At 43.5% G+C, this 121,734-nt stretch overlaps 2 protein-coding genes across 5 annotated transcripts; one reads left to right on the plus strand and one right to left on the minus strand.

The window, feature by feature from the left end:
• Positions 1-6,940: 6,940 nt before the first annotated feature.
• Positions 6,941-62,031, plus strand: PIAS4 (protein inhibitor of activated STAT 4). Its single transcript, XM_074307930.1, has 11 exons — positions 6,941-7,105; positions 12,135-12,558; positions 28,593-28,677; positions 31,914-31,955; positions 32,301-32,391; positions 32,610-32,738; positions 32,820-32,925; positions 41,818-41,891; positions 42,435-42,595; positions 57,634-57,764; positions 58,830-62,031. The coding sequence occupies exons 1-11, from the start codon at positions 7,079-7,081 to the stop codon at positions 59,042-59,044; spliced, it is 1,485 nt and encodes a 494-aa protein (XP_074164031.1). The 5' UTR covers positions 6,941-7,078; the 3' UTR covers positions 59,045-62,031.
• A 6,393-nt stretch (positions 62,032-68,424) lies between these two features.
• Positions 68,425-97,598, minus strand: ZBTB7A (zinc finger and BTB domain containing 7A). 4 transcript variants are annotated; one of them, XM_074307970.1, is made up of 3 exons: positions 97,544-97,598; positions 78,005-79,251; positions 68,425-74,081 (listed from the first exon to the last, which is right to left on the minus strand). In XM_074307970.1, exons 2-3 carry the CDS (start codon positions 79,234-79,236, stop codon positions 73,640-73,642), a joined length of 1,674 nt encoding a protein of 557 aa, XP_074164071.1. In that variant the 5' UTR covers positions 79,237-79,251; positions 97,544-97,598; the 3' UTR covers positions 68,425-73,639. The 4 variants fall into 4 exon arrangements, with proteins under 4 accessions (XP_074164071.1, XP_074164046.1, XP_074164055.1 ...); XM_074307945.1 differs by lacking the exon at positions 97,544-97,598 and adding an exon at positions 96,959-97,255; XM_074307954.1 differs by lacking the exon at positions 97,544-97,598 and adding an exon at positions 95,517-95,667.
• Between the last annotated feature and the right edge of the window lie 24,136 nt (positions 97,599-121,734).

Genomic DNA, 121,734 nt, shown 5'->3' on the forward strand with positions numbered 1-121,734 from the left:
ACCATGTTTCATGTTTCTCCTACCCTGAATCTTGTCATCCTTTTAAACCTAAATTGTTTGATCTTATTATTAATTTGGTTTTTACAGCACCTTAATTTCTAAATATATTTTCTACTTTTTCTACCTAGTGAGCCACCCCTTGTAACAAAAATTTAAATAGAAAGGAAAGGGGAAAAGCAATCCATCAAAAGCCAATAAACAACACATAGGCAGGAGCATATATACTACACAAACAATTGTCTATATCTCTAGTCCCTCATATCTTCCAAAGGGAAAGGAAGATTCATGTTTTGTTTTGTTTTTTAAGCCTTCTCAACAGCCCAAATTCTTAAGTCATTATAAATATGTAGTGTACTGTTTCCTTTTTTTGTTTGTTCTTTCCATTTATATTGTTGTAGTAGTGCATATTTTTTCACTTTTATCAATATATGTAAGCCTACTCATACTTTTTTGAATCCTTCATTATTTGTTGCTTTTTTTGGTAAAATAATATTCTGTCACATTTATGTACTACAATTTGCTTGCCATTTCCCAATTAATAAGCATCTACTTTTTCCAATTCTTTATTACTATAAAAGTGCTGTTATGAATACTTAGGACTATATAGGATCTGTCTTCCTGTCTTTAGTCACTTTGGGTTCTATATGAGTATTAATGGGACTTCTGGATTGAAGAGCATGGTTACTTTTTCTTTTTTTGTTGAGGCAATTGGGGTTAAGTGACTTGACCAGGATCACACAGCTAGGAAGTGTTAAATGTCTGAGACCAGATTTGAACTCAAGTCCTTTTGACTTCAGGGCCAGTGCTCTATCCACTGCTGAACCTAGCTGCCCTGTCACTTCTTTTTAGTATTGTTCCAATTGGTCAAAACAATTTTTTCATAGTATATTAGAATGCTTCTCCCCCTTACCCCACAGCCCTTTCAACATAAATGTTTTCCATCTTTTGTCATTTTTATTAATTTGGGGAGTGTGTCATTTTCATTCTCAATACTCTTATTAGTGATTTGAAATAATCTTTCACATTGTTGTTAATAATTTATTATTCTCAGAATTGTTTGCTTTTATTCTTTAATTGCTATGCTATAAAATTTTTAAACATTTCTATTATATATCTGACAGAAAAATATATCTGATAGAAAAATAAGGAATCAAATCTATATAAAACTTCTAGAATTTAACTAAGTAGAACCAAACAAATTAACATACAACCATTCATAATGTGTCCTCCTCCAAATGCGTTGGAAATTCTCTCTTTATTGTATTTTTAGAACTTAGTTGTAGTCAATGTGTATATATTCAGAATGATAACTAGCCATTTTTGCATCCAGGGCAAATAGCATTTAAAAAAAAAAAAAAAAGGCCCCTTAACAAAAATAACTGACATGTATACAGCACTTTAAATTTTATAATGCAGTTCATTACTTTTGAATTTCATAACAAACTTTTGAACATTATAGGTATTACCTTTATTTTACAGATGAGAAAATAGGCTAAGAAAAGTTAAGTAAGTTATTCATAGCATGCAGGTAGTTAAGAGCACTGAACCTGGAGTTAACAAGACCAGAGCTCAAATCTGAATTCAGACACTATTAACAATGCAAATCTGGGCAAGTTACTAAATGCTGTATGTCTCAGCTTCCTCATCTGAAAAATGGGGGTAATAAGAGCACCTACCTCCCCCAAAGGATTGGTGTGACAATCAAATTTGTAAAGTAAAAGTCAGGATAAAAATACAGGGCAGCCTAACTCCCCTAAAGTATGTTAACACGTTAAAATAAATTAATTTGGAAGGAAGAAGAGTTTGACAACTAAAGGCTGCTTGTGGTATGGCTATTGTCTATAGAAGGACCAGCAGATTCTAAACATTCACCTGGAATGTGGCTGTAGTGATGGAGCAAAGAAAGTTGGTCACCATTAACCCTACTTTGTCTAATTATTCTCGATAAGCTTAAATCATTTAGTATAAATGAGAATGAATGATTGAAGTATGAAAAAAATCCTTGCTCTCAGAGTTCATATTGTAATGGGGAGGAGGAAGGAGAGAATACATACAAGTTTCTGTTTTGACCAGAAACCTTGAGAGCCTTACCTCCAAGATTCAATTTTTGTTTTGATAGGTGAAAGAGATTTTTACCTCAATTACTACCTAGCCTAAATCACTCAGTCAAACTGAGACCTCTTGAAAACCTTAGCTTAAAAAGGCCAAGATCTCTCACTCCATCCAGGGCCATTTTCAGTTATCCTCATCTATATCTGGTCACTGAACCCAGATGTCTCTGGAAGGGGAAATGAGGGCAGGTGACCTTGCACAGTCCCCCTTCCCCCCACTTAAATCCAATTCACTTCCTTGATGTCACTGTCTTCGAGAACGAAGGACAAACATAGATTCCAGCTATGTCAAATGATTAAATCCTGTGGTCCTTAGGGTGCAAAGCAAATTGTAATGCTTTTTTTTTTTTTTTTTTTAATAGCTTCTTATTGACAGAACATATGCATGGGTAATTTTTACAACACTGTTCCTTGTACTCACTTCTGTTCCAACTTTTCCCTTCCCTCCCTCCACCCCCTCCCCTAGATGGCAGGCATTCCATACATATTAAATATCTTCTAGTATATCCTGTGCAGAACCGAATTTTGTTGTTGTTGTTGTTGCAAAGGAAGGATTGTATTTGCAAGGTAAAAATAATCTGGGAAGAGAAACAAAACAAAACAAAACAAAAAACAATGCTCACAGTTTACACTCATTTCCCAGTGTTCCTTCTCCGAGTGTAGCTGCTTCTGTCCATCATTGATCAATTGGAACAGGATTAGATCTTCTCTGTGTTGAAGATATCCACTTCCATCAGAATACATCCTCATACAGTATCATTGTTGAAGTGTATAATGATCTCTTGGTTCTGCTCATTTCACTCAGCATCAGTTGATGTAAGTCTCTCCAGGCCTCTTTGTATTCATCCTGCTGGTCATTTCTTACAGAACAATATTACATAGCATTCATATACCACAATTTATTCAGCCATTCTCCAATTGATGGACATCCATTCATCTTCCAGTTTCTAGCCACTACAAAAAGGGCTGCCACAAACATTTTTGTACATGTGGGTCCCTTTCCCTTCTTTAAGATCTTTTTGGGATATAAGCCAAAGGGTATGCATAGTTTGATAACTTTTTGATCATATTTGCTCAATTGCTTTCCAAAATGGTTGGATCCATTCACAACTCCACCAACAATGGTACTGCTTCTTCTTTAATCTTTTCCATTGATGAACATTACATGTGTTCCTGATGCTGAACCACAATACAGTCTCAAGGAGTCTTTTCCCAGTCTTCATTAACTGGGGATGTAGCTGGTATCTACAGGAATAGTTGCCAGGCTGCATCCCCGTAGGAGTTGATTACAAGAATGGTGGCTCAGGGTGCTGAGCTGAAAGCATTGCTATTCCCTAGGGTGTTTTATATATATATTTTAAGACAAAAAAAATTTATTGTTACCCCAAGCATCAAACAGTTGGAGTAGCTGGCCCAATTATCTAGGTGCTTAGCAGGATCCTAGGTCTTCTCCACAGGATCCCAGAAGATAATGGTTAAGGTATCTGGAACATATGACTACTTCCTTTTCCTCTCTCAGGTGGCCTTGTCACAGCTAGGTTAACTTGCCTGCCCTTCATGTTGTCTTATTACATCTCCTTTAATAATCCTGTTTCCACTGACAATTGCTTTGCATTATTTCAAAGAGATGGTTTCTTTTTTTAATGTCATTAAAGCATTAAACTCATTTATCTCTTTCATCTTGTTTGATTGAATCCATTCTTTTACTCAATACTTTCTTCATTCCAATTGTTATACAATGTCTTATATAATGTATGACATAATACATTATAACAAATTTGTTCAATATATCATAACATTACTATGTGTATTATTTAATATAGTAAAAAAATATTAACTTTTGTATACCTACATATTTGAAAAGCAGATTATTTCATCATGCCTATTCTGTTGCTGGGCAACATTCATCTAATAGATAGAATAACGTTTGTCAGCCCCATATGGTACCATTCCGATGACCCATTGGCATTTACCAAGGACAGCAGCTTTTGAATGATGATGGAATGGGAAAAGCCTTGGCCTGGGATTCAGGAGACCTAAGTTTTAATTCAAAATCTGCTATAATCGTGTGATCTGCAATGCATTATTTTCCCTCTTTGTGCTTCAATTTCTTCAGCTGTAAAACAAGGGAGTTAGATTTGATTTCATATGTTCCTTCTGGCTGCTATAACTATATGGTATTTTTCCAGCATTGTTTATACCTGTGCTAGATGTTGTGGCAGTTTATGGATTGAAAGGAACAGTCCTTATTCTCAAAAAACTTTAGTTGGGGAAATAAATTTAAAAAACAAAACAAACAACAAAAACCAGGTAGTGTGGCAGCACTGGATAAAGCAATGGACCTGAAGAAAGGAATTACTGAATTCAAATTCTACTTTCAGATAGTAGCTGCATGCTCTGGAGTCAGGGAGACCAGAGTTCAAATTTGGCCTCTGACACAAAATTTCTTAGACGAGTGGCTAACCCTAATTCTTCAACAAAAACAAAACAAAACAAAACCAGATACCAGCAGCATGACCCTGGGAAAATCATCTAACTTATTTCCCTCAGTTTCCTCATCTGTAAAATGAGAGTAATAAAAACACCCACTTTCCAGGGTTATAATGAGGATCAAATGAGGCAATAAAGCAAAACTTCAAGATGACATCTGAATTCTAGCTGTTATTATTGGACATGTGTGTTAAATGACAACATTATAAGGGGATGATCCAAATTCTGATAGTGTGACTTTGGGCTTGTACTTTTCCCTCTCTTGCCTATAATGAGCCAGAACTCTGAAACACAGATTCTTACAAGGTGTTAACTCAGTGGAATTGCTAAGATAGTTTAGCATGGTGATTAATAGTTCTCTAGTTTAATATGATTGAATTAATCTTACAACAAATAATGGTTCACTAGTGATAAGATTGGTTTATACTCAGTATGGTGAATAGATTTAATTGTAATAGAGTATTTAAGAGGCCAGAGTCAGACCTAGAGAGGGACTGGAACAGACTCTGGGAAGTCAGAGGACTGGAGGCTGGAGCACAAGCTCCTGGACTCAGGGAGACTTCAAGACAGAGACCACATGGTGGTCCTCCTGCCTCCCCCGCAGAAACCAAGACACATTCCAGGGGACCTCCAGAAAACTAACCCGGGCCCCAGAGGAAGGAAACAGACTGTGAAGGAGCCAATAAAGAATTTGGACTTTATCCCTGGCTAGTCTCGTGATTACTCTGCCGAATCGAAGGCTGGTCCGAGGACCTCCAGAAAACCAGCCAGAACACGACACTTAGTGCTATTCCTCTCATAACACTTCAGAAGTTTTCACTGGCTGTCTTCCATTAAAATTATCTTCTACTTGGTCCCATTAGAGCTTGTTTGTATGTTGTTTCTCTTGTATTTGCATCTCACAGAGCAGGCAGTAGGACTGGAAGGCTGAGTCTAGGGCTTAGGTTGGCAGTTTTACTAGCTTTTCTTCGTCCCTACACATCTCCCCCTCTTGGTTTCCCTAGTTTCCATCAGCCAAAATCTTATTTCTATCGGAAGCTTTTCGGGATGCCCGTTAGTGCCTTCTGAGATGTCCCTCAATTTGTGCCATCTACCCTTGTTTGTACAGAGGTGACTGTAAATTGTCTGCTCCGATAGAGTAAACTCTTTTAATAAAAGGCAATTTTTTTTTGGTAGTCGTAGTTTTGCTTTTCTTTGTATCCCACCACTTTGCCCATTCGGGGCACGTAGTAGTCGCTTAATAAATGCTTATCGCCGTGCCTTAGTTTCCCGTTTGTAAGAGGGAAGTTGAGCCGGAAGGGAAGAGTCTCATCCAAAGCCAACCCCTAGTTGGATCTACTTTTACAAGTCTTTTCTTTCCAACAGCCCTTAGGGGTAGACCATGGAAAGAGCACTGCCGCCCTCCGGAGAGCAGGCAGGCGCGTCCGGACCGGATGCACTCGCCCCTCCGCAGGCTCCAGGCGGTCTGGAAGGGGCCCGGGAAGGTGGGACTGCAGGGGAGCGAGGGAAGGAGGGCAGGCTCAGCCGCCCCGTTCTCCAGAGTCCCCAGTGAGGCCGGCGGAACAAAAGGCTCCCCCGGCCCGCGGCCCCGCCCCTTCGCCGCCGGCTTTCCTCCTCCTCCAGCTCCTCCTCCGGCTTCCGAGGACTGAGTTAAAGGGTGAGTCTCCAAGGAAGCTTCGCTCCCTCCTCCGTGCTGCGCGCTCCCTCCCCTCGGCCGTCTCCCCGGGCTTCCCCCGCCCCTTTCTCTGCTCCCTCCCTCCCTCCTCCCCCATTCCCTCGTGGGTTTACGCCGAGCCAAACAACCTCCGGGCACTCGGCGGCTTCTCCTACTAAGTGACAACAAAGGCCACAAACGACCCAGACGGCTCGGGCTCAGTCTCCGGGACTTCTTCCCGCGGCCCCGGCTCCCTGCCTGGCAGCATTAGCCACGGCAGAGGCTGGAACTTAGGGCGGCAGCGGCGGGCGCTGCCCGGCGTTAGGATACCGCGGCGCCCCGCCTCGGGAGCCGCTCTCCTCGCCGAGCAGCACTCCCCCGCCCATCCCGAAAGTGAGCGCCAGGGTTCGGCTGCAGTTCGGTAGTGCGTGCACCGAGCTAAGTCCTGGCGCCTTCTCGGCCTAGCTGGCCCAGGACAGCCCGAACTACATTGTTTCTTTGCCGGGCCTCAGCCACCCACCCCCTCCCTCGGCAGGCTCAAGCTCGATTCCCCACCTCGAAGGCTCCCGTGCTCCTTTAAGAAACATCTCAGAGGATCGGAGGAGGGCGAGTGGGCGGAGCCCGGGGATAGCTCCGGCTGAGGTGATTGGCTGGGGGGAGGGGCGGAGTTCCGGACGCCAGCGCGGCCCAAGGAAGAAAGGGCTTAGGCTGGCGTAGGGGGGCCGGGGCGGCGGGTACTGATTGGTTACTGCGACTGCGAGCGGCGGGCAGTCACGTGACGCGACGGCTGGGGCTCCCGGCGCGGGGGACGCTGGTGGCCAAGATGGCGGCGGAGCTGGTGGAGGCCAAAGTAAGTGAGCGAGCGGCTCGGGGGGGCGGGGGCGGGACGCGGGGCTGCCCAGAGGCAGGCTCGAAAGAGAGGCTGGTCGGGGGGGAAATGGGGGCGGACGGACCTCGTCTCTATACTCTTCCTGAGCCTCCTCCGCTCCCCGGCTCTGGGCGCCGGGGCGGTGGCCTGCTTAGGCCGTCCTGCCGTCCTGGGGCCCGGGACGCCGCGACCGCTGCCGCCCCCTCCCTAGCTGTGGCCAGTTCCTTGCTTTCCCGGGCTAGCTTTTTCTCCTGGGGGCTGGGGCCACCTCCTATCCCCGCAGTCGCCGGCCCCTACCCCCGCCCTGACCCCAGCTCGCCCCTCCCCCGTTTTCTACAGGAACCCCTCCCCCTCCAGGACTGGCAGCTCCGCCCCTCCCCCACCCCCCTCCCCCCTCAACTGTTGCCCCCCCACCCCCACCCCAGTTAGGCCAGGCCAGTTCAACCTCGGACACGACACCTGCTCCTTCTCCCCTAATCACCCTGACACCCCCTAACTGCCCTCTTGGGACAGGTGTTTACCATTTTCCTGGATTTCATACCCCCCACTGTTTTCCGACACCCTGCCTCCCTTTTTCTTGGGAGATTGCCTTCCATTTGGTGTGGGGGGGTCATACAACTCTTATTCCCTGCCCCCCACTCTCCTGGGACTGGTAGCATCCCATCTTCTAGTCTTCTCCCTCCAATTTTAGTCCTTCTCTGGAACAGGTTGCATCTCATTTATTGGGCTTGCTTTTCTCCCCTGAACAGGTTCCCCTGTTTCACGGGCTGACTAATTACAGTCCTTTTTTTCTTGGACGGGATGCTCACCATATCTTAGATTATTGGGAGCAGTTCCTAAGGTGGGAATAGAGGGGAGAGGCTACTTTTCCTTCTTTCTGTCTCTAGGGCATCATCACTCCTGATGTCCTTCTTAACCGCCTCGCTTTTTGGGAGAGAGGTGGATGGGGAAGACTTGGACTTTGAATGCCGAGGAGCTATTTGATTTTTAACATTCTTTGTGAAGTTTGGGAAGCTTTATTATGCTTTTAATTCCTTCCACTCTTTCCTCCCATCCCATTTCTTTTCATTCTATTGAGAGGATGTATACAAGGCTTCCCTCACTTTCTACTAGATTATAAACTCCTTTGGAGGGTGGGATGGGCCAGGAACTTTCTTATGTTTGTAATTCCCTTAGTTTTGAATGATGGTCTACTACCCAGCTATAATTGTATTTTTTTTGTCTTCTGGGGACTTTAAGTTTTATAAAACTTTTTGTGATTTTTGTGAAAATCAAAGCAAAACTGCTGTGTCTCTAATTTAGCAGGTGTCAAACAAGTGCAAAACTAAAAAGTGAGTTCCTTACCAGATTAAAATGTAATTGTAAAATTCAAAACAAATATTGTAAAACATAGGTAATCCCTCCTGGGATACATTCTATTTGAATTTAATTTTGCTGATTTAAATCCTTAGAAATGCCTGAGGCACAAGTTGGATCCAGTTCTCCCTATTTCAAAGTTAGTTCCCCATTCACGGAACTGTTTTTCTCCTAGCTCACAGTTATTTACTATTTATTGAATTGAATATTTTTTGCAGATCAAGATCAGACTACTAAATATTTTCTAGATGAAGCACAAAGAAATGGTCATCATCGCAAAAGACGATTTAGGGGTACATTAAACTCCTGCCCTCCTTAAAAAAGAAAAATATAGTAAAGCCTAGGCTGGGTCTAGAACTGGGGGCAGCATTACCACATTCTAGGTGGGAATGATTTTTAAATTTTGTTGGCTAGTGTGAGATTTGATTTGCTGTCAGACCAATCAATGCTGAAATTTTCAGACTGGGGGAAGTACTGCAAAACAAGAAAGATAAACTTAAACATAGGGATTGAATTTTAAGATTAGGCTATTTACCTGTAGGGCAATGACACTGTGCAGTTTTTTGATACTTTTGATGTGGACTAGCCTGAGCCAGTAGTGATTTATAATGGGGGTGAGCATGAGTCCTGCCTTTTAAGGTTTGTTTTTTTTTAATCATTTTTCTTTCCTTACTTTCTTCCTCTATTTCCCTTTAGTTGGGAGAAGATGGAGTTGCAGTATTAGCTGTTGAGCAAAAAGCATGTAATAAGTCGACAATTCATTCCAAGAAATATTCATTAAGCACTTTCTATGATTTTCCAGGACCTGTTTCCATGTCTGGAATGTACTTCCTCAGCTACTGCTTTCTTTAAGACAGCTGAAACAGAATATTTTCTTTATCTTCCCAGATACCTTGTAGGCACATATGTGTCCATGTTGTTTTCCCAGTAGAATTTAAGCTCCCTGAGAGCAGGAACTCTTTTGTATCCCCAGTGTATAGTTCATTACCTAGCACATTGTTAGGCAATGGGGATTCACAAATTTACAGTTTGTGCTTGTAAGGAACTTATATTCTAGTGAGGAAAAATAAGCACAGGAATAAGTAACTAGATACCAAATTTTTGGAGAAATCAGGAAATTCCTTTCATGGCCTGTTAGCAGAACTAAAAATTTTAGAAGAGACAAGGAAGAAAATATTCTAGGCATGGAGGATGGGCACTAATGGGAGAGACAAATAGCAAAAAGGCCAGTTTGGCTGGAGTGTGTAGCACATAAAGGGGAGTAATTTGAAAAGTCTGAAAAAGTAAATTGGAGTGAGGTGGTGCAAGTCTTTAAATGTCAAACAGTTGATATTTTATCCTGAAGGTAATGGAGAGCCACTGAAGCTTCTTGAGAAAAGTAGATTTAAGATGTTCCAAATTCTTTATTGGGAGCTCTTTTACCTTGGTCTAGATTGATAAATAAGCCTTTTTGAGAGTGCCTGGATGGTATCTCTAATAGGTTATGTTTATATTACTCTTTAAGGCTTGCAGTTCATATCATTTCATTAGGAATCCTTTTTCCTACTTAAAAGAGCAAAGGGCCACTCCACATTTATTACTACTCTATCTTCAGCATGATATAGCCCTTTTCCTTTAAAATCTTGGGTCTCTTCCAGGAGGCCTGTTCTTGTCTACAAGAGTTTGGGGAAGGCAAACCCTTCCTGTTACTTTATCCCTCTGCCCAGTATTATCAGATATCATACTCAGATATGTTAGCCATATATTTGGGCCTTTTCTTTGTAGCAGCCTCCACAGGTAACCACAGAGTGGTTAGTTCTATTTAAGTGATTACCTATTTAAGGGTTACAGGATTTCAGGTAACTGAACCAAAGTTGAAGCTTTAGAGTAGAGGTGCTTAACTTTTTTGTGTGTCATGGGCTCCTTTGGCAATCTGGTGAAACCTATGAGCCTTTAGAATAACGTTTAGAAATGGTTCTTTTTATTTTATTTTATTTTTTTGAGGCTGGGGTTAAGTGACTTGCCCAGGGTCACACAGCTAGGAAGTGTTAAGTGTCTGAGACCAGATTTGAACTCGGGTCCTCCTGAATTCAGGGCTGGTGTTCTATCCACTGCGCCACCTCGCTGCCCCTGTTCTTATTATGTTTATAAAAATATAAAACAAAGCGTAGAATTATAAAAGAATTCTGATATTTTAAAAACATATTATACACACACGTACATATGTATGCACAAAATTTTTTTTGTGTTAGATCACTGGTTAACACCCCCCCCCTTATAGAGAACAAGAATGCAAAACATTTTAAATTGCTCCTTTTTAATTTCACACACCAAGAAACTTCATTTACCTAATGCTTTCAAGATTCACAAAGTATTTTTCTCTTTATAATAACTCTTTGAAACTGAAGAACTCTAGGCAGTATTTTGAGCAAATCTTTTTGCACTGATATTGATAGTATAGCACCATCCTAAGCCTTGGGTGTCCATCCATATATAGGCATAATGTAGGGACTTCTAACCTAACCCTGCATTTCATAAATGAAGAAACCAAGGTTCATGGACTGACTTGCCTGGAATCTCAATAGCTAATTGGGCAGAGCCTAGACTGTGATTCTAGTCTCTTGACTGCTGGTACAGTTTTCTATTACATTACCATTCTATTTATTAAACTAGAAATGTATTAATGCAGGCTTGTTCTTGTTTATTTAAGTAATCAGACATTAGAAATCAATATTCTGGTAAAGTTGATTTTATATAAGCATCATTGCCTCATTCCCAGCAAATCAAAATTGAGTCAGAATGGCAAAATATTAGTAAAATGACATTTCTCTTGTTCTTATGTTCATCTAGCTGAATCCCCACTTCCTTGACCTTCTGCCATTTGTTTTCAATTCTCCAAATTACTATTAGCTAACTCTGAACATTATAGAATTTGATTATCAGTATTTTAACACATCTACTTAACCATTTTACCAAAAACTGGAAGGTACTTCTATGACAACATAAATTGTTAAAATCTACTGATCTGATTTTGCAGCCTTTTTTTCTTTGATTATGCCATATAAGTACATTGGACTATTACTGAGTTGTGCATGCATTGTTCATAGCTGCAGTTTTCTTCACAAGGAAACTACTGTGATCTAATGAACAATATTCATTTAGTACCTGCTATACTTTTTGTATGATGGAGATTACAAAAATGTAAGATGTATCTGGGATACAAGACAATTAAGCATAAAAACAACTAACATTCACAAGCATAGAGAATAAGTACTATATGTTGAGAGTTGGGGGGGAGATCACTGGGTGGGGAGGGAGTCAGGGACAATTTAGTGGAAGACAAGGTTCTTAAGCTAGAACATGAAAGATAGAAGTGGGGAATATACTCAGGATGAGAAGATGTCCTGGGCAAAGATATGGATGTGAGTTAGTGACTGGGAATAATAGGACAAAAATTGAAAAGATGCTTACCTGCTAAATAACCTGTCACAAGTGGAGGGTGAAGATAGGGCTAGATGAGGGTGTCTGATGAATTCAGAAGAGTAGGTGTTGCAAAGAGAGTATTTTTCACTTCAACACTTTGAATCCTAGCCTACCCAGATTACAGGAATGCTTTTAGATTTCACTGGTTGTTCCTAATTTTAAGACTTTTTCCCCCCCATGATTGCTCCTTTAGAACATGGTGATGAGTTTTAGAGTCTCTGATCTCCAGATGCTTCTTGGTTTTGTTGGCCGAAGTAAGAGTGGACTTAAACATGAACTTGTCACCAGGGCGCTACAGCTTGTCCAGTTTGACTGCAGCCCTGAAGTCTTCAAGAAAATTAAGGAACTCTATGAGACTCGATATGCCAAGAAGAGCTCTGACCCTGTACAACCCCACCGGCCTTTGGACCCGCTCTCCATACATTCTTCCTATGACCGGGGAAATACTGTCCCCAGGACTTCTATTTCTACTCCTAACATTGACTATCCTGTGCTATATGGGAAATATCTAAATGGACTTGGACGATTACCCTCTAAAGTTGTCAAGCCAGAAGTCCGCCTGGTGAAACTGCCCTTCTTTAACATCTTGGATGAATTGCTGAAGCCAACAGAGTTAGGTGAGTCTTTTGAGTGAGACAGGCTTTGAACCTGTGATATACATGGAATATGTGTATTTGTGTGTTTCAAAACAAACATTTTAAGAACTAAGCTTCAAGGCCCTTACCTTGGGGCTTACCTTGACCATGCCCTTTCTACACACAGTCAGGGTCTTTGCCTTACAATAAGGTGAGATATCCTTAATGGGCTTTGTTCATATGTAGGCCTCAGACCTTCCTTTTCCAACTTTGGTGTGGGGTTGACAACTATTGGCCTCACAGAATCATTTTCAGTAATATATGGGTTGGTACGTTTGAACTGCCATCTTATTCCAGAGTGGGTACAGTAGCAGTTCTGCCTCAACAGCTCTTGAGGAAAAAAAGGGGTGGAGGGTGGGGAGAGTGTCAGTATTTTGCCACATCACTTTTTAAAGAATTTATCAAAACTGATCACCTAATACAGTCTCTTCAAAGTTAACCTTTCTTTTTCTTTCATTTCTTCAGTCTTGTCTGACTTATTTTCAATATTCTTTATTTTTGTTTATTTTTCATGTTATCTTTACCATGTATATTATATCCTATTAAGCAACTAGAAATCTAACAGTAAAGAAATAGCTTCTAACAATTTCCTTTTCATGTAGGCTTCCAACTCTTAATTCTCCAGCTACCAAGTAGCTACCTGGTCTTTAGAAGCTAGTTAGTATGTTAGAAATAAAAGGATAAATCATGAACACTTTTTCTCACAAACTTTTAAGTGAAGAATAGTAAACAGTCCAAGATATGAGATCATTGGTCATTGAGGGAAGGGGTGTATCTGTATCCCTTAATTCTCTAAACTGAGTATTATGTCATTATAATAATTTTTAAGCTACGGTATTGGTATGGAGTGATCCTGGAAGAAGTAAATAATTGGATTGACAATGGGAGAAAAGGAAAATCAGTATTTGAACATAGTGTTTGCTCTTATAAATTTTGTTTTGGCATGGTATGTACCCAGCTGGCATAAAGCAGATTGGTTCAAAATGCTAGTTTATTACCATAATTTAAATTTGAAAGAACTCTCTGAACCTTTTTTTTTTTTTTTAAGTCTTTTACTCTGCTTTCCATAATTTCTCCCATATTTACTTACATTTTCAAACACTTGTATTGTAGAAACCTTTTTTTTTTTTTAAGACCTTTCTAGTCTCCACACTTTATGCAAGGGACAATATTTTGTTTAGATCGCTACTTTAAGGATAATTTGATTCAGAATTTGAGCACTTTCAAATTGGAGGGAAAGAGCAAGATAAACATTGAAGGTGGTCTTACATTAAAGAGAAACTTGTAGATTGAATTAAACATATTGGTTGCTATCATATTAGTACTTGGAAAAATGTTTGTAAAGCTCCCTAGTACAACTTACAAACTTGTGGCATTATCTTAACCACAGTGCATCCCCTCTCCTCCACTTTATGATATTTTATTTTTTTTTTACAATTACATATATAGTTTTCAGCATTCATTTGTTTTTCTTTTTTCTTTTTTTGTTGAGGCAATTGGGGTTAAGTGACTTGCCCAGGGTCACACAGCTAGGAAGTGTTAAGTGTCTGAGTCCAAATTTGAACTTGTGTCCTCCTGACTAAAGGGCTGGTGCTTTATTCACTGTGCCACCTAGCTGCCCCCAGCATTCATTTTTGTAAAATTTTGAATTCCAGATGTTTTTTCCCCCTCCCCAGCACAGCAAACAATCAGATATAGGTTATACTTGTCTAATCATTTTGAACGTATTTTCATATTAGTCATGTTATGGGGGAAAAGTCAGAACAAAAGGGAAAAGTCACATACAAAAAAAGTGAAATTGGTATGCTTTGATCTGCATTCAGCACTGTAGATCTTTTCTCTGGATGTGAACAATATTTTCCATCATAAGTCTGTTGAATTTGTCTTAGATCACTGTATTGCTGAGATCTAGGTCTGGGTCTGTCATAATTGATCATCACTATCATAATTGATCATTCATCTTGTTGTTACTCTCTTTAATATTCTTCTGGTTCTGCTCACTTCAGCATTAGTTCATGTAATTCTTTCCAGGTTTTTCTAAAATCTGCCTGCTCATCAATTTTTTTTTTTCATGTAATAGTATTTTGTTTTTTTCAATTACACGTAAAATATTTACTTTTTGTAAGATTTAGAGTTTCAAATTTTTTTTCTCCTCTCTTCCTTTCCTCTCCCCTCCTCAAGACAGCAAGCATTTTGATATATATACATATATACATACAGTCATTTTAAGCCTATTTCCATATTAGTCATGTTATAAAAGAAAATTAACCAAAAAAAAAAAAAATGAAAAAGAAAAAAACCCCAAAAGGTGAAAATAGTATGCTGTGCTCTGCATTCAGTCTTCATAGTTCCTTCTTTATTTGGATATGAATGGCATTTTCTATCCCAAGTCTATTGAAATTGGTGGTTCTCATTTTTCTCAGCATCAGTTCATTAAGTCTTTACAGGCTTTTCTGAAATCAGCCTACTCGATGTAGAAATTACTCAGCCATTCCCCATTTGAAGGGCATCCCCTCAATTTTCAAATTCTTCCCACCACAAAAAAAAAAGCTGTTACAGATGGTTTTGCACATGTATGTTCTTTTCCCTTCTTTAAGATTTTTAAATCTTTTAAAGATTTAAAGTAGTGGCACTGCTGTAGAACATAGTTCCAAATTAGTATCTCCCTTTTTTGCTACCTCTGAGGAGATCCCTATTTCATTCCTAGGCATTCTCTTCTCATTTCTGGGAAGATATATTTTCAAGTCTACTAAGAGCTATATTGTTACAAAAAAAAAAAAAAAAAATCTCTTCCTAAAACTCACACAGCCTTGTAACAGCAGTCAACAGCAAGCAATGAGTGCGTCATGTGTGCCAGGTATCTTGAGCTATGCGCTGAGGATGCAAGTACAAAAAAAATGAAGCTTAAATTATAATGGAGGGGGGAAATATTTTATTTTACTTATTTATTTTTTAAATTATAGCTTTTTATTGACAGAGCATATGCATGGATAATTTTTCAACATTAACCCTTGCAAACACTTCTATTTCAACTGGGGGAAAACATTTTATTTATTTTTTTTCTTTTTTTTTTTTAATTATAAATTTTTTTTGACAGTATATATGCATGAGTAATTTTTTTTTTTAAATAACATCCCTTGTATTCATTTTTCCAAATTATCCCCTCCCTCCCTCTACTCCCTCCCCTAGATGACAGGCAATTCCATACATTTTACATGTGTTACAATATAACCTAGATACAATATATGTGTGTAAATCCCATTTTCTTGTTGCACGTTATAAGGTATAAGTAACCTGGGTAGGTAGACAGTAGTGCTAACAATTTACATTCACTTCCCAGTGTTCCTTCTCTGGGTGTAGTTGTTTCTGTCCATCATTGATCAACTGGCAGTGAGTTGGATCTTCTTTATGTTGAAGATATCCACTTCCATCAGAATACCTCTTCATACAACATTGAAGTGTACAGTGATCTTCTGGTTCTATTCATTTCACTCAGCATCAGTTGATGTAAGTCTCTCCAAGCCTCTCTGTATTCCTCCTGCTGGTCATTTCTTACAGAGCAATAATATTCCATAATCTTCATATACCATAATTTACCCAACCATTCTCCAATTGATGGACATCCATTCATCTTCCAGTTTCTAGCCACTGCGAGAAGAGCTGCCACAAACATTTTGGCACATACAGGTCCCTGGGAAAACATTTTAAATGGAGGAGACAAATATATAAAGAAGTATATGGAGCACATATGAAAAATAAATGAAAACAGATAAATAAAAGAATTAATTACAAGATAGTTGGAGTGAACAGTTGGGAGGATCAGGGCTTTGAAAGCTTCATGCAGAAAACAGTACTTGAGCTGTGTCTTAAGGGAAGAGGACTTTGAATCACAGGTAAGGAAGGAGTGAATTCCAGACATGGTGATGAATCATTGGTGCAGTGGAGATAGTGACAGCTCATGAGAGTACACCAAGAAGGCCAGATCACAGCATTCAGGAGGGAGAGTCATAGTGTAGTGAGACATAGGTTTGGGCTAGGATATTAAGGTAGCAGGGGCTAGGTTAACAGGGCTTTGAATGCCAAACAGTATTTTGTGTTTGATATTGAAGTCAATAGGGAACCAGTGGAATTTATTGAGTAGTGGAGTATCATAATCAGAACTGAACTTTAGAGGATGGACTGGAGTGGGGACAGGAGTTGAGACAGGAAGACCCACCTTGGACTATTTATTGCAATAATCCATATATGAGGTGATGAAGGTATTCAGTGTCAGGAAAGAAGGGGATTTGTTTGAAAGCTGTTTCAAAGGTGAAATGGAAGTCATGGTAATAGATTGGATATATGAGGGGGTGAGTGGTAGTAAGGATTCCAGAACGACTCTTAGGTTACAAACCTGAGGGATTGGGAGGATGGGGTAATCCTCTACAGTAATAGGAAAGAAGTGGGATTTTAGGGAAAAAGATAATGAATTCCATTTTGGACATAATTGAGTTTGTTGTCCACTGTCCGGTTTAAGATATTTAAAAGGCAGTTAAGAGATTTAGAATTAGAATTTGGGGCAGAATAAAGATTTGAGAATTCATTATCATAGAGATGGGAGCTGATAAGATCACTTAGGTGAAGTAGGATAGAGAATAGATAGGATAGGACCCTGTGGGATATTCCAGGGTATACTTGCTAGCAAAAGAGACAAAGAAGGAGTAGTCAGAGAAAGAACAAGAAGGAGTGGTGTCCTGAAGACTCAGGGAGTCTTCTTTTTTGTGACCAAAAGTGTCAAAGGCTGCCAGATAGGTCAAGGAGAATGAGCAGAGGCCATTGGGTTTGGCAATTCAGAGATCCTCAATAACTTTGGAGAGAGCAGCTTTGGTAGAATAAGGTTGAAAGCCAGATTGTAAGAAAAACTTGAGGAAAGACTTGAGTGGAGGCATCTACTGAAAAGATACAGTTAGCAGAGTGGAAGGATCAAATAGGGGTTGAAGATTGAATGGGGGATGATTATTGAAGGTGGATTCTGCCTGAGAAGATGGGAGGAGTGATAACATCAAATATAGATGTAGACGGGATTGACATAGAGAAAGACTGCATCTTGATTAGTAACTGAAGGACAGGAAAGAAGGACACCTATTAGGTGCTCTCTTTAAAAATTGAAATGAAATGAACCTGCCCTTCCAGCTGAAGCATTAGAGAAGGAAATGAGCTGAGGATTTTACTTCATAAAATTGGGTTTGAGATGGGTCTTGAGTAGATAAAACCAATAGAAATCTCCCAGGGAAATTAAAATGAGTGAGGAATCCAGCATGGTATAGTAGGGGGGCAAGCTCCATTTGGAGTCAGTGTTTGAATCAAGTTTCTTCCATGTTTGCTCTCCATGTAGTTTTTATTTGTAGAATAAAGAGGTTGGACTAAAATGACATTGAATCTTGTGCATTGTTGTGTTTTTAAATGTTATTGCTATCTTTTATTTTTGTTATCTCAATGTCATATACTTCATTTCATTCTCCACAGAAATGTATCAGAAAATAAAGGGGAGAAGGGGTGTGCCATAATTTAAATAGAACTAACAAAGCACATCAACTGAATGACATTATGCATAGTCCTTTACCATTTGTAACATGCACTCCTGGCAGTTAAAATTACTAGTCTGCCCTAGACCCAACAGAGTACCTTTGACCACTGACCTTTGCAGTGTCAACTCTACCCGGCTCGCCTCCTCTGAGGCCATGATCTCTTGAATCTATAGCTTAATAACCGGTAGCGCGCTCAAGAACAGCCATGTGTAATCTTAAAAGCCTTTATTATACCTACTCACATAATGCTCTGACTTGATGTCCTGACTTGTTGGAACACCTGGTCAGAAGACCCACGTGTTCACTACCAAAATCCTTACCTCTTTCAGCTATCCATCTCGGCTTGGCCACTCAGGTTAGGGTCAGTTCTGTTCTCCACCTCCACCCTCAAAAAAGAGGTGCATATATCTCATTTCTCTATGATGCTAAGCTTGGTCATTATACCTGCAACAAGAAAGCTAAATGTTGTGATTATCAGTGGAGAAGGGAATAAATGTCCCTTCCCTCTTTTCCTGATGAGAACTATCACTGTGGAATGTTAGACATGCTCTCAGCAATCGTTACTGAGGTTGGATTTGCTTAATAATTTTTCTTTGTTACAAGGAAAGGCTCACTAAATAGTATGTGAAAAGGACTGAGATTTTTATAGATTCATCAAAACTTTTAAAAAGGTAGGAGGAAATTCAACTTGATCTCTAAGGCCTCTTCCAGCTTTAAATCATAGTCATGTTAAACTTAGGATACCTGTTTCTAAAATTAAAAAGCCATTTTTATCAAAGATCTGAATAAGAAGTAGTGTTCCTGAGTGTCTCCCAACATCATTCTTGCTATCAGATATTGGAATCATCATCCTGCATTGTTGGCACCTTATATTAGTTCTTCTGGAATAAAGGAATAGAGAAGAGACTTTGCCTTCCATTTGTCTCCTCTGCATTCGCCTGCTGCTAGCAATCTGGTGATACATCCAGTATTCCTGAGTGGTCGTGTTCTTCTGAAGGGCAGGCCGCCATAGATGGATCCCCGATGGAGAATGTCCTGGCAGAGAGGAAACATAAATCAAATAGAATGCAGTGCTTGCTGCTGGGGGATGGGGAGGCCACAAGAGAGAATGGTTTCACTAAACATCAGAGCTGAAAGGGAACTTGGCTCCTCTAGTTCAACATCCTCCTGTAAATCATTAGAATACTAAACCTTAAGGAAATAAAGGGACTTAACCACGGTGATCCAACCTGTCAGTAACAAGAGCTTTGACTAAAACACAGCTCAGTGTGTTTTCAACAAAATCATACTGCCTGTCATACTTAGTCGCTTATTCTTTGCCGGTTTTTTTGTTGGCCTTCTTCCTTCTATTCTCTCTCATACTCTTCCCCTGTCCCAATTGCTAATCAGACTGGACATTTTACTCTTCAATATGATTCATGGATTTACTACTACCACTGTATAGCATTTGACCAGCATGCTAGTTAATCCCTTTAAATTAGTGCTCCTGTCTTCAACCCTCATCAGATACTCTGGAAAAGCTTGTGCATTTCTCTCATTCCCACCCAAAATAGGTTCAGCCAGCTGGGTGGGGCTACCGAGCAAAGGGTATTTTCTTCTTGAGCTCAGCATGTACTTAGGGAGCATGGAATATGATATGGTATCATTCCCACTTTATAGCTCCATCTTCTGGAGGCTTCAATCTCTTGCTTTAAAATTTAAATATATGCAGTCAGTCTCTCTTTTTCTTAGTGCTCCAGTCCCACATCAGAGTTTGGAGTATTCAGCACCCCTAGGGGCCCTGACATGAAAAAGAGATGCTAAGGGAATGGAAAATCTGGAAGTGAGGTTAAGCCTTCCCTAAAAGACCTTTAATTTTGATTAGAGTAGGAATTCCCTCTCCCAATACACTTTATGTAATTAAACAGTCTTTGAGTAGCCTAAGACAGCACTCACCTGAGTGCTTTCACCCCTATCTTCCTAACTCCTAGTCTGCTGTGCCCCATTAGCTCTTAGAGTAATAGGAAGTATATTAACAGGCATTTAGTAAAAATCAGTAAAAAGTTTATTATTAAGTGGGATCTTAAGTCTGTGAAGATAAAGAAATCTAAGATAAGTTGCCAGTTCTCAGGAAGCACCCTAGTTTAAAGAGAGGATATTTAAGGGGTATGTAAGTGTTCATTTGTTTTTCAGTCACATATGACCTTTTGTGACCCCATTTGGGGTTTTGTCAGCTGAGATCCTAGACCTGTTTTCCATTTTCTTCACCAACTCATTTTACAGAAGAGGAAACCGAGGCAAATAGGATTAAGTGATTTGCCCAGGGTCACACAACTACTACATTTCTGTACTTTCAATTTGAATTTAGGAAGACTCATCTTTCTAATTTCAGTCCCAGTACTCTTTCCACTGTGCCACCTAGCTCCCCATATGTTAAAATAACATAATATTTAAAGCTGAAATGTACCATAAGGACTTTCTCATTTTATAAATGAAACAAGCTCAATGAGGCTGTGTAAACTTAGCCAGGATCACCAAGTTGATTAGGAGCAGAACTAGAATTTGAACCCTCTACTCCTCTGTCTCTAAATGAAGTGTTCATTCCACTTTACCATGCATGCTGCCTTCATACGCTGTTCCTAAAGAGCAATGGCAGCAGCTGGACAGAGAAGACTTCTACAAGTCAGTGGAACTTGATGGGCTTCATAAGGTTTAGAGAAGTGAAGATTGGGAAGATCTTTTAGCAGGAAAGGGAATTAAAGCCTTTTTTTTTTAAGGCCCACTTTGCAGTTTCATGAAGGCTTCCTCAAAGTATTCTGCCACCACTTTGATATCTTTTCCCTTCAGGTTGCCAGTGTCTTCTCACTTTTTTGACATCCAAGAGCTCTTTATTTTTGTCTTTCTAACACATTTTCAAATTCTACTTCTGCAATATAGTTATTATATTTCTTCTAAGTTCTTGAGCTCAAGAACCATATATTATCATAAAATTGTTCAAACAGTAGATTTCAGTTAGGAATGTGAGTTTGTACATTCTTTCCAAAATAGTGTAGTTTGTTTGGGGAGGGGGGGGGAAATTCCTGGATTTTGTTAAAGGATCAGAATCTGAGTATGAGTTCCAAGATGGGAAATTAGACTTTGATGTTTGCAGACAAGTAAAAGTTTTATTTCATCTCATTAGTGAGTTTGGGTTTGGGGGGAAAAGAGGGAGAGGTCAAATAAAACCATCTCAAAACTTGATTTCAGGAGTCAAGGGAACTTGTCCAACAGTAGGAAAATCATAAGTAGTTTGAGAAGGCAATTGAAAAGACTGAAAGAAGTATCCCAGCAAAAGCTTCTTTAAATCATATGAAAATAATTTATAGGGAGAGAATCTGGTAGAGAAATTGGGAAGAAAATTACCACATAAACAAGAGGTGAGCAGAGATTAGCCAAGGATCTTGGCAAAGGCAAAGCAGACAGAATTTAAGAGACAGTACCAAAAGAAAAAAAAAATCATAAGCAGCAATCCAGCATAGTAGAAAGAGAAATTATTAGGGCTCAGGTCAAATGTGCTAGTGGCTGGAAAATTGAGCTGGCAAAATTCTAGAGGACATCTAGGCTGATTTGTACCTGAGTAGCAATCCCTCTACAATATGCTCAACAAAACATCAACCAGCTTCCATAAAAGACTTTCAAGTTTGGATAATTTAATACTTCTGAAGCAGCCTGTTCCATTTCTAGATAGTTCTGGTTGTCAAAAATAGTTATTTAATTGTTACTCCCCCTAAGAACAAAGACTATTTGCTGTTTTCATTTTTGTCGCCCTGATACCTAATTGTGTTTTACCCATAGATAAGTGCTTTAATAAATGTGTTTTTTAAAAAGGTAATGCCCAGATCTTTTTCTCTGACTTCAGCTTCTAAGTAGCTTATCCTAGAATGTAAATGAAAGGAAACTGAATAACTCTGGCTTTTTAATGTTGAATTTTAAGGTGATAATGAGGTCCAGTTAAAAATGTTACCCAGTGTTGTCAATGTCGGAGGGATTGTAGAAAGATAGGCACACTAAATATTTTGTTGGTGAAGCTATGAATTAACATTTTGGAAAAATTTGGTATTATGCCAAGAGAATGATTAAAGTTCTGTGCACTTTGGCTCAGAGTTTTTACTATGAGACATATTTCCCAGAGAAATTAATGACAAAAAGAATCACTACATATACTAAAATATTGATAATGCATTTTTTGTAGCAACAAAAAGTAAAATTAACCCCCCAAAAACCTAGAAAAATGGAGAGTAGCTTTAAAAAAAAAATTATGGTATCTGACTAATATATTAGTATGCTATCACCAGCCATATGAAAAAATACTTCAAATAATTGAGAATTGCAAACTAAAATAACTCAGGTTCTCTCTTATTTAGAATCTTATTGGTAAATATAGAAGAAGCTCTGGAATGGTGGGTATGTTAATAACTTGTTAAAGAAGCTGAAAATTGATTATTTTGTAAAGCCCATTGGAACTATTTCCTAAAAGTCATTTAAGTGTGCATATCCTTTGACCCAAAGGTATTATTATAAAGCTCATGCTTCCTCTCCTTTCAAAGAGATAAAAAAGAAAAAATATTTGTATCAAAAATCTTTCAATCCTTTTTTATTATAGCAAAAAATGGGAAGTAATACGTACCCATCAGTTGGGGAATAACTGAACAAATTATGATATGTTGAGGTACTGCAATATTATTGTAGTGTAAGAAATGATTGGAAAATTTAAAGAAACCTAGCAGGACTTAAATTTATGCAATGACTGCAAGAATGTAAATCAAAGAACAATAGAGTAAGAGAAATTTAATGCTTTGAAATATTAACAACCAAATACTATATATAATGTCAAAATTTTTCAATGCATTAATTAAATTTGTTGGACCTTTTTTCCCCCGAAAAGAGAGGCCCTCCAGGAAAGGATTAGGGAAAGGAAAGAGTAAAATTTGTATGTGATGCAAAAATTTAGATGAATTGAAATGGTTCCACTTTACACATTTCTTCCCACATGATTTCTTGTACTGTTTTCTGATTCTTATGACCCTCAGTCCTTCCTACCATTTCTCCTGACCTGGTATATGCCACCTCCTTTCCTTTTTTTTTCCATGTGATGCCTTCCTGAAACATGCTTTTCCTTTTAGCATTATGGACTGAGTCATAAAAGCCTGGTAAACAGTGTACTCTAGCTCTTCAAGATTTGGCTCTCATAGTTTGGCTATCAGTTACTTCTCAATTGGAGATAACAGAAGTTTGATACATTCATCTTTTAAAATAACTTATTCTAGAACAAATTGATTTTATTAACAGCTGACTTGAGTCATCCAGCAAATCTGTGTAAGAAAGAGCCAGAAGTTGGGTCTTGTACTAATCTTTCTACAACATTGGTGAGAAATTCGAGAAAACCAAGTTATTTGTTTTTATCTGCTGTCAGCCCCTCTTCCCCCAACCTCACATAGATATTCTTCTAGATTGGAGTCCCAAACATCTTTGAGGAAAAAAGCTACTTGTATGTGCCTGAAGCCTTAAAATCTTCAAGGAATATTGATAAATCAAGTGTAGGGTTTGTACGTATTTGTAGTTGCCTTTAATTGCTCCTGTTCAAGATTCATTCAACAAATATTGAGCACCTGCTGTACACAGATGAGGTATTATAGAGAAGATGGCTTGATGGTCCTTGGCCTCAACAATTTATAATAGGAGAGATGCCAGGTAATACAAGGTATGATGCGTAAAAGTATAATCGGAGAAGTACAAAGCTCTAATGGTTCAAAACCTAAACAGCATGGTTTTAAGGTCTTCTGTAGTCTCCACCCTACTTTTCCAGGCTTATCTCACACTATTCTGTCACATAACTTTTCTCCCTCTGTGTCTTTGTTCACCTTATTCTCCCTGCTAGAAATGCTTTCAGGGTTAGGCTAGATTTGGGGGGATGGGGGAGGATGGGGAAGGGCAAAGTACTTTCCAATTCCAGATCCAGTCTGAGCCTGAACCATCTTTTTAGGTCTGATATCCCATCATTCAGCTTTCCCTGACTATTCCATTCTGGAGTAATGACTTCTTACTGCCTGTGCCATGTCTTTTGACAATTATATTATATAAATCAAGGTATTCCTTTGTGTCTTTGCTTTCATCTCCAATTAAGTAGGTTCTTAAAAGCATATTTTTTAAAAACTTTTTTTTTAAATAATAGCTTTTTATTTTCAAAATATAAACAAATATAATGTTCAACATTCACTAGATTTTCTCCCTTTCTTCCACCCCACTCCTAGATAGCAAGTAATTCAATATATGTTAAATGTGTAATTCTTCTTTGTATATAAAAGATCATATCAAAAAGAAAAAAAAATTAGAAAGGAAAAAAAAAAGCAAGCCCGGAACAACAAAGATGAAAATACCATGTTGTGTTCCACACTCAGTCCCATAGTTGTCTGTCTCCGGATGTGGAATAGCTCTCTTCCATCACAGGTTTATGGAATCGGCCTAAAACACCTCATTGTTGAAAAGAGCCACATCCATCAGAATTTATTATCACATAATCTTGTTGCCGTGTACAAAGTTCTCTTGGTTCTATTCACTTCACTTACCATCAGTTCATGTAAATCTCTCCAGGTCTTTCTGAAATCATCCTGCTGATCATTTCTTATAGAACAGTAATATATTCCATAACATTCATATCATAACTTATTCAGCCATTCTTCATCTGATGGGCATCCACTCAAAGTTTTCCAGCTCCTTGCCACTACAAGAAGGGCTGCTACAAACATTTTGCACATGTGGACCTTTTTCTTTTTTTTTATGATTTTCTTGGGATACAGACCCCCATAGAGACACTGTTTGATCAAAGGGTATTCACAGTTTGATAGCCCTTTGGAGTATAGCTCCAAATGAAGCTAAATTTTTTTTTTTTTAATTACTGATATCCTTTGTTATTACTTCATCCATATTCTCTTCTTGCTACCCTATATAACATAAAATGGAGGGAGGAGGTACATTTTAGGAAACAGACATTTTAAAAAGTTAATGTATTTGCAACATTGAGAATTCATTCTAGACTTCTTTTCTGCTTCATACATTGCATGCATTCTGGTAATGCATTTTATCAAAATACAAGTTTCTGTTGATTTGATCACTGGATGGCAGCAGCATGACCTGTATACTTTTTTTTTCCCCCCTGTGGCTGGGGTTAAGTGACTTGCCCAGGGTCACACAACTAGGAAGTATTAAGTGTCTGAGACCAGATTTGAACTCAGATCCTCCTGAATTCAAGGCTGGTGTTCTATCCACTGCGCCACCCAGCTGCCCCCATGACGTGTACATTCAAGGGATATTGATAAAGGAAATCATAACTACCTGTAAGCCTCATCTTTGATTTCTTTATCAATATCCCTTGAAGATCTTATGGCTTCGATTAGAAGGGAAAGCAGAAAGCTTGGGGGGAAATTTTTTAGCCAGTATTTCTGATAAAGGCTTCTTTTCTAAAATATATAGAGAACCGAATCAAATTTATAAGAATGCAAGTCATTCCCCAATTAATATATGGTCAAAGGATATGAACAGATAATTTTCAGATGAAAAAAATAAGCCATTTATAGTCATATGCAAAGATGCTCCAAATCTCTTTTGATTAAAGAAATATAAATTAACACAACTCTGAGGAATCACTTCACACCTCTCAGATTGGCTAACATCAAAGGAAAAGATAATGGTAAATGTTGGAGAGGATGTGGGAAAACTGGAACACTAATGCATTGTTGGTGGAGTTGTGAAATGATCCAGCCATTCTGGAAAGCGATTTTAAACTGTGCCCAAAACTGTAATAAAACCTTTTCTTTTTATTTATTTTTTTCCCTCATGATTATTTCCTGTTTGGTCTGATTTTTATTGCGTAGCATGACAAATATAGAAATATGTTTAAAAGAATTGCATATATTTAACCCATATCAATTACTTACTCTCTTGGGGAGGGGAAAGATAAGGGACAGAGAAAGAAAATTTTGGAACACAAAGTCTTATAAAAACGAATGCTGAAAACATGTATTTGGAAAAATGCAATACTATTGAAAATTAAAAAAAAAACAAACACCTTAAAGCTTTAGAGACATACAGATAACTTTCCTCAAAGACATTTGGAATTCCAACATGGAACAGTATTTATATGAAATTGAGGGAGAAAAGGAGCTGTTGGGAAAAAAAGACAAACTACTCTGGCTTCTGAAACTTCTTACCGACATTATATTGTAAAAATGTTACTTAAAGTTTAGGTACAAGACCTGACTATAGCTTTTTTTTTAGATTCAGAGATCAGCCCCAGACTTGCTATGTGACTATTCATAATATTTTCTCTTCTAGTGACCCTGGGCAAGTCACTTAACCCCAGCCTCAAAAAAAAATATATATATATATATTTATTTTTTTTTTCCTCTCTTCTATTGATCATAATGTCATTGACATAATAATGTCAATAATATCAATAATAAAATCAAATTGGTTTAGATCTTATTCTGGGATGCACAAATCAAAATTTAAAAAACTTTTGATAACCATTTCTACATATATATAGTTTCCCTTGTAATTCTGTATGTTTTGTTTTATGCATTTAAAAATACTGTTTTAAAAAATGTATTGTTAGACTTCATTGGACTGCCAGAAGGTCCATAATAAAAAGGTTAAGAACCTCTTGTTCTGCATACTGTCTGAGAAGTCTTCTGGTTCTCATATTTCTTTGATCCTAAGATATCTTGTGAATAGATTTTATGTCATATTTTACAGGAAATTCAAGCCAGTAAATAGTAAGTTGATAGGTTGATAATGTCTTGTTTTAAGGAAGGGTTAGAGACTTTAGGACCAAGCTTAGACTCCTTAGATGTGCTCCAGAGGAGTAAACTTCCAGGGATTCTTAGTAATTCTGATTTTTGAGTGGGAATAACCAGCTGTCTTGATGCTTCCTTGCATTCATAGCCTTGTAGAAATTAAAAATATGAAATTCATAAATAGTTGCTGATGGGTCAATATCAAACATCTCCCCTTCTATTCTCAGCTGTTAGCAAGACACAGGAAACTTTCAAAGGAGGAAATAAAGGTCCTTACCCTTCACAATTTTCAGTACCTGGTTCTGGCTTCTACCTTACTATTTGTCCTAACCCCATGTACACCACCTGCTTCCTTCCTTCCTCCATGTCTTCCTGACACCAACATCTGCAGGAGAAACTGAACTAGTTTTGGCCAGAGAGAATTGCTTCTATCTTACAATGCTGAAAGAAGATCGAAAGAATCAAAACCCTCATCGTTATTGTATAAATGACTGCCTAATATCCTACGGCATACAGATTGCCTCTGAGGATCCTTCTTGTTCCTTTTCAAATCCAGGCCACTGTTTTTTTATTGCCTAGAGCATGGAATGATGAACAAAAAGTTTAAAATCAGAAGTCCTGAATTCCTCATCTCCTTACTGGTTGTGTGATTGTGAACAAGTCATATCTCTTGACTTCAGTTTCCTCATCTATATAAAATGAGGGGATTGGACTAAATGGTCCTTAAAATACCTTCCAAGCTTTAAATCCTGGGTATTTGAGGGGAACATTTGAGTTGCTACAGAACAAGACTTTTTTTTTTTTTCCCCTTCTCCCTCCTGGCTCAGGAGTTCAGGAGTTTGCAGTTGACTGAAGGCCAAACCTCAGTTTGGAGGGCATAAAACTCCTTAGTCACATGTGTGGGTCCATTAGCAAAATGAGGAGGTTGAGACAATGTCAGTAGTCATACTGTCATACTGTCTGACCTCTGAAGCCAGTGGCCCTTGTATCACAGTCTGTAGAGTTTAGTTATCTAGCCTCTGCTTTACCTCTACCTCCCGAGGCAGCACATTCCGTTGTTTGGCACTTGTTGTTAAGAAGGTTCTTGCTTTAAGTTGATCTGAAATCTGAGTCTTCCATTTGGGGTTCTGCTTTGGTAGACAGGCAGAGCAGCAACCACCTGAGGTGTGCTGTGCAGGGGCTCTTCCTCTGAGGGCAACATCTCTGTCTTCTTTCACTGATCCTCATGTAGAACATCCCAAGGCTGCCTCCTGATCTCCTTTCTCTGCATGCACTGCAATTTGTCAGGGTCCTTAAAATGGGACTTGTAGAACTGAAGATGGCATTGAAGCTTCAGTCTGATCAGGGTGGAAATCAGTTGGCAAGCAGTTCCTTTTTGCTCACACCAGATTTCTGCTTTGAAATGAGTAGTCATTGGTTAATAACTGTATTCATCACATATCTGGTTTGCCATAAGAAAGTGTTGGGGTTTCTCCTCCCCTTGATTTCTTTACTGTTAGTCCTGAGATTCTTCATCTAATTCTCTAGGGCACCTGCCTAGTCTGTTTCCTCTTTCAGGATCTTCAAAGTTTTAGTACACAGAAACTTGCTTATCAACCTGCTTGGTGTTGAAAAATAAAACCTCTTCCTCTGTCTTCAGTCCCACAGAATAGTGAGAAGCTACAGGAGAGCCCATGCATTTTTGCGTTGACGCCGAGACAAGTGGAACTGATCAGAAACTCCAGGTACCTTTACCTTACTCATCGCTTTCCTGGCTACGTTTAGGGTTCTCTTCCTGATTCACCAAGAGAAGTAAGCTAGAGAAAACCTGACTATTCTATGTTATCTTCTATTGTACATATAAGAAGTGATTTTCAGATGTTATTAAATATGACTCAGAGTTCTAGAGGAACTTCCTGGAGTACCTCTGTGTCTTATTCCATAACTGTAAAGCTCTGAAGTTAATTTTGGAAAAGGGAAAAGTCACAAGTTTATGAAAAGTGGAAGGGTCTCAGAATTAACATAGTCTAATCTGTCCCCCTACTCCATACAGCATGATAGTGAAGGAAATTGAGGCCTAGAAAAGGTGAACGATTTCTGACAAGATGGTAAGTAGTAGAGCCAAGGATTCAAATGAAGTCTAATGTTCTTTGCCCTATGTACTGCTGATCTGCAGGTCACTTTTTAAAAAGTACTGTTAAGAATAACAACTGACATTTTTATGACTTTAACCTTATAAAGCATCTTACACCTATGAGGTTAGTACTACAAATATTACATCCTTATTGGGGAAGAAATAAAAACTCACAGTAGTAAAATTACTTGCCCAGTCACAAAGCATCAGAGCCACAATCCAGCACCCCTTCCTTTAGATTACAAATGCTTATTTCAGGGTGGTCTTCATATGAGAACTAATTGTTATTAGTAGAATCATAGAGTTTAAGCTGAAAGCTACTTTAGGCATACCCAGTTCAACCCCCTTATCCTATAAAAGAGTAAACTTGGGTCCACAGGGGAGGAATGGACTTTGTTAAAACCCTATTGGCGCCATAGCAGAGCTGGGATTTTATTCTAGGTTTTCTGATTAAAAATCTTAGTCTTTCCACTACAACTTGATTCTTCTTGTGATCTAATGACTAAAGAGCTTGGGTCTATCTGAGGGCCTCTCTTGGCCCTCACGTTTACATGGCTGTAAAGCCCAGAACGATTAACTCTTAAGGCCCATTCCCAGGAAAATTTGGTATCAGAAAGCTTCAATACTTTTGAATGAATTTTAAGCCTAAATCTCAGTGTTCTTTTTTTTTTTTTTTTTTTTTTTTTAAGCAAAGGTATAATATACCAAAAATAGAAGTACAAACCATTTTCCCCTACACCCAGAGGAACAGTCTCCTCACAGTACATTCTAATAACTATCACCCTTTTGCATGCTTTGTCTTCACTAAAACATGGCCTGGACTCTAGACTGATTTTTAGAGCAGTGGATACTTTAGAAGAAAAAGCTAAAATAGCTGCTTTTGTATGCTTTTTTTTTTTTTCCCTTGGATACCAACGCCTACATTGTTGATATGTAGGTTTTTCTCCTGGACTTCTACAGATGGTCTGGCTGCCTTTCCTGGGAGGCATGTTATTATCTGAATCAGATCAGTGCCCTGGCCACTATGTCCTATGTGATAGGAACTGGAGCCAGATTTACATCATCCTGCTTGCAGTGTTTGTCTTATGTTGGCCAGGATATCTTTTGGGGACAGATTTAGCTGGTTTCTTTACTGGATCCAAATATTTTCCTCATTAAGCCATTCTAAAAGCTACTTATTTTACAATGAGCCTGGCTTAATTTTTTTCCTCTGTTCCTACCTCTGGTACTACATTTTTAAAAAGACCAAAAAACAGCAAAGGTTGAAATGGCCAAAAAATGATTGCAGGAAGACCCAGATTAGAATATTAGAACTAGAATAGATTTTAAAAGCACTCTAATCAAATACCATTTTAAAGAAGAGGGAGAGGACATTATGTAACAGATAAAACTATTTGTCTTAGTTGTCTAATTGTTTGCCATATCACGTAGCTTTTCCCTGGTCATATGCTTAACTGTTTGGGGGAGGCTTACAGCATTTTAGAGTTGGAAGGCCCCTCAGAGACTGAGCTGTACCTGATCAGATAATCCATGTCATCTCAGAATGCTGTACTTTGAGTGTTTTTGAGAATTTTTTTCACAAAGTTGGAAATACTGCTAGGAAGAATGCAGAAAAACAAATTGACCAGATATATAATGCATTTTAAATTAAGGCACACCCAGGGATCAGGGGCTACAAAATCAAGGAAAGGAAAATATGGAATTTGGATTTCTCTAGACCTAGGTTCCCTAGCTCCTAATCTTTGAGGTTGACTTGTCTCACCCTTTTACTTCTTTCCAGGGATTGATAATCAAATCAAAGTTTCTATTGTTGCTATATAAGGCATGACAATCAATTGCCCTTTGGCTGTACTCAGAATCCCTGTGATTCAAAGCCATGGGCTCTCTAGGCCTAAGCTTGCTTCTGTGACTACCAGTCTCTTCTCTCACATCCATCTATGTTAGTGCTATCTCTTTGGTATCCCTGCTTTACTCTTCTCTATCCTTTCTTTGGGCTCCTTTAGAACTCTTGTGTAAATAAACTGTCCTTCTTGTTAAACCTGTTCTTCCCTACCCCACACTCAAAAAATACTTTGTACAGGTTTTCCCTTTTTGTGTGTTTGTTTCTCTCCATTAAATTGCAAACTCCTTGAAGGCATAGGCTGTTTTATTTTGTATTTGTAGCCCAAGGACTGGCATTCAGCAGATGTTACTTAAATATTTGGGTATTGGGTAGGATAGATCTGGTTATAATACATAGGAAGGTCTGTGTGAAAGCCATTCACTAAAAGAGTTAGGCACATTTGATCATTGAGTGAAGGATGGAATGCTGACCCTCTGTGTAGGCAGTTCCCTGTCTCATTTGGGGAACAGAAAAGTAGATGCTGTTACTCTTTGGAGCCCCTGCCCTAGAGGAGGAATTAGGCAGAAGAAAGCTTGGAGTATAGAACTACTTTTGTGCCATTGTCTGTTGCACACTGCTTTACCAGTTTGTGCTTCAGTTTCTTTATTTTTAAAATGGCCATGACAGGTTAGTTGGGAAAGGGCACCATTCTGTTTTTCTGTGGTTCCACTGGTGTTTTCAGACCCAGTGAGGCCAGAGAAGAATGCTCCTCAATAACAACTCCATATGTGGGTTTATTTATAACTGTTTACATCTGTTTCATGGATGGATTCTGGCATTATGATATTGCAAGAGTTTTTTAGTTTGGCTAAAGATTTTGCATTTCTTTGGGAAGAAGGCTACTACCTAGATTACGAAATAAAAGAAAAAGAATCTTGTCATTCATTATTGGATATAGTATTGACATCCTGGAAATATTCTTTACCTTATTAGTTTCTTTCTCTTCATTGAATTTACTTTGCCAGGGAGTTGCAGCCTGGAGTGAAATCAGTTCAAGTGGTACTAAGGTAAGTGAGTTAAGTTGATCTGTTGAAGTCCAGAAGCGACTCTTGGGGAAATCCAGAAAGAATTTTGCAGTGATCCCAGCTCTTGTGCTAAAACAGTCAGGAGAAAAATCTGTCTGCTATCTGCAGTGTGTCGGCATCTCGCCTCTTAACAATATAGTACAGACTCAGCTCAGAATAGCTGGGTTTGCCTAAGCCTGGATTTCAGAGGTAGATGAAGGCCTTGGGAAGTGGGGAGGGGGTAGTATATTTTGGATTCTGATCTCAAAACGGAACTGGAGTCTCAGTAAGAGTGGGAGGGTATCTGTGGGGGAGTGAAGCATCACACAGTCCTTCCTTCTGTTGCAGAATCTGTTACACAGACACTAGCTGTCCCCAGGAAGATCAGTACCCTCCTAACATTGCCGTGAAAGTCAACCACAGTTATTGCTCAGTCCCGGTAAGTCATACTAGTTGGGCATTTGCTAAGGAGTCAGGCTTCCTGCTGGAAAAGATCATTAATAGAGATGGGCTTGAAGGGAGGGGGAGGATTGCAGTAGATATAATATTTAAAATTCATAAAATATTCCCAACTGGATGATAGTTTGAATTAAAAAAAAAATTAATGACATTCCCTTCCTTCTCCTGGGGAAAATAAAGAAAAAATTCTTATTTCAGGGCTACTATCCATCAAATAAACCTGGAGTGGAGCCAAAACGGCCCTGTCGTCCCATTAATCTCACACACCTCATGTACCTATCTTCAGCAACAAACCGAATCACTGTCACCTGGGGGAATTATGGAAAGGTAAGTAATATGACCAGGGACAAGGTTGGCTTGCCTAAGACTCCCTTATTCTATTTATCAACTTCTTGTCTTTCTTTCCAGAGCTACTCAGTGGGTTTATACTTAGTACGGCAACTGACCTCATCAGAACTGCTACAGAGGTTGAAAACTATTGGAATTAAACATCCAGAGCTCTGCAAAGCACTTGGTGAGTAGTTGGGCTTATTCCTGATAGGGAACTGGGAAATGAGTGAGAAGTCTGATGTTACATGCATCATTACATGGCTCCCTATGCTGGCATTTGGTCTCCTGCCTTGGGAGTTTTGGGATACCTTCGGAGTCAGTGTTGTTATTGGTAGGATTGTACCTGTGACACAGAGCAGAAACAGCTGTACTTAAAGTGAGGAAACCTCAATTCTAGGCCTGGCTCTGGAGGTGTTGGATGGATCTTTCCCCTCTTTGAGTCTGTTTTCTGATTTGTAGAAGAAGGGGGTTGGACTGTTTAATCTCTTAAGGTCCTTACCTCCAACTTTACAAACCCTTTTCCCATTAGTTTACTGTGCCCATCAGAAACAAACATTTCTTCTTGTGAATCTTTTATTGATGGAATGAACCAAGTAGTAACATGGAGCACTTGCTAACCTCTGATTGGAATTCCTTTTTGAGTATGTGAACAAAATGAAGGCCCCTGGAAATAAGGTTCCTGATTTGGTGATTTTAAAATTAAAGGAATAATTCTCACCTTCACTTCTCATGGGGATTTCTTTGGAAATCCCTTTAGTTGTCCAAGTAGAAAAACTGGTACAAGGACACTGAAAATTTGTTACTTTGGAATTGTGAATTCTGGGAGCCTTAGATGACTTCTGAGCTTTTTTAAAATCATATTGAGACTGAGGTTGTGATCATTTGACCAGGATGAAAATGAAGTTTTATTTTGTGCAATAAGAGAGATTAATCACAAATTTTTTGAGGATATTGTAAATAAAATTTCATGAGGACTATCTTTCCCTAAGGCACAGCTAGGGGAGAACAATGGGTGGAGTGCTAGGCCTGGAGTCAAGAAGACTCATCTTTCTGAATTCAAATCTAGCCTAGTTGAATGACCCGGAGCAAATCACTTTATCCTGTTTGCCTCAGTTTCCTCTTCTATAAAATGAGCTAGAGAAGGAAATGGTGAATCCCCCAAGTATCCCCAATATCTTTGCTAGGACAATCCCAAATGTGGTCATGAAGAGTCAGACATGACTGAAAAATGACTGAATAACAAATCTTTTCTAAAAAGGAAAATAAAGCTGTTAAAGGAACATAAACAGCATCCATTTGTAAAGCGTATGCAAGTTACACATCCTTTTTCATTAAAGCAAACCTTAAGGGCCTCTCCTGGCATCCATGTAATTTAATATATGTTCCAAAAAGTAATAAAACTTCTATCTTTTTGCTAACATTTTACATAACCCTTAGAAAGAAGGTACCCCAAAATAGAAATCTTAGTCACTATGATACTAACCAGCTGGGTGACATTGGACAAGTTCTTCTGCTACACCTCAATTTCTTCATTGAAATAAAGAGACTAAATTAACCATAACATTTAAAATTTGGCAATAGTTCCTAAAATTATGTCTGCAAAGTAATATGGCCTGTGGTAAACAAACATGTCAGAATGTGTATATCCAAATGAGAATTGCTTCCAAGGAAGCTGCCATTTTTCAGAACTTTCTGGAAACTTACCACAAAAGTAAAATTAGAACTTGAAATAGAAACTTAGAACTGGCCTCAGCAATTTAGTTCACCCAGTTGAAGCAAAATCATGCATCAAAGGATTTTAAAGCTTGAAGAGATGTTAGAAGTTACTTAATCAACCCCATTCTTTTATAACTAAAGAAATTGAGGTGAAATAAATTGCCAAAGGTCATGCAAGTAGCAAGAGTGTGAGCCAGGTTTAAAGTGAAGGCCTCCTAATGGCAGGGCCAGCACTCCTGCTCTAGGACCCCTTGTGGCTTTTTGTTTTTTTACATATACAAAAACTAAGTGACCTCTCTGAGTGCAGGGTCCATGTCTCCTATCTTTGTATACCAAGTACCTGACCCAGGACCTTACATATTGGTGCTTAATGCTTGTTTTTTTGAATAAAGAGGCATTAAATCATCTAGACACACAAAAGTTGTGATGGACTAAGACTAGGAGGACTAGGTCTCTTTACTCCTGGTAGAAAATCCTTTCCATTTCCAAACAAATCTGAGCTACTATAGCACAAATCCAAGTTAGCACGCCTTTGTCTGTGGGATCATATTGGAAGGTAGGTCAATGCCAAAGCCATCAAAACTCAATACTATCTTTGTAGACTTCCTAGAATGGAAATTTTATAACCTCCACTAAAAAGTTTCCTCCTGACCTAAACTACATTCATTTAGAACACCATACCTAAAAGTAAGTTGTCAGCCCAACCTCCTAATGATCCAGATTTCAGATGCTCACATTTGTCTCTTTCCTTTGCCCTTTCCCTGAGTATTGACCATTTCTTTCTCCTGGTACAATCTCAAATCCTGCTCCTACAAGCCCTTGTTGTGGTGACTCAGGCATTGCTGTGAGTTTTTCATCCTGAGGGAGATTAATCTGTGTACTAGCCACAGGTTTGGTGGGGCCTTTGCAGTTAATGTCAAATTTTTTAAAAGTCTGGGGGTGGGGGGAAGACATATCTTCATTTTCCTGGCCCCAAGCAACAGGCAAATGTCCCACACTGCTTGCTTGAGCAGATGTAGAGCTTGGGGAAAGGTGAAAGCCATGGCTCCTTTAACAGCAGGAGGCAGCTTGATATGTAGGGGGAGGATTGCTGACTTAAGAGCTGCTTAATAATAATAGCCTTGGAGTTTCTCGTTCTACCACTAACTAACTGAGGGATCTTGCATAAGTTCCTCCATCTATCTCTCTGAGCCTCTCTGCCTTCATCTTTTGCATGAAGAGTTGGGACAAGATAATCTTCAAAATCCTCCCCAGCATTAAGCTCTTCTATGGGACAAGTCACACCTCTATTCATTCCACCTTGTTAGCATCAAAGAAAGGAAACTCGCTACCACCCACATCAGGCTGGTTCTGGCCTATAAGCTTTGCCCAAAAGATTCAGGACATAACTCTTAGGCAGTTCTGGGGATAGAAAATGGGATGGGCAGTGTCCATCAACTGGAGTGACAAGTGAACTGAGGACTTAGGTTCTATACTTTGGAATAAGGACTCTGAACCCCCCATCTCTCCTGTTACTACCTCTGTAACTTGGGGGATTTTACCTCACCTCTTAGGGCCTCCATTTCCTTAATCTTGTAAAGTGAGAGTTCCAGCTCTAAATCTTGGGAGTGTCTGAATTAGGAAGATCCTCCTTGGGAACCGGGCACTACTGTTACCTAGTAGGTTAAGACTCACATAACTGTAATAGTTCATAGCACCTGCTATGTTCCTTAATAGACTGAAGAAGTTTAGGGCTCTGAACCAGTATAGTTTTTCCTAAATCTGTAGCCTGTAGTCTAATTAACTTCCTTCCACAGACCTAATCAGATTCCTGTGCCTAAATTCCAGTATTGTTCCATACTAGCAATCAGGGTTTCTGGGGTTTTTTTCCTTTGATATAACAGGAATTCTCTGGACAGTTACAGTGGCCACATTTTTCTTATCTCTACAAATGAGGAGATTGAACTAGATGATCCCTAGTGTTATTTCTAACTCTAAAGCCCATGACACATCCTTCTTTGTACATTATCTTCAGCCACAGTCTTACATTGGGTGGGTTTAAGGTTACTTAGAAAAGGGTACTCCTTCCAAAATACTCATCTATATCCTCATTATTTACCATTCTTTTATTTTCAGAGAACCTTTCATCCCACAGAAATATCCTGAAAATGCAAATATTCGAGGGTACATAACAAGACTTGGGTTAAATCTCAGTGTAAGTTTATATCAAAGTCCTTCCTAAGAACAGGTTTTGCCAGAGGAATAGAGACACTATTAAAATAGATGACACTTAGATTAAAATAGATGACACTTGAGTATCTGAGGAAGGCAGAGGGAGAAAAGCAGAAAGAATAGTTTTCTCAGAGACCCAGCCTGGGTCTGCCTATATAGTAAAGTGGGCTCCTGGCTGAAATCTATTAAGTATTTAGAGAAAAATCTGAACTAGGAAGAACTTTATAGAATTCACTTTACCCAGTACAGGAATTCCTTCTATAGTATCCTTAGCAGGTAAACAGTTACAAAGATAGGTAGCTCATTACCCATCAAACACAGTCTTTGTTGGACAGCTTTGTACAGAGACACTTTTTTTTAAGTGAAAAAAAATTTTTTTTTAAATAAAGATTTATTTTCTCTTCCTTTCCCTAATTTCCTCCTCTCCCCCTTTGGTTCCATTTATAGCTTAGAAATTAGATCTTTATCAGAGAAACTTGATACAAAAGATTTCCCTACCCCCATTCACCCCTTTCTTTTCTAATTTTAGCTACATTGGTTTTGTTTTGCAAAACCTTAATAGGTTTTATGTAAATTATCATTTTACCTCCTTTCTGTCTCTTATTTTGTTAACTCTTCCTCTAAGTAGAGATCTGACAGATAAAATCTTTATTTTCTTACTCTTACTCTACTTAATTGATTTATGATATTTCTATGTCTAAGTTATATATCCATTTTGATCATGTCTTGTTAAATCTCATAAGATGTTGAGTCTATACCTACTTCCTACCAGACTGCTTTCCGGTTTTTCTAAAAGTTTTTGTCACATAGTGAACTCTTGCCTTGGTAGCTAACATCTCTGGATTTATTAAACTAAAGCTACAAAGCTTGTTTACTTCTCTGTGTGATATGCCTAGTGTGTTCCATTAGAGGCACATGTAGACTCATTTCTTTCCTACTGATCCTCATTCCACCCTCTCAGATGCTCCTTCTTTCGTATTATAACCCTTTAGACAGCATTCAAATGAATGTTTGACTAAATCCTCTCTACTTTAGATTCATCTTTTTTTATAAGGAATTTTCTCTCAGGTGTCTCAAAACTTAGCTTTCCCTCTATAATTATGTTTATATAATTAATTTCCTAGTCATGGGGACAGCATAAAATGGTATGGCATTCCCCTTCTCTACCAGGATGGTATGATGCAAAGAACATTAACCTTGGAGTCAGAAGACCTTGATTCTGTGAAACAACAATAAGAAGAAAGATAACTTGCAAGCACTTATATAACACCCTTACAGATGTTCCCTATGAGGTAGGGGCTTTTATTATCTCCATTTTACACATGATCCTAAGAAGACCAGTGATTTGCTTCAGGTCGTATAACTGGCAAATGCTTCAGGATTTGCACTCAGGTATTTCTGCTTGTAGGCTCAGCACTCATCCATATCTCTAAATTGGGAATAATAATATTTGTACCTCCCACCTCACCCTGGTGGTTGTAAAGATCCAGTAAGATGATGTAGGGAGAAGCCTACATAATGGAGGCTCAGAGGTACATTCCAGCCCTGTAGCTTACAAGGTCTCTTTGACCTTGCTGTGGTTTCTGCAAATTATGCAAAAAGAGGCCCCCATTGAGCACTGGAATGTTGGAATTGGAAAGGGTCATAATCCCAAGCTGTCCTCCAATGGACAGACTCTCCGGGTACCTTTTGTAGGTTTTGTTTGTGAGAAAATCAGGTTTGAACTCAGGATTCTAACTCTTGCTGCATGGTACTGAGTGTGGCTGTAGAAATTGTAATGTATTTATTATTAAAATATACTTAGCATGTAAGTCTGTGAATTATAAAATAAAGGTAATGGGTTATCTTAGTGTTTGTATTTTATGCAAATAATACTCATGACAATTTAAAAAAAAATTAATGCTTTTGTTTGGTTGTCCTTTGACAGTCATAAAAATTTAATTAGTAGTGTGCTCTAACAGAAACTTTGGCTCTCTTTTATCATTTACCATTGACTCCTGTAGTCAAACACTTTGAGACTGCAGTCTTTTCTCCTTAATCAAACCTTTCTGGGTTTGGTTTGGGTTTTTGGGAATTGGGAATTGGTTTGGGAATTTCTCCCAAGTCATCTTTCTCTCTCATCCTCTTCCTTAAGAGTTGTCAAAAAAAACAGTGCCAAAGTAGCAGTCATTCAGTTCTTAGAGAATATTGAGTAATTAGTTCCCAAAGTTCAGTGAATAGACTATAAAAGTAAAAAGCATCAGAAGCATAATTAGATCCCTTTCTTATTGTTCATGCCCTTAAGAAACTTGGTGTCTTGCTTATGTACCTCTTTAACATGAAAACATGAAATTACACATAGTAGAAGCTTAATAATGAATGAATTGTAACGCAGTTTTTAAATTGTCTTCAGAAATATACAGAATTTATATAAAGAATTGGTGAGTTCATAAGCATGAATTGACTTATTCCTCAACAAATATAGTTTTTGATAGAGAAAACAAAAATTACATGTAATCAATTGAAAAGTTACACTCAGAGAAATACAAGATAAAATAATTTTGAAGTATTGCATACCAATTTGGAATTGTTCAATGAGTTACAAAATTAATCATAACCTCCGACCCAACAATCTTGCTATTATATCCTAAAGAGGTTATTGAAAGGGAGGTGGGGAGAACTATCCACAAAAATATTCACAACTACTCTCCCATGTAATGGCAAAATACTATAAACCTATCTATCCAGTAATTGAATGTCTGAACAAATTGTTATCAGAGTAATAGCATGTTAGTACATTGTTAAAAGTGACAGATAAGAAAAATGAAATGTGAAAAGACTTGCAGTGTGTAACAAAGTGAAGAGATCAGAATTAGAAGAAATAAACACATTCACTATTATTAAAAGCAACATTAGGAGAGAATACAGAGTAAAGACTGTTGAGTTTATTTCCTATTGAAATCTTATTCAGGAAAACTTTTAATGTATGTGGTTTCTGTTTAGGTATATAATTCAGACTACTTATCTGAACTACTTGGGTACTTCATGATTTTAAATCTTTTTTGTTGCTTAACTTCAATAACTGCTTTAATTTTCTTCACATATGTGTTGAAGGTCTTCTTGCCACACAAATAAGAAAAGTATTTTAAGAGTGCTTCTAATAATGGCAAGAAATACAAAATTAGTCATTTTAACTGTGAATGTGAATGGAATGAACTCTCCCATAAAACAGAAGCAGATAGCAGATTGGATTAAAAAGCCTGAATCCTACAATATGTTGTTTACAAGAGTGCTTCTGAAAAATGATTTTCTTGTCATCCTAAGTTTCCAGGTGGTAGAGTATTAGATTTTGACAATTCCATAGTTTCTAAATTACTGAGGTGTTTTCCTTTCCATATATCCTATTTTCTGTTCCTATCTTCCATAAAAATAGGATATCAAAGCTATGGGAAGTGAACATTTGCTTTCTCTCCCTAGGTGATGTCATTTACTCTGGGCTTGGTGTCTTGTGTGTTCTTTTGGTAATAAGAGTTTTAAAATTCTCATTTATGCTTATATTCTGCCTGGAGATCACTGCTTGTGCTAGATCTAAGCTGTCTGCTGGGCAATCTCTTTCCTGGATATCTTGTAAAAGTTAAGTACAACTTGAGAGATTGATAGAAACTATCGTGAGATTTGCCTGAGTCTCACCTGACCTATCAGGTGGTCTAGAGCCCAGGCTGCTTAGCATTTGATGGCAGCAGCACTGATTCTGTGCAGTTCTGTTTATCAACAGCCCTTCTCTCCCTCCTTCCTTTCTCTTTCCCTCCCCACCCCCCTCATTTACAGTTTATGGTCAGGCTCACGAACACAGCTGGCTAGTAGCCTAGTCCTGAACTTTGAGATAGAAATGTAAATCCCTTTGACACGATTCTTTTTTTTTAATCAAATGCTTTTTCTGCATCTATTGAGATGATCATATGGTTTTTGTTATTTTGATTATTAATATGTTCAATTATACTAATAATTTTCCTAATATTAAACCAGCCCTGCATTCCTGGTATAAATCCCACTTGGTCATAGTGCATTATCCTGGGGATGATTTTCTGAAGTCTTTTTGCTAATTATCTTATTTAAGATTTTAGCATCAACATTCATTATGGAGATTGGTCTGTAGTTTTCTTTCTCAGTTTTCAACCTACTTGGTTTAGGTATCAGTACCATGTCTGTGTCATAAAAGGAATTGGTAGGACTCCTTCATTCCCTATTTTTTTCAATAGTTTATATAACATTGGGGTTATTGTTCTTTAAATGTTTGGTAGAATTCACATGTAAATCCTCTGGTCCTGGGGATTTTTTTCTTAGGGAGTTGTTCTATATAGCTTGTTCTATTTCTTTTTCTGAAATGCGACTATTTAAGCAATTTACTTTCTCCTCTGTTAATCTGGGAAACCTATATTTTTGGAGGTAGTCATCCATTTCACTTAAGTTATCAAATTTATTGGCATAAAGTTGGGCAAAGTAACTCATTGCTCTAATTTCCTCTTTATTAGTGGAAAGATCCCCCTTTTCATTTTTAAGACTAACAATTTGATTTTCCTCTTTACTTTTTCTGATCAGATTCACCAAAGGTTTATCTATTTTATTGGCTTTTTCATAAAATCAACTCTTAGTTTTATTTATTAATTCAATAGTTTTTTTACTTTGAATATTATTGATTTCTCCTTTTAATTTTAGAATTTCAAGTTTAGTGTTTGGTTGGGGGTTTTTAATTTGGTCTTTTTCTAGCTTTTTAAGTTGCAGGCCCAATTCATTGATCTTCTCTTTGTCTACTTTATTCAAGTAAGCCTCTAAAGATATAAAATTTCCCCTTATTATTGCTTTAGCTGCATCTCACAAATTTTGGTATGATACTTTGACACAATTCTTAACTGGAACTTGTGTTTTATCTGTAGATGGTAGGCAAGAGTTAGGGTGGGAGTGCAAACAAGTGGGAAGAGGTTAAGAAATTCTCCTTTCTCCTTCGCCCACATTTCCCCAGACTAGAGAAACTGTTCTTCTTAACTTGCATCTTCCATATGCACATGAAGGTAGCAGGACATGCCATTCTGCTCCGCTGGTTTCAGAAGCAGGGTAAAGGGTGTCAGTTCCTACCCTTTCAACCTTTGTGGGCCTCCTTTTGTCTCTTCAGTCAAAGAGAAGTTGCGTCTTGATCCTGACAGTGAAATTGCCACCACAGGTGTCCGAGTATCTCTCATCTGTCCGGTAAGTCAGAGCAACCCTTGTGTTGCTCTTGGCGGGGGGTGTCCAAATTTCCTACCCCAGATGAAACAAGGAAAGGACCGTCTCTTAGCCTTTGGCCTTTCCTTAGCTTATAGCTTGTCTTCTTTTGGGAAAGGCGGGGCAATCCCTAGCAGCCATTTCTGGACTTGTCTCATAGGCTCAGTGCCCACTTTCCTCATCCTCAGTCATTGGACTTGCCCATTGGAATGGGTCAAGTGTGATACACTCTAGGGACTACAGAGGAAGACCTGGACCCTGTCCTCAGAGAGCTAATAGTATTAGCTATGTATGTAATATGTTAGAGAGACAGCATAGGAGACAGCTAAGAATAAATTCAGACAGTTAAGTGTAAGACTAGTTGAGAGGATTGGAATAATTGGGGAAGAGGGAGGGCTCTCCTCAAATGATGCGCTGGAACTCTGTAGGCTCTCTACCTTCTTTGTGCTGGAAAAGGGGAATTGCTGGCCCAGTTAGCTCTACCCTAACAGCTCCCTCCTTTGGGGCATCTCCTGGTCTGCTCTCTAGCTAGTAAAAATGCGACTCTCCATGCCTTGCCGGGCTGAGACTTGTGCCCACCTGCAGTGCTTCGATGCAGTATTCTACCTCCAGATGAATGAGAAGAAACCTACCTGGATGTGTCCTGTGTGCGACAAGCCAGCCCCCTACGACCAGCTGATCATAGATGGGTAAGTCTGCAGCTTACACCCTTACAATAGTAACCACCCTTGTTGGTCCTAAATGTGAAAGGATGTGCAAGCACCACTCTGCTGTTCTTCCTGCCACACTATTAATAATACCTCCCCTCAGAGTTATGGGGGGGGAGGGCCAGAGGGAGAAGCACATGATTACTACACAGGTAAGACATCACCAGTATTGTCTGTCTTCATAAGCTTAGGCCTCAGATTCCTCCTCTTTATTTAAAAGTTAAATTTGTGATTGATTCCCCAAGATCTCTTCTAGCTCTAAAATTCTGTATCCAGCCAACTCTGTGGTATTACAAGGGAAGACATGATCTATGGTCTAGAAACATAAACTATGGTTCCATTCAGTTTTAGGAACATTCATTAAGCACCAAATATGTATGAGATACAAAGACAAAAATAAACGGGTCTCCATCCTCAAAGAATTTATGGTGTATTCGTGGGGGATGACATGTACACAGACAAATGAACCCTGAACCCAGAAAGGGAGAGAGAATGTGTGAGAGAGAAGGAAAAAGAGAATTTCAAGAGGGAATCAACAAGGGATGGGGTAAAAGGTGGTGTTAGAGCCAGAATTTTACAGAAGCAAGAGGCTGCTCAGAATGTGAAGAGTAAAGAACACAGTGCACTCCAGACATAGACTTTTGAACATGCATGATTATCTAGTGATGGAAGATAGAAAATCATATATGGGAAATCTTCAACCAAACCATCTTCACTTGAAGTTATCTATAAAAGGGACCACTAAGAAATAAATATTTTTAAATGTCATACTGAAGATTTTGTATTTTACCCTTTTAAAGCAACAAATAAGAAGCTCCTATAGCTTCTTGAGCAGGGAATAACATGGTCAGATGTGTACTTTAGGAAGATTCTTTTGATAGCTCTGTGAAGGATTAATCAGAGATGATACAGGAAGCAGATAAGTTGGGGAGAGTATTATATTAATTTAGTCAAGAAGGGAAGTTCCGAACTTCAGAGCCATGTGGGAGTTGAAAGAAGAGTATAAATGCAGAGATAGAATCATAAAAATTTAGCAGCTGATTAAGTGTCTATGGTGGGGGGTGGGGGAGAGAGAAATAGATGGTGGTACTTTTTCTTTTTTCTTTTTTTTTTACTTTATTTAGAATTTTTTTTTCACAGTATATATGCATGAGTAATTTTCTTTTTATATAATATTATCCCTTGTATTCATTTTTCCAAATTATCCCCCCTCCCCTCCATTCCCTCCCCCCGATGATAGGCAATCCCATACATTTTACATGTGTTACAATAAAACGTAGATACAATATATGTGTGTAAATACCATTTTCTTGTTGCACATTAAGTATTAGATTCTGAAGGTATAAGTAACCTGGGTAGATACAGTAGTGCTAACAATTTACATTCACTTCCCAATGTTCCTTCTCTGGGTGTAGTTATTTCTGTCCATCATTGATCAACTGGAAGTGAGTTGGATCTTCTTTATGTTGAAGATATCCACTTCGGATGGTGGTACTTTCACTAAAAATAGGGAAATTAGGAAAAGGAAGAAGCTTGACAAGGAAATGACTTTTCTTTTCTTTTCTTTTCTTTTTTTCTTTTTCTTTTTTTTTTTTTTTTTGACTTGTTGAATTTGTGAATTTGAAACTCCCTGGAGGGCATCTATTCAGGTAGAGTTTTCCACTGGTCACTTTTTAACTTGGGAGCAGAATTTGGGAAAGTAATGAGGACTTGATAAAAGATTTGGGAGTCCCCTGCACTACTAATAATGACTAAGTCCATGAGTTCTGATGATATTATCAGTAGACAGAGTGGAAAGGAAGGAACAAGTCTCAGAAGAATGCTTTCATTCAGATGGATAAATACTGCTCTATCACAGGAGAGATAGGAGGAAGAAGTCAGGCAGATGGAAGGAAAAGCAAAGGAGAGCGTGTTATACAAGAAGAGAAGGATTGGGTGACAGGGCACCACTGGAGTTAGGATGAAGAGGGAGTTAAGGCAAGAAAACATCCAGGAAGAGACGTTGATCTGACAGTGTCAGGAACAACCACAAGATCAGATCGGAATGAGACCTAAAGGAAAGGCCATCAGATTTAATGGTGTAAAAACCTTGAGAATAGAAAAGAATAATTGTTGACGCAAACTGTCGCCAGAAAGCTAGATTGCATGGGTTTGAGAAATGAATGGGAGGGAAAGGAACTGAAGACAGTCAATGTAGTTCATTCTTTGTAGGACTTTTAGTGAAAAGAGGGAGAAGAGCTAGAGACGGATAAGAGGGGGTGACAGGGTTGGGAAAAGATATTTTCCTTTAATTTATTTTTTGTATTAAATTTTATTTTCAGATCTGCATTCTCTTCCTCCCACTACATCTACCCTTTCCACCCCTTTTGAAAAAACAAGTAAAATGAATACATTATAAGACATTTATAGTCGAGCAAAACACATTCCTATATTGGCCATGTTCTAACCCCACATAGGTCTCAATCTGTATTCTGAGTCCATCTCCTCTAAAAGGAAGTGGGTAGCACATTTCATCACAGGTTTAGTTATGTTCAGAGTTCCTAAATCTTTCCAAGTCATTTATCTTTACATATTGTTGTTGTTGTGTACATTGCTGTCCTGGTTCTACTCAACTCATCTTGTATCAGTTCATACAAGAAGGCAAAGGTATTTTTAAGGCTGAGGTAAACTCAGTCATGCTTTTAGGCAGTAGGGCAAGAGGTGATGATTAAGGAGAAATTGAAGATGGAAAAGAGGAGATGGACCTAAGAGCACAAATAAGAGGGTTGGTCTTAGGAGACAGATTTTGGAGAAATGTGATAAGTATTACACACCATTATGAATATAAAACTAACCAAGGGCCAGATTTTGTGCAGTCTTAAACTAGGGATAAACAAGACTGGCAGCTGCTTGATGTTTAAATAGGGAGGCATAATGAGGTGCATCTTTCATATGACTTAAAAAAAAAAACATTTCTTTACTGCCCGAAAATGTTGTTCTTCATGGCTTGATGTGTTGATGTTTCATTGGTGAATTGTGTGACAGTAAACACAAAGCCTCCAGATAGAAAAAACAATCTGCAAATCTGTTTTAATTTCAAGTCTGTAAAGTACCTTATAACAATTATGTGAGTTACATGTCAGAGGTATCCCTTTTGCAGATTAGGAAACTGAGGTTGAAAGAGATAAAGTGACATTGCTGTGGTTACATAATTACTGAGATAATAAGGTACATGATTTTCATTCCTTGTCCTAGGGTACATATGTGCTTTTTTTTCTGCATATAAAATAGAATATGCAATAAGTTTGAATATAAGCTTCAAGACCGTAATGTTCTTAGTTTGGTTTTCTGGAGGTCTTTTTTCTTTTCAGTTCAGTAATTGCCACAAGTACAGCCAGGTGTTAAAAGTCCAAATCCTTTATTATTTCTTTCAAAGTCTTGTCTCCTTTCCTGGGGCCTTTCTTAAAGGTCTTGGTTTCAGTGGAGAAACTGCAGGAGAACAGGCTTCAGGGTGTGAGATGGGATGAATGAATCTGAGTCTAAGGGCTTGTGATTCAGCCTCTCAGTTCCCCAGGAGAGCCACCAGGAGCTTGACTGAAGGTGGAAAAAAAAAATCTTGTCCAGTCCTTGCTGGCTGTTATATACTCCATTATCATAGGTATGAATTTTGTGGAACTATTTTTAAGTACTAAGTACATGTACTGAACTAGAGAACTATTAAGCACCATGCTAAACTAGATAACCATTGTCTCATTAATTCCACTGAATTAGCACCTTGTAAGAATCTTTGTTTAAAGTTCAGAGTTCTGGTCCATAACAGGAAACTTCTTAGAATAAGAAGTGGAGGGCATTCAGGGCCAGAACCCAGCAATAGCAAAAACAGAAAAATAGGAGAAGTAAGTATTATGTAGTAAATGATGGCATTTTGTCTTTGACCCTAGGGGAAGAATATAGGATATGGGCCTGACTCATGCCAGTGTTAAGCCTAGCATATCAAAGTAAATCTCCCATGTGGGAGAGACATTAGGAGAAAAGGTTGGCAATATAGGCTGGTGTCATACTTATGAATGTCCTTGAAATGATTTTTAAAATTTGCCAAACTTTTTTGCATAGTAACTCTGTTAATTTTATCATCCTCATTTTACAGAGGAGGAAACTAAGGCTAGGAGAAAATAAACAGCTTAAAGTGATTTAAAATTATAAGCTAAAAGGCTCTTTAGAAATCCTAGAGTTCAGCCTCTTTACCTAGAAATGAGGAAGTTGAGGGCTGAAGAAAGAAGATGACTTGCCTCAATTATCTCAGGTAGTCAGAACAGAGGTAGAACTTTTAACACAAATCTTGTGACTTTTTCTACTGTTCCATGTGTCAGATGCACTTACCATAAAAAGTGATAAGACCGAGATTCAGGTGTCCTCCAGCTTGAGCTCAGGAGTTCTGAGCTGCCTCGGGTGAAGAAACTAGAGCAGGCCAGAATTTCTGAGGCACTCAGTGTCAAGAGAAGGAGACATGACCAAAAAGCATTGTTCATTTCTGAATGCCATATTCTTTTCTTTTCTTCTTTTTTTTCTTTCTTTCTTCCTTTTTTTTTGAGGCAATTGGGGGTAAGTAACTTGCCCAGGTTCACACAGCCAGGAAATGTTAAGGCCAGATTTGAACTCGGGTCCTCCTGACTTCAGGGCTGGTTATCCACTACACCAACTAGCTGTCCCTCTGAGTGCCGTATTTTAAAAGATATTTTGATCAGCTAGACTACATCCATGGGAAGATGGACTTGAAATTAGGCAAGGGATTGGAATGCTTAGTCTAGAGATGAAAAGCTGTTTTGTTGTTTTTTTGAGTGTTTTTGCATTCAAGTATTTGAGGGGTTATTAAATACAAGGAAGAATAGATTTACTCTGCTTGGTCTCATAAGTAGAGTCACAGCTGCTGAAAAGTAGAGTTAGCCAATCAGAAATTATGTATGAAGCCCCTGCTATGTGATAGGCATTATATGGAGATGCAAAGAATGAAATGGTCCCTGCTTTATGTCGAAATAAGCATATAAAAATATAATACAAGTATATGTAAAATATATATAGTAAGTCTTCATGAAGAAAGATAGTGTTTGAGATTCATCTAATAGAAAAAGAACTGTGAGGCAGTGATTTTCCATTGAGTGGGAATTTTTCTAGTAGAAATTAGATAATGCCTATCAGGGATATTATTGAGATGATGGGGGGAAAAAGTTGTACATAATATTTTCACCTTTTTTGTTGCTTAGTTGCCTTTTCTTTTCCCCTCTTTCTTTTTTTATCTGATTTTTCTTCTGCAACATGAAAACTGGAAATATGTATAGAAGAATTGCACATGTTTAAAATATATTGGATTACTTGCTGTCTAGGGGAGTTTTTTGGGGGAAGAAAAATAGGTTGTATTGCTCAGCAAAGAACTAGAGGGGGAAAGTAGGTAATCATCAGTTGGGAAATAGTTTAAACAAATTCTGTAGTATAGTTTTACTACACTATAAGAAGAATTAGAGGAACATGGAAATTCTTAATTCAACTGATTGAAAGTAAAATAAGCAGAACCAGAAAAAACAGTGTATACAGGATCATAATAAAGTGTTTCAAAAGAACAATAAACAAAATTCAGCATTTTATAATTATAATCAAGCTTTAACCCAGAGAAGAATTGAAAAAATGCAGTCTTCTTCCTTTGTTGCTGTGGTATGAGATTGTAGATGTGAAATAATGCAGGTACTATCAGATGTGTTCATTGTGTTGATTTTACTGAATGAAGTCATTATCACAAAAGAGGATAAGGTAGAGAGGAGGGGAATATATTAAATGAATGGGATGTAAAAAACAAAAGGCATTAGTTGAAAAAATTATTCCTCAGGATTAAATACTGTAAGAGTCTAAAGATCTGTAGATAATTCAAGCCTTTTGACTATATGTCAGGATTATAGACTATAGAATTCAAGAACAATTACAAGATACTGGACATCATAAATACCCAGCCTAAATACCAAAAGTGAAATTGAGTATATTTTGACAAGGAAAAATTGGATACTGATGTGGAAATCCCTTCCAAAATAGATATCTGTGCAGTCAGACTATTGTTAGAACAGAGATCAAAATCAACACCAAATTAGAAGGAATAAAGATAAGAAAACATTGCATGAAATTAAAAGCTTTCACACATGCGAAATGTTTAAAAGATTAGGTGTTATTATGGCATTATGACCATTTCTTTTGTTAGTAGAATTGATACAGTGCACCTGTCACAACAAAAGAGGCCATAAAAGCCAGAAACCACCTTGGCCAGGCTGAAAAAACATGGGGTCACAGTCTATGAAAACTTAGAACATAAACTCATTTTCTAAGTTTTACAGAGGAATATGTTAGATTTTTTTTTTTAACTATAATGTCATAAAACAGAGGAAAAAGTTTTTTTTTCCTTTATCAACAACATTGGAGACAACATTTGGACTCTAAAAACCCCAGCTCAATATGCCACTTGAGAAAATAAAAATTGCCTCAAAGAAAACTAATTTGAGAAAGCTAGGTCAGGACAAAGGTATACTTAGTAGGTCTATTCTGAAGAGTCATTGAAGGACTGATTTTTGCAAATGTTTAAAAGAAAGATATTGAAAGGTGTTTTTTTTTTGTTTTTTTTTTTTTTAATCAGGATATTAATAGCAAAAGTAGTTACTGAGAGAACATAAGTAACTACCAGTGAATATGCCTGCATTTTATTTTGTGGGGAAGAAGGGGGTACAGATTTATATTCTGTTGCTGTAGAGAGTTCCTGTCTCTTTCAGTGCCTCAACATCTACACTGCCTCTTATATTTTTAGAGAATTGCCTATAGTGAGTTGCAGTGACTTACCTAGTTACATAGCCAATATTTGTCAGAGAGGAAATTCAAACATAGGTCTGCTTGATTCTAAGACTGGCTCAGACCTTATTGTTTTTCATTTGCTTTCTTCACAAAAATCTTTGATAATAGTCAATACACATACCAAAGGAACAAGTAGGCTTGCACAAATGATATTGTATAGTAGATGTCTTCAGTCATCAAACACAGGATTTAAATGTGCAGAGAGTACAGATAACATTGTTTATTTTTTTAATCATCTGTCTGCCAATATCAAGGGAAGCAAAGAAGAGGAAGACATATTTGCTATCGTGATATGGAGGCTTTCTTCTAGTACTGAGCCACACTCCTATTCATAAATTACATTAGTTGTGTCATGTCCTAGAATGCTCCAGATCCTCCTAAGTAAAATTGATAATCACTCAAGTTCATTCTGATAAGCTATATAAGGAAAAATCAACTAGGTGAAGAATGCCTTTTGTTCAGATTGAGATGTCCATCAGTACATACATGTTGTACAGAATCTATGTATGGACAAAAATTGAATGAGTGTACTGAATCATATTTCAGTAATTTTGGAGTACATCTCATGACCCCAAATTTTTTCCTGAATCAATGCATCATTAATAGTTACACTTCCCATAATGCAGTATGCCTTTAAATCATGGAGTACCACAGTTTCTGCAGGTTCACAATTGTGTATGTATATAGGGTAGTGGAGAGATATAATAGAGGGAATAAAATAGCCTATGACATATTGAAGAATCATAGAGATTCAGTGGGGAAGGGGAAACATACATCTGTCTAATCAGCCCCTTTTATAACATAACCTGAAAGGGTCATCTACCTTTTCTTGAAGGATTCTACTAAGAGAAAACCCACAACTTTGGAAACCAGAACACTTCACTGTTAGAGTGTTGGGATATGTTTTTCCTTTGTAATGTTATATCCAGCTCTTCATAACCCAGTGGGCTATAATAGCATGCCAAAAGATAAAGAAATTGCCATTTCCTTATTCAGTAAATTAAGGTAAACTAAGATTAAGTTACTTGCCCAAGGTCACACAGCTAGAAAGGGTTACATGTCTGAAGTCAAATTTGAACTCAGGGCCTCCTGACTTCAGGGCTGGTGCTTTATCCACTGTGCCATCTAGCTGTCCCATCATTAATTCTTGTAGAGGATCATCATAAAGCAAGAACTTGAAGGCTTCACCATCCTATTCCCCTGGATGATTTTCAGATTTAAGTCTTTTCTAAAATGTACCCCAAAAGAACACATTCCCAATGTATTGTTGTTAGCTAGAACACAATACGATGGAATTATTGCTTCCTTATTCCTAGACACTCTTCTTAATGAAGCCAGAGTGACACAAGAACTCTCAAGAGATAAGAGGACTAGAAAAGGATTCTGTTTCACCTCATTGCTTTGAATGTCTCCTCTCCTTGAGACCCAAGGGATAGCCTTTTGGGTAGAGCTCTTAGAGTGAATGTAGTGACAGGACATAGGTGAGAGTTGTTTAGAAATGAGGAATGGATGAATTGCAGTCCATGTCATGAGAAGGCAGGACTTAGGTCACAAATCTGTTGTAATATGTTGACAATATGCTTCAGCTACTGCAGTTTAAAATGTTCTAGTGGGTTAGCCTGAGCTTCCTCAGCTAGCAAATGTTTACCAAAAACAAAGGAACTTGACAGTCAAAATACACAAGTTTGTCTAGATCAGAGGCTTTAGTCAATTGGTAGAGTGTTTATTAAGCACTGGAGTTAGAGATTGAAAATGAAATAGTCCCTTCCCTAAAAGCTCACCTTTCTATTAAGGAGATGTGTATAAATACAAGTATATACAAAATGAAAGGCAATCGTTTGGTTCTGGGGAGCTTATTAGGAACGGCCCCAGAGAACATCTTGGCAATTCGAGGGAAAGAGAGAATCTTTCTCATCTTAAACACTAAATCAATTAGGTTAGAACAGATAGATCCTCTATGAGGATCTTTGCCATTTTGAAATTCTTATTTATTAAATCACTTCCCCTATCTAGGCCTCAATTTTCTCATGAAATGATATGGTTCACAAAAAAATGATCTCTTATGGTCCCTTTCAGTTCTAAAACATAAGTTTGTGGTTCATTTAATCACCTGGCACTAAGTTCATGATTCATGCACATCGTCTCACCCAGTACCATTTGTAAAAGACCAATTAGGAAAGCATCATTTTCAAAGCCACCCAAAAAGAAAAGGGAGGAACTTGTTTAGAATACAGATCTCCTGATTCCTAGAAGTGTGGTCTAGGCAGAGGACTTGATTGCTTCATCCTGAAGCAGACACTCTCAAATAATAACATTTTCTAGCAACCAGAGTTGTCTAATAATATCTTCATGAGGTAGTCAGCTCCCTGTCATTGAAATTGTTCAGGCAGAAACTGGTTGGTAACTTGGCAGGTTTGCCATAGAAAATTCCTGCACAAATCAGAAGTTGGACTGAGATATTTCTAACTGTAAGAGGACCAAGACCCAAGCCACTTAATGTTTGTTTGGGGAATTAGAAGTATTTAATCTGGAGAGGTTAGAAGACCTTGGGAAATGTGAGTATAACTCTGAAGTAGTACCATGTTGAGAAGAAATTAGACTGATTCTGCTGGGCCCCAGAGGGCAAAAGGGGGTAAGAATGAATAGAAACTCTAAGAAGGCAGATGATGTTTCAGCTTAAGGAAAATAAGAGGGATGAAGCTATTCAGGAGTCAGATCCTTTTTGGGGAGCAGTGGGAGCTTGGATGGTTGGGTTGGGGAGCAGTGACCATGCACAAGAGTTAGGGCTTGTCCAAAAAAGGACTCCTTGTTTTAGGCTCAGAGGCTGTCCTGAACCTTGTAGGCAAAAATCATTGAATAAATAGAGCATGGGTCAGTAGCTAGCTACTTGTTTGTTTTGTCTGACTGAAATGACAAAATCCCAGGCCCAAATAGGACACTTAGGCTGGGCCATTGGTATCCCAATTAAAAAGTCCCATTTCTTTAGCACTTAACAGTGATCTTCTAAGGGAGGAGATGTCAGAGTTATTTTCTCTCTTCCACAAATAAGGAGATGTGGGCAAACTGAGGTCGTCATACTTGCCCAGAGCCATTCAGTCAGTGGGCCTCTCCATGCTCCGCCAGGCCTCTCAGCCCAGAAACTGTTACTCTAGGAGCACTCTGCTGAAATCCCCAGTCAAGCTTCTGGGATCTTGCCCCTGTCACTGCTTCAGACAGTTCCATGGGCCTGCCCCTTTAGATCTGGAACCAATCTCTGTGAAGAAGGCCTGAGCTCTGGGGGCTAGCACTGCCGGGCACATGACATGTCCTGAATACCAGTACTGTGAGGGATGCCTGAGCTGCAGCCCTGGGATGAGGAGTCTGGAAGCCCAGCCAGGGAGTCCATGCCTGGCCAGAAAGCACTGGGGACAACCCAGAGGAAATGATAGATTTTGTTCCCATTATTCTTTAACTTTTATAAAGTGGTTTTTGTCTCAATAGCCTGGGGAAGGGGGTGTGAGAGAGAAGGCAAGAAGGATGTAATTGAAATCCAGAAAGTAGATTTTTTTTTTTTTTTTAATATTTTATACACACACACACATATTTTATTATGGGCAATTTTTATTTATTTATTTTTTAAAATTTTTTTATTTATTATGTATTTTTTTATAATATTATCCCTTGTATTCATTTTTCCAAATTATCCCCCCCCCCTCTACTCCCTCTCCCCGATGACAGGCAGTCCCATACATTTTACATGTGTTACAATATAACCTAGATACAATACATGTGTGTAAATACCATTTTCTTGTTGCACAATAAGCATTAGATTCCGAAGGTACATGTAACCTGGGCAGACAGATATTAGTGCTAACAATTTACATTCACTTCCCATTGTTTCTTCTCTGGGTGTAGTTATTTCTGTCCATCATTGATCAACTGGAAGTGAGTTGGCTCTTCTTTATGTTGATGATATGCACTTCCATCAGAATACATGCTCATACAGTATTGTTGTTGAAGTGTATAATGATCTCCCAGTTCTGCTCATTTCACTCAGCATCAGTTGATGTAAGTCTCCCCAAGTCTCTCTGTATTCCTCCTGCTGGTCATTTCTTACAGAACAATAATATTCCATAACCTTCATATACCATAATTTACCCAACCATTCTCCAACTGATGGACATCCATTCATCTTCCAGTTTCTAGCTACAACAAAAAGGGCTGCCACAAACATTTTGGCACATACAGGTCTCTTTCCCTTCTTTAGTAATTCTTTGGGATGTAATCCCAATAGCAGCACTGCTGGGTCAAAGGGTATGCACAGTTTGATAACTTTTTGGGCATAGTTCCAAATTGCTCTCCAGAATGGCTGGATTCTTTCACAACTCCACCAGCAATGTATTAGTGTCTATTATGGGCAATTTTTCAACATTGACCCTTGCAAAATCTTCTGTTCCAACTTTTCCCCTCCTTCCCCCCCACCCGCTCCCCTGGATGGCAGGTAGTCCAATACATATTAAATATGTTAAAGTATTTGTTAAATACAATATATGTATACGTAGTTATACAGTTACCTTGCTGCACAAGAAAAATCGGATTTTGAAATAATGTACACTTAAACCTGTGAAGGAAATAAAAAATGCAGGCAGACAAAAATAAAGGGATTGGAAATGCTATGTAGTGGTTCACACTCATTTCCCAGATTTCTTTCGCTGCATATAGCTGGTTCTATTCATCATTGAACAAATGGAACTGATTTGGTTCATCTTGCTGAGGAGAGCCACGTCCTTCAGAATTGATCATCATTGTTGTTGATCTCCTGGTCCTGTTTATTTCATTCCTGCTGGTCATTTCTTACAGAACAATAATATTCCATAATATTCATGCCATAATTTATTCAGCCATTCTCCAATTGATGGGAATCCATTCATTTTCCAGTTTCTTAACACTACAAAAAGGGCTGCCACAAACATTTTTGCACATGTGGGTCCCTTTCCCCAGAAAGTAACTTAACAAAGATTTGTAAAGCAATACCAAGACAAAGAGAGGGAGAGAAGTTTCCTTTTGAAACTTTTGCAAGGAAAGTTTTACTACTAGCTTATTTTTCTGTTGCTTTAAGATTTACTAAATATGCTTCCCCGACTCCCCAAAGGTATCATGCGCAAAAGTGTTGGAGACACATTTATTTGACTTGTTTAGTCTCAGAACCTTATTGCTATAAGGATGCAAAGAGAGAGGAAATTGTTTCTGCCCTAAAGGAACTTGCTTTTTAAATAATGATAATAAGACAAGTTCAGAAATAAGCATAGTACAAAATAGACTTCTTAAAGAAAGTTGGAGAGCACAGAATCTGATGAAAGTACTGTGTTTAAAAAAAAAAAAAAAAAAATGAAGAGTAGAGTTGGCTTTGAGCTGGGTACCAGAAAAAGCTCTTCCTGATTTGAGCCTGATGATGGAAGGCTTTGTATCTTGAGTAAGGAGTTTGTATTTTATCCTCTAGGAGCCACAAAAGTTTTTTGAGCTAGGAAATGATGTGGACTGTATACTTGGAAGAATATTGATTGAGGAGAATAGGTTGAAAAGGGGAAATCCTGGAGATAGGGAAACCAGAATCTTGGAAGCCTATGAGCCCAGACAGAAGTTGCTAAGAGCCTGAACCCAAATGGTGTCAAAAAGGGCTGATACAAGAGATGCTGTCAAGGTAGAATCAAGAGCTGTATCTTGATTATTCCCTTCTTGGCATGGCCAGTATATGTGGTAAGATTGCATAGCTGTTTTCTGTAGGAACCTGATCTTTAGAGGGTAGAACTGTCCTCTGCGGAAGTAGAATCTCGAGCTAGTTTCAGTTGGTAATTATTAAATGCTTCCTGATGGAAGATGGGATTTTGTCGTTGTTCTAGAAGAGGACCATGGCATCAGGGAGGTGATGCCATGACATGCAAATGCATTGGATTTAAGTGAGGCTTGAAAATGGAATTCATGGCCGTAGAACAACAATAGAGTTATTGGTTAATGATGAGGCAGTGGTGGTCTAGGGAAAGAATGCAGAGAACATAAAATCCAGTCGAGCTCATGTAACTTTGCACAAATCATTTATCATCTCTAAGCCTTGGTTTATCCATGTGTAAACCAGGAATAATATTACCTGAGTGACAGGTTATTACTTTTGGCTAAAAGTCATTGCTACACTTAAGAAAAATGCAGAAGGCACATAATAAATAATCTGACATGAGAGACAAAGGATACAGAAAGAAAGTCAGAATTGAAAATACTTCCTGCCCTAGAGATATACAGATTCTATTAATGGGTTAAAAAATGAATTGAGAGAGCATTAACTTAGAAAGGGCAGGAGGGACTCCCCAACCCCTTTCTTTCACTTGTGGTCTTTGGAGGACATTATGGTATTAAGAGTTTCTGAACATCATAATGTGATACTTTCAAAGTAATTTCCTAAAAGTAATCTCCCTGTTGACTTAATTGTAATGTCTAAAATAACTTGATGCACAGACAGTGCCAAAAATGAGAACTAAATAGATTCTCAGAATCATATTCCTTATCTATTTCAATAAGTAACTTCTCCAGAATTTATTTTGAAATATTTTTCTTTGATGCTTTGCTATGAAATAGGTAATATATTTATTCTCATTTTATGGGTTAAGGAAGCTAGAGTGTCCAAAATTACAATGACTGAAATTTGACAAGAAAATCATTGCCAATTTTAAGGGCAATTCTCTTCTGTGCTAAGCTTTTCTAAGTTGGAATTATCCTCCAAGGAACTTCTGGTAAAACAATTCAGGGTAATATGACCCATTGTTTTAGTCTTTAACAACAGTTACAGGACTTAAAGGGGATTTCACAAAATAATCACACCAATTATGTGTAAAGAAATAGGACTCTATTTAGGGAAGGTCTGCAGGTGAAGCAGAATCTCAGAGAGGAGGGTGATGAAGGGGACAATTGAGGATAGAGAGATTTTGTGCAAGAGCTATGCACGTAAGTCCGTTGAGGTTAAGAACCTTAAATGTAATGGTGGTTAGGCCATGACAGGAGAGGAAAGGGATTGTTTTGGGATGGCCATTTGGAAAGGCTGCCCTTGGATTTGCCATACTTATCTTTCATTCTCTGTCACTCTTGATCTATGTATGCAACATCTGACTCCAGACAGCTCAGAAACTATGGAGACCTGATATAATGGTTGGTTTTCCATCCCAGAGATATTAGGAATTGACTTAGGAAGCCTGCCTCAATCAGGGAAAGCATCAAAGGCAATGGAAGCTTCCAAGGAGGAGCTGAAAGAAAAGGAGGGTGGGGAAGAAGGGGAGGGAGGCAGGCAGCCTGCCTGTAGGTAAGCCCCAGAGCTCTTATCCTGCCCTACCTTCCTAGGGCAGCTATATGGCATAGTGGAAAGAGCACTGGACCTGAAGAGCAAAAAAATCTGAATTCAAATCCAGTCTCAGACATTTAATAACTGTGTCATCTTGGGCAAGCCACTTAACATCTGTTTTGCCTTATTTTGCTCATCATATAGAACTCGCCTCCAAGCTTGTTATGAGAATAAAATGAAGTTAATTATAAAGCACTACATATATGCTGACTTTTTTTTTATTACCTGCCAAATTAAAAATAATTTTGTAGGTGATGTTGAAGAATCCAAATCTTGGCTTCTAGTGAGAAAAATACAGATCAGCTCAAGCTTTGCAAATGAGTGTACTAAAGTGTTGCCTGGGGCGCTGGGACCCTGGGTAACTTAATGCCTTGTAGTTTACCAAATACTTTACACTTTCTCATCTAAGTTTCCTTTTATCTTATTGGATCCTCATAATCACCCTGGGAGATAGACAGAATAGATGAGATCACCATTTGACCAGATGAGGAAGTTGAGGACATGAGAGAGGGGAAGTGACTTTGTTACAGCTTTCTAAGCGCCAGAGCTAGAGTTTTGAGTTCAAACTACCTGTGTCCAAACCTGTCTTTTTTTCTGATACATGACAGAATTTGAAATATAGATATAAAAACACTTTTCAGAAGGATCATTAGCTAGACAAATATTCTTTATAAAGTATTCTTTATCCAGAAAATCCAGGGCTTACGATCCCATATTTAGGCAGCAGTGCAGATAGGCTTGTGCCTTAAGCCTGTATATGGGTCTCACTCCCCTTCCCTCCTTTTCTGATCCGCAGCCTCCTATCCAAGATCCTAAGTGAGTGTGAGGATGCAGACGAGATCGAATATCTGGTGGATGGTTCCTGGTGTCCTATCCGAGCTGAGAAGGAGAGGAGCTGCAGCCCCCAGTGCCCAATCCTTGTCCTTGGTGGGTGAAGTGGGCAACAGGGTCTGGGAGAAGTTAGTGGGAGGGAAAGAGTGCTGGGAGTCACTTGACAAGAAAGAACCAGATCAATCACCTGTCCCTTTCTATTCCCAGATGTGGAAGATTTTGGCTTCCCCCCAGCAAAGGCTCTCTAGCCTCATGTTATTGAGGGAAAACAGTTTGTCCATTCACACAGTATTTTTCTAGGGCACCTGTTGTAATACAAGCTCTCTCTCCCCAGAGAGCAATGACCAAGGCCTTTGTATCTCCAGGGGAGCCTCTCCTTTCACAGAAACTGCCTACTAGGTGGTCAGAGGCAGAGTTGGGGAGAGGCCACCCATATGATCTTTTCTAGTACTAGATTGAATGAACTGAAGAGGCCTTAGAGTTTACCTTAAAGTGGTTGAGAGTTAAGAAGATTAAGAAGAGATGGGAGAGAAGAGACGAGTTAGTCTAGTTGCTGCTAGGAAAGGAGGTTGGAGAGAGCTTTAACCTAACTCAGTCAGATCTTTGCAGCATATTTTGGGAGTTATTTTTCTTGCTATCCAAATCCATATTTATGGATTCCTTAGTAACTGGGATGTTTTCTACAGAAAGGGCAGGTCTTAGTTAACTGAGAAATAATTAAAAAACTATTGTTTCATCATTTTGTAGGGTTATGTTTCCAGAAAATGTCCTTGACTGTTTCCTTTAAGGGATTGTCATTCTGAACATTTGCAATCCCTTTCCATCCCTGGATTAGATTAAATCCAAAGACCCTTTCCAATTTTGAATCTCTGACTCGGGTTTGGAGGATACATCAGAATTTTTAAAAATAATAAATCCTTCCTATTGGCACACTTTCTTTTTTTTCTTCCAAAACTTTTATTACAGAAAAAAAATTTTTTTCATGTAATTAAAGATTCTGTTTGAGATTTTACAGTAATCATAAGCTCTTAATGAGTGTTTGAAGACATTTGAAGGTTACCTGGAAGGTGAAGCAAAGGAAAAAATCAAGAAACTCAACTCTTTGGTGCAACCCTGTGGTGCATCTTTGACATTTAAAACACCCTGATCCTTTCCTTTCAGGGTCTTCTGATGTGAATGGGCTGTTACCCACCCCCAATGGGAACAGTGAAAATGGAAAGCCAACTGCTGATGTGGTGGACCTCACACTGGACAGCTCATCCTCAGAAGAGGAAGAAGAAGAAGAGGAGGAGGAAGAAGAAGATGATGATGAAGAAGATGGCCCCCAACCCAAACGCCGCTGCACGTATGAAAAAGGTCTAGTCTCCGCCTGCTGACTGGGGCCTGGAGCGAGCATTGTCCTCTGGGGACAGACTTGAATACTCTGGTGCTTACAAAACTGGGAGGGAGGCAGGTTGGTTGGGGTGAGGGGTGTGGAGGGAGGAGGGATTTTTTCCCCACCCCCTTACCACATTCTTCCTCTTCAGTTTCTTTGGACTTTACTATACAAAGCTAATGATTTAAAAACAAGCAAACAAAATACACACATACACACACACACACACACACACACACACCACACACACACACCACACAAAGCAACAAAATTGAGCTGCTTCCCAGTTGGGGGAAAAAAAGACAAATTTGAGCCCGGAGGAAGAAGTGGGGCACCCAGGCTGGTTTATCGGGTCCCATTGAGTCCACCTTGCAGTCAGCATGGGAGGCAGTTGCCCAGGAAGAGACTCCCAGCCCTGGTCAGCCATCCCTCTCTGCCTCTGTTCCCCCCTCCCCCCCATCCCAACTGACCATGTCTCCATTCCAGGCCATCTCCAAAGTTCCATGCATTTCTCTCTTGTTGAATAACCATTCCTGACTGTCTACATGCCTTGCTGGGTCTTTGGATGATTGGGGAGGGATGGGGGCGGGGACGGGACTATGGCGGCTGATGGAACCTAGCAAGGTTTGGGGAGGGGCACTTTGTTGGGGAGTTTGGGGAGGGGTTGGGGGGGAATGGAATGGGATGGGGGCAGGGAAGATATAGAATTCCTGAGACAAGCTGTTCCTACTGGGAACACCCACGACTCTGCACCTCATGGAAACCAACACCCATTTTTGAAACCTTTTAATCAAATCTGAAGATGATGTAGAATTTCTTCGTAGTGAATCATTTTAGTTGAGAAGAAGCCATGGCGAGGGGTCGGGGAGGGAGGTTGTGAAGGGTGGGGGAGGGGGAAGGGTTTAAGCCACAGAGCTGTTGTATTTCTGAAAGTGCAATAACTTGGCATTTTGAAGACAGAAGCACGTAGACGAGTTTCCCTTTGGAAGGAAGCTTCCATGGTCAGTGGGAGGCTTCAAGATGACCAGCCCACTGGGATGGAGGAGAACAGAGGGGGAGGGGTCAGGTGGGGGGCAAGGTGGGAAATGAGGCCCTTCAAGAATGCCAGGTGTGGAAATTCTCAGTTTCTAGCCAGCTACCTCGGTAACTCCAATTCAGGTTTATTTCAGTACGAAACAGTGCAGACACCCACCACCAGCTCTGTCCCCGTGTTGGTGACAAGATGAAGGGTGGGATGTCGGGGAGGGAAGCAGCCACAAGTTCCTGGACTTCTCTGTGCATCTCTCTCTTTCTCTCTCTCTCTCTCTCTCTCTCTCTCTTTCTCTCTCCTGCTCAGTACTCTGTCCCAAAACAGGAGCCTATGGCTTGCTGTGGAGGGGGGGAGGGAGGAGAAAGGGAGGCAGAAGAGGGTTATTTTTTATGTTTGTTTTGTTTTTGTTTTGTTTTAGGCTTTTGCTGTTTGGGGGGGTGGGGAGGGAGGGGTTTTGAGTCTACAAGCAGTTACAGGTTTCCCTCACAGTAGGAATATTGTTGGAAACTCTTTTTGCTGAAATCTGGCTGACTTTGCTTTCCAGAGCCTGTCCCAGAGGTGGGACTTTTGAGGGTGGGGGGGTCAGAGAGGAGGGAGATGTGGGGCTGCCCCATTTTTCCCTGCTTCTTACCACTCAGGTTGCCTGGAAACCAAATGCAATCAGGTGTGGAAGGTTCTTGTCCCAGGCTGGCTTTCTCTGGGCGCCCAGCAGCTGAACTCTTCTGTTCCAAGGCAGACGTTCTGCTCTCCAACCCCTGGCATGTTTCCTGAGCTGGAGTAACCAAGTCAGACACTGGTCTAGGGTCTTCCTCTTATGTCTTCCTCCTCTCCCCTCTTTCCCACTGGGAGATGAGGAGCAGGCCTCCCCGTGCCACTTTCTACTCCTCTCAAAGCCCACCACGAAAGGAGCACCTTCAGAGGCCCGTTAGGAAGTCTGGGGAATGGGCAGGAGTGGAGGAGAGGAAGTGATGCATCTAAAATAATTCCAGCAACCTAAAGCCATCCGTCTACCTCCCCTTTCCCCTCTTCTCCTACCAGAATCCTTATAGAATGGAGTTGGGGAGGAGACACGCAGGTCCAGGAGACAGGTTCCTGGTAGAGACCAGGGCTACCAGGGCCATCCTTCAGTCCTGATCTCACCCTGTGTGATTGGCGGTGAGGGGAGTAGGACTGAGTGTGATCCACCCCCACCCCCAGGCTGGGTGCTGCCAGGAGGAGGAGGGGCCGTTCCTCCCAATCCTCTGATGACTCACCCCGGAAACACAGATGGGGAGGGGAGAGGGGATGTGCTGGTTCCTGTTGGGATTTCACTCCCTCACCCCCACCCCCAAAGCTGGGCAGAGATCCCCACCCAGCTGCCGAACTGTCACAAAGGGCACTCTGGGGATCTCGGGAGCGGCACTGAAATGGCCAGGGTTTCTCCAAGGTGGGAAAGGAGAGCCTTGGACCCAATTTCCATCTGTTTTTCACGGTTTTCTTCGTTTCCTTTTCCCTCCAGTCCTCCCTGCCTTTTTCCAAACTCAGAATAATTTTCCTTTATATAAACAACTCTCCTAGCAAGGAAGCAATATCATTTCAGGTAACAATGGGAAATGTGGTAGAGCTCCAATTAAGTTTTACTGTATAAAATCAGTTGCTCAGCTTGACTCCTTGGGAGCACTGGCAGCTCACGTCCAATTTTTTCTAATATTTGTATCCTAATTTAATTGTTTTTTAAAAATGAAAATAAAAAAGGTCTAGGCCAAGCCACTTAGAAACATCATGATTCAGTTCCTGGTTTGGGTTGATTTTTTTGGCCAGCTGTTCTGTACATATGTTTTCTTATATCCTCGTTTTGTTTTTGTAAAGAGAAAAAAAAAAGGAAAAAAAAACCCAAAATATTTTTCTTTCCCTTCCGTACACATTCTTCAGAATTCAAAAGTATAGTGTTTTGTTAAATAAAAAGATTTACATTTCGAGGCCTGTGCCCACTGTTTCCGGCTGGGAGGTGTGGGGTGTGTCTTCCACAGCAGGGCAGGGAGGGGACTGCTGGACCTTGCCCAGAAGGGGCTGGGCCACTCTGGCGGCAGGCTGGGTCCAGGGGCTGCCACAGAACTGGAAGCTGGGAGGTCAGGAGGCTTTTGGAGCAGGACACAGACAAACACACACACATCCATCTTAACCATCAGAGACCAGCCTCTGGTGCTCCTGGTTCTGCTCCCTTGCCTTTTTCTCAGGACAATGAATGGAGTAGCTGAAAGGTAATCAGCCCTGTCTAACTAATGGTCTCCAGGGCCTTTGCACCATCTCCCCATGTGGGCTGGAGGGTCTGCATCCCTGCATTCTGGAACTCTGGCTTCCCACCCTAGCTAGTTCTGTGTTTCTGGACAAGTCTCATTCCTGGTTTCCTTGAAGACTTGGGTGAGCTAGCTAGATGTACTTTTAGTTCTGACATTTCATGTTTTAAAGCCCTTTCTATAGGTCCAATCTGTTGGGTTAGACTAGAGGAATGGTACCAGTCTAGAGAGATTGGGAAGAGCCAGGTCCTTCCGAGAGCACCTTGCATGTCACTTCTTTGCCCCAAGTCTCCTGTCCTTTCCATTTTCTCTGGATGCAGCATAGCTCCTTGATTGAAATCCTGAATCTTGAGCTGATTTTATCATTTTATATATTAGGCTTAAGGGTCAAGAGCTCCAGCCTAAACCCTGATAAACACTATGTGGCAAACATAGCTGGGTCGTGAGAACACAGCAAGCCCTGTAATTGTGCCACGGTAATCACTGTGGGATTTTTCCCCCCAAACCTGCCTTCATAATAGCCAGAGCCTTTGCCTTCCTCTGACCTGGCAGAGCCAGCTCTGGGCATCAGCTGGCATTGCCACGCAGCCCATCAGCATGGAGCTCAATGGGATCGGTAAGCAAATGGGCCTTTCTGTCATGGACAGTGCTCTGTGACCAGGTGAAGCTATCAGAACCTGGCCTGTCTCATCCTGGTGACAGAAGGCCCTTCAGTCAGTACTGAGGTACCTCCGTATAAGCTCAACGGATCAAGGACAACGGCCTTTCTTCAGAAAAGAAGGCAAGGTGTGTACGTTGCCAACCCTGCTCAGCCTGGGGAAGAGGAGACTGCCTCAGAGGACGGAGGAACGCCTATCTCCTGGGATTTCACACTAGGCGAAGCCATCTAGCCATCCGAGGGGGCATAACCCTAAAGGGCTGCTTAGATGGACCCTGTAGCGCGTGGCCTTCCTCCGCTATATTGACCAGGTCATCTTTGGATGAAAAGGAGTGTCTAAAAGCAGCTTGGATTCGTCTCCGTCCAGGTCCAGTGTGACGGAGTGGAAAGAATGGGGTTCTGAGAGGTGATCTGTTCAAACCCTGGTTTTAAGGGTTACTGCCTGTGGCTCCTAACGCTTCCCGGCTCTGGGCCTCAGTTTTCCCATTTGCAAAATGGAGATGATTACTTGTTTCCTGGGTAAACAACCCTGAGGGTAGGACCTTTTTTCTTCTTGTACCACCAAGTATCTACTGAGGTGCTGGGCACAGAGTAAATGTTTAATAAATGCTTGTTAACTCATTGATACTTGCACTACCTACCTCACAGGGTAGTGGTGAGGGAAACATTTTGTAAATGTAAAGAGGGCTTTTTCTGGCTCTCATTCCCCTCCACATCACCAGGAGAAGAGTATCTAACACGAGATGTGCCTGAGGGAGCTGGAGTGGACAGGGTACTTTTGTGCCATCCGCCCCACCACCCTGAAGGAGCCAAAAGCATCTTGCCAGGTGGAGCTGGTGCATTCTGGCGCTGCGGCTGCCACCGTGGGGTGCTCTTGCGGACTCAGTGTCAATAGGAACCTCGGGTCAGAGAACTGAAGAGGTTGGGAAAGATCCGACTCCGAGATCCTCCATAATTGGAGTCCTAGGTCTACGAACTTCCTGTCGCTTGCTTGTGACTTGGCTGCATCCCTCCTCCTAAGGCTGTTTGCTTCTCTGTCAGCTTGGAACAATCCTGGGTTAAATTGCTTTTGGTCCGATTCTTCACGACCCTACTTGGGGTTTTCTTGGCAGTTACTGGGATCTTCAAGGAAAAAGGCAACTGAGTTAAGGGAGTCGCCAAGGGTCACCCACCAATAAGTATCTGAGCCAGATTTGAATCCAGGAAGTTGGGTGTTCTGATTCTAGGCCGGCACAACATCCACTGCACCACCCACTGCTCCATAACAATCCTGATGGCCTTGAACAGGTGATGTGTGTGCGTGAAAGCCGGACTGGACACAGCCGAGACACCACACCTTCCTCAGCAGCTCCTGGCTTACTTCAAACATGGGCTACCCAGCCACCCTGTGACCAGAGAAAAGGTCAAGAGTTCTCCCTTTCCGATAGCTCAGTGAGGCAGAAAAGTGTCTCCATTTTGCAAATGGCCCCAAATGCAAGTGTCCAGAAAAGTCTTAGCTCCGTTTTTAGTTAACTTGCACCAAGGACGGTGTTCTTTCCACCATACCAGACTGCTTTTACCCAGTCTGTATGCATTGGCTAAACGCTGGCTCTGGCTGGCCCGCGGAAAGGACCGTCTGGTGTGCGCCGCCAGAACCCAAAGCATCAGAAATCTGCCAGAGCTGCTTGACAGCTGGATGGCCTCGCATGTGTGGGCTCCAACAAGTTGGACCCCTAACCTGTGATCCCATGAGTTTGGAAGGCCCCAGGTGGCCTTTGGTGCATCCCTGCAGGCTGGGCCATATGTGGAGCATACAGTGTTTGCGGGTGTGGCTGCAGGCTATCCCTCACACCAGGATAAAACTGGAGGAAGGCTCCCAGGAGAACTAGCAACAGCCGGCAGAAGAGGTGTGTTCTTGACGGGTCCTCGCTGCAAATGCTCCCGGACCTTGGGTCGTTTGTTAATGATGCTCCAGAAGGGCCTAGTTCGGCCTGGAGTAGCCAGGAGGCCCTCTGTAACAGGACCGACCCAAGGAGGGGCTGGGCCATCCTCACTGAGGCCTTGGGCGATGGAAGCAGGGTCTCATGATGCCCAGGTCCCAACCTCTTCCCCTTCCACTGACAGTCCAGCAGGTCAAATCCTGATTAAAAGGGCAGAGTCAACCCCCGAGTTCAGATCCCTGACTCCCCGTCTCCTCTCAGGGAATTCCCCCTCGGGGGCGCCTGGCCTTTCTTACTCCCCTCAGGGTTGACTGCATCACTTCTGACCTTTGCCTTCTGACCCCACCTTTGACTGCAGGTGGTCCCAGGACGAGAGACCCAACAGCACCTTTCCGCACACACTGATGTCAGCGTGTCTCTTTTTTTAAGGCCGTGGGGTGGAGACAGTATCAGAACTCCCACAACTGAGGTACATTCTCTCACCGCCTGTAGGCCCTGCCCTCAGCATGGCAACACTGTTTTTCTCCTGGATCTGAGGTGTCTAGGGCCCAACATCCGAGTCGGGAAGATGAATTCAGCCCCAAACCCCACTTGCACCGGTCCAGTTAAAAGTCCTGTGCACCCCGCACCCCCCTCTCCTTCCTCCTCTCCTGCCCTGGAGGACTGCCTGGCGGCCGGAGGCCCGGGCAGTGTCCCACACTACCAGCGCACAGCCTCCCTCCCAAGGCCGCCGCCTAGGAAGAAGCAGATGTGCTTAAGAGCCGGCTCCCCTTATGGGCCAGGCTGCTGCCCTCATGGAGGGAAGAGCTGCGTTCTCACTGTCAGACCTAGGGGTCTGCGTGGCCCCCCAGTCGCTCTGGGTTTCCGTATCTATAAAACAGGGTGCACTAGACGCTTTCCAAAAGAACCTTACTCCAAGCCTCGACCAGCTTAGCCAAGGAACGATCGGATGGGCCCTGACAGGAGAACTGTGCCCCCTTGTTTCCCTGGGTAAGGGGTGGCTGCAGAAAGTGAGTCTGGGGGTGCTGGGGCCGGTGCATTCAGCCCACACTTTATAGATGGTGCTTCGGCTGTCTCCGGGGGTTGGATGCCTCCAGGGTTCCACGGTTACCTTCCGCCCCCCCCCTCCCCCCCGCCCCCGCCCGCGCCCCTTCACAAAGCAGCTGTCGGCTGCTCTCCCTCCAGCCTCCACAACAGGCCCAGCCCCGCTGTGATGGTCCCCGAGTTCTTTTCAAAGACCTTGGCGGCTCCGATAGGGGCCACACGGCGATGAGGTCGGGAGATAATTGGGAAGGAGGCGGAGAGATGAAGTCCTCTGACCCCCAAAGGGCCTATCAGTGGCTGCCAGGTCTGGCCAGTCCTCCCCAAACCCCCGGCCTAGTTTCCTCCTCCGCTTGTGATGAGAGGCAGCTCAGGTCTCAGGAGGCTGCATTAGGGTCCCCTCTCCCCCACCCCCACCCAGAAACAGCTGGATCGCCTAAGCTGCCGAGATGAGCCCCCAAATCTCTCTCCGGCCTTAAAAACTAGGAGGCTTATGACACGGGCTAATCTCCTGGCGTGGTCCCTGGGCTGGGGGTCAGGGCAGGTTAGCCAGTGAGGTGCTGGCAATTAGCATTGGCTTAGAGGGCCTGGAGGGGGTGTTCCAGGCCAGATGCTCCTGGCCAAGGACCTGACCTTGCTCCCCTGCCGCTGCAGAGGAGCCTGGGTGAGTGGGAGACGGAGCGCGGCGGCTCCACCTGGGCCAGCCCCCTCCCCAATCCTCGGGGGGCCGCTGGCGAGTCCCCAGACCGCCTCACCATGTGGCTGTCACGGCTGTAGCCGCCTAGCTTTCACCTCCACAGGTCCATCTCCACAGCCTTGGGACGAGGCGGTTTCCAGCGTTCCCCGGCCTCCGGGTTGTTTTCCTCAGAGATTCTGTAGAGGGATTTCTCTGATCCTGCCCCCCCTGCCCTGGCCCCAGCACTATTTTTACTCCTCGATCCGAAGTGTCCGCCGCCCTGCGCCGGAGCGGATCGTGCTGGGCCAGGAGTCAGTAGATGAATTCAGATCTAGCCTCAAACACTTACCAGCGAGGGACTCTGGGCCCGCCCCCTTATCTGGGCCAGTTTCCTCAACTGTACAATGGGATACAACAGCACTTTGGGGGGGCGGTGAGGATCAGAGGGGGATTTACAAAGCTCCAGCAGATAGAGCTGCTCGTCAGGACCTGTTCCCCTCCCCTTCTAAAGCTCCACAGCTTCTGCCTTCTCGGAGAGCGAGCGTGGGGAGACGGCCGTGGTATCTCCCCCAGCCCTCTGCCATGTGGGCATCCCTGCCCGAGTGCTGTTATCTGAGACCGGGAGGGAGGAGAGGGAGAGGAGCCCCACTGAGAGGACTCAGCTTCTCTCCATCCGTCCGGGCCCAGGAGACGGCGGGCAGTCAGGGGAGGGAGGGCCCCTCAGCCACCCAGCACCCCCCTCCTATCATTCACCTCTCAGGCTCAGGCGGGCCGCTCAGGGGGCCAGCCGGTGCCACCCCACACTGAAGACATCTTTTCCCCCAGGGTCTGGTGAAGGGCCAGGAGGGAAAATAAGCCAAAGGGACCCCAAGAGGCCCCCCTCGTGCAGCCCACCCTAAGTCCGGGACCAAGGAGCGGAGATGAACACGTCTGCTTCCTGGCTCTATCCCAGAAGTGTGCCAGTGCCCCACACGTGCCAGGCAGCACAGTAGGCCTCGGAGATAAAGATTCAGCCCTCCTTAGGTGAAATCCTGTCGCCCCTTAGCCTGTTTGCATGGGCGTGATCCGTAGGCTCAGGCTTGTTGCTAGGATACCATTTGTAAACTGTGAGGTGCTAGGCTAAGCGGGCAGGGGGAGCCTGAGCCAGAGGCCATCTTTTCCTTCTGATCATCCGGCTCCAACTCCCATCCTCTGGCCCAGGAGTATTTAAGGTCGGACAAACCGGGTGGCGCAGCTGGACCAAAGATGTGGAGCCATCAAGGGAGATGCCCAGCTCATCCCGGGGAGTCCAAGAGAGCAGGTGGGCTCTGGAAGGTCCTGCCCCAAAGCAGAATGAGCAGGGCGTGGGGCTCCCCCCACCCCCGCCTCCCTCGCTCCGCTCCCCACTCCCCCACTCTTGTCTGGGGGACGATGTTCCATGTTCTATCTCTGCCCTCCGACCCCCCCACCCATGGCCCCTTCCCTGAGGCTGGAGGAGGTGCGCCACCAGACTGGGACTGTTTCAAAGACACAAAAAGTCCCAGAGGAGTTATTTTCCCACCCAGAAATGGATCTATTCCAGCAGATCTAATCCTGATCCCCCAAATGCGGGGTGATCCCCCAGCCTGGAACGTGAAGTAAAGGGATGCCTGGAGCCTAGGGACTTCATCTCCTTCCTGGAAGTTTGGTACGCTTCCCCTGCCCCCCAAAATGTCATGAAGCAGCAGTGCCCAGCACCCCAGAACCACTCCCTCCCTCTCCCAGGACAAAGCAGAATGAGACAAAGGAGGCAACCAACAGGGGTGTTTACAGCTGTTTTTAGTGGTCTTTATATACAAGAAAAATGAATGTTTTGCGTTTCATTTTTGTCCTTTTTTTGGGTTTTTAAAATTATTTTTAAAGCCCCCCTCCCCCAAAAGTGCATTTTAATCCATTTCTTTTTTCTCCCATACGTTATAAACACTCAGATACAGTCCATGGAATGTCTTCTCTGTGCTTGAATCTGCTGGCTGGGAACCCCCCCCCAGACCCCAGGGCTCTGAACCCTATTGACCACCTTGCCTTGCCAGCCCCCCTTCCTCCACTGTCAAGAGGAAGGGATCGGCCGGAAGTTCTTGTGTGCCTCTCCCCCCCTCCACACAGCCACTCCCCCACACGCCCCAATAAAGTTTAAATCTGTATATATAGATATATAGAGAGAGCTCGACTTGGCTCTGGGGACCCGGTCGTCCTGCAGACACTCTGCTCCCCCAGGCTCAAGCCGGACTCAGCCGCACTCTTCCTCTGCTTAAATAACTCTTTAAAATAAACTGCAAATATAAATATCTTTCTTTCTTAAAAAATAGGTTTCTATTCTCCAATCCGGCTGCCTGAACAATCTTTAACTCCGGAGCTGGGGTGCTCACGGCTGGGCAAGGAAGTGTCTGGCATGAGGGGTGGGGGGAGAGGAATGGATTCCCCAGAGTACAAAGATTCCTCCCCCTGTTCCCCACCTCCCTACTCCCTGTCATCTCTGAGTGCTTCGTTCCTCCTCTCTCTTGCCCTCAAATCCCTGGGTTGAACCCTTTCCTCCATGCTGACCTCCAGCCTTGGCCATGTGCAACAGAACCACTCCCTTTGTGGTCAGTGGGTCTAATTAGTGCAAAGAACAACAGCCCAATCCTCAACCCCCCTACCCCTTCTAAGGTACCTCTGTCCCGGGAAGCGGGGCTTTTGCCCCGCTCTCATCCCACTCTGACCTCGGGGGGTAAAAGGCAGATGCCCCCACAAAGGAGGGGAGTTAGAGGGACAGATAGAAGCTTAGTTACAAAGGTAATCGAAGGGGTTGGGGGGGGATTGGGTTTGTGGAATGGCTGTGGGGACCCTAAACATGGAGGCAGGGACAGGTATCCCTGACGGGACCAGGCATCGGGAAGCCCGGAAGCCTCCTGGCCCTGGTCCTTGGCTGTCCCCCATCCCTGCCCATCGGAGGAGGGGACAGCACACTTTGGTACGACTGCCTGACAGCCCACGGACTGCCAGCTGAGCCAGTGCAGACCCCCCCAAATCCTGCTCCTGCCCCTTGTCCATCACATTACATTCACTGGTTCCTGTTTTAAATAGTATTTTTGCATGGTCTTGGTGAGTTTTTGTTATGTTTTAATCTCAGAGGGAGAGAGGAGGGGAGAAGCAGCATCAGGAACATGGCTACATACCCCCGAAGCCCCTAGCCCGGCCGTGAGCTCCCTTCTGGCTGACCCTGTCTAGAGACACTGGCGGCGGGGGAACGGGGAGAGTTCCTCCGGCCGGGGCCTCCTCCGCATCCCCCTGGGGTTGGTCCCCTGAAACCCCTGGCTCCTGGGGAGAGCGTCCGATCCCCTGGGGCCCTTGCCTACGGCGAGCCCTGGCCCGGTAGCGGACGCACAAACACGGCTTCACCACGATGCAAGGAAGGAACAATTTTGTCTTGTTGCTGTCATTTAAAAACAAAACCATGGAACAAATCAATTCTGCTGTTTCTGTTGACGCGTCACATGTTCCCCACCACCACCACCACCACCACCACCACACACACACACACACACACACACACTTCGCTTTTCTGTTTTTTTCCTGAAATGCAATAATTCTTTGGCAACACTTTATCACAACCTTAATTTAAAAATAAAAATAAAATCAATCCAGGTTTATATACACTATGTGAATGAGCAGGGAGAGCCGGGCAGCCTGTCTGAGGTCCCATGCACAGGGAAGGAGGTTAAGGCAGAACGGGCCTGGGGACAGGAGGGTCTCAGGGGGAGGGGGGAGGCGGGCGCGCAGGCAGGCAGCGGGAGAAGGGGAGCTGGGGTTTAGTGCAAACCTTCTTGAGGTTCGTGTTAAAGTGTTGCCTACAAGTCCTGTCCCCCTCCCCCTTCTAACTTAATGTCGTCAGCAGATGAAGGGGTGGTATCTGTGTTCCCCAAATGCAGCTGCCCACCAAGCCCTGCCTGGACGAGTCAGGCCCTGGGCCTGCGGAGAGGCTTCAGCCGGGGAGTCTCTCTGACTGGTTTTATTGCTGAGGGGCCCCAGGAAGGGAGGAGGGAGAGGTCCTGAGGTCGCACCTGGGGAACCGTTCCCCCCCGAAATGCCCCCCCCTCTGCTCCCCTCCCCCTTGCTGGGGAGCCTGTCACTCCTCCCTCCCTGGAGCAGATGGTGATTCCAAAATAGCTCACCCTGTGATTTTTCAGGTGTGAAATAGGCCAGGCTGAGGCTGGGAGGGGCGAGAGTAGTCAGCCAAGGCTGGGCTCCAGCTCCCGCCTGGGGGGGAGATGAAGCGGGGGTCCTTGTCCCAGCGGGCCTGAGACACCTGGGGAGGGGGAGAGCGGGACTTTTTTAAAGCCACCTTCTATGAAAACTTCCCTTTTTTAAAATTTTTTAAACTTCTCGAAGGTGTGCGGAGAAAGGGAAGGGGGGGCTCAGGAGCTGGGATGCTGGCGGCTGAAGCTAGGGAAACAGATACCACCGCTTGGGGCTTTACCAGAAGGAACTCCAAAGTTGCGTCTATTTACAAGTCCGCACCGGGTTTTTGCATATGTGTGAGGGGGGCCAGTGCTAAGCAGAGGTACCCTCTAGGAGTATAGGAGTTAGAGCGGCCGGCCCGGGACCCGGCATTGGGGTCCCCCAAAGCCGCCGCCTCCCGAGGGACTGCAGAAAGCCCCTGGGAGGGGGAGGCCGGGCCGGGCACCGGGGCTGTGCCGACAGGTGAGAACTCAGAGGGACCTGTCCGCAGGGCCCGGCGAGGTCTGGTCTCTGGAAGAGGTTCCCCCCAACACCGTTTCCCCAGTCATGGCCTAAATGGGATGGGCGTCCCAGGGAGAGGCCCTCATTTGACAGTCAGTGCCTTAGAATAAAAACAAGGGTGTCGGGCAAAAGAGGCCCTGAAATCGGGCACCTCCCCGTCCTGGGGCCCCATTGAATGGTAACAGGCCTTTCAAGATGGCCGCTCCAGGCAGACTCTACGAGCCATGTTTTTAGTCCACCATGTTGGAAGGGAGCCAAAAGGCAGGTCCTGAGGGAGTATGGGCAGAGAGTGGGAAATGGGGTTGCGGGGTCACGAGGGGCCCAGGGCCACGGGAGGCAGGCATTTCAGAAAGACCTTTCGGACTGGTCTAGCTGGTTGTAACGTAAGTGATCTAGACAGAGCCCTTTCTGAGAACTCCCTCCTCTCAGGAGACCCACTAGGGTCAGGGGCCACGTCTCTGGCCAACAAAATGGCAAGTAAGACATGGAGAAAAACCATGAGAGAACCAAAGAAGAGAGAACAAAATGGAGGGAAGGAGAAAAAAAAAAATCATCCCAACACAAAACCCCATATTCCTGCCTGAGATTCAAGCTTTGTTGCAATGGGCAAATGTTCTAGAAGGTTCTAGTCCTATCGCAGAACCCCCTAAGCCCAGTTCCTGGTTCTACTGCGGGAAACAGAAGTGGATTCTGCATCAGTGGGTTTTTCTTTTTATTGTTTTTTACAAAAATAAATTGATTTTTAAAGGAATTTCTTTTTTCTTTTTTTTTTTTTGTAATAATCACTTTTTTTATCTTTTTAATTTTCCATAGAAGTTGGTTGCAACTTGTAAACATGTTTTTAAATTAAGAATTCAGATAAAGTGTAGTACCCGTTCCATCACAAAGTGCTAAGACTTCAAACGTGGTTGGTTTTTTTGTCTTTTTCTACTTTTTTTTTCTTCTATTTTATAAATTTTTTTTTTTTTTTTTTTACTTATTGCTTTCACTGCATCAAACATCTCCACTCTCTCTCCTCCCCCTCCCCCATCTGCCTGGCTCTGGTCCTGGCACCAGCTGCCCTGACCACCCTGCCTCCCCCTCCATCCTCTCTCTGCCGACATTCACCCTGTGCTGCCTCTCTGGAAAGGTGTTTTAAAAATAATCTAAAAAGTGCTTTTTGAGGGAAAGGGCTTTTAATCTCTGAACATCTCTTTCCCCAAAGGGGGCTGGCAAGGCCACGCAGGCTGTTAAGTGGCCCCCCCACCTCCCCTGGCAGGGTGAGATGACGGGGTCCCTGATACGGCTCACCCTGGCCGGGCGGGGGGGTTGCAGAGATGGAGAGGAAGCCCACAGAGCAGGGACTCACACTAAGTAGTTAAGTGCAGAGGCAGGAGGGAGGGAGGATCCCCTCAATGTACCCCACTCCATTTCCCCAGTCCCCCCATCCCTGGGCCTCCTCTCCTCCTTGATAAGCCCAAGAAAATAAATATATTTGGGTTTCAAAGGCCAGGAGAGAGGGGGCCCAAGTAGGCATCTAGGAGCCACGACCCCCATTCTCAGCCTCCCCCACACCCCAGGAGAGTAAAAGCAGGAGTTAGAGGGGGAGGGAAGAAGGGTGGTTTTGGGGAATAGGAAAGTTGTGCGAGGGAGGGGGTGGGGACAACCCCCAATAAGTGCCCTGAGGAAAGGGGAGGGGTCAGCGGTGTGCAGAGCAAGATCAAGGAGCAGGGTGGGGAAGGGGCTATTTTAACGTCCACTAGCAGCGGACGGACATCTTTTAAGGTCTTGTCTGAAAGACTCAGGAAGAAGGGCTCCCACCATTCCCCGCCACCCCTCATGACATTACTTGGGGGAAGGGGGAGTGGGAAGGAACCAACCAACCAGTGAAAAATAAAAACCCAACTGTCAATCACCCCCACCCCACCTTGAACCCTCCAGAGCCCAACCAGGCCCAAAATCAAGTCCTGGAGTTGGGGCCTGGAGCCTGCCACCAATGCCACCTCAAAAATGGCCTTGGATAGGCCAAAATCCAGATCCCTGGGTCCCCTCCCTGGTGGAGAGGGGGATGGCAGGCCTAGAAAGAGTCTTCTCAAAAATCATGGGGTCCTGGAAGGGAAGGGGATTGGAAGAGGGAAGGAGAAAACATCATTAAAGAGAAAATCGGAGGATAGAACTAACTAGATTTTGTGACGCTTCATATATATATATGTCTATATATATATATATGTATATAGAGAGATCTGTATATAGATAGAATTTTTCTCTGTGTTTTTGGTTTTAGGAGAGTCCGGTCGTTAAGTTACCGTCAGCTGACCCTCCCGCTACATTCAACCTGCCCGGGGCCTCAGGCTGGGGCTGCTCTTCTTCCTCGTCCTCCTCCTCTTCCTCCTTAAAGTGCTTCTCGGGCCGGTGGCGCCGGCCGTCCTGGGCCACTGGTGCGGGGGCCGGAGCAGCCCCCGCCCCCGAGTCGCGCACCCGTGGCTTGCGGCCTCGGCGGGAGGGGATTCCGTTGCAGCCGTCCTTCTTGAGGTGCCTGTGCAAGTGGTCGGAGCGGACGAAAGTCTTGAAGCAGCTCTCACACTGGTAGGGCCGCAGGCCCGTGTGCACCCGCATGTGGTTCTTCAAGTCGTAGTTGTGGGCAAAGGCAGCCCCGCACTGCTGGCACAGGTAGGGCTTCTCCCCCGTGTGCTTCCGCATGTGGACCTTCAGCTTGTCCTGCCTGCAGAGGGGAAAGAGCAGGGCTCAATGGGGGCGGGCCAGGCCCCTTCCCTGCCCAGGTGCCCCCAACCCCCACCAGACCCCGGGAAAACCAGAGCCAGCAGGGGAGAGGGCTTCCCCCACACCGGCCACCCCCGCTCTGAGCGGGAAATGGGTCTGGGAGCACAGATTGAGAGCTGAGGGGACCACCTAGTGGGACCTCTGAAACGAAGTCATTTTAGGAATAAGGAAACCAAGTCTTTGAACCAGACAGAGCCTTAAACAAGGCCGCAGACGTGACAGTAAGTGACCAAGGAGGCAAAACTCCACACCCTGGACCCTCAGAACTAAGCCATGGTGAGTGACTCACTCCAAGGGAACCCCCTTCCTGCCCCTGGCCAGAGCCTCAAAGCAAAGGCGTGGGATGGGGTCAGAAGCCCCGGCGTGGGCCAGAGGGCCAGAATTCAGCAGGGGCCCCCTCCCACCAGGACACAAACATCTCCCCTTTCCTCACACTGCACAGGGAAGATTTGGGTAGCTTTTCTGAGGTTCGCACCATGCCTGGAGCTACCTAGGACCCGGCTGTGTTCTGGAGACAAGGGAACCTCAAAGTAGAAAAGAGATTAAAGAGGAGGATCTCCAACGGGGCCCTGCAGATGCTCCTTCCCTTCCTAGAGATGCTTAGAAACTGCCGGCCCATCTTTCCCCAAACTTTACAGTGGTATGAGACAAGAGGCATTTCAGAAGGTCTCACATATAGAGCTCCAAGTGGCCACACAGCCCTCTAGTTCAGGAGGAAACAAGTGTTCCTTTCTACCCCAAACCATCCTTGGAGCTGCTGCTTTGCAGCACAGAGCTCCTGAGGCCTCTAGGCAGAGCTCTCAGGCCCTATTCCCCAAGGAAGACCAAGGCATGAACACCCCTTCATCCACCCCAGAGTGCTGTCTGCCGAGCGGAAGAGGGTTCCTGTCCCCATGCAGGATGCCCCACAAGCCACAGCTTCTTCCTTTATTTCTGCAGCAGCGGAGGGAGCCCCAGATCTTCCCTGCCCCAGCCAAGTCCCTCATTGACAGAAGGGCAGCGACTCTGGGGCCTCGAGGCCTGTGGGCTGCTGGCCAGCTGGGCCTCCCCAGGGCTGGGTGCTGTCCGACTAGCCAGGGCCAAGCAGTAGCAGCACCATCAACACTACTTCTGCACACTGAGTGGAGCCATCCCAACAGCCAAGAAGAAGGCCAAGAAAGACTAATGATGGGAAAAGTGAGGCGCTGTGAAAGAAAGCAGCTTGCCCAAGATCCCTGCCCTAGAAGGAGGGTCTCCAGGTTGCCTCCACGTTCTGTGAGGAAGCTCCTCCCTTTCCTCAGCCACTGGCAGGCAGGGTTCTAGGCCCTGGCCACAGCTACCTCAGCCCAGCCTGGAAGGGGCAGGTCCCTTCCTGGCCCTCTCCCAGCTGTCCCTGGAGGTGGGAGGCAGTGGGTTTCCTAAGCCCTTGGTGACGATGTATAATTACGGCCCAGTCTCTGCCACAGGCCCCTGTCTTACTCAATGTGCCGGTGACTCACTGGAGGCCCTGCTGACTCCTGGTCCTAAGAGAGGGTGGGAAAGAGGGGATGAGCTCAGGGGGTTAGCAGGCCTGGGGTCAAGGGAGGTGCCTCAAGCCCCTAGCCAGAGTGGTCGGGGAGGGGGAAGCCCAGGGTAGCTCCAAATGCTAAAAAAGGTCTCAGAGCAAGAGGGGCTGCCTGGGCCCCAAAGCCTGAGGAGCCAACGTGGGGAGCAGCAAAGGGGCTGCCTGAAGACAAGGCTCTGTGCTCGTCCCTGAGCACGGAGAAGAACAGAATTCTGAGCAGAGAAGAAGGTGCTGAGAGGTCCCAGAGTCAGAGGGCTTTGAATCCACTCCACTGCTCCCCTATGTGACCAGAGACATAATACTTCCCCTCATGGGCTTCAGTTTCCCCATAACTGACATGGGGCTAATAATAATTCATGTTTTTCTAGCGCTTTCTTTTTATGTCTTGCAAAGCTCTTTCTTCACAGCAAGCGATACACACGCTGTCCCCATTCTACTGCTGAGGAAACGAGGCCAAAAGGGGACGTGAGCTGCTCCTGGTGACAGGCCTGCGTTCCTCATCTCCCTTCATCCCGTCATCCAGATTCATCTCTCCTTCCCCCGTCGCGGGCTAAGAAAGTCCCCTGGAAAGCTCCCCAGACGCAGGCGAGTGAGGGCACCAGAGACCTGGGGCTTCTGCCCTCGGGGGAAATTCTGCCCAGGAGAGCCAGCCCTCACCCACGCCCCCTGCGGCACAGCCACCTTCGATTCAGAGTGAAACCAAGCTCTGGGCTCGGGGAAGTCCCCAGCGGGCCCCAGGGGCAGCACAGAGTGGGGCAGGGGAGACTCGGGACCCCCAGCTCAGGAGAGAAGGGGGCATGGCTACTCTTCCCTGAGGAGGGGGTGAGAATGCTGGCTTGAAGTGGTGTCACCTGTAAAGTCACCCTTGGAGTTTGCTTGATTGGGTGCCCAGTCTGACTAATTAGCTAGCCCTGAAGAGGTCACTTCCCCTGCCTGGGCCTCAGTTTCTCCATGTGTAAGATGGGAGAATAAACCACATGTTCACCACACTCAGGGGTACACAAGCCCATGACGGATCATGGTAAAGAAAGCACTCCTAGATCTTAGCAAAAGTCTGCACCGATTCTTATTCCAGTCTCTCGGCCTCTTAGGTGGCTCCCCCTTCCCTCCAAGTCCTCCACCCTTCTCTAAGCATTCCCAGCCTGGCATCTGTGTCCCCCGGTACTGATTCCTTCAGTATCTGGAAACCTCCTGGACTTATTCCTTCCAAACACAACCCTGACCACCCAAGGGGGGGCTCAGTCTGGCCAGGCTTGGGGAGGGAATGTGGGCTTCTGCTTCACTTGGATCAAGGGCCTAATGGCTGCCACTGGGCTCGGTAGGCCCAACAAGAGCAGTCCCTACCAGAACACTTTCCTCTCTAATTTTAGGGGTGAAAGGATCTTGAATATATTTAGTTTAACCTTCTTATTGGACCAAAGAGGAAACTGAGGGCCAAGAAAAGGAAGTGATCTGCTTGAGGTCAGCCCAGAACCCGGGCTTCCTGCCTTGGGCCGGGTTTTCTCCACCACACGAGCTGGCTCTTGGGGCATAAGTGACATTCCAGGATGCTTGACTGGGACACACCCCTACTTGTCTCCTAGCACGGGGAGGGGGTCTCGGCTCTGGCTTTCCTCTTCTCCCCAGCTGGGGAGGGGGCCAGCCAGGGGTGCAGGGAGGGCCCACAGAGAACCTGGGACAACGGCATTTTTCTTCCATTTTCACATGGGTGGGGCTGGGGGAACCCCAGGCTGGGCCCAGGGGAGAGCTGAGTCACTGGCCCTGCAGTGGTGGGGGGATGGGGGGAAGGTAGGGGTGGAGGAGGAGCTCTCAGGGAAAGAGAAGGCCACTAAGGGGTGGCGGTGGCAGAAGCCGGCTGGGCCTGCTGAGGGAGAGCGGGAAGGGGCATGCTTCCCTTCACCTCAGGCCCAGGTGCTCTCCTGGCCTGGCTAATCTCTTCCCTTCTTCTCTTCCTCCCTTTCTGGCTCCTCCTGATCAGAGCTGAGTGCTCTGAACTCCAGACCTCCAGGATCCCCTGGCCCTTTTTCCCAGGGCACTCACTCCACAGCCACCCAGAGGCCTCAGAGGAACCCAAAGAACTACATGCAGACCGGAAGAGACCCCCTCCCAGAGGAGACAGACCCGAGCCAGGAGGTATCAGAGGCAGGGCTTGGTCCCCAGTCTAGTGGCTTCTGCTCGGCCTCCCTCCCTGTCCTAGAGCATCCCTGAGGGCCCCAAGCAGCCAGTCCCGCTCCTCAACCAACACTCTTAGCCCCATAGATCCTCTTCTTCTTCCATGAACCCCAGCCCCCTCCCCCAGGCAGCTGGCCCCAGCACCTTACCTGGTGAATCGGACTTTGCAGATGTTGCACTCATAGGGCTTTTCGCCAGTGTGGGTACGAATGTGACGGGGCAGCTTGCCCGCCCCCTGGATCACCTTCTCACAGATGGGGCACTTCTGGAATGCTTTGGCCCTGATCTTCTTCTCCACCTTCTGGGACCATGACGGGTAGACATCGCCCTCATGGGAGCCACTGAAATACTTCAAGTAATAATCCATGACACCCTCGTCCTCCTTGCGCTGATCCTCCTCACTGCCCCCACCACCAGCCTGCCGCCCCACCGAGGTGATCATCTGCTGCAGCAGGGCACTGGCGGCCAGCCCGTCCACCTCTGCCCCGTCGCCATCCTCCCCATCGGCCGTCCCCGACACGAGGCCGGGGGAGTCCCCGGGCTCGGGCGCCTCTGAAAGGGAGGCAGCTTCCTCCTCACCCCCAGCACCACCGCCGCGGCCTCCATAGTGCCCATTCTGTGAGGGGGGGAAGAGGCTGGCCCCTGGGGCTGCCTCCTCATCACGATCGGGCCACAGGCCCTGACTGCTGTCTGGGTCACCATCATTGGCCTTTGGTCGCTCACCCTGGGCATAGAAGTCCAGGCCATTGCATTCACCACCAGCGGCCGCCGTGGCTGCTGCGGCCGCGGCCGCGGCCGCCGCCACAGCCGCCGCCGCCTCCTCATCCTCCTCATCCTCTGGGCCGGCAAAGTTGGGGTTGGTCCACGGGAAGTTGTTAGGGAGGCTGTTGATGGGGTTGCTCTGGAAGAATTCAAGGTACTCCTTGGCTCTGAGGTGGTTCCGCTGATCAATTTGATCTACTAAATCCATCTGGTCATTCTTGGCCAGAATTTGGCGGTCCAGGAGGTCGGCGCACACGTCACTGACGGCCGGGATCTCCAGCAGGCGAGCAGCGTTGAGGATGTCACTGACATTGGATGTGCTGACGGTGAGGGTTGCTGTGTAGGCAAAGTCCACCAGGGCAGTGAGAGCTTCCGCACTCACAAAATCGATCTCATAGACATTCTGCTGGTCCACCACAGCCCCCGACGTGAAAAGCTTCTTGAAGTATTGGCTGCAGGCGGCCAGCACGGAGCGGTGCGTGGGGAACTCTCGGCCCTCCACTAGGATGACCACGTCACATAGTAGGCCATGGGTCCTCTGTTCATTCAGGCTGCTCAGAATGTCGCTGCTGTGGTCAGGGAAGGGGATCCCAATGGGGCCATCCACACCACCGGCCATCTTTCACGCCAAGATCTGGACAGGTGAGGGAGAGGGGAAAATGAAGCTGTGCCCATGGAACCCCCAACCGCCACCTTCAGGAAGAGTAGAACAAGGTGGTCCATTTCACTTGGGCCACGCCTACTTCCTCAATGACCCCTACATCCATTAGGCCCTTTGCCACTCCCTCTGCCCTCCCCAGCCAATGAGTTCCTTCAGGGACTGGTCCTCAGACTCTTCCTCCCCCCTCCCCCCCCCTCCGCCCAAGTCCCTCCTCAAAACCCTCATGGCCCCTGACAAGCTTCTCTCTAGAGTCTGTTGCCCCCACTAGACCAATAAAAAGCATTCATAATTACTCCTATCCCCCAACTCCCTAGCATCAAGTGGAAGACATGAAAAGCCTTTAGAAAGACTTGCTGCTAAACTAAGACTTCTTCAGTGAGAACAGAGCAGAGCTGCATGGGCCCCTTCTATTTAAGACTCCCTCACTGAATAGAGGATCCTCTGGCCTGGGGAAAATGGGAAGAACTCCAAAGTTAAGCCCCTTTAGAGATGAATCAGAGAGACAGGTAGATCCATTGAGACCTCATCCCAAACCTCTAGCCATGTCGGGGCCCAGCCAATTGCAGGCTAACAAGGAGGAATTGGAAGAGACATAAAAGACCACGTAAGACTAAGAAGAGGAACTCACTTAGCCAAGGTCTTGAAGCAAGTTGAACACAGAACTGAGACTAACAGAATAATGAAGCTAGCAAGCTTTTAGGTGCATGAAGTGCTTTCTTCACAAAAACAAAATTATTTCCCTCATTTTACAGCAAATTCTGAGCAAGGTGAATGTCAGTGAGATCCACTGACTCACTGTACTCATAAAGCTAGAAAATGACGGTCAAAACTTAAACCCATGATTTCTGATTTTAATGCTGTCTCTCCACTGCTTCCAAAAAGCAAGTCAAGCAAGGAAGCACAAATGAAGAGGCCCTTCTTCTATTTTTCTCGTCTTTGTTGGAGGCTCATCTACCAATAGAAGAAATGAAAGAAAAAGACAAACCTAAGTGGGGGCACAGGGCTACTGGGTCCCAGAAACCAAGAGTTAGAAAGGATTGAGGCAGCTCATCTGGGAGCCAGTCACCAGCTGGGCCCTGAGGCCCAAAGTCCATTTTGGAAAACCTGGGCTACCTCTGATATTTAGGCACCGAACAGCTGCAGAGTACAGTGGAGTTTCTCTGAGTCTAGTGGGGTCTGGGCCGAAGAGGCAGGATATGAAGGAAGTGGTGGGTCTAAAGTGGTCATGATACTGGAGGAATGGTTCCTTCTCTGCCACCCAGAGGGTAGCCTATTGTTTGCATCCCAATGTCTACTCTCCAATTTTCCCTTAATACCGGGGCTTCCTAAGACCTGTCAACACACATGCGCGCATGCACACACACACACCACAGATGACATTGCCTCAGTAATCATACAGGATAAACTTGCTGCTTTCTGGATACAAAGAGCCCCCGAGGACACGGTGCTGGGCCCTCCCTGTGAGTAATCATGGGGAAATCAGGCTGTTTGCCATCTGGAACTCCCCGATAGGGCCCTTCCCACCATGAAAGGCTCCCCCTTAGAGGAGCAGGTTCTGCCCCAGCCCCCTATCTCCTCAAGCTCTGCACAGGACCTTAGGAAAGGTCAATTCTTAATGGGCCAGAAGTGCCTGGGCGGCAGGGCAGTAGGGTGGAAAGCACCCTGACCAGTAAGTCAGATGTAGGTGCTAGCTGCCTGGCTCTGGCATGGACTTGCTGTGTAACTTCAGATAAGGCCCTGGCCCTCTCTGGGCCTGTTTCTGCTCCCTAAGGTTTGTCCCAACTCTAAGGCTCTAAATTTTAGTCTTTCCCATTTGGTTCCCCCTGGGCTTTCTAGAATTGGGATTTTTTCTTTGCCCCTCCCTCTCTTTTTTCCCTCCCTGCTTTTTCCTGCATGGTCATGACTCATCCACCCACCCACCCAGCTCCCTTCCCTATGGAATCTCACCCAGAGCTAGGAGAGAGCAAGAAGGCCCAGTCCCCTCCTGCCTCCCCCAGGGCCCTGCCAACTCTCCTCCCTTAGCCAACAGGAAAGGCGGACACAGGCTTCATGAAAGCAAAGCCATTCCTGCTTCGGGGCTTCAAGGACCCCCAATTTTCCTTTCAGTTGGAGCCAGAACTAAAGAGCAGGCCATGAGGTCTTCCCTGAGAGAAGTCCAGCCAACGCCTGGGGTTGGTGATATGAGTTATTCTCTGCCCTAACACTCCAGAGAGCTGATGGGGTCTCTGTGCTCTAGACCTAGCAAAAGCTGTGGCACCAGGAAGTTCATCCCAGGGGCTAATGAAAACAATAGTTTTCAAATGCCCCAGCAAGAAGAAGTCTGGTAGAAGGAGCTCCTGAAAAAACAAGACCAGAAGGAGAGGCTGGGCAAGTGTGTCTCCTCTCCACAGAAGTATTTTGTAGCTCACAAATTAATGCACTATCAAGGGATCTGCAAACTCTAAAGCAGTATAGAAATGTTGGTAATTATTATTACTTGCAGTAGCCATAGCTTAGCTACAAGAAGGGGAAGGGGTAGGGGGGAGGGCCAGCTAGCTAGTAGGTCACGAGGGCTGTGCCCTGCCCTACCCTGCCCAGCAGCCCGGGCGGATGCACAAAGTGTCTTTTGTGCTGGCTGGCCTCTGGGAGCCCCAGAATAGGCAAGATGGAAGACTACACTTCCCAGGAGTCCTTTCCTCTACTGCCTCCCCCCCCCCCCTCCATCCCTGCTGTCTCATCCTGGCTGTTTATCAAGGCTGTCTGGTTCTTTCTACTCCCCTCCCTTTCAGTTCCAACTTCTCCCTCTCCTCCAGTTTAAAATGGGGAGGGGGAAAGAAGGAAGTTGGCAATTTGCTGCAAGGCTACTTGGGGGCAGAAGGTGAAAGAATTTGAGAGGGTAGAGGATGGGGGGAGGCAGGGTGTGTGTGCTGGCTCAACCCCAGATTCTAGACCAGAGAGAATCATAGGATCTAGTTGCTGGAAAAGACCTTAGAAGCCAGCAACTCCTTCATTTTATAAATGGGGAAACTGAGACAGAGAGAATGAAAGAGCTTTGCAAGGTCATACAGCAAGTTGGCAGAGGAAGGGGACTGGCACCTGGCGTCACTTCCAGTGCCCAATAAGGCTGAGTTGGCACTCTACCCCCACCCTCCCAAGACCAAACCCAGGTCAGAGTTGGGGAAGATAGGCCCAGCAGTTTGGTAGACCTGCCCAAAAGACAGGAAAGGAAAGCCAGGAGCTTCATAAACACTTTTCCCCAAGCTAAGCCCCATACCAATCTCAACTGTGGGGTGGGGGGACAAATGCTTGGAATCAAGAGATCTCAGCTGGGATAACAAACTTCATTTTGTGGGTCTGTAAAACAGGGTAAAACCCTGTAAACCCCAAATTTCTCACCTATCCCTATGAGGTTAGGAGCAAAGGACATTGCAGGTCTAAATGTTCCCAAGAAATGTGGCTTCATCCTTGTATTAGCCTTATTTGCCAGCCTTGCCCCAGAGTCTCGGACCCTCCACGCTCTTTTTTCTGCCCCTTTCCTCCCTTCCCTTATTTAGTGCACTAGCCTAGAGTAAGGAACCAATCAGCAGAGGATCATGGCTATCTGGAGTGAGGCCTTGAGCTCCATTCCAATGTTTTATTCTGGGGAAGCTTTTTTCCATCAATTATCCTACTAGGTCTTCCTCCCATCAGTCCTTTGGATGAGGAGGAGGTAAAAGTGATTATTCCCACTATTATTCCTAGGGATCTTTGCCCATGGGAACAAAGTAATTGGTTTGGGACTCTTTCCCTTGCTTAGGTTTTATCTCGATTCTGTCACCCTCACGGTACCTAGCATTAGACTGGATGCCCATTAGCCCATTAGAGCACAGTAAAGACTTTCTGTTTGATGAGAAATTGAGCAATCAACTGGTATTCAGAAAGAGAGAAGGCAGATGCACACACTCTTCCCCTTCTGAGTCTACTATCCCTTCAAATATGGCAAGACCAGGGTACCTGAGTCCTCATTTAAGGGGAACTCATCAGGAGAGGTGACCTCCATAGACATCTAGAGTCAACTGTTGATCAGCAAGTGTCTGGTCAGCAGCAAATCCTATGGGGCAAATGGCTTGGGCTTCTCCAGTAAAGCACAACTGCTGCTTGTAATATGCTTTCTACCCCAACCCGTGTCCTAACCCCACTGCCCAGAGTCCAGGAAGGGACGCTTTGCCTTTTACAAGCCACAGCTGCAACCCACCTGAGAATCTCCCCAGATGGAAAAGAGTTGTTGTGATGAGATACCATACAAGACGGACGTATGTGTGTGTGTGTGTGTGTGTGTGTGTGTGTTGGTCTCTCACTCTAAAGGGAATTATGATGAGAGGATCACAGAATGATAGTTCGACTCTTTTTATGCACAGAAAACAGACCCAGAGAAGGGAAGATTTTTGCCCACAGTTATATAGGTATTAAGCAGCAGAACTGCAATTTGAAAATGGGTGCTCTGACCCTCCTCCGAAACAGGACTTTCTCTTTTTTGTTCCTGTCCCCTCAGTACCTATGAGGTCACCTCCTCCTCCTGGCAGCTTTCTCCACTTTCGGGCCACCCACCCACCCACTGCCTTGTCCCCCTGTCCTTCTGTTCATAAAGATGAGGGAGTATTGTGTGAAGCAAGCAGGCCCTGGAAGCTCCACGTTCACCTTGTTCTCTTGAAAAACACGCCTTACACAACAGCCCTGCTGTTTTCACTGCAGTATGATTCTCTTTTTCTGTTCTACTGTGTATGTGCAAATGTTCATCCTATCTGGTGTTTGGTAAATTCAGAAAATTAAATAAAAAATTTAAAAAATTTTGTTGACCTTGACTCAATGTCTTCAGAGTGCTGTCCCCTATCCCCATCCTTCCTAAATTCTCCCCAGGTTTCCAAGGCCTAGTTTAAATCTCCTCCAGTAAACTGGTCCTGCCAGTTCAGTCTCAGGTCATAGGACCCACTAACTTTCTTCATTCTGCCCCCTAACCCCACTGCCCAGAGTCCAGGAGAATCAGACAGGAATTCTGGCTCTGCCTCTTACAAGCCACAGCAGCAATGGTCCAAACTTTTATTAGCTGCAATCTATAAGAAGATGTAAGAGCATATAATATAGTGGAAAGAGAACTGAATTAGGGACCAGAAGCCCGACCTCTGCTAATTTAGCAGCTGTAGGCTCTGGGTAAATATCTTTACCTTTCAGCCTCAGTTTCTCATCTATAAGATGGGAATAATCTAAGCACTTTGAGGCAAGTGCTCTGCATTTTTGAAAGCAACTTCCAGCCTAGTTTTTATCAGATTAGCATTTAATTCACCCTGACTCTCTTCCCAAGTCAGAACCCAGACCTCCTCCTCTACCTGGCTTCCCTGAAGCAAGGGGTCAGGCCCAAATTTTATGTGGGAAGTCAAGTCATTCTCTGATTATGCCCACTTAAGAAGCTAAGGTCAGGGGCAGAGTGGTCGAAGCTGTGGATGTGTGTGTTGCCTGCCTATGTAAAGTTCCACCTTCCATTAAGGGATCAGCCCGAAGAGGGGTCCACAGTGCTGATACTCCCTCCCCAGACCACAAATGAAGGAGAGGAAATGGGAATGGGGAGAGGAGGAATGAGTAGAGAAAAATCTAAAATTTCCCTCAACCAATCTGGGATATGGGAATGACCACTGGCCTTTAACCTCCAGGGGCAGGAAGAGTCCAGGAGAAGTAGGCTCATTCCATTCCTCTTAACAGGGCTGTGCCCACCTCACCCCATGGACACAAGTGCATCTATGAGAACTCAAATGGATCTGGGACTCCCTGATTGGCATGTGTTACTGAACAATGCTGTTGGCAAATCATCCATGGCCATGCAGATCCTGTGTCTTCCTCACCTTCTCCTGATTTGTCCCCAAGTGCTCGGGCTGGTTGCCCACCTGCCATGCCATAACCACTGCCACTCGACCAGCCTGTCTACATTGCCTTTTATGCTTTTCCCTGAGACTTTTTGTAACCCTGTTTTTCCAAGTTCCTCACCAGTTCCCTCCCACCTTCCAAGTACCCTTTCAGGGCCCTTCAGATGGCACAGAAGAGAAAGGTGCTGGACTTAGAGGCAGAAAATCATGGGGTTCAAATAACACCTCAGAGAGTGGCTGTGACCTCTGTTGGTCTCTGCTTCCCCAAATGTAAATTGGGGCTAATAACAGCACCTACTTTACAGGGTTCTTGTGAGAATCAAATGAGATATTTGTAAAATATTTTGCAAAACTTAAAGCACTCTATGAGAGCTATCTACTATTATTATATTCCCTAGGGCCACAATCCTAAATTATCTGAAACAGCCCTTGAAACACAGCACATAAAGTGTCAGAAAGGGACTTTGGAGAGGATAAAGCCCAATCTGGCCATTGTCAGATAGAAATGGAGGCCCCTAAAGTGCGAAAGCCTTACTCAAGCAATTGCTTGACAATGTCCACAAAGCAAATCACTGTCAGGGATATAGGACAGGACAGATTCAAGACCCCCAGGATGAGTCATTACCTTCTAAGTTCTCTCCTCATCCCAGTCAAAATGCCCTACCCCCAGGAAGCTTTAAGGGCCTAGACCATGGGGCCTGGAGCTCAAGCTCATCTCATTTTCCTGGTGGCAGAGTGGTCTGCTCTGTTCATGGAAGAAAGACAGCTGTAAAGTGGGGGGGAGGGGAGGAGGAGATTGGGTCCTCCTGGCACAAGGGAACAAGTGATTCCAGGAGGGGTTTTCAGAACTCTAGAAAAACAGGGCTAATTAAAGCCAGCAGCAGCCCCTGGCTTTGACCCATTCAGCTCTCCTACCCTCTTCTTCCCAGAGATGACAGCTGATAATTGCATTCCCTTTCCTCCCCAAACCTCCCTGATAAAAGCTGGTCTTTCAGGCACTCTGCCTAGGCTTAATGAAAGGTTAAGGGGGCCCAAAGCTGTCACCCAGCTACATCCCCTCCAGAACTGAGAAGAAATAAAATACCAAGATTCCATCTCCTGACCCCTAGATCTGAAGATCAAATACAGAAAGGATGGGGACAACTTCCCCTAAAACAGAGGGAGAGAACAGAATTAGAATGGTGAATAAAGCAGCACTGCTTTGGTAGAAAGTACCTCGAAAGTCAAGAGTCCTGATTCCAACATAGATACATGTTTGACCTTGGCCCAGTCCTTTCCTTTTCCCTTCTGGAGAGACTCAGTTTTCCCATTTTTCAAATGAGGGTAGTAACTCCTATTCTACTATCCTTCTAGGGAGGCTGTGAAGGTTAAATGAGAAACTGAGATGGGCAAATGCTTTTACGACTGTGTGAGGTGAGTAGTGCCGATCTCATAGGTGAGGAAAGCAAAGCTCAAAAATGAAGAATTTGTTTAAGGTCACAATTGGGAGATTCAAAGCAAGAAGCTTTACTTTAAGCTCACTAATCTTTTCACTGAACTATGACACTGAGCTTCCATGGCTCTTCGAAGACCACCTCCCAGGGTTAGGTTAATAGCTTCAGATTGGGTAAATGGGCTTCAAGAAGCTGAGAAAGACCCACTCTATTCCACCACCCTCCTTTCCAGTTATCCTCCAATAGGTGGATTCAGAGATATGTCTGGATCTAGAACCAGGGGTAGCTGGGGACAGAAATCTTGAGTTATCATCTAGAACAGGAACGGTTAAAATTTATTCTGTCCATTTGCTCCCCTTGCTCCCTCCTACACACACACACACACACACACACACACACACACACACACACACACACACAATTACTCTCTCTCCCTCTCCCACCCAGCAAAGAGATAGGGATCCTCCCACAAATAACTTAGAAGCAAGATAAATCAAGACCCAGAAGTTAGGGATTGTCACCTAGTTACAAGTTCACCCAGCAAATGAAAATCAGAGCACTATGTAAGGGAAAAAGCACCAGATTTGGACTTAGGGGATATAGAACAAAGTTGTGGCTCAGCCACTTACTGATTATTCGATAGGCAAATGGATTTAATCAGTCAATAAGGATTTTTAAAATAAATATTGTTAGTCAATAAATACTTATTAAGCACCTACTATGTGCCAGGCACTATGTTCTATAAAACAGGGATTGCCTATGCTTTTCATGGGGTGCTGGAAGGAAAACCCTTCATAAATGTACACATTAGTTATAATACTCTCCATGTTATATGGGGCTTCTTGGTCCAGATCTCTAATCAGAAGGCTGCATCATGACACCGATCCTGGGATATCGAGTTTGGTGGGGAAGGAAAGAAGTCTGAAGGATCCACCCCACCCCCACAGACCCAGGTTCAGTCTTTCCATCCCGTTCCCCTCTCCACCCCCTTCATAATTAAACTCTCCTATGTTGCAAGGTTCCTCCTAACTAGTTACTCCACCCTGACCTCCGAGCCAATTCCCAACTGTGTCATCAGGACTACATTTAATCACGAAGGAATGCCTCTTGATGAGTGGGGGTTGGGTTTGGAGGGTCGTAGAGGGTGGGGAACTGAGGGTAGCAATCCCTTCCTCTTGTCCCTGCCAGCCTGGCCTGGCCTACTAAGGAGGCCTCCGGCAGGGCCCAGAACAAACAGACCAGGGAGACATTTTATCTGCAGATTTATTGCAACCAAATGGGGAGGGGCTTCCTGCCCCAGGCCTTAAAGGGGCAGATCCTGTACAAATGAGGGGAGGGAAGAGAAGTGGTGAGAGAAAAGGGAAGGAGTATCTGGGAACTTGTAGAACCCACCTGGAGTGGAAGGCAGGAGATGGGTGGGGACAGAGGGGTGGGGTGAGGCCCTTGGGTTTAATTCCACCTGTTCAGCTCACCTAGGTTGGTCTCAACCTCAGGGATGGGAGGGAGTCTCTCTGCAAGAAGCCAGGAAGAGCTGGCAAAGGGCCTTTATTAGCCCTGCTCACGATGACCCCTCAGAACGGCTCCAACAGAAAGAATGCCCAAGTCTTCAGAGCTTCCAATTTAATAAGGACACAATTTGAAGAGTCAAAAGTCTCCAAAGCAAAAAGAGCAGGTTCTCATTGATCCTCCTTAAAGTTGGCCAAATGGTGGTGGGTCCCCTTAGTATCAAACTGTAAACACTGGATCAGAAAGGGCCTGGAGACTGAATCACTTGAAGGGTCTAGGTACCACTGTCTGAGCAAAGCAAAGGGCTGACCTACAAAAGAGGGAGCACACTTGTTTTCTGGAACCCCAGAAGTTCAAAACAAGAGCTAAGAGGGAACTGGGGGAAAGGCAGAACTCAGCTCATTAAAAAGAACTTCATGAGTTATCCAACAATAAACCTGGACATCAACAGAGGTCATGACCTCTCCATCTTAGAGTTCATCACAAAATCAAGAATTGCAAAGAGTCCTAGAGATCACCCAGTTTAACCCACAACTGATCTCCAGCCCTGCAAAGATTATCCAGCTCTGCTGAAGGCCTCCAGGGACTGGGAGCTCACTATTTCGGCAGCTCATTCCAATGTTGGACAGCTCTAATTGTTAGGAAGTTTTTCCTTCCATACACATGAAGCCTGCCTTCCTGTGATTTCCTTGCCTGGTTCCCAGTTTTGCCCTTTGGGTCATGCAGAACCAAGCTAATTCCTCTTCTTCATGACAGGCCTTCAGAAACTTGCCAACAGCTCATGTTCCCCCCAAGTCATCATCATCTTCTTCTTTTTTTTCCCCCTGAGGCAATGGGGTTAAGTGACTTGCCCAGAGTCACACAGCTAGTAAGTGTCTGAGACCAGATTTGAACTCAGGTCCTCCTGAATTCAGGGCTGGTGCCCCAAGTCTTCTTAAGGTGCAGCTGGACAATGAGTTGCCTGATCAGAGGGGCATCTTGCCCTAAACAGGAGGTTGAATCAGATGCCCTTAAAGGTCTCTTCCACCTCTAAGGTTCTGGGACTCTAATCCTTCTGTAAGTGGACAATGGCAAATATTGCCACTCTGCTAGTCTATGTAAGGGCACCAAAGTAATAAGAGACTGGAGTCCAACCTCAACTTATCTCAAAGGTCTAGGACCCCCACCTTCTAAGGGCCTCCACTTTTATCCCCTCCCCTTTCAATTCTTTTACTCTTTTAGGGTCCAGGTGCACCTTGCTATCCTTATCTCTGGGGGGAAATACCGATCCTGGGCAAAATATCACCACCCCCCTACACACACACACACACACACACACACACACACACACACACACACTTGAACACAGGTGCACAAATGGAACACAGCAGGCTAGAACAGACCTTTTTTCCTCAGAGATAACCACTAGACCTCATGGGCTGACCCAAACTAATGGCCAATTTGAGGGGCCTTTTTTTCCTCTACTCACAGTCTAACCCCCTCCCCAACTCCCTTCTCTTTCATCCTGGCAGTGAAAATGACAATATTTCAGGTTAGATTTTACTCTATTTTTTGTGAACAGCACTTCCCAGGGCAGAGATCTTTTCCACTTTGGGAAAGCGTGGGGGAGGTGAAGGGAAAGACAGAAAGATTAGGGTTTCTGGATAAAGCCCTGCATGCCTAGCACCTGGGTGAACTGAGAACCTCACTCAAGGACAGGGAGATAACAAGAAATTACTTCTTACTTTCCTTTCTTTAAATGTTAGCAAGGCTGAAGAGAAGCAAGCTGGAGAGAAACAGGTTCACAAGCCTGCACCTGCCCCTCCTCCTGCCCCCCAGGAGTCTCCAAGCTCAGAAGCCCAGATGAAGAGGGGAGGGCAGATCAGCTCCCCAATTCTCTTGGCCTGTTGGGGCAAGAGGCTGTAGAAGGGAGGCAGATGGTACCTGTAGCTACAAGTCTGCATTATAGCCCATTTCAAAGCTCTAAAGTCAGAGAAAATCGGAGGTAGAAATAATCAACAGGTTTCCAAGTTGAACTAGGAGAGCAGAATTAGATACATAGTTTCAGGGTGGAGGAGAAAAGATAGAAGGGAAAGGAAGGAGGGGAGAAAGGGAAACTAAGAGGAAGGAGGAGAGGATTTCAATTTGTACCTATCAATACAAGAGAATTCCAACCAACCTATGGGAGGGTCCTGGCCAAACTACTCTCAGAGTATACCCCCCACCAAGGACTCTGCTCCTGCTCAAGGATCCCAGCCACTCCCTTTTCTGGCGGCAGCTGATTCTGACTTACTACCACCTCCCACCCCCAACTCTAACAAAATTCCCTTCTCTTCCCCCTCCAACCCTCCTTCCAAGAAAGGCCCACTTTTATTGAACCCCTAGTGGACCTGATCCCATGCTAAGGACTGTTCAGAAGAGAAACTGAAAGACTACACAATTTTTGCCTTTTGTCTGGAGATGACCACAGACCTCTCTCCTAGTCGACTACACTGTTCCCAGGAGTTCAGTGAGTCTGGAGTTAGAGAGACTGGGTTTGAGACTAAACCTTATACTTAAAAGCTATGTGACTGTAAGCAAATCACTTCTCTCTCCAGCCTCATGTGCCTCAAATGAAAAAAGAGATCACTGAACTAGATGGTGTCTCTGACTGTTTGGAATTCAAAATCTAAGTCCTGAATTTTACTATACCTTCCTAAGTAGGAAGGCCTCTCCTTTCTCCAGCATTGGACACTCAGACCACTTGCTGGAGAAGGTTGTGATTGCACTGAAAGCAGAGGCTTTTTTTTTTAAGCCTTCCATTATCTCTTCCCTCCAACCAAAAGAGATCAAGAGGTCATTTGATCTTTTCTGAAAGTCCACAAAGCTGGTCCTTATCATAACCTACCTTTTTATAATACTTAATTGTAAACTTGTTTTACTACTACCAGGACCAGCTGTAAGAGCAATGCAACAGACCTTATACATTGTAAGGATTAAATAAATGTTCTGTCGAATTTTACTTCTTTGTAATTCCACCCTACACCGAGCATTATCAGTTCTAATACCCTGTCTCCAGGTTCCTCCTAGCTCTAATATTCTACATTGTAAGGGTCCTTACTCGATCTGACATGTATATTCTCTGATTAAGAAGTATAACCACCCCCCCAAAAAAAAAAGTATGACCCATCACTGGGTTCTAAATTGCTCTTGCCCCAGTGGAATAGTGAAGCCCCACCAGGCCGCCCAACTTGGCAAAAACATGACTGACCCCACTATTAAAGCTTTCACTCACTGGTATTTCTCAGGGACTTTAGATGGTGAGGCTGGAGAATTAAACAGACTATCAGGGAACAGGGAGAAGACAACACACAACCAGCATAACCGGTATATGGTTGTTGTCCCAGAGATGTCATGGGAGTGACAGTAGCCAATCAAAAAGAGAGACAAAGAGGCAGAAAGGTGCAGACTGCCACTGGTGATATTTGAGTTTGGGGCATGTTCAACCTTTGGTGCTGTTTATTATTTAACACATGCTTGAGGAGTATTAAATCAGACACCAGCTCAGGCTCTCTTTTAAATTCGCCGTCTTTTCTCTCTGGCTATGACCTGTACCTGACACTCAAATAAAATACCCTTGAACACTCCTGGAACCAACCTGGCTACACAGCCAAGGAAGGTGCTAGTGCAGTGGGTGAGGGGAGGTAGGAGGTAAAAATGGTGATTTTAGCCTGTCTGTAGTTGAGCCTTGAACTCAGTAAAAGCCTTCTTGTTAGTTCAACTTGGGAGGGTGGGAGGAAGCAACACAGAAATTCTAATTAAAAAACAAACAAACAAACAAAAACCTAGTAGGAAAGAGCACTGGTGTTACCATTCCAGCTTTGTGAGGCTCTATTTCTTTATCTGTAAGATGGGGTCAGCAATTCCCTCGATGCCATACTTCTAGAATTGTGAAGATCACAGAAGCAATTTCTTTTATGATAAATTTATAAAGGTTCATACAAAGTTCAGGATCACCCTAATCTGTACTTCATCTGTCATGCTTGACTTTAGTATCTTTAGCACAAATGCTGGGCCAAGAAAATCACCTTTCTTGTCTTTCATTGGGGAACAAGCTGATCTAAGGGTTAACGCTAGTTCATCCAGACTCCCATCAATATCCTCATGGTGGAAGCAGCTTGAAAGGGTGCAAAGAACATTACATGGGCTTGGCTCCTTTTTGCTGTGTGATTTTCTCTCTCTAAGCCTCAGTTTCCTCGGCTGAGAAATGAGGGAAAAGTTTCTTCTGTCTTTCTCGGGAGTATTTGTGAGGATTAGATAAGAGAATGGAGAAAAACACTTTGAAACACATGCAGCATCCTCTAACTACATGGCTCTATTACCACCAACAGACTTTCTGTCTGAGGCTGGAGGCCCAGTGGTGGGGTAGGTACTGATCCTACCCATAGGATCTACTCTTGAGACTTCCTATTAGAAGCAGAGAGCAATCTGAACTTAACAGGCAAGCACTAACATGCTTATTGAAGTTACTGGATAAGAGATCTGGGTTCAAGTCTCAGGTTTGTCACTTACTAGCTTTGCAACTTTGAGCAAGTTACTCTCATTCTCTAGATCACTAGGAGCCTCCATTACCTCATCTGAAAAATGGGTACAATAATTTCTCTGCCCTGACTACTTCATAGGCCAACCTGAAGATTAACAGAGAAAAACTGTACCTAAAGTATTTGCAACTAACATTACAGAAACGTGAGCTTTTATTATTCATCTTCTTAATACTCCAAGGGAAGTCAATGACTTTCCCCAAGGTCTCAGTTTCCCCATCTGGAGTATTGCCACAAAAAAAAGTTTGCTGCAAACAACCAGCATCTTTCTGCTTCCACAGAACCAAGCTATTGGACTCTATCCAACCTTAACTCAATGCTTCAGGCACAGGCAAAGAACAGTCTAACTCGGTGCTAAGTCGCCAACAGGCTGGCCAATCAGAACTGAATAATGAATACCCCCCAAAACACCCCACGAATTAAATTTCCACTGTCCCTGTTGGCTCTTCTTCCTTTCATTAAGCATTCAGAGCTGCAGGCCTCATTTATCCATCATCTAATTCACAGGTATTTCTTCCCCTAGGCTCCTGTCACCACAGAGATAGCTTTAGTAAACACAAACCAAGCCCCCAGTTCCAATTAAGCAATACCCAAGTTGGCTTCAGAAGAGTCAGATCTTCATTTTCCTCTACTCCACTATACTCACAGAATCACAGAATTTCAAAGGTAGAAGGAATGTCAGGGGTTACATCGTCCAACACCAACCCCGAATCGGAATCCAAACACCTCCAAAATGACAATATCCCAAAGAAGTGATCACCCAGTCCCCATTACCACTTATATTAGTCCCCTCTACTTTTAATGATGTCATTCCAGAAATTCACAACTTTGGAAGAAGTCTTTCCCCATATCAAAGTGAAATTCTCCATAACTTCTAGCCATTGGTTCCAGTTCTGGCCTATGGGTGGCAAATTCTATTATTTTCTCCAGGGACTGAAGTCCCATGAGGCCTCTCTCCTCTGAAGAATTCTTAACACTGACAAGAGCAGAGAATAGCTCTACCCTTTAGGCCCTGGTCTAGGCCGAGTGGCATCTGGGGGAAAAGTGTTCCAAGCCAACCTCTTCCAATCAACCTGCTTGCCAAGAGGAAGTAAATGGATGGGTCCCATAGGGAGGGCCCCCTGGAGTGGGTGCGGTTCCTTAGGTGGGCTCCACCCAGGAGCTGCTGGAGGGAGGGGGCACAGGGAGGGGAGAGTGAACAGAGAGGAGGCCTGACATACTCTTGAAGACTTTCCTGTTTTCTACTGCTGAGTCGATACCATGCACCCTGGGAGCTGCCAACAGAGGAACAGTTTTTAAAACAGGCAAATAAACAAAACAACTCCCTGTTTAGTAAAGGGGGAGGTCAAACTCCATGATGGATGCCACCAAGGGGCAACTTCTCTATACTTCCCACCCTTTCACCCCCAGCCATCTAGATCCTGCCAGTCCTCTCTCTTTAGTCCACGCTCGGGCCTAAGAAGTCACAAACCTCCAGTTTAATATCAAAATTTCACAACCATAGACATTGAAGTGAAACGAATGAGGAAGAGTGGCTCCAAGGGGTCCTGCCACTTCCAATCTATATAACTGACACCAAGTATGTCACTTCTCTGGGACTCAGTTTCTTCATCTGAAAAATGGGGGGGCAGGAGAGCCAAACATTCTCTAAGACTGACAACTTCAAGTCCTATTACCTAGATCTGCGTGGAATGGGTCATGAAGAAAGCACAACATTCCCGTGTCATTAGTTACCTGGCCGGGGGAATACAGTGTTTGGGCACTAACGAAGAGAGGATCTAGAATTCCTGAGTGTCTCAGACCCACTTTGACTCAGGAATATGATATTCTCCAGTCTCTGGAAAGGAGCTGAGCCGTCCTGTCCTCTCTCTCCTGACTTATCGTGCTGCTAGCACTGGCAGGGAGGGAAGGAGGAGTGAATGCTGGCTCTATGAGAAGAAGGCTCTTCAGTCAAGGGTCTGTCTGACAACCTTCAAAAACATCTACTGGGCTCTGCAGGAGCTGCCTCTGGCTGAGGGAGGGGAAGGCCGCCAGGCTCCAGCCCCCTCACTCCTGAGTCACTTGGGGCTCAAGGTTCCCACACCGTAATGTCAGCACAGAGCCAACCGGGCAGAATCAGGGCCACAGCTTGGGGGGCCGAGCGCCCACCAGGGCTGGGACTTCAGAGGTCAAGAAAGTGAAAGGAAGAAGTCACTGCCACCGAGTCAGGGGGGCTAACACCCCGGCGGGATGACTGGAGGGGGGGCAGGAAAGGAAAAGAGAAGGAAGGCTGGGGGCAGCAAGTACCTCCACTAGGGTCAGTATAGAATGCCAGATGTCAGAGCTAGGAGGACCCACAGAACACAGAACACCGAAGCCAGGAGCAGGAGGGCCTCGGAACACAGAACAAGCTATAAACGCTGACTGCCGAAGCTGGAAGGGACCTTGGAGTTCACCTAATCCGAGCCCCTCGTATGACGGGGGGAAGGGGGAGAAACTGAGGTCCGGTGGAGGTGGCCGTGGAGGTGAAGGTTAAGTGAGCCGCCCGCGAGTGGGCGCCTGGCGATCCCAGCGGGGCCTACGTGCCCGACAAGGCGGGGGCAGGGCCGGGGCGTCCCGGCGGAGAGCAGTCTGGCCCCAGGCCCCGGCCCCTGCCCCGGCCCCACCCCCGCGCAGCAAGCCTGGGCCCAAGCCTCCGGGGCTGCGCCGAAGGTCCCCCTTCCATCGGGTGCCCGGGCCCAGGGGCTGCCTGGCAGGGAGTGGCCTCGCCGTCCGTCGGCCAGGGAGGCCGGGGCCTCCGCCCTGGGGACCCCACCCCTGGCGTCCCCTCCCGCCCCTTCCCCGCAGAGGGGGGGCGCCCGAGGAGGGGAGGCGCGGGGGGCTCCTACCTCCTTCCCTGGCGGTGGTGATGGCGGTGGCGGCGGCAGCAGATCTGCTCGGGCCCGCTCGGGGAGGCAGCGGCTGAGGACGGGGGCCGGGGCCGGGGCCGGGGCCGGGCTGGGGCTGGCCCCGACCCCCCGCCCCCCGCTGCCGCCGCCGCCGGCGGCCAATCCCCGCCCAAGCTGAGGGGAGGGCGATGCAAATGAGCCCGGATCTGGGTCCGCCCCCCCCCCCCCGCCCCGCGCCCCGCTCCCCGCGCCCCGCGCCAGGCCGCGAAGCCCCGGCCTCGCGTGAGAGGCGTGACCCGGGGGGCCCGAGGCCCTCCCCGGGGAGCGCTGGGGGACTGGCCCCCCTCCCCCCGGGGCTGAGGAGGAGCGGGGGGGCGGCTGAGGACGGTTACACAACCAGGCAGGAGGGGGGGTTGGGAGGGGCCCCGGGGGAGGGGGCAAAGGGGAGGGGGCCGGCCCGCGGCCGCACAGCCGGAAGTCAGGGACCGCCACCGGCCTCTGGCGAGAGGAACTCGGCCTGTGAGCTCCGCCCCCTCCCTTTCCCTTCCCCTTCCCCTTCCCCTCCTTCCTCTCTCCCTGGGACTTGTGACCCGCCGCTTTCCCCGCCCCCTTCAGCTTGTCATTGGTCGGCCGGCGAGCCCGGCCCTCTTCGCCAATTGGCCCACTCGTCCGCCGCTCACCGCCCCTCCTCCGCACCGCCCCTTCCCCCGAGCCTCGGTTGGCCTGGGCTTCGGCCGCCCCTGCGGGGTACCCTGGGACTGGTAGTCTGAACAGCCCCTTCCACCTGCTGGCGGGAGGCGGCGGAAGAACTACAACACCCAGAGACCCCCCCGACTCCGATCACCCACCCCCAACACTCCACCTCCTCCCTCCCTTCTTTGCAAAGCCCCCCTCCCTGTTTTTCTGCCCCCCCTTCCCCCCTCGGCCCCCATGAAGCTTCAGTCCAGCCAACTACAACGTATGCACGCAGCACAGAATAAGCATTTGAGGGGCTCCCGCAGGCCACCTCCACTTCCCCCTAAAAAATATACCAGTTGCAAACTTAACCCGAGCCCCCTACTAACACTATCACCTCGATGCAAACACTCTTCTCCCTCGCGGGCAGCAGCCTCCGAAATGCAGCGCGCGCCCCTCTCCCGAAGAGGGGGCCGACGAAGGAGCCGGGGTCCTAGCGACACCCCTCCCCCCGAGCCTTCAACTCTCCCTGCGCCTAGACTTTGGAGCAGAACCCCCCCTTCCAGCCGCGCAGCTGCTTATCTTCCCCCCCTTCCTTCCCTCCAATAAAACCTCGGGATCAAACTTACGGGTCCCCCCCCTCTCCGGGCACAGACTTTGCTGTTTCCCCTACCCCCAGGGCACGGAGGGAGGGGGGAGAGCGAGGGCACGGAGAAGGGGGGGGCGATGCACCCCCTCCCCGGCCGCCGCGCGCCCCCCGCTCTTACCTCGCCGGTCCCGGGAAGAGGAGGGCAGGAGGACAGGAGAAGCAGGAGGAGAGCGGGGGTCCGGCGGGGGAGGGGGCCGGAGAAGGGGAGGGGGAGGCCCTGGCTGCCTCCCCCCGGTCAGTGGATGCCGGGCCGGGCCGTGCCGTCCCTCTCTGCGCCCGCGCCCTCCCGCTCTCCCTCTCGCGCTCCGGCGGCGCCGCGGCCCCTACTGTAACTGTACGGGGTGTGCGGAGCCCCGTATGATGCTCTCCGCTCCCTTCCTGGTTTCTCCGAGGGCAGAGGGGTCCTCCCTTCTCTTAAAGGTGCCGCAGCTCCGCTCCCGGCCCCCGCGCCTCCCCCCCTCCTAGGCCCCCCCCCGGCGGGGAGGCTGGAACTGGCTCTGCAGGTCCCTCGCCAAGGGCAGGACACCCCCCTCCTGCCACGTCTTAGCCCTCCCGCTTGGCGCCCGGTGGGGCTCCTGGTGCAGCGAGAGCCGGGAAGGGAAGGGGGAAAAGCCGGGGTGGTGGGGAGTCTGGGCTCTACCCCCTCCCCACTCCCTCTTGCACCCCTCCTCCTCCCCTCCCCGGCCGCCTCCTCCTCCCTGACCTCCGGCTTCCCTCCATGGCTCCGTTCCATGTTGCCATCTTATCTGCCCCCTGAGCGCGCGGGGGGGAGGGGGGCAGATCTGGCTTCAGGGGAGGGGAGGGGGGGCGCTCCGGGCCCTGCCGATAAACAGGCTGTGCAGAAAAGACACGAAGTTAGCGCGTCTCGGCTCGGGGCCCCTTCCACCCCCATCTCAACCTTGACATCTACGGAGAGGGAGGGGGGTGCAGGCAAGGACTTCTACCATCCCCCCGCCCAGCCCAAACTGGTCTCAGCGATTATATAAAAATGTTCCCACCTTGGCTTGCACTGGAATGGGGAGGACGGGGAGGGGGATGCGGCGGGCGGGCCTCGTGGCTTTCTCTTTTAAAAGTTTCCCCCACCCAACTGAAGCACTGGTGGGTGGGGTGGGGGAGAAGGGGAGGGCCTTTCGAGGCCCCTGGTGCCCTGGGACAGAAACCAAGAACCTCGATGTTTCTGCTCGCCCAGAGACTCAGCAGTTACCGGCTCTACCATGTGTCAGCGTGGAAGAGCCCTTGGGCAGGGACCGACCATCCCATTCCACCACTATTGTACAGCTAGGGAAACTGAGGGCCGGGGGGACGTGACTCGTTGAAGGTCACGTGATCAGCGGCAGAGCCAGGACCCGAGCCCGACTTCACACGAGGCGCGGGGGGAGTACCGGGGCTGTCCCACAAGATCGCGAACTTTCTTCCAGACCCTAACGACCCGAGTCCAGTGACCTTGGACAGGTCATTTGCTCTCTCGGGTCCCAGATTTCATTAAATGTGAAAGGAGGAGGCTGGAGGACGGGCTCTTTCAGGCGAACGCCGGCTCTCCTATGACCCAGGCGGCCCGAGTCTTCTAGTCCCTTATTGCAGGTGATTCCGCCGGCTCCTCTCAGGTGGTCAGGGAGGCCGGAGGAGGCACTCACCTCCCCGCTGAGCAGTTCTTTCCCCTCCGCATCCTCCACCTTTGAAAAAAGCCTCACCCGCAGTGCCTTCTGCCGGAAAACACAGGTGATAAACAAATGATACAATTTCTCAGGTGTGAAAGACCTTAGGAAAAGCGGTATAGGTAGTTTAAGATTCTTAGAAATAGGGGTTTGGGGAATGAGTGCCCTGGAAGAAGCCGGAAGGTACTAGGTGAGAAGGAGAAGCTCGGAACCGGGAGAACCTTTGCTAACATTACCCAGCCCCTTCTCCTCAAAGTTCCCAGCCTCAGTTTCCTAATATGTAAAGTGAAGAGTAAAGTACCATCAGCCTTAAATTTGAGTCTCACAGCGGAGCGGCACAAAGTGGCAGCTATCCTTGATGCCAGGAAGACTTGGGTCAACTCCGACCCAGCCCTGCTGCGAGATTCTGGACATCCCAGTTCTTAGGGATCTATATAACCTAACGGTTCTGCCGCGATACACAGAGAAGTTGCAAGGCTTCGCTGGGAGCCAGAGTTCCCTATATGAGAAACCACAAGTCCAGTCCCTACCTCTGTCTTAAAGAATAATATACTTCTGTAGCCCTTTACAAAGTTCTTTCCTGGCGCCCAGCTCTGTGATATAGGCTGCACAAGCAGGTACAACAACTAACAAATGGGCTTGAACCCGGATCTCTGGACTCAGGAGCTATTTCAGGTCCTCAAAAGATCTTTACCTATAGCATCACACTTAATCCTTGTAACAATCCTGAAGGAAAGTGTTATTATCCTCAAGAAACTGAGGCTGAGAGTCGTGGACCAACCATGTCCACCGTCACATATTAAATATTTGATGCATCTTTCCAGCTAAACAGAGACCACAGCACTCTTGACTGACTTATTTATCCCAACACCAAATCTGGGAGGGAAAGGAAACCATTATCTCCTTTTATTGGATGGGGAAAAAACAGATCCAGAGAAGGAGATAACTTGCTCCTGAGAGATACCCCCTGAGATGGGGGGGAGTGGAAGGGAGGGGGGAAGAGAAATCAGCATCCCCGAGGCTATAATCTCTAGGCTCAGGCTCTTATTCTGAGCTATACTTAGAAAGCTGAAGAGCAGAATCCAGCAAAGGCTCTCTCCACTGTGCCAGGTGGCACCCCCAGGGGCCACTACCATTTCAGGCTTCCTTGCCTTCTACCAAGACTAGAGTTTATTCCAAACTTGTCCAGCCCCACCTCTGCTATGGGGAGCCACTCCAGAGTACTGACTAAACCCAACTCTCTGCTGTGAATACCCAAATTTTGTGGAAATGAAAACATTTTCCTCTAGGAACTGTACTGATCAGGACAGAAGGTCTATTTTTTTTTTTTTTTAAATCAGCCTCAGAAATAGAAGGCTAAAGAGAAGCTTAGGTGAATTGTTCCTCCAATCAACATTAAGCACCTAATACGATGTACTGTTCTAAGTGTTAGGGATACAAAAAGAACATTTTTCTTGCCTTCAAGGAGCTGATAATCTAATCAAGTTTACAATCCCCTTATTCAAACAATAACCAAAGCTATCATTGGCAGATTGTCTATGATTCTACCCCAGGAAGTGCCAGTTTTGGCTGTGTCACTTACAGGCAAGTGCCTCAATTTATCTTTCTGTAATACTCTCACTTAGCTTCAAGGTATCAGGGAAAGGATAGGCCAAAAAACGATGGGAGGATGGGGACAGGAAGGAAATAATTTATAATTAATAAATATTAAATAATAAATAAATATGTAATTAATAAATTATAAATTAATAATTATTAAAGATAAAAGTACAAATATCAGCATCACCATGGGGGAATGAGGAGTTTTTAAATAACCAGGTAACCATTATCTTTGGGCAAAATAATGAATTTGAAGAACTTGACCCTGCCCCTGTAGGCAATTCCCCTTCCTCTTTTCATGTTCCTTTCCAGCTCAGGGAATATAAACTCATTTTGAATAGGAAACAGGCAAATATAATTAGGGAGTTCAATGTATGTCCAAGCAAAGTAATCATTCATTGCTTTCAAAAACTGCATTATAGTGGAATTTTTGATCATCTAATATTTTGGAATACATCATGCCCTGCCTTCTTTTCTACTACCGTGAAAGCAGGTACATCTACAACATACTCTAGTACAAAGGAGCTAATGGACTGAGAGTAAATTGTCATAATGAAGCCTTCCTTAAGCCATGGCGAATCCTCTACATATCTATCATATGACCAGGAAATTTCCATGTCAGCAAAAGATTATAATGAAATTGGCTAATGTTGATCTTGTTATCCTGTGTGTCAACCAGCTACATTTTAGATGTGCCAAAAAAACTGTAGACAGACACATCTTCCAAACCTTCATAATTCTCAGAAGAAAAAGGTGGATTCAGGAAACAACAAACTGGTTGACTTCATGTTGTTACCTGCCAAATTCCACAATAGTGTATGATTGGTGGGATCACTAGGAACTAACATGGGTTCATTAAGAAGAAAAATAACAAAAACATGTACACAATCCCTACTATGTGTCAGGCACTGTACTAAATACGGTGATTCTTGTAACATTTGATCCTCACAGCAAGCCTGGGGGAGAGGTGCTATTATTATCCTATTTTACAGTTAAGGAAACTGAGGCATAGATTAAGAAATTTGACCAGTTAGCAAATATCTGATATTGGATTTGAATTTGTCTTCCTGACTCCTGCCCTAGCAGTCTATCCATTGTGGCACTCTGCTATTTAAGTGTAGATGGATGTCTAGGTGGTGAATAACCTCAAAGGGATTGGTTAATGAATGAATAAGTATCAACCTGAAGGGAGATCTGGTTTTGACCCTGCTCTATTTAACATTTTCATGAGGAATGAAAACTTCCACTAAAGCTCTTTTTGCAATGCTCCATCAAATCATGGCTATGACCTTGAATTTTCAGAGACTGTGCTAATGAAGCACAAAGCTCTGGCAGGTTCTACCAAGCCAGAAAGACTTCAAGTGTGGGCCCAGTGATGATCTGTGACTGCAGGCTGGGGGCCAGCCCAGCCAAATGCAGTCAGCCCATCACCAGCAGATGAATCGCCAAGTCAGCCACAGTGATTTTCAAAAACTATCTGCAAAGGTTGAGAACTGTGTCAGTAGAGGAAAAACCTTACGTTTTTCCCCACCCCTATCCCACATACACATAAGAAAACAGATCCTTAAAAAAATTCTAGCACAAGACATAAATGACATGCGTATCCAATTATCAGATAGCAAGAAACTAGGAGGGATCTCTAAATGTGTTGGGTAAGGGAGTTCAGATACAAGCAGACTAAGACCAAATGCGCTCAAAGTTAACAAAGATCAGTGTAAAGATCTCTATTTCAGTTTAAAAAATCAATTACACAAGTAAATGATGGAGACAATCTGACTTGATGTGAAGAATACTTCCTGTGAAGAATACTTGAAGGTTTTAATAAGATTGAACCTTTGATATGCTGGAGCAACCAAAAAAGACCTCTTGTTCACTATTGGGTCAATCATGGAAGGAATTGACCCTCTAAAGCATGTTCAGAGAAGGGTGAGCAAGACTGAATGGATGGGAAACCATACTGTAGAAGAATCTGGAGATGCTGAGCTTGGAGAAGAAAAGAATAAGATTCTTGTCTTCAAATAGGCTTAAGAGTTTATTACCCAGAAAAGGGATGAAACTTAACCCTTTTGGCTCCAGGGAACAGAAGAACTAATGAGAAGGGCCAAGGGGTAAAAGTTACAAGGGGACAGCTTTTGGCTCATATGAGCAAAGGCCTTCTAGTTGTCCAACAAGGAGATGGGCTGCTTTGGGTTCTCTATTATCAGAAGTGTCACCCTTCAGAAATATACTGGGGATGGGAGAAAGGGGTTAGAGGATGTCTAAGTTACTTTGCCCAAGAATATTTGATTTTGTCCTAAAGATCTCACTGTCTAGTTAAAGAGATAAGAAGATACACAAAGAAAAGTCACTTTAAGAAAACAAGTCTGAATATGCTAAGTGACAATGAATGGAGAGAACAGACTATGGGACCTATCTTATAGGGCAAGGGTTTTTGGTGTCCATAAACTTTTTTTTTTTTTTTAATATCAGGATAAGTGCATTTCAATGTAATTGGTTTCTTTTTTAAATCCTATTTTATTTAAATTCTATCTCATTTGAATATTTTAAAAATAAGTCTTCTTTAGGTCCATGGCCTTCATCAAATAGACCTAAAAGGTCCCAAAGCATAAAAAAGTTAAGAATCCCTGCTGAAAGGATTTCCAAGCTGAGCCAGACAATATTTCATTATTAATTAAATAACACAACCATAGGTTTTTCCTTATATATAAAGAATATGATGGCCATTTCTCCCCATCTAAGATGAAGGTTATATGAGTTGTTTCTTCAGCATGAAACCATCTCCATTCAATTCAATCCAGTAAACATATCTCAAGCATCTTCTGCTCATGATAGTGTACCCAGGAGAGAAAAAAAATTATGAAAAACAGTTCCTGCCCTCAAGGAGCTAACATAGTCTAGTTTAAGAGCACCAGCTGTTTGCTGCCTAATAAGGGCAGTCAGTGTTTACAATGAGTGCAAAGTACATTCAGAGTTGTGTTATAGGCATTGGGAATTCCCACCCACTCTTACAATGAGCCAAAGAAGTTTGCAGGGAGGAAGTGGGATCTGAAATGATGTGGGACAGTGGTTAAAGTGAGAATCAAATCCTCTCTTGCCTACCTGTATGACACATGGGCAAGTCATTTAACCCCCTCTGTGGAACAGGGGTAATAATATTTTACATGCTCATAGAATTTTAAATTATTTTTGTTATAATCAATTTCGAATCCCTGCCCCCACTTACCCTCAGTACTTCAAACTGAAATCCCCAAAATGTGCAATCTTTCAAAATTATTAAATGAAACATCTTGAAATTGAGGTCTAGGGCCAATAGTACAGGCAAATTATACTCCAGTAGTTATCCCTTTGCTAAAAGCAATGACAAATCCATGCTATTTAACTTAGCACCAACATTGTCTGATATTTTCAGCCTGAGTTTTGTTGCCCTTTAAAGTTGTCTTCATGTACATAGTTGTAGTAATTGTGCATATTGTTCTCTTAGCTCTGCTTTGTTCGTCATTGCATTCCAGGCATGGGGGAGGGCTTGTCTGAAAGCACAGAGGCAGGAAGGAGATGGAGAACAGCTAGTCGTCTAGTTAGTGTATCTGGAATGTAGAATGTGTGAAAGAAAATGATATGAAATAAGGTTGGGAAAGTAGGTTGGAACCAGATCCTGGTGGGAGGTAAATTCCAGGTTAAGGAGTTTGTAATGTATCCCAAGGGCAGTGGGGAGCCACTGATGTTTTTTGAGCAGAGGATGAACTGACAGATATTCAAGAGGAGGAAGGGAAGAGAAGAAGTGGGGAAAAGCAAAGACAGAGTTCTGGCCCTTTCACTGCAGACATCTTTGGACCATGGTCTAGTGGAAAGAATGCTAGATTTAGGTTGAAATCCCATCTCTGCCACTTTCCTATGTGACTCTTGACCTTTCCAAGTCTTGTCTTACTTGTCTGGGAGAGGAAGTTGGTGAACCAAATGACCACTAAAGTCTCTTCCACTTCAAAATCTATAATCCTATTTAATCCTATGTTCTCCATATTTATTCAAAAATTTTTATAGTCATCATATTTGATGACTATAAGCTTGTTCAGTTATTACATGGTCCATTTTACAAAGTAATTTATAGAGTCCATTATGTTATGGTGTAATATGATTTTGTGGTCCCCTGATTTTAGGGGGGCTTCTGTTCTAACAATAAGTCAGTAAATCCTAAATCTTCTGATTTTGGAGTCTGCCTCAGGGGACTTCCCACAACTCCCAATCTAAGAACAACAATCTGTTTAATTCTGAATAGATCACACCTCAGTTCAGTGATAATCAATTTCTAGAGACCACCTCTCAATTCATTGCTGACTCATAATCTGGTCAGTGAGAAACAAATTCCAGAGACCACTCCTCCATTCTATCTCTTGGCCATAGAATTAACATGCCAAAGATAGAAAGCTGGATAAAGGGGCAGCTAGGTTGTTCAGTGGATAGAGCACCAGCCCTGAAGTTAGGAGGACCCGAGTTCAAATCTGGTCTCAGACACTTAACACTTCCTAGCTGTGTGACAGTGGGCAAGTCACTTAACCCCAATTGCCTCAGGGGAAAAAAAAAAAAGTTGGATAAAGTTGTCCTCTCCCCCCTTAGCACTCTACTACTCTCTTCTGGAATCCAGCTCAGTGTTTTCAGCATTAATAAACCCTTTCCCACTTAATTTGGAGACTGGGTCTATGAATTCTTCACTGTACTTGTGACACCGCCCTGGGGATCCCCAAATATTATTGGGCTGCTTTTTCCCTCAGTACTTAGATTAATAAAATAGTGCTCCATTAAATTGCCATGGTTCATTCAGTCATTTCCCCCAATCAATGGTTTGCCAGCTTTGGAAGATTTACAAAGCATTCCTCATACTAAGCAACCCCCCAGGGTTATTGTGAGAACCAAATAAAGTTGAGGAAAATAATGATCCCTTAGCTCATCACCAGGTCATTCCACAAGTTGGTCACTGGTGACTGAATTTGGGGGACTGTAAGAATTCCTGAAGACCATCTGCACCTCCACTAATGAGACTGCCTTGGAGAAGTATGGTTACAAAGCTTCTTAAATATATTATTATCTTACCTTGTGCAACACACCTCTACTTTCTCTAGCTTGTCCTTAGAGGAGAAAGACTATAATACAAATATTATCAGTCCTGGATTACAATCCACCTAGGGAGACATACAACTAGTAAGTGAGAGGGCCAAAGCTAATTTTTTCAGGTTTTTTGACTTTCAAGGTCCCCTAGCCTTTGTCCTGAGTCATAGTTAGGAAAGTACTTTATAAGGTTTAATTCTAAATTACAGTGGAATTTTAAAGTGTCACCTAATTCATATTTTTGCCTCAAGTCAGCTCCAAAGGGGAAAAGGAACTAGGAGGACAGGAGAATTCATTGCCCTATGACTCCAATCACTATAGTCTCTGACTTCCCAGTCCAAAACACTCCTCTTAGGTCACCACTGCACTCTGTCTATTGCCTTCCCTGATTAGAATGTAAGCTCCTTGGAGTCAGGGATATTTTTTGTTTTTTTTTTTTTTTAATTTCTGTTTTGTTTTGTTTTGCTTAATGTTTTATCAACAGTGTTTAAAATTATACCCCACACATTGTAAGCCCTTAATGTATGCTCTTTATTTCTTTCCTCCTCCCATATCTCAAGATGTCAGAATCTGTCTAGTGTGTCAAGTTACCAAAGCTTGATAGAAACAGTGTAAAAAGTTTTCGAATGAGGAACATTGTCTCAGTTTTTACTTATAGCCCTCATCTCTTTCATCTCTTTTTTCCTCCTTTCTTTCCTCCCTCCCCCTTGTCTCCTTCATTTTCTTCCCTCCCTCTTTTCTTTTCTTCTTTTCTTTCTTCCTCCCTTCCTTCCTTTCTTTTTCTCTCCCACTTTCCCTTCCCTCCTTCCTTCTTTCCTTCTTTTCTTCTTTCTTTCCTCCCTCCTGTCTTTCTCTTTCTTATTTCCTCCCTTCTATCTTTTTTTCTGGGGTGGGGGAGGAAAGAAAGGAGAATCATGATCCTCAAACCTCAAGAGACAATGAGTTGTACTTGAGAATGTGCAAATGTTGAGGTTGGGAAAGGGGACCCCAAAAGTTTGGGGTCATAGATCAGTGTCACAAAGTGTCTCAAAAGAGTTTACAGGCTTGAACCCATTCCAAGTCAAGGGGCAAAGTTTTATTGTAATTGTAACACCATTATAAGCGGGCTAAGTTCCAAAAGAAATTAGCAAAGTCCTAAAAAAGAGGGGATCCCTTTATCCAGTTTTGTATCATTGACATGTTAATTCTATGGTCCAGAGGTATGATCCGGAATTTGTTTATCACTGACCAGATCATCAGTCAGCAATGAACTGAGGAGTGGTCTCCAGAACTTGATTTATCATTGACAAGATTATCAGTCAGCAATGAATTGAAGAGTGGTCTATTCAGAATCAGACAGAGGGTTATTCTTAGACTGGGAATGTGGGAAGTCCCTGAGGCAGACTCCAAAACCAGAAGAATTAGGATTTACTGGCTTATTGTTATAACAGAAGCCCCCTTAAAATCAGGGGACCACAAAATCATATTACATCACAAAGTTTGTTTCCCTCCTGATTTAATTCATATCATGAAGGCAGCCTTCATATCATGAAGGTAGGCTACTGAGACTTGCCTCTCCCACTGACTCACTGTGAGAGCTTGAGCAAATCCCTTTCTCTTTCCCAACCTCAGTGTCTTCATCTATAAAATGAAAGGTTGAATTTAATCACTTCTAAGGTCCCTCCCAGCTCTAAATTTATGATCTGATGATCTCAAAGTTCTCTCCCAGCTCCAAACTTCTGTCTTCTCTGTTCTGTTGTAAGTTCAGAAGGAACATCAAGCCTAGCCTCCCCCTGTGTAGGGAGGACTACATGGTTATTATAACATAGTTATTAACTTCATGTTTCTTGTAAAGGAAATAGGTCCCCTCTATTCCCTTTGTTGATCTTTCTGGCCCCTGCAAGTTACCAAAACTTAATAGGAACAGTGTAAAAGACTTCCCACTGATGAACTACGTCTCAGTGTCCACTTACTTACCTGGACCTTAGCATGACTTTGGACAGCCCTAACTCATGAATGCATGGTTGTCATTGAGCCCTGGATCCCATCCCAACTTTTGACTTCCAGGGATTTCCTACTTAGTCTGTCTGTCCCTCCATGCCATGGCTTCTGCCTCACCTATTCTGGTCTTGACTTGTAATCTTGTAGTTTTGACAGTCCACAGCTTGGTGTGGTACCAAGGAACTTACTTAGATCCAACTTTAATCCTTCATATTATAGGGGCTAACATAGTGGATAGAGTGCTGGATCTAGAGACAGGATGAGATGAGTTCCCTTACTAGTTGTATGTCCCTGGACAAGTAGCTTAAAACTCATTCACACTTAGTTTCTTTATCTATAAAAGGGAGATTATACCTCACAGATTAAATGTGAGGATCAAATGAAACAACTTCATAAACCTTAAGGTTCTACATAGAAACTAGTTATCAACAAAATTATTATCACTATTATTGAATCTCCTCTTCTTCTGTTCTCAATGGAAAGGGAAGAGGGAAAGGATCAGAATACTGATACCACACCACATTCTTACATCCTTTAAAGCTTCCCACTTCCTTAAGTGAGCCTGACCCATCCATGTCCTCAGCTACTTTCCAATTAAGTTTGACAAATCTTTGTTATGTACATTGTTGGATACGTAATATGTAAAGTTTACAGTCAAGTCAAGCACCTACTATGTACAGAGCGGCCAATATGCCAGGCACATAGGATAAAAGAGAAAAATAAAATAATCTCTTCCGTAAGGAGCCTACATTCATACTGATCATCACTTGTTGCCCAAAAGGCAAGACCAGGAACAAGAAGCCAATTTAGGTTTGGAATTAGGAAATTAGGAAAAACTTTCTAAAGATGGGAGCTGTCCAAAAGTAGCATGACTTGCCTGGAAAGACTACAGTCTTCCCCCTTGAAAATCTTCAAATGGAATCTGGATGACCACTTGTCCAGAATATTATCATGGGAATTTCTTCCTTAATGGATAGGATAACATGAGATTTTTTTCTATCTCTTAGATTCTGTGAATTAGGTACTGTATCTTTTCTCATGAAATTTAGTAGGAGAAAGATATAAAGGTCAATATCATGTAATTTTATTGTTATTTTGTTTTGTCTTGTTTTGCTTTATTTTACCAGCCCATGATTCTATCAGTCTAGGGAGCTCTGGGTCTGGACTTTCCAATTTTTAGAAATTTGCTTTGGATCAGTAAGAGGTCACAGAGCCAGGTCCACAGGTCTTCATGACCCCGAGCCCAGTTCCTCATTCACTATTCTAGGCTGCCTATAATTTGCCTAAATTCTAATTTATTATAATTAAATTTATAAGAGAAGAGTAAAACAAAGTGTTATGTGAGGTCCAATTTATTGATAATAGAGGGAAATCAAGTGAGAATTCATGTGGGAGGCAAAATTATCAGCTTTTCTAGATCTTACAGAGTCTTCTTCCATAAGATGGTGTCATATGAATACTCAATCTTCAAATCATTTGAAATGAAAAACTCCCTATAACATAGAAACTTAGCAGAAGAAACCAAAATTACAAGGGAACAGAATGAAATGACTAGAACACAGAGCATTTTTGGTGTTCTCTCTGTCGCTAGTAAATTATCCCAAAGATGCTTTAAGTAAGCCTGCACACGTTCCAATCCTAACGCTCATATTCAACTACAAAGAGCAATCATTTCATTCCCCTGCCACACAAGCCACTGAACCTTGAATATAAAAGAACAATAGTAGGCTAGTGACCTGTCCCTGGAACATTCCTATCTGAACTCCATTGAATATAAGATGAGACTGAGAATAATAAAGAAGATAAAAATAACAGCTGGTATTTACCTAGTATTTTAAGGTTTACCAAGCATCTTCTCATCTCTTTTTTATCAATCTTATTTATCTTACAAATACATCTTTTCACTGGAGCAGCACCAGCACCACCATAGCCCTTAGACATAGGTGATACGGTATTCTTATCTCCATTTTACAGATGAGGAGACTGAGTGTTAGAGAGATTAAATGACTTGCTCCCTCCCACTTCCACCAGCTTGAGACTTGAATTCAGATCTCCTGACTTCATGCCTAATAGCTCAGTCCATGACCCACACCCCTTCCGAAAGTTAGGGGCGGAACCTTCACCATAGTTCTCCGTGAGCACATGTCCCAATTTCTCTTGGAACTATCCCAGAATCAAGGCTCAAAAGTTCAAAGAGAATTCTGGGGGAGGAAGACCTGGGGTCCAGAAGGAAAATTCTTGACTGTGTCAGGATTCAGACTGAGCCAGTTATAGCATGTATTATCATTATAAATGGCCAAGAAAAAAAAAGCCAACTTCTGTCTTCCTTCCTTCTTTGCCTGCTTCCAGCAGCCACCGCCACGTGGGCCGGTCATATTCAGCCTGGGCTTGGCCAGGAGGCCATCCTCGGCTTTAGTTTCATTTTGGTATCATGCTAGTTTCACTTTCAGGAAGGAAGGAGTGTGTGTGTGTGTGTGTGTGTGTGTGTCTGTGTGTGTCTGCGTGTCTGTCTCTGTCAGGGCAGCAGCAGCAACACCTTACTCCATAATGCCTTCCCTAAGAAAAGCTCCATCCTCCTAATATCATCTTCCTTTTTCCTTCCTCATCTCCCCAACCACCGTTCATCTTCCTCTGCTCTCCCTGTTCTTCCCCAGTCTCTCCATCTTTCATTGATGAACCAAATAAGATATCAGCTGCCTCGGTCACCAAAAAGCTCTAATACTAAACCAACCTTTGTCCAAAAAAAAAAAAAAAAAAAAAAAAAAAATTTTCCTGAGATTGAAAAAATGAGGTTTTAAGGGCTCTTATAGCTCTAATATTTTATGTTTTAGTTCTAATATTTTATGTTCTATTATATTTTAATTCTAAAGTCTCTCTCAGCTCTGACTCCTGGGTTCTAAGGGCCCTCCCAGCTCTGACCTCCTGGGTTCTAAGGGCCCTCCCAGCTCTGACATCCTGAGTTCTAAGGGCCCTCCCAGCTCTGACCTCCTGGATTCTAAGGGCCCTCCTAGCTCTGACATCCTGTGTTCTAAGGGCCCTCCTAGTTCTGACATCCTGAGTTCTAAGGACCCTCCCAGCCCTGACCTCCTGAGTTCTAAGGGCCCTCCCAGCTCTGACCTCCTGGGTTCTAAGGGCCCTCCCAGCTCTGACCTCCTGGGTTCTAAGGGCCCTCCCAGCCCTGACCTCCTGGGTTCTAAGGGCCCTCCTAGCTCTGACATCCTGTGTTCTAAGGGCCCTCCTAGCTCTGACATCCTGAGTTCTAAGGACCCTCCCAGCCCTGACCTCCTGAGTTCTAAGGGCCCTCCCAGCTCTGAACTCCCGGGTTCTAAGGGCCCTCCCAGCTCTGACATCCTGAGTTCTAAGGGCCCTCCCAGCTCTGACCTCCTGTGTTCTAAGGGCCCTCCCAGCCCTGACCTCCTGGGTTCTAAGCGTTCTCCCAGCTCTGACCTCCTGGGTTCTAAGGGCCCTCCCAGCCCTGACATCCTGAGTTCTAAGGGGCCTCCCAGCTCTGACCTCCTGGGTTCTAAGGGCCCTCCTAGCTCTGACCTCCTGGATTCTAAGGGCCCTCCCAGCTCTGACCTCCTGAGTTCTAAGGGCCCTCCTAGCTCTGACCTCCTGGATTCTAAGGGCCCTCCCAGCTCTGACCTCCTGGATTCTAAGGGCCCTCCCAGCTCTGATCTCCTGGGTTCTAAGAGCCCTCCCAGCCCTGACCTCCTGAGTTCTAAGGGCCCTCCCAGCCCTGACACCCTGGGTTCTAAGGGCCTTATCCAACTCTATCACACAGGATTCTGCATTCCAAAATTCTCTCCAGTTCTAATGTTCTGTGTTCTGGGAGGCATGGGTATACATGAGTGATAGAAAAACATCTCATATCCTGGAAATATTTTCAGTTCAATTTAATAGGTATAATGGAATAGTCTTGGAAGAAGGTTTTTCATAATTTTAGAACTGGTCTCAGGATATAATGGAGAAAGCTCCAGACTTGTAGTTAAAAGGCCTGGGTTTGAATCCAGCTCACTTCTTGTTGTGGGATCATGGACGAACACTTCGCCTCTCGGAAACTGATTGAGATGCTGCAAAAGAGGGGTGGTGGCAGTAGGCGCACAACTCATCCCACGTGGTCATGAGGAAAAAAGGCCTCTGAAGTCACACAGAAATGTGAGTTGCCATTTTCATGAGGTTGCCTTCAGAGGGGCTGTGAAAATTCTGGTAAGAACTCTTTAACCCTCACTGTGAGTGGAACTGTCCAGTGATTTGCCTTAATGCTGATTGCAAATGGGGGTGGTTATGGAGAGAGGGGAAGAAACAGCATTTTGAAGGTCAGAACTGGAAAGGACATTAGACCCTTCAATCCTCTTTAGATCAAAACTAATGATTTACACTGTAAATCCCCCCAAGCCCATGAGGTGGGTAGTAGGAATATTATCCTTGCCATCTTACAAAGAAATTAGGGAAGTTATGACCTGCTCAAGTCATAGACTATTGGGGCTAAGCCCCAACTTAATTCAGGAGAGCCTGAATTTTTCACAATTCCACACTACTTTGGAAAATTGTTATTGTTGTTATTTGTCCTTTGCTCTCCAAGATACCCATGATATCAGGGAGGGGATGCATGACTGCCTCACTTTCCCCTCCAGAGCCCTGTAGGTCCAGTGACCAGATACAGATCAGGACAATTAGAGACCGTACTAGATGCAGTGGGAGACCATCAGTCTTTTTAAGCTAAGATCTTCAGCAGGTCTTGGTTTGAGTGGTAAGGCTAGATAGCAATTGAGGCAAAGAATGGCCTCTTTCACCGTCAAGGAAAAAAAAATATTGTAAATAAATAGATTTGGGAAAGGAAGAAAGACTCTCAGGGTTTCTGGCCAAAGCAGAAATAGTCCTTTTATTTATTTATTGCTTTTTGCTGAAGCAACTGGGGTGAAGTGACTTGCCCAAGGTCACACAGCTAGTCACATTTGAACTCAGGTCCTCCTGATTTCAGGGCTGGTGCTCTATCCACTGGGACCCCTAGTTGCCCCTAGAGATGATACAAAAAAAGTAAGACTCATCCTTGTCTTCATGGAGCTCATAAACTACTAATGGAATATGGCAGTTACAGACAACAACCTAATTAGACACAAAAGATTAGCATAGCACAAAGTACTATGTAAAATCAGAAAGGGGAAAGATGGTTACCTATGGGAAAAAAAGAGGAAGGCTTCATGGAGGAGGTGACATTTAAAATATGCATTAACATGTTTAACCCATATCAGATTGCTTGCTGTCTTGGGCAGGGGAAAAGGAGGGAGGACAGGGAAGAAAATTCAGAATACCAGGTTTTGAAAAGCTTAATGTTGAAAACTATTTTTACATTAAAATACTTAAAAAAATAAATGTGCATTAAGAGTGGATCAAGAATTTAAAAAAATATTTATTACCCCATCTTTCATTATGTAGATAAGGCAAATAAAGCTCATAAATAAATAGATAAATAGACTTTCTTCAGTTCTAGTTCAGTTCGTTCTGTACTAAAGTACAGTTTACTTCAAGTTGCTTTTAAAAGTTGAAAGTATGGATAGTCTAGGCAATGATTTTAGAGAGATGGCATACTACAATATAGAGATAGCCCTGAAATTGGATTCAGGTTGTGCCTTTAACATATCTTAGCTATGTGGACACCGCTTAGACATGTGCATACTACTTCACCTCTTGACTCCCCAGGAAAGCCTTCATAGTTATAAGAGGTTTCCTGATCTATACTAGGGAAGGGAATTTCCACACCAACATTTCCCTACATAGATGAAATCACAGATTCAGACAAAAAACAGTTAACATTTAAAAAATAAAAACAAAAATGTTACTCACATGCTAATTTTACATGTTTTACACATGTCACAGAAATGTTTATTTACCTTTTACATGTCACAGAATTTTCTACATTGGTCCCAGTGAAGGTTGTTTTTTGATGTGATCAAACCACATCAAGAGTACTATGTTGTTCTATGTGTCGTATTTTTGAACAGACATTAATAAACCAGACAGCTTCCTTTGCAGGCAACTGAGATGGTGAAGGGTCTTGAGACCATGTCATATGAGAATTGAAGATAGGAACTAGGAATGTGTAAGCCTGGAGAAGAGAATACTCAGGGCTAGACTCAGATGTTGGAAAGGCAGATCCAGGGAGGAAACAAGCATTTGTGAAGCACTTTCTATGTGCCATGCAATGTGCTAATTCAATTGATCCTCACAACAACCTTAGGAAATAGGTGCTTTTATTAATCCCCATCTGATAGTTGAGAAAACTGGGGCAGATAGAAGGTAAGTGACTTGTTTAGGATCATACAGCCATCACAGGGTCTGACAAAGGGAGAGAGGGCATCAGAAGTATCACTTTCCTGTTTTGGATACCATGCCTCTTTTAATTGTGAGTTCGGGAGAGTTTCATTAGCACTTTTTGGGTTGCCAATATATCAATATGGACTCATTCCATTTGCAGTTCACTAAAATCTCCTTGTTATTGTCAGACAAACTGCCAGCTAGCTCTCTGTGTCTTCTCTATTTTGTACTTAAAAACAACTTCTTGCATCCAAGTGCAAGATTTTATATTCACTCCTACTAGATTTCATTTTACTAGATGCAATCCAATAGAAAAAAACAAAACCTTCCTATGCCTCAATTTCCTCATCTGTAAAATGGGGATAATCCTCTTTGAGATACCTATTTCATAGGGCTAGTCTCGGGAATTCACTTTTTAAGCTACTGAAAGCTCCATAAAAGTCAACTTTTAATAATTTTTTTTTCAATAGACTGAAGATGGATCAAAGCATAGAATTTTCACTTTTGATGATTTTTTTTTTTTGCTTTTTTTTCTCATTTTTTTTCCTTTCACCTTTTGATCTGATTTTTTTCTTGTGAGTATGATAAATATGCTTAGGAGAATTGCACATGGTTAACCTATATCAGATTGCCTACTGTCTGTGGGAGGGAGTGGAAAGAGGGAAGGAGGAAAATTTGGAACACAAGATTTTGCAAAAGTGAATATTGAAAATTATATTTGTATGTATTTGGAAAAATGAAAAACTATTGAAAATAGTAATTTGTCTCATAGCTTCTAATAATGCCTAAATATTCTATAAACTCTAATTGATTAACTCTGCAAATGTGGAACCTAAAATCCTTTTACAACGAAAGTACTCAAGGCTTATAACAAACAATAGGTTAAGGGTTCAATGACCTAGTTTTTAAAGTCAGAGTAGAAAAAAGCATTGGTTTTTAGGTCCAAGATTTGTGAATCCCAGTTCTACCCTTTCTTACCTATGTGATCATGAACAAGTCATTTTTCTCTAAACCTGTTGCCTCACTGTAAAATGTGGATTGTAATACTTTCAAGGATATATCCAAGGTTTTTGAAAAGAACAAATGAGATAATATAAACGAGGTGCTACAGGGTCTCTTCAGTAAAATTTACAGGCATTTGAAAGATTATTTTTGAAAATGATCCAAATGTCAAAGGATATGAACAAACAGTTCTCAAAAGAAGAATTACAAAGTATTCACAACTACATAAAAGAATGCTCCAAGTCACTAATAATAAGAGAATTGCAAATTAAAACAACCCTAAGATTTCATCTTACACCCTGTAAATTGGGAAAGATGACAAAAATAGTAATATTCAATGTTAGAAGTAATGGGGAAGATAGCAGACCAATACATTGTTGGTGGAACTATGAATTTGAAATTATGCAAATAAAATAACTAAGATGTTCATACTATTTAAAACAGAGACTTCAGTACTGGACTTATCCCCCAAGAAAGGGAGCAATAAGAATAAAGTCTTCATATACACCAAAATATTTACAGCGCATTTTTTTTTGTGATAGTAAAGAATTGGAAACCGAGTATTTGAATAGCTAAACAAATTGTGGCACATGAATGTAATGAAATATTATTGTGCTGTAAGAAAAAATGGATATGGTGAATACAGAGAAACACAAAAAGATCTATATAAACTGATGCAAAGTGAAATTAAAAGAGCCAAGAAAATAATATACACAACAACTAAAACAATGTAAATGGAAAGAATAACTGCACACCAAAAAAAAAAAAAAGTAGCAAAATTTTAAAGATTAAGCATAACTTGAATGAAGAAACCTAAGGAGATAGCCCATCACTCCTTCAAGAAGCTGGAAAGTTCACAAATATTATACATGTGCTCCTTGAGGGTACAGACTATATGCTGTTTCTCTGTGTATTCTCAGCATTTAGCACACAGTAGGCACTTAATAAATGCTTATTGATTGATTGACTGGCTGAATGAGCAACAAAATGGAGAACTAGACATTTTTTAAAATCTCAAATACCTCTCAAACTTATCTAAAACATAAATTTTGTGTCAAAGATAAAGCAACTTCAACTACTTCCGTGGTTTAGGACACCCAGATTCCAAAAAAAGGTAAAAAATAAAATAAATAAAACAAAACTATGAACTGATACACTTATTGATGGTGAGTTCAAGCAGCATCCTTCTATCTCCTACAATACTAGTAGTAATCCTATACTATTAAACATAAACTTAGTCCCCACCCTTCTTCCCAGTACTTACGGCCACAATAGTCAGGCAGGGGGATGAAGTCCCTTAGGAACAAAAAACCTTCCAGAAACCAAGGTACTGGAGCATCAGTGCTTCAAATCTTTGAAGTTCTACAGAGTAGACATCTCAGTAAAATCAGCAGAGCCAGAGTTAGGACAACAACCTGTAAAACTAGCAGAACCAGTGCCAGGATGAACAATCATGTAGTGCCAGTGCTGCAAAGTTCCAAACTGCAAGTGCTGAGTCAAATAACTAAAAAGAAAAAAAAAAAAAAAAAAAAGAGGGAGCAGCACAGAAAACCAGAACAAGACAACAGGGAGAGACCAAGGGGAGGTGCTATGCAACACTCCACCAAGCCTGTGGGGGAAAAAAGCAAAGCATCTTGTGGGGGCAAAGTCTCAGGCTGGTGAATGATGAAAGCCCAGTGTGGGAGGAAGCTTGAGATCCAGCCCCTAAAGAAACCACAATAAGAGGGGAGGGAGTCAGAAAGTGAGCAACAGAACAAAATAAGGAAAATTTTTCAAAGACTAAAATCATCAAAGATTTCAAGAAGAATAAAACTTAAAGATCTTAAACACAAGCATATAAATCAACAAGTAAAATACTAACATCAGAAAAATACTAGCATATAGCCTCTGGATCTAGTAAATGAGTTCAGGACCTATGAATAAAATAAAGAAAAAAAAAAAGAAAATGATTTAACAGTTGAAAAAGATCGTGTGGAATTTGAAGAGAACATGGAAACACAATACTCCATCCCTGAGTGGCTCAAAAAATAAATGAGAATTATAAAAGCAGAATTTGTAGCAAAAAAAAAAAAATGAGTAGAATAGAAAAACTGGAATCTGAATGGCAAGCCTTAGTAAAGAAGCAATAGAGATAACAATATATTGAGAATACAAATACATAGAAACGAAGCACAATCTAGAAAAAACAAAAACCAATAACAATAAAAAGAATTATGCTCACGATGCAAGCAAAATATACTAATCTTGAAGACAGGAAACACAGAGACAACCTAAGGATTATAAGTCTCCCTGAAGAATACAATAAACCAAAAAACACCATGATGAAGGAAATAATAGAAAAGAGCTTCTGAATATTGAAAAATAAAATACCAATCAAAAGAACTTAAAGATTATTTCCAGGAAAAAAAAACCCTTAAGGCTTCAAATTCTAAAACACATAGTAGTTAAATTTAATAATTCAACAGGGAAACAGCAAAGTCTGCAATTGATCAAGAGAACAAACTTCAATTACAAAGGAAAGGATGTTCAAATAACATAACATTATTCTATATTCACTAAAAATGCAAGTGGAATAGAATAATGTGTTACAAGCAGCAATAGAACTCAAGATGCAGCCTTGGGTGACTTTCCTGCAAATTTGAGCTTAATCATATATGAAAAAGATGGACATTCAATAAGAAAGATGAGTTTTAAACATTTTTTAAAAAGTATACCAGAAAGTGAAAAGATTTTTTGCTTTTTGAATACCCCAAACAACAGAAATGCTGGAGAAACCAATAGATACAGCAGGCAAGGAAAGCAGTAGAGTGACAACAGAGAGACTAATAAAAGATTTCTTTCTAGAGATAAAAAAAGTAACAGAAGTGAAGGAGAAAATCTGGCAGAAGTAACAGTGATGAGGTAGTCAGGAGCCATTATGAGCAGAATTGGGTAACATTTTGCCTACAGGTAAATCAATGGGTTGTTTGTTTTTTGTGGAACTACCTTACAATATGCTGGGTACATGAAAGGGGAAGAGAGAGCCAGGGCAAAGAGTAGAGTGTGGGATGCACTAGAGTCAAATCAAGCAATAACAATAAGAGGAAAGTGATCTCTGTAACCTCTGAAAGAGAAGAACCTATAAGGGAGTGGATGAGGAGAAAAGGGAAAGATTGAAAAGGAGGGAAAGGAAGGAGGCCTTGATTTGATGTTGGGAGGGGGTTAGCATCAATGAATCCCAGTGAGAACAAGGTCACTTTAAAAAAAAAAAAAGATTAATGTAATTGAAGCAATATAATGCGTTTACAGCAGAAAGGAGAGTGGGAATCAATATATAAAAAAACCTCAATATTAGAAACAGAAGAAAATATAAACCTAATTCATAACTTTAAATGTGCATGAATTAAAGGATCCAATGAAAAGAAAAAGAGTGATAGATTGAATAAGAAAACAAAACGTTTCAATCATATTTACTTGAATTCATTTACTAGATCTGGAAGCCATGTTAGTTGTTAGTATTTTCTTGTTGATATATTTGTTTATGTTCAAAGTCTTTGAGTTTTATTCTTTAGGATGCACATTAAAAAAAAAAAGACATACACAAAATAAAATTGAATAAATAGAAAAAAAGAAAGGAATGGTTTCAGAGAAACTTTGGAAGACTGAATTGATGCAGAATGAAGTGAATAGAATCAGAACAATTTGTACGAAAAACATAAAAATAATTTTTGAAAGATTTAAGAAGTCTGATCAAAGAAATGACCAGTTCTGGAGAACTCACAGGGAAAGTCATCTTCTGACAAAGATGTTATGGACTCAGTATAGAGTGTTGATAAACAGTTCTAGACTTTACCAGGCTGGGAATTTGTTTTACTTGACCATGGATATTTGTTTAAAAAAATCTTTGTTTTTCATTAGGGAAGGGAGAAAAAGGTAAATTTTTTCTTCATCGAGAAATAGTTTTAAAAAGAAAAAAAAATGTTTTCCTAGTGTGGATAATTGATTCACAATAAGTGAAGAAAGAATGTTGTCCAAATGGTGACCTTCAGTTGGAGGGGCAGAATTAGGCTATCAGCATGTATATTGTCCTGAGAAGGAAGGTGTTGGGTGTCTCCTCTATGAAGGATGTGTTGAAAGATGGAGACCCTAGTAGCTAATTCCTTCACCTTTCAAACGACCTCCATCTACTATAGAAGCTCTTAATTTTAATCTAAATTTATTATTATTTTTTAATTTTGCTAGCTCTATTTTAATATAATAGATTTCCTTTGTAACCCTATATATTTTATTTTGTACATCTAAAAACATGATTCTGAGAAAGGATGTATGTTTCACAAGGCTGACAAAGGGGTCTATAAGACAAAAAACTCAAAACCCCTTGATCTCAATCTTCTCTGTATCTAGTTATTTGTATGTTGCTTCCCTCATTAAAAGATAAGTTCAAGGTCAGGGGTTGTTTTTTTTTTTGTTTGTTTTTGTTTTTCTTTGTATCCCAGCCAGGGTCACACAGCTAGTAAGTGTTAAGTATCTGAGGCTAGATTTGAATCCTCCTGACTCCAGGGCTGGTGCTCTAACCACTGTGCCATCCAGCTGCTCCCCCTCCCCCCCTCAGCCCTGAGCTCTTAACCTCCTCTCTGCCTCTGTTTCTTCACCTATAAAATGGAGATCATAATACCTTGAAGAGTTGTGAGGATCTTGTGAAGTGCTTAGCAAAAGGCATTTTTGTTGTTCAGTCATTTCCAAGTCGGGCCCAAGTCTTCACGACCCCATTTGGAGTTTTCTTGGCAAAGATAATGAAGTAGTTTGTTATTTCTTTCTCACAATTATTTTATAGATAAAGAAGCCAAGATAAATAGAATTGTGACTTGCCCAGGGTCACACAGCAGGTAACTAATATGCTCTTAATAAAAGCTTATTAACTTCTACCTGCCACAGTCTCTTACTGTGAGTCATTCTAAAGTTTTGGTTTCCTGCTAAATTAATCTCTTTGCTCCATAATCTCAGAGTATGATGGTTTCCCAGAATCTCAATTCTTTTTTTCAGAGTACCTGGTTACAGGTCAAAGGAAGTTAAACAGCTTAGAAGTATACCAAGCATTTGTACGTACCAAACACAATGAGATAGAGCTTTGAAAAATTTAAGCACTTGATCTATAAGTGCTAGTTATTATTATTACTATTATTTGTTGATAGACTGAAAACACAATTAAGAAGGTAATTCAACCCAAGGAAGGATAATACATTCCCAAACTAAGGAGAAATGGCTTCTAAACCAGGTGTTTTAAACTGTCTGTCTTCACTTCTCCATTATCTCAGAAGATCTGACTATTTTATCACCCCTAATGTCTGGTGAGTGGAGAGATACCGTCATTTTCCAGTATTACTGTTGTTTGGTTGTCCACTTTTATCTGACTCTTGGTGACCCAATCTGGGGTTTTCTTAACAAAGATACAGGAGTGGTTTCCCATTTTTTCTTCAGTGGATTAAGACAAACAGTTTAAGTGACTTGTCCAGATTATACATAGGATCTGTGGCCAGATTTAAACTCATTTTCTTGACTCCAGATCCAGCACTCTACTCACCCACCTACAATTTCCCTTGTAGTCTTAGGCAAATCACTTTTAACCTCTCTGGGTCTCAGCTTTCCCATCTGCAAAATAGGGATAATGTCCTTTAAAGTCCTTCCCACCTCAAACATGGTGCTCCAAAAACCCTTTCCTAATTCCAGCATTTCTACATTCAGTTTCCTTGAATGCCATGTAGCTCTTTCACATTCCAGGAGGCAAGCACATTGGACTTGGGGTCAAAAAACCTGAGTTCGATTGCTATCTTTACTATTTATTAGCTTTGTGACCTTGGATAAGCCACTTCTCTCTGGGCCTGTTTTTGAATTTATAAAATGAAAAATGAAGGGGGAGGTAATCTCTAAGGCTCTTCCAGGTCTAAATTGCAAAATGCTACTTAAATATATGGCTGCTGTTCTTTTGATCTGGAAGTCACTTCCCGGCACTTGTGACTCCAGTCTATGTGTAGGCTGTTAGATCCAGGGCTCCTCCCTCAGCTCCCTGCTCTCCAAGCCCCTCCTTCCCCCGAGCCCAACCCTGTTGCAGAACTGGAAGCTTCAGCCTCGCACCTTCCACCTCCCCGGCTGCTGCTCAAGTTGGTCACCCAAAAGCCCTTAAATCAGGCTTCTGTCATTCCCAGTGGCTCTCTCCTAGTCCCTTAAAAAAAATCACAGTGATGTTTCCACCCCAGTAGCCTTGGCTTTCTGCAAGGTCACTCTGGCTCTGGCCTACCCCCCTTGGACCACATAAAGAGGTTGGGAGTCCTGGACTGGACGTGTGTCCTCGGACACGTCTTTTCTCTGCTGAAGCCCAGCTCATCGGGAGCAGGGGTGAAGCCCTGACTTCTCCCCAGCCCGGCAGTCTGCAGCTGGGTCCTGAGGCAGAATTAAGAAGCCCGATAAGGCTTCCTCCAGCTTGGCAGCTCCAAAGCCCGTGCTAGCCTCTCCCAGGCAGGCCTGGAGGCCTCCATTGTGTGTCGGGTTAGTTTCACTTTGACCCACGCAGCAGTTAAGCTCCCTTCCTCCTCAGCCTTCCCCTTCCCCCCTCCCACTCCCCACGACAGGCTTCTGGGAAAGCCTGCCGCTTCTTTCCTGGGAACTTGAGTGAACTTGGGCCCATGACTGCTCCTCATGTCCCCGTTTGCAGTCCAGGGACTTGGTGGGGGGAGGGGATTGGAGGGTGTCTACAGAATACACCCTTCTCAGTCTCCTTAGAATTACTGCAGAAGCACCCGAGCAAGTCATCGGTCTGCAGGAGCCACAACAATTTACCCCAGGCTGGAATGCTCTTATTATCCCCTCAGGATACTACTTTCCCATTTCTGTCTCTGTCCAGTCTCTTTTCTTCCTCTACCACCCCTCCCCCCTTCTTCTCTTCTCTCCTTTTTCTCCCTCTCCAACTCCAGGCCTTCTCCCAAGTATTCTTTTTAAAAATAAATTATCTACTCCCTGGGTCAGTATTCTCTACAGGAACTAACTTTCCTGACTAGGAGTCGGGAAACAACTTGTATCTGAACAGTAGTAACTGTAACTGTGGGCAAGATTGTTTCCCCAATTGTAAAATGACAGGGGTGGAGTGGATTTCTAGGGTTCCCTGTCAGCTCTAAGAAATTCTAGCTCCATTTCCAGTCCAGGTGTCCCCATCCTCCTGACACTCGGGGCTTCATCCTGGGCTGGTTAGCCCCAGAGACAATGGCTA

The sequence above is a fragment of the Sminthopsis crassicaudata genome, chromosome 1 (assembly GCF_048593235.1).
Source record: "Sminthopsis crassicaudata isolate SCR6 chromosome 1, ASM4859323v1, whole genome shotgun sequence".
Taxonomy (NCBI): Eukaryota; Metazoa; Chordata; class Mammalia; order Dasyuromorphia; family Dasyuridae; genus Sminthopsis; species Sminthopsis crassicaudata.

Coding starts and splice junctions, on each gene's coding strand:
- ZBTB7A (XM_074307970.1), bottom strand. CDS start 79,236: ATGGCCGGTGGTGTGGATGGCCCCATTGGGATCCCCTTCCCTGACCAC. Junction 74,082..78,004: donor TGCAAAGTCCGATTCACCAG/GTAAGGTGCTGG, acceptor TCCCCTCTGCAG/GCAGGACAAGCTGAAGGTCC.
- PIAS4 (XM_074307930.1), top strand. CDS start 7,079: ATGGCGGCGGAGCTGGTGGAGGCCAAA. Junction 12,559..28,592: donor GCTGAAGCCAACAGAGTTAG/GTGAGTCTTTTG, acceptor CTCTGTCTTCAG/TCCCACAGAATAGTGAGAAG. Junction 41,892..42,434: donor GAGTATCTCTCATCTGTCCG/GTAAGTCAGAGC, acceptor TCTGCTCTCTAG/CTAGTAAAAATGCGACTCTC.